This window comes from Fundulus heteroclitus, chromosome 8, assembly GCF_011125445.2.
Source record: "Fundulus heteroclitus isolate FHET01 chromosome 8, MU-UCD_Fhet_4.1, whole genome shotgun sequence".
Classification (NCBI taxonomy): domain Eukaryota; kingdom Metazoa; phylum Chordata; class Actinopteri; order Cyprinodontiformes; family Fundulidae; genus Fundulus; species Fundulus heteroclitus.
The window spans coordinates 20,450,399-20,588,091 of record NC_046368.1 but is presented as its reverse complement, the minus strand read 5'-3'; the positions used below and the strand labels follow the sequence as shown (position 1 = coordinate 20,588,091).

At 39.8% G+C, this 137,693-nt stretch overlaps 6 protein-coding genes across 8 annotated transcripts; 3 read left to right on the top strand and 3 right to left on the bottom strand.

The window, feature by feature from the left end:
- Positions 1-664: 664 nt before the first annotated feature.
- On the bottom strand, positions 665-14,802 carry plpp1a (phospholipid phosphatase 1a; the record flags this gene model as incomplete). Its single annotated transcript, XM_036140329.1, is given in 3 exon segments — positions 665-945; positions 5,785-5,939; positions 14,189-14,802. Coding segments are annotated over 3 exon segments (494 nt in total), but the record flags the coding sequence as incomplete, so codon positions are not given.
- Positions 14,803-21,592: 6,790 nt separating this feature from the next.
- csgalnact1a (chondroitin sulfate N-acetylgalactosaminyltransferase 1a) lies at positions 21,593-79,886 on the bottom strand. 2 transcript variants are annotated; one of them, XM_021307174.2, is made up of 9 exons: positions 79,750-79,878; positions 66,025-66,137; positions 59,437-60,759; positions 51,752-51,968; positions 40,319-40,420; positions 27,485-27,663; positions 25,479-25,573; positions 25,242-25,323; positions 21,593-22,685 (listed from the first exon to the last, which is right to left on the bottom strand). In XM_021307174.2, exons 3-9 carry the CDS (start codon positions 60,248-60,250, stop codon positions 22,399-22,401), a joined length of 1,776 nt encoding a protein of 591 aa, XP_021162849.2. In that variant the 5' UTR covers positions 60,251-60,759; positions 66,025-66,137; positions 79,750-79,878; the 3' UTR covers positions 21,593-22,398. The 2 variants fall into 2 exon arrangements, with proteins under 2 accessions (XP_021162849.2, XP_012735217.2); XM_012879763.3 differs by lacking the exon at positions 66,025-66,137 and having other exon boundaries at positions 79,750-79,886.
- Positions 79,887-84,761: 4,875 nt separating this feature from the next.
- Positions 84,762-86,938, bottom strand: nxnl2 (nucleoredoxin like 2). Its single transcript, XM_012879796.3, has 2 exons — positions 86,477-86,938; positions 84,762-85,049 (listed from the first exon to the last, which is right to left on the bottom strand). The coding sequence occupies exons 1-2, from the start codon at positions 86,776-86,778 to the stop codon at positions 84,881-84,883; spliced, it is 471 nt and encodes a 156-aa protein (XP_012735250.2). The 5' UTR covers positions 86,779-86,938; the 3' UTR covers positions 84,762-84,880.
- A 2,790-nt stretch (positions 86,939-89,728) lies between these two features.
- On the top strand, positions 89,729-90,903 carry gng10 (guanine nucleotide binding protein (G protein), gamma 10). Its single transcript, XM_012879752.3, has 3 exons — positions 89,729-89,905; positions 90,546-90,673; positions 90,768-90,903. Exons 1-2 carry the CDS (start codon positions 89,825-89,827, stop codon positions 90,669-90,671), a joined length of 207 nt encoding a protein of 68 aa, XP_012735206.1. The 5' UTR covers positions 89,729-89,824; the 3' UTR covers positions 90,672-90,673; positions 90,768-90,903.
- A 12,048-nt stretch (positions 90,904-102,951) lies between these two features.
- On the top strand, positions 102,952-111,835 carry btc (betacellulin, epidermal growth factor family member). 2 transcript variants are annotated; one of them, XM_036140328.1, is made up of 5 exons: positions 102,952-103,284; positions 103,808-103,915; positions 106,840-106,954; positions 107,186-107,332; positions 110,705-111,835. In XM_036140328.1, the coding sequence occupies exons 1-5, from the start codon at positions 103,245-103,247 to the stop codon at positions 110,844-110,846; spliced, it is 552 nt and encodes a 183-aa protein (XP_035996221.1). In that variant the 5' UTR covers positions 102,952-103,244; the 3' UTR covers positions 110,847-111,835. The 2 variants fall into 2 exon arrangements, with proteins under 2 accessions (XP_035996221.1, XP_035996220.1); XM_036140327.1 differs by having other exon boundaries at positions 102,953-103,284; positions 106,837-106,954.
- A 16,791-nt stretch (positions 111,836-128,626) lies between these two features.
- Positions 128,627-131,586, top strand: rxfp3 (relaxin family peptide receptor 3). The gene has a single exon (XM_012879746.3). The coding sequence runs from the start codon at positions 129,691-129,693 to the stop codon at positions 130,924-130,926; it is 1,236 nt and encodes a 411-aa protein (XP_012735200.2). The 5' UTR covers positions 128,627-129,690; the 3' UTR covers positions 130,927-131,586.
- The last annotated feature ends 6,107 nt before the right edge of the window (positions 131,587-137,693 follow it).

Below are 137,693 nucleotides of genomic sequence, written 5' to 3'. Positions count from 1 at the left end.
TATACATGTTATAATTTCATGAATGTTGCACTATTTTGGCCTTTGAAAGCCTAAGTAGTATGCAGTTCTTCATATATACACACGCACATCAATTTCAAACAGATGGTATCGGTATTGGCCAATTCTGCACAGCCAGGTATCAGGTATCGTATCGGGGCCAAAAAATGGAATCGGCGCAACACTATTACTTAGGATAGTAGAACTTTTTGTTGTCTACCTGGAATGGGTGACAATAGTTGAATAAACTTTTGGCTTTCAAAGGCCAAAATAGTGCAATATTTGTGAAATTATAACATGTATAGCAGTAGTGCAACAGTAAGACAGTAAATTTACATTAATAATTGAATAATCTCTTTTAAACCCTGATATTTGGCTCTCAAATGCCAAAATAGTGCAACTTTCGTGAACTTATATAACATGTATAATACTAGTCGGGAGAGAGAAGGCTGCGTTCAAGTGACATGCAAACATCAAAATGGTATCAGTGTCCTATTTGTTGGTACTCGCCGATACTGATAACACCATTTTAGTGCTGGATCGGGGCCCCGTCCAGTACTGGTATCAGGTAGCGGTGCAACACTAGTTGTAACTGCATATCATCATCAACGACAAAGAGAAATGGGTAAAGATGTAAAAGGCTGGTTTAGTTTGATGCGACACATACCTGCCCTCATTGACCATCTTTGGGTCTCCGGTGCAGGTGAAGTTCTCGATGTACATGCCTGCCGAGCAGTTGATGAGTTTCCAGTCGGGCTTGCACACATCCAGGAAGTGCGGCCTGAGCCGGCCGATCGAATACTTTGCGATGTCTGTCAGGGACTGGCTCATGCCGGCACCAAAGACGAAGGTACCGACGGCTTTGTAAACACAGGCAACATAGCTGCCGAACGTCGACTTGGATTTAAGGCGGTTTAGATAAACTAAAAGGCACTCGCCAATGACCATCTGCAAAGGAAGAAGCAAGTAAGAGCTTAGTAAAGCTTTGGAGAAATGCAAAAAAGTAGAAAGATATCATTCTCAGGAAAGAGTGAAGAAAATAGTTTCTAACTTTCTAAATGTGATCTAAAGAGTTGAATAAATTACAGATGTTTTCACTTTAATTTTACATTTTTGGGGTTACTTAGGGTTATTTGTTAATTAAGAACTAGATCTACACAGTCATGAAACTCTAAGCAAAGAGTAATAAAGCTGAGCATACAGACCAAGGAGCTCTGACTGATGTTACAAAGTCAGAACACTTTTAAAAATAGTTTTGTTTGATTTCAAATAAGAAAACTCCAAAAGTATTTCTTGCTGATGTTCAAGCAGCTGTTTTTTTGTTTTCCTGTCTTTTTGTGAAGCTATGCTGAACCACTCTGTGCTGACCTAATGTAAAGGAGAATGGAGCTCAGCGTCTCTACATTTTCAGAAAGAAAATGTCTTTATACCAGGAAGATGTCCACTTAATAAACATAATTTATCTTTATCTTACTATTCTTGTACAGTGTGTGTAATAATTGCCAACCCTGGCAGAGATGGCAAAGTAAAATATTTAGACATTCTTTTATTGCAGCAACATAATCAGACATACATTGAAAAAAAAACTATATAGCAGTTCTTTACTCTTGGGAGATTTCTTTATCATAATCCTTACTCTAGATAAAAAAACAAAAACAAAAAAAAAAACACAACAACATTCCAGCGGTTATTTCTACATCTCTATCTTAATCACATGTTTTCCTGTCTTTCCCATTTAGAGTAAAAGGGTCGCAGTGTCACATCATAGTTATACAATAGGGAAACAAAACATTTTGAATTAATAATGTTCTTTGATGCTCCGATCAACTTAAAAAAAAAAAAAAAAAAAAAAAAAAAAGTACAGATTAAATAGTATAGATTGGCACTGGGGAATTATTTTTAAAGCAATTAGTTCACAACACAGAAGGTTTCCCTATATTATATAAAACGCATCAAATTAAAAGGGTGCATTTTGAATTATTTATTCCGTGCCAGATTATGCTGCTGCAATGCTGCAAAAAAAGAAATAATTTATTTTGAGGAGTGGCCATAACTGTGAGGGTTGTTGCAGCATAAAGGTTTGTGTGTTTGCAATGATTGTAAATGGTTGTTCTGTGACACTTGACAGTTTACAGGCCCACAAATCTTAAAATAGCACCTGACCGGTGGCTCAGTTCTGCTTTGTACTGATCTCCTAACGGTAAAAAATTAAAAGTAAACTACAACTGAATTGATGAGTTGCCATTATTTTTGTCTTTATTGTCAGTTTATGAAGTTTTTTTTGCAAAGGTTGTTCACCAGAATAAAATGAGATTAGCTTTCAGACTTCACTAAAAGGTAGAAACTCTTGTTTCCCTTTAACTGCGAGTGAAGACTTCCCCATCAGCCTTATTTGGCGCTTTTAGTCAACATGTTGCTGCAGCTACAGATTAATTTAGGGATCTTAAAAGATAACCTAAATCTACCTGTTCCTGTTTCATCTTTAAACATTAGATGATCCTGATCAATTCCTCACTGCTGGGAATAAGTTTTGCAGAAACATTACATCTAAAAGATGTGTAAAGGTGGGAGAGATTAAAAACAGAATTAAAAGGCAAGAAGAGCTGTTAGAAGAGGCACAGAGGGGAACCTTTAGCAGACTAAAAAAAAAATGCACTTACAATGAGCACTGTGGTGGGAATCATAACCGCTCCTAACAACTGATAGGAAATGGTCTCCTCTTTAAGGGGGTACTTGATCGTATCGTCATTACAGAAAAAGCCTCGGCGGAAAGGCCGGTGCTGCAAATTGAGTATTGCAAATGGGAGTCCAACTAGCAGAGAAAAGCAATGAGAAAGAAAGAAAATATGGGTTATTAAAGAAGATTCCAAACATCTTCCCATCATGCAACAGTGCACCCCCTTTGGAAAGCCAGAAACTGCAGCTCGGTGAGAGGGTCCCAGAGAACGCAGCAACCCCTGCAGGTGGCGTCTTCCTCAGCTTCAGAAGAACATTGTTAATGGTTAAACGAGAGTCACATGCCGTTAACGAGGGAGGGTTGGTGGGAAAGACCAAACAGAGAACACCAAAATGACAATTCTCATGAGGTTATAAAGCATTGCATTCTCCAAACAGACCAAAGCATTCGTGTTTGCCTGAAATCAGCTCTCATCTCTTTGTATGGAGATCACCTCTCCCTGAGAACTGATGGCAAACATTCCTCTTCACTCATATTCCTCCACCAGTTGGACTTTAACACATAAATGACCACTTAAAAAAGGTGTGTTTCGACTTTCCCCAACAACTAGGAAACATTTCTTGGGTTATTCCCTAACCCCCGTAGAAGGTAGAAATTTGGTACAAAAAACTACGCTGAATCTTTGGGGACATTTGATTGATGGGAGGGTGCAAAGCGTTATGTTTCAGTTATCTCCCACTTTAAATTTCTTTAAAGCTCATACTTTCTGTTCATTACACTGTTTAGATCCTGAGATAAACAATTAAAATTATCACAAAGCAAGAACGCTGTGTTACAGATACTAATTTTATCTTTGAAAGGAACTGGCCCTGCTGCTTTGTGTGGCTAATGCTGTTCAACCTGGATGTTTTAAGTTGAACAAATTGAGAACATTATATACATTTTATACAAATTTGAAAGAATTTGAATTCTGTTTCAGTGTAACCGTTGTGAAAAGACCCTTTCGCCTCTACCATAAAAGCATCAACATAACTTTTACATCCCACCACTTAATGACATAAAGTTGAAATTACAACTCCAGTGTTAGGAAGACGAGTAATTGTTATACACTGCTCAAAAAAATTAAAGCACCACTTAATAGATTATAATATCAACTCAGGTAAATATCTGGAATTTTGGGGGGTTGTTAATCAGTTTCTGTGGTTTTGGTGTTAATTAAATAACCAATAGGCGCACTAAAGGGGCAACAATGAGATGACACATAAAACAGGAATGGTTTGGCAGGTGGAGGACACAGACATTCTTCCCCACCTCATTGGTTTGACTGCTTTTCAGTAGCTTTGCATTTGACCAGCGTCAGTGTCGTTCCTGGTGCCATGAGGCGATACCTGGACCCTACAGACCCCATTGCCAGAAGGTCTGCTGTGTCTCCCAGCATGATAAAGGTCATTTCAGCACACAGGCAGTTACTCTAGTAGAGCAGGACAGGGCAGCTGGAGGTCCTTAACCCATCAAAAGGATCGGTATCTGCTCCTTTGTGCAAGGAGGAACAGGACGAGTACTGCCAGAGCTCTACAAAGAGACATTCAGTGGACCAATTGATACCAGTGACTGGCCTCCCTGCTCCCCTGATTTAAATCCAACCAAACTGCACCTCAGACTGTGTAGGAGCTCAGTGGAGCCCTGGACAGGATCTGGGGGGATCCCATCCATCCTCTCATAAGGAGCCCCATGCTGTCAGGCATGCACACAAGTAGGTGGAAGGCCATACAAACTACTGAGGACAATTTTGAGTTGCTGCAATAACAATTTAGTAAATTACACCAACCTACCACATCAGTTTCTCCGTTTCACTTTCTCAGTGACTTCAGATTAAGCCCTTTATAGATTGATCATTTTCATCAAATGATGCGGCATCCTGTTGTTCCTAAACCAAGACCCATTCCATATTAGGTTGGATATCCAGCGAGATCTGATGTGTTTTAAAAGCATTCCTTTAATTTTGGGGGGGAGTGTGCAGTATATTTGCTGCATATTGTGATGACAATACGGGCGACTATTAACCTGCATTTCCTGAGTCTTTTTCTTTATCCCTACGTTCCACCCACTCCATGTGAGATGATCTCTCCCACTGAAAATATGCATATATTGTGGGTATAAAGGCAGTTAAAGCACTTCCAATGGACCAAATATACTACTCTCTAGAAGATATGCATGCACATTATTTTAAACACAATATCCAGGCAAATTTTGCACATAAGCAGTGTTTTGCAATTCGGATATTGTACGCATTCATATTGCAATGACAATTGTGATTTGATATTGTGCAACTTTAGTTAAAAAGCACACAACGCCCAGGGTTATATAAAAAGGTTGAGTAAAATTAATTTGCTGGGGAAAGAGGTTCAGGAGAGCAGAGTTGAAACGCACCTTAAATTCCTGAAAAACCCAACCGGTAACAACACACAAATAAAACTCTAGCATACATACAGAAAAGTGAGAAACACAATTGAAAACAGAAAAATTTTTAAAAAAAATCAAATCACAAAAATACACAAGCAGGCAGTCCTTCCAGCCTCCATTATAGAGTCCAGAACCAAGTGTTCTGGTCCAAAGATGCATTCCAGCTGCCTGCATGTCTCTCGCACTGATTAACAACAGCGATGGAAAGTTCAACAGATCATGTGTAGCGCCTGGAATCTGTTGGTGTCCTCCGTGCCCAGACTAACATACCGTTTGCCTCACTTCAACAAATAATTCACGGCCTCTACTGATTATTTTTGATTTGTTTTTATTTACTGCACTGTTTGATGTTTTTAAGTGGACATCCTCCTTCGCCCTGAGCTTTTTGTACCACACTAAGCCACCAGAACATACTCAGCATTAGTATCTGATAAGTGCTCACTAAAAAAGAAAGCTCTCTCACAGTGGATATTTTGACTCGCCAGACCTGGACAAAGTTAAAGTGGCCGATAACAAAAGGAATGAGAGCTGTGCGCTGTGGGGGTGGCCTTGTCACTCCTTGGAGCACACACGTGTGTTACGCTTGTGTTTGACAACTCGACATACAAACCCTGAGGCAGGCTGCCGTGAGTAAATCTACTACTTACTGAGCTAATAGGCAGGACAAAGCCCACAGTGTAGAGCACCGTGGAGGAGATTGTGCTGGGGTGGAAAGGGTACTTGATGCTGTCATCGCTACAGAAAAAACCACTTTGGTAAGGTCGGATCTTACCCAGGTTAAAGATTGCCAGAGGTAGACCCCCTGTGGAAGAAGAGATCGGGACGGGTTACCACAGGAAGAAGTCAGAGGTTTACAAAATAAAAGGCTGCAAATACAACATGGCGTTAGAGCGGAGAGTTTCTGCCAAAAAAAAAAAGAGCTGTTTAGAAATGCACTTACAGTATTGACATTGTTAAGATAAGATAGTTAAAACTGGGCTGACATTAGGAATCATCGTATACCTCCCTGTCGTTAACCTTTCTGTATATATTTGCCATGGGGTTGGGCCTGCGGTATTTAAGGCATATGTCAGCACAGGATTATGGGATGTTTAACTATGGCCTTGTGCACACATCGCGGAATATCTAGGAAGACAAATACATTTTTATGCTATTTCGCCTTTCATCCATATGAAAACTATAAAAACGATTTTTAATGGTTTCCCCCTCTGTTTGATAAGCTTCACTTACACCCCAACCCCAACCCCTTCTCGCCAGTCGGTGTTTATTTAAAATGTAACAACGATCCAAAAGACAGTCTGTAGTGAGAAGTGTTGCCTCGATGTTTAAGAGCAAAATAAAAAAAAGTCAGTACAGCTCCTGTATCTGCAACAGTTTGGTATTAAACCTCCCAGAAAACATAAGCTAAGGCTAAAGTGGAGAACGCTAAACAAAGTGGAGATCTGAGAAGAGCCCTAAGGAGGGCTTGGAGGTCAGCTGTTTTACACCAACTCTCCCTCCCAATATGGCGAGACCATGTGATTGTTTTTGAAAGATTCCGATTGGCTGACATAAAAGCTTTGCATTACACTGCTCCATATGCGGTTGGCATGAAACGCTCAGTGGCATTTTTGTGTAGCTTCATGTGGATAAAAACTTTCCTGAAAACAATGTATATTTAAGGATGATGTGGGGGAAATATTTGTTTTTCTAAAGACTAAGTGTGCACAAGGTCTAAAGCAGAGAAGCAATCTCAGCAGGGTTGTGGCTTTTTTACTGTGTCAAAAAGGTGGGGCAGGATTCATAATATATATACCAGTAAATATTGGTTATTGGCCATAACGGCAATTAATACTTAATTATTTATATTGTTATCAATATCTGCTGATATTTTCTTATCGGCACATCCGTAGTGCTGTTATCAAAACTAGTGAGATAATGGAAAAACATTTAGCAATTTATTCATGTTACAAACCAAATATCAGATTTGTAAAGAGCCATTTTTCTAGTGATCTCATGATCTAGATTGTCTCAACATGTCCGGGAAAACAGAGCTTGATACAAAGAACATTATTTTGAGATATAGACAAATCCTTTCCTCCCAACCTACATCCATTATTTATTTTTTTAAATCCGGCAGCAATATGGTCATTTCTATAAACACAGTTCTAACTGTTTTTATTCAAAAATAAATTGTTTACAGCCAAATTGTTTAAAATCTACAAAGCCTTCTGATATTCACACAACAGCTGGGTTTAAGAAACAGGTTTCAGGGACAAATGTATGTAGAAGAAAAAAAACAATTACAACACACATTACGTAATAAAGTGAAATAAAATTAACAGCAGAGCCTCATTATGTCACCCAGAGAGGTGGAGACATCTACAGTTTGTGTAATGGAAAATGAAACTTTGTGAGCCAGTGGAAACACAATACCAATAGGATTGTTCATTTATTTCTAATGGGAACAAAAGTCTTTATATTTAAACTACAAAAGATGTACATCATTCCTCTCGATCAGATACTCAGCAGCATTAGTCAAACGGGAAATACACAAACCCAATTAGATGAAAACAGATCCATTTTCTATATACTTTTTTTTTAATGCAATGTTTATGTTAGGCACACACTGGTGTGAAAAGAGCTGCAGCAACTCTCCCTACAGATAAAATACCATAAAAAGATAAAAGATAATGCTAACTGGTTTTGACAGTGCAAAGTCTGCGGGCAATGCCGCTGTCGTCTCTCTGGCCGTTTGGCCCGTTTAACCCATTGTGCTGCAGTAAAGAGTTGTTCTCCTCATTCGAGCAGAAACCAAGTCAATTGTTGAGCTGTGACCCACATCAACGAGCTGCGAGCAAGATACACATCACATGAAGACGCATCCGAATCTTCAAAACTATTCTCTTGCAGCTGCACAGTGTAAAGCTGCAAGGCTGCAACAGTTGGAGGTGGGACCGAGGCACTCTTGAGACCAGCACCACACCCTTAACTTGAAATCTAACTTAACATTAGTTAAAACAGTTTAATACCAATATCCATACTCACTGGTTTATTTCCTTTTAGTATCAATGGCTGGGCTGCCAGCAGTAACTTCATTAAGCAAATTATCTCAGCTATGCAGGCTCAACAGGACGAGTACTGTCCTTTCTGCTCGCTGGGAAATATATTCTTATTCAAAACATTCCCAGTCCAAATTTCATTCATCGAACCCCATTAAAATGATTTGCATCCCTGGTAGAGATGTGTAGGAAAGCATCTACCTCACTTGAATAGCATGTTCTCATGTCTTTCCCGTTTTAAAAAATTACTAAGAAAAGTGGGCTTCTGTGTCAAATTAAATGTATACTTCAGTCATGGATTACTAATTGATAGAAAAAAAATCAACTTGAAAAACAGTAGAATACAAATGCTAAAATCACTTTAGAAACATTTATTTCCTGAGAATTGTAAATGACACCAGTAATTACAGTATTAGTAAGCCAATACATTTTTTCTTAGCTAGGATTTTGTTTGCCCACTCCAAAAATATGCTCAAATCAAGGCTAAAAATTGTTTAAATTTTTTTTTGTATGAGATTATGTTTCTGCAGTAAAGTATGAATTCCTTTTAAGGCCTTTTCCACATCTCTGCCAGGGGAAGAATAAGTGTAGAGGGCCCTGCCTTTTCCCTCTGCGTTCATATAAGTCGTTCATTACCGTTATCATTATTATCATGCAGTAAAGTGGACTGCGTCCAGCCTCGGTCTGGAGACCCATTCTCAAAGATCCTCATTTATAATTCAATAATCTGCTTTACTTGGAAGATGAAGCCAATTAGCACACAGAGACTGGCACAGACACGTGGCTTGCCTCTCACTGGATGCTCATTCTGCTGGAAAGCTTTTTCTAAAATCAAAATCACATTTGAAATAAGATGTGTGAGCAGCTAGAAGTCATACGTGAAGGTTCACGCATCACTGCTCCGCAGGCATAGATTGATTATGCCAAGGTTTTAATGAGTACTTCAGCTAAAACTTCCCATTACACCATTTAGTTTTAACATCCTTTTGGTAAGAAAGCGTCAGAGTGATGCAAGTTTTTTTTTCCGGCTGCAGGACTGGACATGGATCCCCAACTTATTGCTGCACACTGCCACTCAGCTGACAGGAAAAGGCGACTACAATTAGTTCTTTTAATTTAAATATTGTCCCATTTAGCCCAGCCACGGGAGGAGCAGAAAGAACCTCCTGCAGGAAAGAAACTAAAATAATCACAGATTCCCAAGAAGAGACACTGTCCCCAATTAGGTTGAAGCGTTTGTTTCCCACTGCCTGAAAAAGATAACACCAAAAACGTGAACCCCGCACTGCACGACATGCACCGACCCAGAAGAACCAGCCTTAACTGCCACATCATCTGTGGAACCGCCACACAACTCATGGGCAAGCCTCCTGTTCATGAGAGCAGGTCCTGGTAAGAGGGTCTGGGCAGATAAAACTGGTTTACGATAAAACTATTAAAAAAAAATTAAATCGGTTATTTCATTGTGTTTTACTTTGTTTGAAATGCTTCACTGCTTGAGTGCTAAAAGCCCATGTAGTCTAATCAGACAAATTTGTTTTGTAAAGTTAGTGACTGCCAAACGGTCACTTAACTCTTACAATGCGAGCGTGTTTCGCTTTATCTCTCGTCTCCTCACCAACATGCATAAAATATGTCCGGAGTCATTATAAAGGTGATAAATCGCGTCTCTGTTACCCCATCCAACCATATTTGTGTTAATGGTACCCAGAGGGATAGCTAAAGAGACACACTACTTTTCTTTGCTGTGATTCTGGATGTGACATCATCTCCCCTGCCGTGAAGTCAGCCGAATTATGAGTCCATGTCCGTTTAAAGCAGCTAGCTTGGTTGTCCTTAACTACAGTCAATCAAATCACTGAGATGGCTAGCTAACACAACATTAACAATCAATTAGGCTATTAAAAAGGTTACTGAGCTCAAATTCAGCTAAGTATTTTCAGAACATTAATTTATTAAAAGGTTTTATTTTCTGTTCTGCATTGTTAGGTGTTTGAACGCACAACTACTGTTGGTCTCTGTTAGCTTTCATAACTAATTTCAATCCCAGATCCTCAAAACAAGCTGCAGTTCTTCAACAAGAATAACCACACATAACTGTGACGTCACTGCATGAATTTATAGATTACTGGTTTCAGGTTAGTGCTTTTGTTTGTTCCATATTTTCTTCATTTTCTTTTTTCCTTCTTGTGTTCAGCAGTTTAGTTGAAGGTTACCAGTCTAGTTTAAGTTTGTTGACTGAAGCATTTTAACTGGAAGAGTTTTGTGCACACATTCTTGTATGTGGACCGGAGTTGTTTGTGTTTACGCCAATGTACGGCAGCCAGGCCTCTGTCAGTCTGCCCCAGGGCAGCTGTGGCTACTAATAGAGCTCACCACCGTCAGGGAGTGAATGGGCGAATGACTGTAGTGTGAAGCGTTTTGGGTCGTCGGACTAGTCAAAGTGCTATTCACAAGCCATTTACTCTGCGTGTGCGTGCAGTAACTTACTTGCTGTTTGATAACAGTGCATGAATTCACATCTGCATCTACTGTTTCTGAATACCGCACCTCACCAGGAAGGTATTTGTTAAACAACAACCGCCAGAGACTGAGAGCTGTTTGCCCCGTTAGTTCCTGATAATCCGGGGCAGCCCCAGACTTGGTCATTTGGTTTGAAATGAACAACTTTATAAATAATTGGCTTGGGGACTATTCATAGCCAACCCGAACCCATTGTGGAACAAACAGCTCGCTTTACTGTTGAGCTGGTTAAAAAATTAAATGTATTATTTCTTTTAAAATTAGGAATTGTGTCCATGGCCCATGTGGCAAAACAATTGGGTGCCACGGGTGTGGAAGCTAAGCATCTGGTATTAAGGCGACTGTTTTGAAAGTAGAGTTTGCAAACTAAAAGCTACACGTCTAAAGCAACCAGCTCTACAAGAGCCGCTACCCCCATAAGAGAGCACATCTCTTACTTCTAGGGTTAACCCCCTGTGCAAATGGTAGCATGTCAGAAAATATATTATCATTATTATTATTATTATTATTATTTGCACAGTTGATAAATCTACTAAATTCAGTGGGCAATTATTCAATTTTGTAAAAAGAAAAATAGTTTTAAACAACCCAGTCTTTTAATTTGCAGTATTTAAATTGCAGGCCGTTTCTCGTGAGTGATGCAGAGTTTGAACCTTGATTTTCCACTTATTTTAAGTGGAACAAACTGATGGTTAATAACCGCCACGAGGTCGTGAAATTAATTTTTAAGCACAGCGATTGTCAGTAGACACTCTCCCCCCACCCCCCTTACCGTGCGTCTATGCTTCTGCATCAATAAGTAACTATAAATAAAAGCGGCAATGAATTGGTTTTATCATGTTCAGCTGCAATAAGAAAAATAGATTTTATTAATTTTAGACAACGGCAATAAGATCATGTCACAGGTTTTTTTTGTCTCCTTACATCTAACCATCATTACCAACTACCATTACCTACCAGTAAAGTGTGGTATTTTTACTCAAGGTGTCATACCGCGAGAATCTCATACCTACTGCTCATCTTTGGGCAGCTCAAGGCTAGCTTAAGAAACAGCAATTAGTTTAGCATCCAGGTCAAGCAGAGTGTTTAAATACTTGAATGAGCGTGACACACATCTATGGAGTCATGCAGCAGACCAGTCCTTCATAGAGACATGGACGCCCCAGAGAGACAATATCTGTGCCAAAGTGCGACAGTCCAGCCCTCTGAGCACTTCAGTCTAAATATACTGACTTAATATCAGCCCTTATAGAGTTGGTCTGCGTTACGCAGCTTCTACATTAAAACAGGATTTGCGAGGCTAGTTTTAGCTGATAGAAAATGAACAGCGGCATGCAGATGTGCGACCCTCGCTGGGAACCTCGTGGTTTAGTGAGAGAGAAAATCCTTAGCAGTCTAAGGTAGGGACATGACTCACAGCAGCATCTAAGCATCCGTCTTTTAATGTTAGGAAATTCATGTCAGTGCTTTTAAATAGAAAGATCATGTTCCACCGTGACTCAGAGGTTCCCCACGTGAGTGCAAAAGTCAATCCATGTGAACACTTGACAATAAAAGCAACGTTTGCGTCAGGGCCGGTCCGAGGTGGCGTTAAAACTTAACTAGTAATTTATTTATTTAGAGGAAATTTAGTATTGACTACGAACGTATTTCCTTTAGGAAAAGAGCACTTTCAAGCATGCTCATTTTCATAGATAACACAGGGTGAAAAAAAAACGATAAAGAGGATATATACTGTTTTTTTTATCTAAATAGTGAATTCCTGGAATTTTTCGGGTCAGGCGATATTATATCCTGCAGCTGACGGGTCTGAATAGTTTATTCTAACTAGTGTGAAAAAAACCCATTCTCTACTAAAAGTATTTGCAGAAAGCAAAGCCTACTAAACAAGTTACTGAATCTAGGAAAATGCACAATGGTACATTATGATGAGTACAAAAAGATATTATCTTTTAAAAAATTATTTCAATCATGACATCTCATGACTCCGTCTGTTAGCCAGAGGTAAAGAGTTGAGTTTAGGAAACGAGGGGGAAAAAAAAGTCAGATACTCGCTGTTCTTTTTTTTTTTATACGATGACTTCCAAGCATAAAATAAATGCATAAGCCTTGAATTCAGACTCTATTACAGGCTTCTGCTGGTGTGAGATTCTCATGGAATGATCACCTCGATTAGAAAGATACCATGGGCTCACTGTATTTACAAAAATACTGTTTAACATCAAATAATTGCTTCAGTTTAAAGACAAAAACGCAACAGCTATGTTCACACCTGCCCATATAATACAGCTTTATTTTTGTTTTGATTTCCATATGTGGACTTCAGCAAAACGTTCAGTTAAACACAACGGTAGTTTTTTTTAAATACTTACTGCAAGATGCTACCCCTGTTTGCCATTCTGGTTTTTGTAGAGGTTGATCTTGGCTGGTTGATTAGTCTGCGTTTCTGCTGCATCGTGCTACCCTAACAAGGCTGCAGCATATCCGTCTTTTTTGTGTGTTTTTTAATGGCAGGAAATATGTCCTAAAACCTACATTTGTTGGGGAATGGCGTTGTTGCCATTTTGTTTTCCTGCCAGCTGACTAGCTTTGTGCAGCAGCAGCAAGTGGGGGTGGGGGGATGTCCAGCCGAAGAAAACTTGGGTCACTTTCAGCTAAACAGCAAGATGGTTAAACATCATATGAGAATTCAGTACGTCTCGCTCAATCTATTAACCCAATCTTCAAGATGTCCTTAAAATGCGTATAGCTTACACATTTATCAACTAGGGCTGGGCAATATGCCGAGATATTAAAAATATTGAGATTATTTCAAAAGCGATATAAAGCGAGACTATATTGTTTATATCAAGATGGTCTATGTTGCGTTATAGTTATACTTGTATGTATTCATGTAGGTTATTTTTCAGCCCTTTCTCATATTCATCTACAGCTGAAAAATGCACCAGGGAGACATTTGGGATAAAGCTTTTGATTCAGAGATGCCTTTTTAGAACGACTTTATGAAAAGAAAAACATATAATCGAGATAAATATAGTATATCGGCATCAGGCCTAAAAATATCGAGATAATATTTTTCACTCCATATCGCCCACCTCTACTGTCAACGTGCGGTGTGCAAATTCAAGTTCTCTTTTCCCCCAGGCTAGCAGGTGTGCCCTGCTCAGTCCTCATCCCATCCCTCGCAAAGTTCACGAATACTTTGGGCCGGCTGAGGACGATCTGCTTGTAATTATTATTCTGGCATTAAAAATATAAGCGATTTTATTTTACAAGTTTATGGACATCTAACAAGCTGAGGGTTATTTCACAATACAAAAAAAAAAAACTATAGGGCATAAACATGTCTGATAAGTGGCTGAAATATAAACACACAATCCTTTCGCGTGATGCTAAACTGTTAAATAGGATTAAACCCGCACACTATAATCAGATTACAGCATAACAGGGCAGCAAACAGCAGCGAAGGAAATGTCTAAACACATACCTAGAACCAGACAGACTATATCGAGCAGGACAAAAGGGATTCCTCTGGCCTCGAACATGTTGACTCCTCTCCGTCCCTGTCCGACCCACCGTCTGTCTGCGCGCCGCCGCCTCCGCTGCGCTTTAAATGAGGCGGAGGGACGCTCCTCCTCGCCGCGTCGCTGCTGCTGCTGCTGTTTTTCACTCAAGTCCGCGAATGTTCAGATAAATAAATAAAAGGTAACCAAAATGGTTCTTGAAATATCGCAATAGGAACGAATGACACTTCAAAAAAAAAAAAAAAAAAAAAAAAGACCACCCGGTCCGCAGGAGAGCTGCTTTAAATAAGAAGCGGCTGCTGCCTGCCACTAGACGCAGCTGTCGTCGCTCCTCTTGCTGGGTGGCGCTGCCGGGGAACTGAGCCTCAGCTCCATGGTGCTTTCACAGCTGCTGCGGGCTTTCAAAATAAAGCGGCTCGCTCTCACGGAGGGCCCGGTCATTTTAGTCGGACACCTGTCCCCTGTCGACGACGTCTCGCTCTGCTTGCCGGTGAAACGCGATCCGAATGGCCGGGCCGAAAAGCACCGAATGTCTCACCGGCTCCTACGGGCCGTGGTGCTGCGTTCACGCGCCGGAGATAAGGTCGTTAATAAGGCGTGCCCCGGTGGTGCATTCATGTAGGGTCGGGATACAAATATACATTGATCCACTGTTCTCACCTGAAAGTCAACCCCCTAAAATAAGATAATTAGATAAACTGCACTTAAGATGAGTTGTTCCTATTTTAATTCTTATTCCACTGGCCGATCATCTTATTTGCCTGCTCAAATCAAGGATAAATAAACTTATTCCAAGAAACTTTTACTTACTTTTAGTTCTCTAAAACACTATTGTATTGGAGGTGGAAGCGCACAGAAACATTGCTTTATGTTAGCACCATCAAATTTACTGGAGATGGTCTATATTGTTGATCCTCATCACCCCCTCCCCCCTCGTGATGACATATAGGCCCATTAGGAAACCATCATGAATCGATTTGTCTCAGAAAGCAGAACTCGGACCAGGGAATGACAACGCACCCAAGTTGAGAGTTCTGTAGTCACACGTTACAAGACAAAGGAGACTTGCCATTTAATTTGGTGCTAACTACTGTCCAACAACCTGTTTATCCATTTTATCAATTAACACACAAGAGAAAGTTCACAGATAGTATTATTGTATGCCAGTGGTTATAGTTACAAACTGTCAAAAGGGTGAATAAATAGTTTATATTGACCGCCTTCACTAAGCTGTGTGTGTAGCAGCCATATTGGATACTAAACTCTGCGTACTTGTTGGTTTTCTGACTATAAACCTGAAAAATCCATTCTCTCCCTACAAAGAGAGTTGTGGAGTTGTGTCTTTTTGAGCCACAGAGCATGTTTTTGTGACTTTATTTACTCGTAGAAAAATCTAACCGGTTCTGTCTGTCACATGCCATCTCGAGATAAGCAGTGCATTGTCCTTGCCACATCGTTCATCAGATACAACTACTGGGTTATATAAAATTTCACTTGGTGTGATGAAGTTCACCGACATTCACTGGAAACACCTGAAAAAGACAAAGTTAGACTTTTCCATCATTTCCCTTCATCCCTTCAGTAAATGCACCTGCACTGCATCATCCTTCTTTACTTATTTATGTCATGCCTATTGCATAATCTGTTTGATAACTATCTTTTATAGAGTTTTTCCTTCTTCCCCAGACAAACGTTATGTTATGTCTACAGTTTGTTTGCACGACAGATATTCTTATGATGGATAAGGTGGGACACAAACATACCTGGATCCATTCGGCCCCAGAGGCTAAAGCTAACTGGTCGTTTAAGTGGGACCGAGATCAAAGTGGATTTCTACAGTCTTTTAAAATGACTTAATTAAAAAGTACCATGGTGGTTTAAATGAGCACCAAATTCTGAAACTTTACAGGCCTGGACTGTTTGCATTTGATGGTTATTTTTTTATTTTACTTTTTTAACAACAGGAAATTGGTGTGCCACTGATGGTCTTCCTTGTGAAACACTTATGAAGGAAGCTATGTGTAAAGTATTTCCATTCAGACTACCTTAAAGTTTCAGAAGTAGAGCAGTGTAAAATTCAGTTGCATTCACTTTCAGTCTTATCCATTGAGTTACTTTTCTGTCAGGCAGTGACATTCTTCACGTGTGCTGTTCTCAGTTAGATTTACACAAGAGGAGACAACTGATGCTGCAACAATTTACTATGGTTATATTTACTGATCTTGTAAATAATCATCCAATGCCAATGTGTCAAGAGTTTGTAGGTTTCTAAAATAATTTTCCCCATTCAAAGCGTTCTGTTATTAAAAGTACAAGACTGCTTTTATCATGCTTGGAAAAGTCATTAGCTACATAGCCTCCAGGACCAGCTGATCTGGATTTATAGAAAAGGAATTAGCCAAATGAGTTTTCCACCAAAGGTAATAAAGTATCTGCCTATTATCACTTTGAGCCTTCTTCAACACTTCTGATTAGTCTAAAATCAAAGATTTTTAACTAGGTTTATCTCATCTCTCACATACATTTTATATTTGAAATTTAAAAATATATAAAAAAAAGTTTTTTTTCTTTTTTATTATTCTTTGGTGAAACATGACAACTTAAATGAATCTTACTCTAACCAGCGGGGACTGATTGAGATTACAGGGCATCTCACAAAAAAATATCTACAGATGGGTCTACAGGTGGCCACGACATTTGAAAACTGTCCCAAAACGTCCAGGTCTGTGGCAAAAAGGGGACACAGAAAAAGCACTTCTGCCCAAAGAAAAACATTAAGGACCTTCTGAAATGATGCTGTTAGTTTCCCTGATGTCTTCTGATGTCTTTTGTGCCATGCCAAAGTTGATTTGTACGTACAATCCATGAGCACATTTATTTCTGATCCAAATTATTGGTTTTACTCACACTTCTGCCCAAGAAGCCCAACAGGAATAAAGAGTGGGATGAAAAATGTTCTCCAGGAACAGCATATTGCAACAATTCCCACACAAACTAACACAGAACATATGTTACAAGGCAAAAGTAGATGTCCTAGCATGAATAAACCCCAACTGTCAGGACTTTACTTGTAAGTTGATGCCAGGACAACATGCAGAAAGTCTGGACAACACTGTGGACATCAGCTCTTCTAATGATTTTTGTATTTACTAATGTAATTAAATTGGAACATATAATTGCTCTGTAGTATACCATAAAGACATGTTTATAAAATAATAAGTAAAAAGCTTTCGGACACAGACGACATTTGAGCCAATGACCAAAGCATGAAACAATCTGAACTAAAGTGACGAGTCTTCAAGAAAAGTTCAAGTTGTAAGCTCAAAAACCTGATTGTGGTGCATTCAAATCAGTGTCCTGACCCTGGTTCTTCAGACACATCATCTTCCAACACCTGGACGTATGTTGGTGGATAATAAACCAGGTTGTACAAAATTAGGTGAAAAGTTCTAGAAGTTATTCTTCAATTTAAATGTTTTTCAGCTTTGAAACATCTAGAACATGCACAGCCCTGTGTGCCAAGAACCCAGACTTAGAAACACAGATTTATGTGACCTACTTTGACCGATTTGACCATCTGAAGAGAAATGTTTTCACTACATACAAATGCTATGTGTGACAACACTGCACATCAACCTGTACGCACGCTCCTGATAGTGAACCATGGTGGAGGAGAGATCCTGCTGTAGGAATGCTTTTCTCAAGCAGGAACAGGGAAACTGGTCAGATTTAGGAATTTTGGATTGGAAGATGAACGGAGTAAAGTTCAGAGCAACCTTGGCACGCTTTCAGCAGGACGATGACCCTAAACGTTCAGCCAGAGTCACTTGAACAGACAACTCCATCCAATCTGAAATTAAGCTGTTTAACAAAGGATGGGCGAAGTTTCAAGACTTGAAGCCATAACTGCAGTGAAATGCGGTTTTACAGTACTCTTCTGCTATTGTCGATAGTTTAAGTTTGATCGTTAAATTCAATGAAATGTGCAAAAAAATATCAAACATTGACAATGCTTTTGCAAGACACTGTTGCAAAGCATTAGATTTTTTAATTTATTCCATTTATTGGGTCGGCTACATAATTCTAAGGATGTGTGATAATAATGCTCTTGTTCAACGGTGTGTGGAGTTGTGTACTCACCGTGGTTAATAGCTCAATGGCCCCATCTAGAGCTCTGAGAGTAAAGGTACACCAATGCAATGTTACAGAAGAGGGAAAAAAACGAAACAAATCCGCAGAATGTGGATCAAAAAAATCTAAAACTTTTGATTCTTATGACTACTATAAATTTGCAATGTTTCCAAAATAAAAGCATTGCATACACCAAAGTGACTTCTCTTTAAGTTTTTAAATTGATTTAGCAATTAGGCTACAATTTATTCTCGCAAATCAGATTCAAAGTAGTTTGACACGATGGATCTATTGTACCAACATTTCTGAAACACAGTTACCATACAGATGTTAATCTGATATATTTTAACTCATGTACCACACAATACAATATCTTAAAATGTTTTATTAACATTTTACTTATTTAATACTTAAGCATTTCACTTACAAATCATTTAAAACCCTCGCCATGAAGCACAGCATACAAAATTATCATCATCACAGTAGGAATCAAATTCAGAGTTGGGTTTTATTTCATTTTCTTGCAGAGAGGAACACAAGTAAAAAAAAAAGACATTGGACAAATATAGATGAACCATGGATTACATAAGAAAGGAGGCCTTCCCAATGAATAAATAGAGTTATTTACCTCATTTACATGAAGTTACGAAACAGTAGGACAAAAGTAACATTACGTTTAATGAAAAATTATAGTCTCACAGCAAAGAAAACTAAACAATTTGACTTTCATTTTGACTCTGGACCCATATTATACTAAATAAGTGCTAGACAAAGATAAAAAAAAAAAAATCTGTCAGGGCAAATACGTACATTACAATAAATAACTGACTGCTTACTATTACTAATTATAACTTACTTCACTGTTGCACAAGAAAAACAACACTTGATCGACATGAAAATGAAAAGCACTTGTTCTGACTTGTTAAGTCATCGTCAACATAATTCCAGCAAATGTTATCAATAAATCCCTGTAAAGGGATATAAATTAGTTTTTGTGAAACAACACAGCAGATTTGAGGTTTTTTTGCCTGATTTTGAAGTAAGTAAACGTCGTCAGTGGCACCCGTGCCTACTGGTACCCCTGGTAAAGAGGTAATACAAAACCTTAAACTAAATTAACCTTTTTTTGCAGGAATTATTCCTCATTTAAAAACTAAAAAATAACTTTTAGCATCATTCATAGCAGCACCATCACAGGAGCCACTATTGTTACGACCAACATATTTTTTATATAAAAATAAGTGTAACTATACTATTTAATGTGTTTACTTCTTAAGGTCATTTTCCTTAGTATGATGCAAAACCGGACCTCAATGGTGTTTCTAATCAGGGGCCAACAAGGGCCTGTAGAACTGGTCTTGGCCCCTGTGCTGAAGACATAGTAGCAAAACAATTTCTTATAATTTTACTTCAACTTTGATTTAAACATGGAGGCGTTGCACCTTTAGCTTTAGCCATATTGACATAGGATCACAGTTTTCATCTGCTAGTTGGTTGGCTCTTTGGCTCTGTGGAATGCACAATGAAATATTTTTATTTCATTCTTTTGTTCTGTGCCCCCATGAAAAAAAAAAACTGGCCCCCACCCAGGTCCCCTGGTTTAATTTCTCTTAGCCAATTGTCAAAATAGGAAAGAGAAAAGGGCATGACATTTAAGTAAGGCTGGTTGGAGTTGCTCTTCATAAGAGAGGAAACTGAAAGTTTTACACAATTGGAACTGGGACGAGGCTGGACAACAATCCGAGTTAAGGGTGGTAAAGGATTTTTAAATACTAACTTTTCACTTTTAGACAACTGCAGCAAAGAGCGGCTTCATGGAGTCACCTACAACTGCAGCAACTATAAAAGCAGCTTTTTTCGGATTAGGTGTTACACAAAGAGAAGGGGCGGGGGCGACAAAATTGTTTTATTTTTTGGTAAAAACAATTTCACTGCAAAAACGGAACTAAAAATAAGTAAAAGTAATTTTAATAAGTTCTTAAAATTAGGGCATTTGTCATTGATTTAAGCAGGTTAATAAGATGATTTTCCAATGGAATAAGATTTTTGCACTTAAAAGAGGAACAGCTCATCTCCATCATCTTATTTCAAGTCCAGGATGTCTAATTATCTTATTTTAGGGGTCAAAATACTCATTCCACTGGCAGATAATCTTATTTACCTGCTCAAATCAAGGACAAATACACTAACTTTAACAACATTTTACTTATTATTAGATACATTTTTGCAGTGTTGATCTTAATCTTAATGTAGAATCAATCCACCTCTCCATGACTGAACTCCAAACTGTTCAGTATGCCATCATGCCACTGCAATAAAAAAATAATTTATCCATAGTTTTTTTTTTCACAGCCTAAACAAGGGTGAAAAAAGCTAAAAGGAGTTAAAATATGAGACTGTCTTGATATACATTTGTACAAATATACATATATCTCCAATTTGAAGGCTTTTAAACATACGTTTGTTTTTCTTTCAAATACGTAGAGATTATTTGAATCGAGACATGGTTTTCTTTCAAAACAACTCTAACCTCATTACAAAGCCGAGCTTCATAGCCTGCACTTAATACTGTCCAGGCAGGAAACAAATAAAACAACACATCCTAAGACCTGTTGACATTTACAGAACATGATAATAATCATAAATACACACAGGCAGCTGAAAAAATAATTTATGTAAAATGCTTGAAGGAGTCCTTCACTGATTGTTCAACAGCATGCTGTTCATTTTCAGACCATTAGATGGCTGTGTTTACACTCGTATAAAACTTGAGCTGCTGTGAAAAAAAACAGCTCGGGCTTTATTCACATAAGGCACATGTTTTAATGTTTTTTTTAAAAAAGGAGCTGTAATATATCTGAACTAACTGAAAATGGCTCCCATATACACAGACATCTGCTGAAAAATATTTACCGCTGCTTTACAGAGGTTTACATACACTCATTAATGGGCATCACACTCATATTAGGCTTTTATTGATGTTTCTGAACTCCTCTTTTTCCAGAATGAAGGGACTGTAAAAACTTCAATGATTGAAAAAAAAAATTTAGCTGGATGCACAATTTTGATTTTATTGCGGATTTTCATTTATGCACACATGGCCAACCTTACACACACACCACTCCCACTAGTGTTTGGATAATGTTCCTTTGTAAGTTACAGAGAAAGCATCTGGTTTTACAGCCATCAAAAAAGCATTTTGGTTTCTGGAGTGGTCACAATCTCAACCTTATTACTTTTTTTTAGCTATGATTGCTAAGTCTGTGCTGATAAGTCAGCGTTATGCCAAAAGCTTGTTAATGGCTACCGAAAAAAAAGTGTATGGTTGCCGTAAAGCTTGCCAATAGGGATTTAGCCAAACACTAACAGAGATGCATGTTTATAGTATATATAGTTTTGACCCTGATATATTGCAGTTCCATTAGCAGGCCACAACCAAAAACCCTAAAAAACCAAGAATGTGTCACATGCATAACTAAAAGTACAAAATTAATATGGCAAGACGGCCCATGATTAGTGTATTTAAACCTCTGGGACCATAGATGTATGTTTTGGGGAGTTATTCACTTTTAAATTATATGCAGCCAGTCTTTCATAGAAACAAACTCCATTCAATCTTTAGGAACTACAGTTATTAATTTTCCAGCTGAGAATGTTGAAATTAATTAACTTTAGCTGTTTGTTAACGATGGAGTCAAAGACCAAGCCATTAAAAATAACAACAACAAAAACCAATAGAAATAGTTGAACATGTTTTTTTTTTTTTTATAAAGGAAAGGAAAACCTTTTTGTGTATTGAGTGAGAAAAAAAATAAATAAAATCAGCCAAACTCCCTCAGGTGTGAGTCAATTACATCTCGGCCTTGTAGCCTTAATGTTTTTGTTTGTTTATTGTTCAGATATAAAAGAGTGAGGCTTGTATTTGGTGCACAGCAGAACGGTGATTTAGCTTTGTGCAATTCTGAAAGAATCTTGGTTAAAATGTCTAAGATGAGCTGGATTCACCTGCTGCATGCAGCTCCTTGCCGTCACCAGTCCAGAGTCACGTTTTCTTGGGGTTTTGCTGTTTCTGCTTGCGGAGATGAGCTTCGATCTCATGCCTGAAGAAGAGCATCCCCAGCTGGCCGTGCGAGGCCTCGTTCATGGCCTTGGACTGCATGCACATTCGATACTGGTCCGGAGGTAGCTCGTCGGCGCAGTGCTTCTCATGCCACAAGTGAAAGAGGCCGCGCGACGGAGCTCGGACGACCAGGAGGCTGCTGTGGAGGTACTTTCTGTAGAGGTGGACATCCTCACCGCCCCAGCCTTTGATGTCGATGTCAAAACCTCCTGACAGAACAGACATGGTCAGAGGTTGGGTCAGTGTGTGATGCTGAGCGTTTATCAGCATATCTCACAGTTATAGCATTACATTTGCTTCCTAAAAAAATATATATTTTGGATAAGAGTTTGCGATCACTGCCATTGTGAGGTTTGTTATTTTAAAAGGTGGCAGGGAGGACGTGTTGAATTGATGTCGACTGGTTTTGATCAGGCTTGTCTAAACCTGTTTCCTGCGTGGTTCCAGACTCCCTGAAGTCTTATTTCGATATCTGTCATCATCTACCTTTTTTATAAATTCAAGCTTCAGGGATAAACAACAGCAAAGAAATTTGATAAGAAAGATTATTTGTTTGCCTAGGTTTTGCATGTGTGCTCAAAATAGGGAACACTTCCCAAGTGTTCGATGAGGTGAAAGTTTCAAAAGTGAATCCACATAGAAACAAGCCAATTAGCCCCTTATAGACTATAGTCGTGAATTTGCCTCAAACCACCACACAGCTGAGGTTGCATATGGATTTCACTAATGCATGTTGATGCATATTGGATACATACCAAGGATTGTAGTGGAAACACCCCCCCCCCCCATCTAGTGGTCAGCGTCAAGGCCAATTATGACTAACGTCACAAATCTGCACGATAAATCTAAAGTAAACCTAAAATCATGTTTGGTTTGGGCCATATTCAAATCAACAAACCACTGCTTTCTGTCTGACAGCTAAAACACTTTGTATATATTTTAATATAACAGCAAATGCATTAGTGTAACTGTAAATAAAATAAATAAGTAGTAAGGGCTTTTAAGAGCAGTCAGCATAATTTGTGACAGTCTGAGAGAAAAGGTCTTCCTATATTACAAACCTTAACTTTGTCATGTTTCAATTTATTGTGAAGGGAAGAAGAAAGTCCTCCTACTGGATATATAAACAACATCTGTTCTTTACCATCGTCTAAACATATTTAGATTAACCTTAAATGTGTAAAATGAATAAAGAAGAAGGTGGGAACCAAATTAACAACATATATTAGAGTAATCTTCATTTATCAAACAGGGAAGGTAGAGCTAAGTAAAGGCATGCTGCTTCCAGAAGATTCAAAAGGGAAAATAGATACCAGCTGCTGACGAAATCCATCTGTATGACTGACCAGGGAATGCAGCCGCCTCTGTGAAAGCGTTTGCTGGTCTGGGGAAAACTTGTGTGCTAACACAATGCCAGGGAAATGAGCAATGGCTCTGGAGAATCATCTGTTGGTTTTAAATCTGTTTCCAAAAGATCAAAACTCCTTTATGCTGCAGTGAAAAATGTTATAAACCAGAAAACGCCTTCAACAGTTTCCAATCTTTCCAGGAGTGGATGTCCCAGAAAATTCAGCCCCCATGTCAAACTCTACAGGTGTTATGTTGAATATATAATTTTATACAGTACATATAGAAAAAGAGTTGCCCTGCGACAGACTGGCGACCTGTCCAGGGTGTACCCCGCCTCTCGCCCAGTGAACGCTGGAGATAGGCACCAGCAACCCCCGCGACCTCATAAGGGATTAAGCCGTTTGGAAAATGGATGGATGGATAGAAACAGACTGAACAAGGATTACTTATTTGGAAGATTTGGAGGGGGAAATCCCCACATGTCAATTAAAATTATTTTTCAGGTTAACTTTGCTTTGCGGTGTTATATCTAAATAAACTACACAATCTCTGTAACACTGTCCTTTAGACAGATGAGACTAGTGTTTTATTTGTTTTTATTCTATCAATCCAGTTCTTCCTTGGACAAAGGAACAGACGGTCATGCAGAAGGATTAAGAACCACCGACAGCCCTGTCCAGCTCTCCTAGAGTAACCGTCCGTCTCCTGGAATGACATGGGAAACCTTCTGGCAATGATGGGTATTGATGTCCCATCCTGGTGGAGTTGGACCGCCTGTGCCATCTCGGTAGGTTTCCAGGTATCGCCTCACGCTACCAGTAGTGATGCTGTCCCTACTGAAATGCAAAACTACTGAAAGATAGTCAAAATAAAGGTCTGTGGCCTCCACCCGCAAAACCATCCCTGTTTTTGGGATCGTGTCTTGTTGCCCCTTTAGTGCACCTCTAGGTAATTTGATTAACACCAGAACGGCCGACGCTGATTGACAACCTCCTCTACTCACCACGTCAATTTTCCAGAAGTTTAACTGACCTGATATTGTACTCTATATACAGTGCACACTGATATAGATTATTTGCTACTCAGAGTCTTTTCCTGCAGGGTGATATAATAAAACATTCTCCCTGTTGCAAATGGTAAGGCAGTCCTCTGCTGTTCTTCATGTCCGTTAAACACCGGCCCATCAGGACGGCAGCGAGGATATTACTGCTGCATCAGATCAAGCCGTTTTTACCGTGCAATGTCATCAGGCAATCAACCCTCAGGAGGAACTGATTACGAGTTCCCGAAGCCGTTGGGAAAGAAGCGCGACCGCAACATAAATTTGGTTGAATCAGGTGTGTTAAAGCAGAGAAACATGTAAAACATGCAGGGCAGCTTGAGGACTAAGGTTGAAGGAAACCAGTAACCCTTACCTATGTTGATGAAGTCAGACCTGTATTGACAGGTCATACCGAAACCAAAATCCCTCCAGAAGCCTGTGTCTTTCTTGATCACCTACAGGGGGGAGTTGCAAAAAAATATTCTGAAACACACACACCACAATTTATAGCTCTGACTGCACAAGAGGAAAAACATTTCTAAACGTTCTCCACAAGTGGCCGGCAGTGTCAGAAAAATGAGAAACTATGGATCTGATTGTCATGCGTTACCAGTTGTTGCTCCACAGGGGGGGTGTGCTCGGGACTCCCGTAAATCAGAGCAGGGTTGTACTGGCTGAACAACACGGGGTAGAACACCTTTTTACCTGCAGGAGCACAGCAGTGGTTGACATTCGCTGGTGATCTTAATGATAATTCAATCAACCAGAGTTTCATTAGTCTCAACAATCATTTCCCTGGGCGGAACTGCTGCCAAGATTTTAGATTGAAGCAGCGAGTAAATGTTGAATGTTGATTAATGGGAGTCACTTTTCACTCCATGTACTATTAAGTCCTTTATTACCAGCTTGAACTTTAATTTAACTCCAAATTAAATTTTGCAAAGTCAAAGCTGTTTTTTTGCCCCCCATCTATCTGCGGTTCGGTTTCTCTCTCTTCAAAATGTTCATTCAGGCCCAGAGGGAGTCCCTGCACCACAAACATATCAGCTCAACGTGAAGTGCTTCTATTTTGGGCTCCTTCTGGATTTCTAAACTTCTCATCTCTTCTCCGACAGGTACACTTATCGTGGTGTCATGAAACGCCAGTGGAAAGTTAAGCACCGGATTTGTTAGGGTGTTGCGCACAACAGGCACCCGATGTCTATTTGTCCCAAGTGAGGAGGTATGAAGTCAGAGTTGAAAAGGAAGCTTTTAATGGAAAAATTGAGTCTAAGAGAAGAAAGGAATTGGGTGGGCATGGAATCCAGCTGCTAGAGCTGTCTAGTAAAGTGTAGGCACATGATTCTTACCTTCCCTTTTGAAGAAAAAAGGTGGAAGAAGTAAAAAAGCACCTAATGCTTACTGGATGATAGAGAATATGTGATGCTGTGGGCCACTCAAATGCAAGGTTGAATTGTCTTTGCTGCATCTTCATAACGGTTGCCAATAAGTGTGTGTGTGGAGGTGTGTGTGTATGTTTGGGGGGGATGGGGGGGGGGGGGGGGGGGGGGGGTTGTTGGATACATTCACCAAAGCAATCTAAAATCCAGCCACATCACCCCTGTGACCGTTCACACTGAGCTTGGTTCTGCTGGAGGTTTTTCCTTCCCGTTAATGGGGAGTTTTCCTCTCCACTGTCGCTTCATGCTTGCTCAGTATGAGGGATTGCTGCAAAGCCATGGACAATGTAGATGACTGTCCACTGTGGCTCTACGCTCTTTCAGGAGGAGTGAATGCTGTATAATCTGATTGAATTTGCCGTGAGCTGACGTGTATCATGAATTGCCGCTACATAAATAAAATTGCATTGAATTACCCATAGCCATTTAGTTAAATGGGACATATGCAAAATTTGTTTGTCTTTAGCCCTTAGACACATTTTGTTGTGTACTTGGAGTCTCTAGGAGGCAGAAAATCTGAATTTAGTCTGTCCAGGAGCTGCGTCGATATCTTCATATTCTCTTTGGGTCATATTTTTCAAGCTGCTCAGTCTTCTCTGTTTTCTATTATGTTGTTTCAAACAATTCTGTCACAGTATTTTCTGTGGAGCTGCTTAACAAGGTCATGGACTTCCGGCTGACCAATTTCGCGAAGCTGGCATTTTTATGATTTTAGCTGCAATCTTGTAGTTCAAGCTGAAGGACAATGAAGCTACAATTCGATAAGCTAAAATGTTTTGTTGTTGGTTTTATTAATTCCAACAATTCATTACATGTTCCCCCAGCATACTACAGAAATGGCCAAACGTAGTTCGCATTGTAGTTCCACTTTACATAGGCCACAAATGAATTATGTAAATATTTAGGTAAACCATATAAAAAGCATGCTACGTCCCCTTTGCTTTTACTGGAGCCTTAGGCCGGAATAACAAACAAAACCCACTATTATCTTTAAAATCCCATACACTGTTAACGATTAAAGATTGAATCCCAGGTATGCCCCAGAAACTGCAGTTACTCAAAAATAAAAGTGATAATTTTATTTTAGGTAATCAAAGATATTCCCGTAAAGCCTAAATGTAAATCCTCATTCAATTATGTTAGAACACTCTGATGTAGAGTTTGTGCAGCATCTCACCGGGCTGCGCATTGAGCCGGCAGGTGTTGAGGAAGTCGGTGGTGAAGTAGATGTCCACATCGCAGAAGAAAAGAAGCACATTGCCTCCCTTCCACGCCCGCGCCCCAACGTCTAAACCCCGACCTCGAGAAAACTCCTCGTCCAGCTGCAGCAGCGTGTAGTTCTTGAAACTGGCCTCTCTGAAAGGCACACAGAACATGCGAGTCATTAGAGAGGCAGACATTCGGTCCCATAGTTGAACTCTTTTTGATATAACTGCAACTAAATACAAAACTGCTTTGGTTTGTATCAGTTAAGTATCAATCACTTATTTTTGCATGAACAATATGCATGTAGGATATTCACAGATTTGCCAAACCAGAATTCAAACTCTCTTGGTGTTCTGTTTTATTTGGCTGATTAATGCCACTAATGCAGCTTTATCTCGTCTCGCTGATGCATAGAGATATGTTTCATGTGCAACAGCAGCACCATAAGAGCAATATTATGTCATCTGAAAAAGATAAAGACCTGAAATGTAACAATAATTTTAATACGTAGTAGAAAAAATGTTGTTGAAACGAAACAAATGCAAAAAAAACATTGATCCAAAAGTTAACTTTAGGACAACACCCCCCCCCAGTGTTTGCGCTCAGACTTGGATCTAGACAACTGAAGAGGAGTCAGCAAGTCAGACCACAGGAGAACAAACCTTCCTGTCTCTGTGGGTGCGCACTGCTGTGCCGCGGGTAAAGAGAAACAGCTGGATCCAGATGCACACAGCTGCGGCTTTTTCTTTGATCATAACAGTTCACACCGTAGGTCACTGATCCGCCCACACAGACACACAGCAGCCCACACAGACACATCATTTTCACGTAAAGGAGAGACTTTGGGAAAAACATAGGCTAACATGTCTTAGTTTGAAGTTTAAAAAGAGCAAAAAAAAGAGCAAAAACAGAAGGAAGCATTTTTTTGTACAGCTAATAAAAACACATGGAAACAAAAAAAGCAGCCACAGAGATTATTTGGAGGAATTAAGTGTTACCAGGGAAATCCCTCTCATTGAGCACTGCCAAAGTGTCATCCCTCTGCTATGCTAGGGGTTTGTGTCTGTGAAGGGTGAGTATTAGTTTTTGTTTTTTTCCCCCCCTCGCACTCATGCGTAAACACCTCTGACTCACTGAAATCCGTTCAGCTTCTTCCAAAAACACGACATGGAAACATTTTGATCCTAGACGTCCCTGAAGCTCAACCGACCAACCACATGGCGCAAAGCTCCGGGCACGTTATCCAACTTTGTGAATAACGAGCACCGGTAAAAAAAAAAAACGCCCTCTTCACATTCCAAAAGTATCTGATGACTACAAAGCTCACGGTGCATGATGTACGCATGTAACTACATGTCAGTGTGTGGCAACGCGCTGTCAGTTGAAACGGTCGACGCACGGAGGACAGGATCCATGTCTGTCAGCAGTACATGAATCCGCACCATCTTGAGTGTCTGCACAGAGTCCCAGGACTGCGCAGCTGACACTAAGCTGTCCACAGATGGCAAAGGCAGAACAATGACTCTGCTTGTTTCAAACAACTTTAATGCAACAACACCAGCTACATCCATGTGTTTATTCAGTTTTAGTTTTAATGTGGCGGGAAGTGAGAGATCAACTAAACCTGTAAACCGTTAAAGAGGAGCACTTGATAGGATTTTGTCAGGGTTATGGTGTCTTGTGATAACATTTGCATCCCATTCAGCTTCTTCACATTTAGTCGCATTACGACCATAAACCTTTATTTCATGTATTGGGCTTCTGTGTGATTAAACAAGACAAAGAACTGCATAACTGGGAAGACTTTTCAAGTCTTTTCCTCAGATTCTAAACTGGTTTAGGACTGGACTCTAACTGGGGCATCAAAACACATGAGCATGCTTTGATCTAACCTCTGAATGTATCTTTAGGGTCATTCAGCTATTGGAAGGTGAACCTCCATCCCAGCCTCAAGTCCTCTGCAGCTTCCAAAAGCTTTTTGTTCCAGGATTTAACGCCACCAGTCAACTTTGACAAGCTCCCCTCTCCCCGACTTAAAAGTATAATCCCCACAACATCATGCTGCCACAACCAAAGATTGCCTGTTCGGGTAAAGGTGATGGTTGGTGTTGGGCTGTGTTTTGCATGCAGACCAGAATTGTGTTTTTTCCTCTATGTGGGAAACCTTTACAATGACTTCCTATTAGGGTCGTGACAATACATCAGTCCACATCGATGTATCGATTAAATTAATAATCCAATCATTTCGATGCAAAAGGAAAATATCGTTCCATATCGTCCTGTTAAAGATATGCCTTTATTTTGTAATTCACAAGGGATCGGAATATTGTGAACTGGTGATTTATTATTATTATTATTATTAATTATTATTATTATTATTATTATTATTACAACAAAATGAGAAGAATGCTGTTTTTTTATCTAAACGTCTGTATGTACCTGTATGAGCTTAGAAATAAAAATGATCAAATCATATCTGGGCTTTTTGTCAGTTGATATCAATAACAGTGTTAGACTTGTGAACTGAACTTATTCAAAAATTGTATTGTAACAGACTTTGTGATATCGACAACTATCGTATCGTTATCCAAAACAAATTGAACTAACATTGTATCGTGATAAACCTAGTGATTTTCACTCCTACTCCCCATGGCCTTTGTTCAACATCGGCTTTCTCTTCCATTCACGGCAGATTTGCATGACGACTAGTTGTTCTCCGGCCGGAGCAGTAGATCTCTGCAGCTCCTCCAGCGATACAACAGGCCTCCTGGATGCTCCTTTGACTGATTTTACTTTGCCTCTCAGTTTAGGTAGTCGGCCATGTCTTTTTAGGTTAGCGGTATAGTATTTCCATTTTCAAGTCATGAATTAAACAGTGCTTCATGGGATGCAACCAATCTTGTCGACAGCTGAACAAAAGAAAAGCCAGCTGCAGTAAAACATATAACAGTAAAATAAATCACTTTTGGAATCACTGACCTACCCTAACTTAATTGCTGTGTTCCTTGGTCTTCATGAAGCTGTTTGATCCCCAATGCTCTCTAACAATCCCCACAGAACAAAACAGTTGGATTTTTACTGAGATTAGTTTACACGAAGGTGACTTGCATTTACTTTTTAGATGAAATGTAAAGTACACTGAAGTTTGTATTTGCAAGGTGCTCAAAAAAGGCGAAATAGTATTTTACTACATAGCCAGGTGCTGCATGTTTCAGACAAAAGTTGTTTTTTAGTATTATTAAAAAAAAAAAACATTGTTTTCCCCTCTTTTTTTAAACTTTGATATGTTTTAATATTAGAGAAGAAGAAAGCACAGTGTAGATTTAATAGGTTACTCCTATGTAACTTTATTCTTTTATGCTATGTTCAGAGTATGTTAGGGCCACAACATTTAGTCAGTAGGTGGGTGTGAATCGCCAAACATGAGAGTACAACAATTGAGTTTAAATCCCTGACTCCTTCCAGTTTTTTTGTCCAAACACGGGAACGGCACACTGAGTTTAGCTTAACGTCTTCTGGAGGTATGCAGGGGCTTTTTTTGCTTCAGAAAGTATATGCTGTAAAACAATGGCTATATTTCTGTTCAGATTTATTGCTGTGTTCTGTGGTTTTCCACCTATTGAATGCGTATAAATATCATTACAAAGCAAGATATCATTACAAAGCAAGATGGGCGGGAAGGGATATTTAATCCAAAGTTTGAAGAAAATGTACCTGCTTCATAATCACTTAGGTTGTCACCATAGTTCAGTTTTCAAAAAATTAAAGCGAGCATAAAACAACACAACAAATAGCTTTAAAAGGTATGCGTGGGCACACTTAACCTATGGACAAATCCACAACTGTATGCTTTGTGCCAATGGTTTCCTGCGCATATTTATATTTTTAGAGTCAAAAGCCAATCCATCACTACTTGAATAGTACTGATGAAGTCCAGGTTATTTATATTATTAGGTGTTTAAAGCCAAGTGATTTGGATGAACTGGGTGCATATAGTTTATGATTTCGTGAACCAGCAGGAAAATCCTGATAAATTGGTCCCTAATTAAGACCTCGAATCCAGTTTTAAAGTTTGAAGTAGCTAATGGCTAGGCTTACATCAACAGAGGCTGTTGCAAACGGTTATCGCGTTTCCCCATGGGTAGGTTTAACCAGAGCATAGAAAAGGCTGATTGAATGTGGGTGTCAGCAAAATGCATTACCAAAAAAAAAAAACAAAAAAAAAAAAACTTTTAAGGAAGCTGTGACCAGTAAACATCAGTGCAACCCCACTTAAATCTGTGTTTTCTTAGACGCCCTTAGTATTTTGATCTTTCGTCACCACCACACACACACACATCACCACACCCCTCCTCTTGGTCCAACATCTTCCTTTTAATTACTGCCGGCAAGATGGCCTGTGCCCTGTTGAAGCGGAAACTGTGTCAGTGAAAAATCTTTGAAAGGCTACCCCAACGTGTCTCAGCTGTAGGTCTGATCCTGTCAGTTATACGCGCTGCACATAGAGAGGGGGATGCAGACTGCAAACATGATGCTTGTTGACTAAAACGGTCTTCAGTGTAAGCCCCAAAACTATGGCTTCTGGTTATTCTTGTCACGTTTTGTTAGATACCAAACATGGTTGTTTCCTTTAAAGTAATTTTAAGCTATTGAACCTGTATTTATACTGGTAATCTCATTGAGATACGACTTCTCAATGATTGTGGTGATGCTTTTTTAACAGGAACTACAATACCGTAATTTTTATCCAGTTTAAAAAAAAAAATAAAAAAATGTTTAAATGCAGTGTCCTTTTTTATTTCATACATTAAAATGTCTTGGCGGTTAATACTGTGCAGCTTGACTAAAGAGCTAAACGGCTTGGCTTGTGGTCAAAACAAAGAAATCAGTCATTCTGCTCTACCATGCTTAATTTTTTTTTTTTTAAATAAAAATAGTCCAAGGATCAGTGAAATGATGAGATGGTGTGACCCAGTTGTGCAGAGCAAGTAGAAACGCACTAAAAAGAGGCAACAACAGACAGTAGAGGTGGATAGTAAGTATTTACATTTATATTCAGTTGCATTTACCCAAGTATTTTTAAAAATAAGGTAGCCTACTTTTAGCAGTTTTACTATGGCACATCTTTACTTTTATTTGCGTGTATGATTTTGAAGTAACACTAATCTGAATTGAGTACAATTTCTGGCTACCCTACCCACCTCTAACCACTTTCCAGAATGAAGAACAAACATGTTTTAACCAATTTTGCACCATGGGAACTACAACACCATTTTTGTCACACACCTTGTGAAAAAGTGAGACTGCTTCTTTGTACTCCAGCACGGGTTCCGGCGAGGCTCATTTGTCAGATTAAAAAATACTTTTTGAAAATAACTCTGAACCAGCAAACCTGCAGCCTTCCCAGGACGTGAGTCCCCAGCTCCAAACACAAAGCTGCTACTCCTCATTTACAGACTCTCCAGCAAGTAGCTGGTCTTACTCAGGGTCTGCCTTAACAGGTTTTAAGGACTATTTAGTACTGGGGAGCCTTGTATGGCAAGTAGGCCAAAGAAAGCATAGGCCCTGGAGGGGTTTAGACCAATAGTCCTGTCCAACTATGGCATATCTGCCTTTTATTGAAGCTATAATACCATAGAGCCATTTACAGCTTGATCATCTGTTAAACCAGGCTACCCCTGATTTTTTTGGCATTATCATTATTTTATTTTTTTGCCATGAGTGCCACAGTTTTACACATAACCAATGGAATTGTGACAGAAAATCGGCATCAATGATTTCCTTAATCTCACACTATGCTATGCAGACAGTTTATTCACCTACTGGATCAAAAAGGTAAATTTGGCTAAAGATTATTCGATCAATTGAAGGCCCTGATAGGGCATTGAAATGTCATTTCCAGATGGAAAGTTTATCCTTATTAGGAAAAAAATAATTAAAGGCTGACAGTGATATTGCAGAAAAGTTCAGCCAGTCATGACGCAGCAGGACACTGTGGTTTTCACTAGTGTTGCACCGATACCGATAACAGTATCGGCCAGGGCGCCGATACAGCACTAAAATGGTGGTATCGGTATCGGCGAATACCAACAAATAAGTCACAGATACCATTTTGATGTTTTGATTGTCACTTGAACGCAGCCTTCTCTCTCCCGACACTCACTAGTTCTACTGGATTCACTTTGTATTAGTCTTTTTCCTGCTTTAATAAGGTAGCAGCTTGACAAAGCCATGTTAGCAATTATTTTACATCCAAGTAGTATGCTGTTCTTTATACACACACACACACACACACACACACATAAATTTCAAAGTAATGGTATCGATATCGGCCGATACTGAACAGCCAGGTATCGGTATCGGGGCCAAAAAATTGCATCGGCGCAACACTAGTTTTCACCCAATTCATTTCCACACATACTTGACAGACAATGATATTGCAGAAAAGTTCAGCCAGTCATGACGCAGCAGGACACTGTGGTTTTTTCACCCAATTCATTTCCACACATACTTCACAGACAATGCACAATATCCCTCTACATGTTTAGACCGACATAACAGGTGTTTTTTTTTTTAAGTGGCAGCATACAAGGCAAGACAGGAAACAGCATGACAGCGGATAAAGAGAAGGCAAAAAACTAAATACTAAACCCATAATAATAAGCGAACCATGACTGGACTAGGGAGACCATAGCCCCCCCCCCTCCCCCCTCCCTTCATAAAACCAGGCCTCGGGTGGAGACATGTGCCCGAGGGTTGAGCTTTGGCTTCTGAGCGGCTGGGCTCAGTCCAAGGTATTAACAGGAGGTGCCCACCACCTGCGAGGAGGACCTTTGGGTTCATGTGCCATGCTCTCTGGCTGGCAGGCAAGGGCCTGCTTCTTAGCAAGCTACTTCCTGGGGGATCTAATCTTACTTTTGGAACATGGAATGTCATTGTTTCTAATAAATAGAAATTTGCTCTAGACATCAAAATCAAGGTGAACTACTTTTTGGCATTTAAGCAACAACTGTTTTTTCCTCCTGTTGTGATTGCAGTTTGATTTTAAGCAGAACATTCCTCTCGGCCTCAGCTGTTAATATTTTCGTGTTAGCTAAGGTCAAAACAGAACAGCCTGCAAATTCTTACCACGTTAATACTGTTGCCTTTAGCTGACTGATGGTGGCATTTTACATTTGCACTTTTTTTACATCGCATGATTCTTTATGAGTTCCACCCTCCCAGAGCCCTGGATAAAGAATGACTCATGATTTATTATTCGTTTACCTGTCTGCTTTTTATATGGAACAAAGGCTGGTGTTTTTTCCCCCAACTGAACAGTTGCGTAAAAGACAAAAATACCTTTTACTTTAGTGAGCTAGATCAGCAGTGCACACGTGTAATGGAGGAGTAAATGCAAGCTGGGCGGAGGCCTCGGGCAAAACACTTACAAAAGTTAATGATGCCGAGTAATTTGTTCCGTGCGTCTGTAAAAGGTCTGCGAAGGAACATGAAAACGGCGCAGCTCTGATTTGTATCCCATTAAATCCACTCATAATCTTCCCATAATTACGTCTATTATAATATGTTAATTCATTCTTTGGGGTTTCACAGGGTCTTCTTGTGGCATCTGAGAACTGACTGAAATGCCACAAATGATAAAGGGCAGGTTATTAGAGGGCGAGAAATAATGGAAAATTTGAGATTAAATGAGTCACCATGTGATGTCATTCTTTTCTTATTTATCTTTTTACAGTTTCCTGCATAATCCCTGTTTTTTTTATCTTCTTTCATCCTTGGGAGTTTGTTATTTTTTCATGTTAGCTTTGCTTTCCAGTCTTATCTCTTCTTAGTTCCTTTTCCACTGTTTTTCTCCTGCAGCCATCAGCTCTTCTCTGTGTCCACAACACAGTAATTATTTAGATGTATTGACTGGTATCTAGTTAGATCAGATCCGCCGTGCTTCTCTCTCCTTTACACGCCATCTCCCTCCCTCTGCAACCTCACCTGCTCGTCCTCTTTGTTTCTCGTCGTTTTATATCTCTATTTTAAGCCACATGGGGCTCATAAACTAACAGAACCCCCCTGTGAATGGTTTTGAGGCTTTGAAGTGGGGATTTCAAAGCGTTATATTTGAAAGTACAGCTTCTGATTCAGTCTATTTTTGAAATGCATCCCTGGTGTCTGGCAGAAACAGGTTAGAAAGTGAGAACCAACCTTATTACAGGTTCACAGGATATTTCTAGATGTTCATAATAGCTGTTATTTATTTATTGAAATGGTGACATGGGACACTGTGGTGATTGAAAGCAGAGACTGTGACTGAAATGTGATTTTTACAGGGGAAAAAAAAGGAAACCTGCTTGAGGCTATATGTGAGAAGGACCCAACTAAAACAGTTGGTGGAGCGGAGAGGAAACCGATCCTTGTCTCTAATGATGCCGACACTGCAGCAGGGAAAACGAACTGTCATGTGTATTTTATTTATTTATTAATCTCAAAAGTTCAACAACATTCTGTGTGAATATAAAACTGCGACGTAGGAAGATTATTAGTTTCATACTGTTTCAGTTTGATTTCCTTCAAATTTGATTTCCCCTGAAACAGTGCAGCCTTCAACGGTTGTTGTTTTCGAGCTGGTAGGTCTTGGCCAAAGGCAAGGATTTCCCTTTAACGTTTCCCCCTCATTAAAAAGATGAACCCAGCCTTTGGAAAACGTTCGAGTAGTGAAACGTGCATGGAGCCATGGCTTGAATACCATCCATATCTCTTTTTAAGGTAACTATTTGCAAAATAAAAAAATATTTTGATAAAATACACAGCCTACAGAGGGTTCACTACCAGAGGGAAAAAGATTAAAAAGCTAATTAACCAACACCAACTTCAGACTCCCAAATTGGGATAGGCAATAATAAATTATTCATTAGATGAAAAATATTATTCATGTTAAAAATAATTAGCCATCCTGCATTGATAGCAGTAGACTGTTTCAAACCACATAATGCTACTTTTATTTTTTCTTCTATTTTACCACTTATAGTTACTTATTTATAGGCAATCTGGGTTTATTTTGGTTTCATGGCTGCAGAATTATCAAAAAGTGCGGTAAGCTAGTGCTACTGCTGCCTTCTCCTAAAAAAAGTCAACTTTCAGTATCTGGCAGCTTAGTATTATTGTGTTTTCTTGTTAGTGAACAAGAGAGCTGAAAGTGAATGTTGCTTCGTAATGAGAAAAGCTTTAAGACGTGATTTAAAGCAGTTGTTGTAGGAATTTAGCCATATTATGGCTAAATATAATTTAGCCAGTTTATATAAGCAAAGAGAGCAGGAAAGAATAAAGCAAATGTAAGGAAGGTTACATGAGCTCGGTGATGACATAATGACCTACACATATTTATTTAAAGGGGACATATGCAAAATCCACTTCTAGTCCTTAAGTACATTTTGTTGCATACTTTGAGTACCTAGGAGTGCAGACAATTTGAATGTAGTCTCTCCAGGTACTGTGTAGATATCTTTATATTCTGCTTAGGTCATATTTTTCAAGCCATTCAGTTTTCTCTCTTTTCTATTGCGTTTCTATGACAATTACATCACAGTATTTGCTGCAGAATGCATAAAGCTATAACAGATCTCTGGACCTACAGCGGGCATGCCCTTAAAATCAGGAAGATACCGCACATGGGAGGTTTGTAAGAAAGAAACTCAGCTTACCTACAGGTGCTTGGATCCAGGTGCTTACAGATTCACTTCTGTACAGATAAACCCCTATTATTATTATTATTATTATTATTATTATTATTATTATTATTATCTTTAGCTGTCACTTTATACATCTTGTATTAATTAATACTGCATATTTTTCAGTGATGTTATCAAAGCCTTGGTTGATTGTACCTGTAACACTTTATGTTTTTTTTTTGCTGTTCTTTTTATAACTCTATCTGTAAGTGTAGAAGCAGACTCTGAGGATGTTATTTTGTACTCTCCTCTTTCCTCTACTCTTGTCACCTTTTCTCCCTTTTAGCATTTTGTCTCATCTTTTTTTCTTTATTTCTCTTTTACCTTCCTGTTTTTCTGTCCATTGAATGTGAAGTAGTCCCAGAATAGTATGCAATATTTTTTTTGCATATATATATCTCAAGTGGAGCACTATGGTGAGAGCAGTAATGCTCCACTTGTAGAAGTAAATCTGTTGGGCTCTTTTTGGCATTAAGACAAAAATTCGTAATGCCACAATGCCAGACAGGACACATAAAATGGTCTGAGGGTTTCTTATTGGCCCCATATTCATTGCGATTATGGTGCACAATGCTGGGTAATTATGGGTCGTAGATAGCCTGACATGGTCATACTCAATTCTAGTCAGAATTTGAGTCTGATACTGCTCCATAGAGCTGTGATTATGGGTTGTGTTTCGAACGAACCAGAAAAAATAATTCCTCTGCACTCAATTGGATAGACCTACAACCAATAAGAGCAACGGAGTGTGTGACGTATGTGAAGCGACGCATAGTTGTTGTCAACGGAACTCAACTGTTAGCCTAGCATATGAGCGTTAACGATTTTTGCCGGTGTTGCAAAAAGAATGTAAGGATCCAAGGAGTCCTTCAACACACGAACCTGTCGATATCTTCTAGAACAGACCTAATAGCAGAATCTACACACCTCAACTCTCCAGCGGCAGCCATCGTTGTTGTAAACGAATTCAACCCAAGCGCGCTTTGGTGACGTGGTTGATTACGTTACTGTTGATCATCTGTTTATCATCGTATAAACCCCGCCCTGACAATTTGATTGGCCCGCCAGATATTGGGCGAGCATACTCGCGCTACTATTGAGCAATGCCAGACCGAACTTCCCGACCTAAAACGTTGTGGGCGGGACTAAATTCGGAATGGCACCCAGGCTAGGTCGTAGATGTGATATGTAATTTGAAATATCTTTCTTAATACCAATTTGAGACCCAACCAACATGTGTTCAGGGTGCCTATTGGTTTTGTTAATTTAGGTTGGATTTAGTAAACCCATGGGGGCCCATACAAGTCCCCACCTTGTTTCTATGTAATAATCATCCAGCTTAAACAAAAAACACATATGGAGCCCTATACGTTATGGGATATGGTTGTCCTGCTAAGTCTTTAACCCAGCAATACCGCAGAAATTTAAAGCCCATCTCTGCCAAGTAAAGCTTTTATTCATTTTAAATAATTTATATTCCGGCAAACAGCAAAGAGACAATATTTCAAATGTTGAAACTATGAAATATTGGTGCTAAAAACACACAAGGACATTACAAAGTGACTGAACTCACTCAACTCCTGTACTCACAGAGAGGAAGGACATGGACGACAAAAGTCTAAACATAAGGTGTAAAAACCTTAAGAAACAAAGACAACAGTGAATAATGTACAGGGTCAGGAAGCCAGTAACATGACTAGATATGAAATAAGCATTCAAAAGAATCTTTTAAGAGTAAAAAAAAGGCTCTAACATTCACACTAAGGAAAGAACTGCTATTTAACAATCTGTAATAAAAGATGAAGACTTTGATGTTAATCAGCCGCTTAAAACAGTAATGCTGTGTATATAGTTTAAGCTGCATATTCACATATTCATACGTCCTTTGTTGAGAAACTGTTTTGCAGATTGATTGTATTCTAAGCTTTTGTCACAGAGTAAAACCACAAGTTGTTATCTTCTAACAATTATTGTGATTTACTCCACAATTTTAAAGCCAGATTAAAGGAAAACAGGAAAGAGTTGATAACACAGGGAGACTTGTGCCCGGCTGAGTTTTTGTCATACTCTAAGTGGAATCCTAAACGCCTGCAAAACAAAAAAGCTCCTTCTCTATAGGACACTGTATTTCATCTAAAGCCACCGTTCAGAGAATGAATCTTAATTTCAGCTTCATTTAAAAATTTCCTCATTATCAACAGCGCAACTCTGCTCATTTTTTATAAATCACTGACGGAGAGATAATGAGCCTCTGTGTAAGACTGGAGATGGTCCGACTGCTTGAAGGCCACAGGCAAACCTTTGTGGCTGTGAAAGTGGCCAGCATCACCATAGAAACCCCTCAGGGAATCTGTCACTGCAACTCACAGCGGACCTGACTCCCGCTCAGCCAACAGCAACTGTCTCCTGAATTGGTGTGTGTGTGTGTGTGTGTGTGTGTGTGTGTGTGTGTGTGTAAAGAGGACTGAGTGAGGGATGATCGCAGGCATGTTGTAAATTATCAGTGTTGGAGGGAAGCCGTTCGGCTTTTCGGTACCGGTGGCACGCTGCTGCTCCATTATTCATCGGATACACAAGTGGCTGTGGCAGGACGCAGAGCCAGGAGGGGTGTGTATGTTTTGCATTTGTACGTCATGATAGGAAGAAAGATCACAGAGGGTGACGATGAGATGATTGTTGTCACATGTGTGAAAATTGCCCCCCCCCTCCCAAAACAATAAAAATAAAAATTTTCAAGCCCTTTACTCACTGCAAAAACAGAACTAAAAATAAGAAAAACATTCTTAAAATGTGTGTATTTTTCCTTGATTTGAGCAGGATCTGCCAATAGAATAAGATTTTTGCACTTAAAATAGGAACAATTCATCTCCATCATCTTTTTTAATGCAGTATATCTAATTATCTTATTTTAGGGGTCAAAATACTTATTATATTGGCAGATAATCTTATTTACCTGCTCAAATCTAGGACAAAAACACAAATTTTAAGAACATTTTACTTATTTTTAGATCCATTTTTGCAGCGCTGTGTTTGTTTCATGTGGTGCATAATTCAAAAGGCTGAGCTTGGATGCAGATCAGACTTACCTAGACGTGTTCTCCAGAGTGCTTCGAACTTCACTCATCTGCTCTTTCCCGAAATACACCACGGTCAGATGCACCCGCCCGTCCTGACGCACACAGACTTCCCTGTACACAAAGTATGGGACATCAAGGACGAAAGGTTTATGTAAACTGAGCAGGTGGGGGGTTTAGGGGTCAACAGGAAGGAAGACAATCAAGGCGACAGACAGTTTGGTCAAGGTTTTTATCGTTGCCAAAACAAAACAAGTGTTGAATAATGGCCCCGGTATTGGGCTGCAGTTGGCCATGGGCTGGCGTTTCAGCATCAAGCAGGGTTTTTAGCACATCGTTCCTACAAGTTAAAGTCTGTTTAATGAGGCCAGATAAAGTTACCACAATATTCTCTGCCTGTATGATGCCTAGAGTTATGCAGCTCTGCCCCTTTCCCACCTGCTGCTGCACACTACCGGTCAGCTGGCTGAATAAGTGCTGCTAAGCCTTTCCCCTCTCAAAAAAGCTTAGAAAGTTGCCTGTTTATATCCAACAACAACCCCCCCCCCCCCCCCCCAACTTTTATGGCGTGGAAATGGAAGGAGCACCATCTGTTACTCTTTTAACAATGATGCCATTTTAAAATTACAGCTGACGAGCTACAAGCGGCATGACTGTTAAATAGGAAACCACAGGCTCTACCCGAGAGGATGCCACGATTTATCAACAAGCCAACATCGGAGTGTTATACTTGTGCTACTATATAAAGTGCAAAAGAGCCGAAAGGCAAAACAGTCTGTGCAACGGACTGCGGAAAAATGATTATTGAATCACATCACATGTTCATTTTTGACCTAATAACAGTAAACATGGGGTATTTGAGGAGTAGCAACAATAGTTGGAGCTTTTCTGTTTTATTTAAAAGTAACTGAATCATGTTCGTCGTACCACGAGACTCTCATGCCTAGCCTTAGTGAAATTTATGTCAAATTTGTACAGAAAATGTATAAAAATAAAAACCTATTGTTGTCACATATTGGTCTGGTTGCCATTAGCAATAGGGACTCATGGGAAACATTGAAAGAGTTAATGGACAAAGCCAGATGAGACCAATGTTTCCATAAAATGTGTTAGGCCATGACCGGGCTGCCCACATGTATTTAATGACCCATACACATATATATTATTTACGTCTTTTGCACTACCACGTTTAATCTGTGTGCAATATAAACCCAGCCGCTCGCTCTCCTGTTTAATATGATGAATGATACGCATACAGCCATTATGCCAGCTCCAGCACACATAATGCACAACACACAGGCAGAGGGGAAGTCTCTGCCGTCGGAGCACTTTTGATGCAACATTTAATATCTTCTCAGCCACATTAGGCAATCTTTTCTTTTTTTCCCATGCATAAAAAGAAGCAGCTGTTAAAAAAATAAATGTGTTTCAGGCTGGCTGTTACTGCTGCAGGAAGTTAGAAGGAAGATCTCACAGTATTGTATTTCTACAAACATAAATCTACAGTGACACTGAAATTAAAGTGGCTGATTTTACCGAGCAGGAGTTGACTGCAGTGTGTTTGCTGAGAGCAGCAGTCTGGAAGTTGATATACATCCAAACATGCACGAGACAGGCAATATAAAGGCTGTCTTGAGCAACCTAAAGATATGCAGCGTGGAAATAAATGTATCTTTAGGTACATATGAATTTAGCTAAAAAAACAGATACAGTCAAAATTAATTTGATATTGTTTGTAAGTTGAACAGCATTATGAAACGACTTACTTTGTTTAGACTAAAGGGTCATCAAAGTCATAATGGAACAGTGTATAAATCACAGTGCTGTGTCTGTTTTTGGAGCTAGGCCTTCTTGCTACTGCTATTTGTCAGGGTTCTCTGTGTTGGCTGCTCTAACTCTACTCCTCAGGTGTGTCTAGTTGGCTGAGGAGGCGTGGTCCACACCTGCAGCTCGTTGCAGGCGGCTTCCTCTGGCTTCTTAAGCAGAGCACTGGCAGATGGAAGACGCCGGAGCCTTAACCAGTCGTGGTACGACGTGGCCTCTGTCCCAACTCTCGGAAACCAGCTTGTGAGTTTTTTTGTTACTCTTCTTTTTTGAGTAATTTTTTGTACCTCTCTGTTGCTCCAGATTTTGGTGCTTGGATGCACTCACCTGTCTTGACGTCCCGTCCGAAGAAACAGACCAGCAGACCTGTCTGCTCAGATTTTGCTCTGGTGCTCCCCTCATACTTCCTGGAAGTTACCCAGCGAGGCCTGAGATCCCCTTTCCCGGGTTCTGTTGGTTCTGTGCTCACTCTGGTCAATCCATCTGTCAACCGCTGCCGATGAGGTCGCCTCGGATTCCTCGCCAGCTACATCTGCCGCCCTCAGCCACTAGCCACCTATCTTCATCTGAGTAGTCACATAGAGTTCTCATGACGCTACTTCTTCCCGGTTAGGTCCGCCCAACCTAATGGTAAGCAGCGCAACTCCTAGCAAGTTTCCTGGCTCTTATTTCAGAAGAACTCACTTGCTCTTTCTTACAGACTCTCCAGCCGTGACGTTCTGACCCAGCCGAGTCACCTGTAGTTCCGTCCATAGACCTGCCTGTTTTCCTTTAATAAAAATCTTAAAACTGTGCATTGCCTCCCGTTCGTATCTGCATGTGGGCTCGTCATCTGAAAACCATGACAGAAGAAGGCTCCGGCCACCAGAGTCCAGCGGATACGTTCGGGCGGCAGATAGCCGCACAGCAGGAACAAATGCAGTCGCTTGGTTTTGCTGTCAATTCTACTCAGGAACAGCTTCAGAGATTAGCCGCTCAGGTTAGCCTACTTGTGGACACAGTCACTTCCGCGAAGACGTCACCTGTCACTCAGGATCACGTTACCCCGCCTTCCGACGCTCCGAGCATGGAGAATCAGGTTTGGACTCCACCACTTGAGGGCGCGTCACCTTGTCCGGAGAAATTCTCCGGTGACGGTGGAAGTTGCGGTGGTTTTCTTTTCCAGTGCAAACTGGTGTTTAACCGTTCTCCCCAGACTTTCGCCTCTGATGAGGTAAGGATATCTTATGTCTTACGTCTACTAACGGGTAGGGCTCTTAGGTGGGCCGAGGCTCGATTCCCTGATTGTCAGTCGTTTGGGATTACTTTTCAGGACTTCATTGCTGAATTTAAGACAATTTTTTCACCTGAGTTGGATTCGGCACAACAGTCTCGTCATCTCCTCACTTTGAAACAGCGCGGTCGACGCGTATCTGATTTTTCCGTGGAGTTTCGTACGTTTGCTGCTGCTGCGGCTTGGCAGCCGAGACCGTTAAAGGCAGCTTTCTTTCAGGCTCTAGACGAGTCGTTAAAGGATGAGTTAGCTCGGGTTGAGGAACCTGAGGATTTTGAGGAGTTTGTAGCACTTGCTATCCGTTTGGATTCTCGATTACGCAGCCGAACCCGTTTTAGATCCAACCTTGCCTTGCAATCATCCACCTCCACCTCTTCTACATTTACCAAGAAGGAACCCCGTTCTTTTACACCTCCTCCTGAACCCATGCAGTTGGGGCAGGTTGGTCTTTCCAATAAGGAACGTCAGCAGCGTGTCTCGGAAAACTTATGTCTTTATTGTGGAGGTGAGGGTCATTACCTCAGAGATTGTCCTGTTCGGCCAAAAGACCGAGTCCGCCGCTCTTAACGGGGGGGATCGGTGGACAGGTTGGGATCTATTCCCCGGGAGGCTGTTAAGGCGTCATTTGGTTCTCGTTGTTGTTTACCAGTTACTTTAATATTCGACCAGGAAAGTTTTGATGTTTCAGCTCTAGTAGATTCAGGCTCTGATTTTAATCTCATAGATCAGGCGGTTGTGGACCAGCTTCGAGTACCTGTCGATCTTTTACCCGAGCCACTCCAGGTCTCGTCATTAGATGGGCAGAGATTGACTCTTATTACCCATCGCACCCGACCATTGGTAGTGATAGTTTCCGGTAACCATCGGGAACAGCTTTCCTTCTTTGTCTTCCCGGTAAAGCGCTCACCTGTGGTTTTTGGAATAGCCTGGTTAAGGGTCCACAATCCGCAGTTTAATTGGGCTGAGTCCCGACTGGAGTCATGGTCACCTACTTGTCATTCCCGTTGCTTGCAGTCCGCTCGGCCCGTAGCCGTCTCCTCTACTTCCTTGACAAATTCCGGAGACATGATTGACCTCTCTCGCGTTCCAGAGGATTACCACGACTTACGGCAGGTATTTAGTAAAACTCAGGCTTGTTCTTTGCCCCCACATCGCCCATACGACTGTGCGATTGACTTGTTACCTGGGGCCCCTCTACCGGTGAGTCGGCTCTATAACATCTCCAGGTCAGAACGTCAATCGCTTGAGAAATACATCAGTGAGTCTTTGGCTACGGGGTTAATTTGTCCTTCTTCCTCCCCATTAGGGGCTGGTTTCTTTTTTGTGGGCAAGAAGGACGGGACCCTTCGACCCTGTATAGATTATCGAGGGCATAACCAGATAACCGTCAAGAATAAGTACCCGCTTCCTCTATTATCATCAGCCCTCGAGCCAGTCCAGAATGCCAAGATTTTTACTAAGCTTGATCTGCGCAACGCTTATCATTTGGTTTGGGTGAGACAGGGGGATGAGTGGAAGACGGCTTTTAAGACTCCGTTAGGTCACTTTGAGTACCTAGTCATGCCCTTCGGCTTGTGTAATGCCCCGGCAGTTTTTCAGGCATTGGTTAACAACGTCCTGCGGGATTTTTTGAATGTTTTTGTTTTTGTCTATTTAGATGACATCCTGATTTACTCTCGTGACCTAGAACAACACAAGCAACATGTGCGACTTGTTCTCCAGCGATTACTAGAAAATCGCCTGTTTGTAAAAGCCGAGAAGTGTGAGTTCCACCAGACTTCAGTTTCGTTCCTCGGTCTTGTTTTGGAGGGCGGTCAAGTGAGGTCAGACCCAGAAAAGATAAAAGCAGTAACGGAGTGGCCAGTTCCTGAGTCACGTAAACAGCTTCAACGTTTCCTTGGGTTCGCTAATTTCTATAGGCGTTTTATCAGGAACTACAGCCAGATAGCTTCCCCGTTACATGCTCTTACCTCCACCAAGGTCCCTTTTATCTGGAGTCCTGAAGCCGATGAGGCATTTAATCGACTTAAGTCCCGTTTTTCCCAGGCTCCCATACTCGTTCACCCTGATCCTGCGAAACAATTCACCCTTGAAATAGACGCTTCAAACACAGGTGTGGGAGCGGTCCTATCCCAACAGTCTGAGATAGATAAGAAGTTACACCCTTGTGCATTCTTCTCCCGTCGCTTGTCCCCTGCCGAGCAGAACTATGATGTAGGCGATCGTGAACTGTTAGCCATTAAGTTAGCCTTGGAGGAGTGGCGGCACTGGCTAGAGGGATCCGAGCAGCCCATCATAATATGGACAGATCACAAGAACCTCTCCTATCTGCAGACAGCCCGTAGACTCAACTCTAGGCAAGCCCGTTGGTCATTATTTTTTTCTCGTTTCAACCTCACCATAACCTACAGACCAGGCTCCAGAAACATTAAACCAGATGCTCTGTCTCGTCAATTTGCCCCATTTGAACAAGAGAAGGAGCCGGAACTTATTCTTCCCCCCACATGCACTGTTGGAGGTCTGCATTGGGATCTGGAGGACAGGATTAACCAGGCGCAACTATTAGATCCGGATCCTGGTACGGGTCCACCGGGACTAAAGTATGTTCCCCAATCTGTTCGTCCGGAGGTTTTACGCTGGTGTCACGATGCTAAGTTTTCCGCCCATCCGGGCATTTATAGAACCCAGTCTCAGGTGTCCCGGCGATTCTGGTGGCCATCGTGGACCAAGGACGTCAGAGACTATGTTTTAGCTTGTCCTGTCTGCGCCCAGAATAAGTCTTCTAACCAGCCACCTTCTGGGTTGTTGAATCCTCTTCCTATCCCCAAACGTCCATGGTCCCACATTGCCATTGATTTCGTTACTGGACTCCCTGTTTCCCAAGGCATGTCAACGATTTTGACTGTTGTTGACCGTTTTTTGAAGTCTTGTCATCTCATTCCCATCCGTAAGCTACCTAACGCCCTCCAGACTGCCCAACTCCTCATTAAACATGTTTTCAAGCTCCATGGTATCCCTGTTGACATTCTCTCTGACCGGGGTCCCCAGTTTATTTCTCAGGTCTGGCGGCACTTTTGCTCCGTTCTGGGTGCCCGTTACACGCTCACCTCCGGATACCATCCTCAAACCAACGGCCAAACAGAACGAATGAATCAACAATTAGAGACCACTCTCCGTTGCCTCACGTCATCTTCACCTACCGACTGGAACAAGTTTTTGCCTTGGGTAGAGTATGCCCTGAACTCTCACATCACCTCAGCCACGGGACGTTCACCTTTTGAAGTTGCCTTAGGATATCAACCTCCACTCCTACCCACAGATGAACTCAGGATTCCCTTCACCTCCGTCAACGACTATATTGCTCGCTGCCAGAATATATGGAAAGAGACGGTTACAGCACTCACTCGCACCGCAGAGCGGAGTAAGAGGTTTGCTGACCAGCACCGCAGACCAGCTCCCCATTATCGCCCCGGTCAGAGGGTTTGGTTACATCCAGAGATGTATTGACTAACCCATCCGCCAAGAAGCTTGCTCCCCGGTTTACTGGTCCCTATGAAATAGAGACAGTTATCAACCCGACCACCGTCCGCTTACGTCTTCCCCCTCACTCTCGTGTTCATCCCACTTTTCATGTATCCCAGATTAAGCCCGTTTTGGACAATGATTCATACCCTCCTTCCGGACCCCCTCCACCCTCCCAGGACAGTCAGAATCCTCGCGTCATCAGGGTTGTGGATGCCCGTCGACGAGGTAGGGGTCACCAATACCTCGTCGATTGGGAGGGTCGCAGCTCTGGGGATCGCTCATGGGTGTCTGCAGCTACCATCGCCAATCAGGATTTGATTCGGGATTTCTGGTCTACTCAGCCCAGCACTTCTTCGTCTGGGCCGCCAGGAGGCGGCCGTTGAGGGGGGGGTAGTGTCAGGGTTCTCTGTGTTGGCTGCTCTAACTCTACTCCTCAGGTGTGTCTAGTTGGCTGAGGAGGCGTGGTCCACACCTGCAGCTCGTTGCAGGCGGCTTCCTCTGGCTTCTTAAGCAGAGCACTGGCAGATGGAAGACGCCGGAGCCTTAACCAGTCGTGGTACGACGTGGCCTCTGTCCCAACTCTCGGAAACCAGCTTGTGAGTTTTTTTGTTACTCTTCTTTTTTGAGTAATTTTTTGTACCTCTCTGTTGCTCCAGATTTTGGTGCTTGGATGCACTCACCTGTCTTGACGTCCCGTCCGAAGAAACAGACCAGCAGACCTGTCTGCTCAGATTTTGCTCTGGCGCTCCCCTCATACTTCCTGGAAGTTACCCAGCGAGGCCTGAGATCCCCTTTCCCGGGTTCTGTTGGTTCTGTGCTCACTCTGGTCAATCCATCTGTCAACCGCTGCCGATGAGGTCGCCTCGGATTCCTCGCCAGCTACATCTGCCGCCCTCAGCCACTAGCCACCTATCTCCATCTGAGTAGTCACATAGAGTTCTCCTGACGCTACTTCTTCCCGGTTAGGTCCGCCCAACCTAATGGTAAGCAGCGCAACTCCTAGCAAGTTTCCTGGCTCTTATTTCAGAAGAACTCACTTGCTCTTTCTTACAGACTCTCCAGCCGTGACGTTCTGACCCAGCCGAGTCACCTGTAGTTCCGTCCATAGACCTGCCTGTTTTCCTTTAATAAAAATCTTAAAACTGTGCATTGCCTCCCGTTCGTATCTGCATGTGGGCTCGTCATCTGAAAACCATGACACTATTAAAGTTTTGTTTTTCTTATAGCTTACACACATTGGTGGGCACTAATGCACCTTGAAGTTGGTCTGCCAACATACTAGTAAAATCCAAAATGCTGGAAACAAAAGTACGGGGTTCAGTTGATGAGCTGTAGATACGGCAAGAAAACGTCAAACACATTTTTATTTATCATCAGTTGTCATTGATGTCTTTATTCTAGAGCTTTTAATTCAAGATTGAGTGAAAAAACAAAACAACTGGACTTTTATTCGGAAGCCGAAGACATTTTGCTTCCAATCCAGGAAGCTTCCTCGATTCAAAATGTCTGGAGTAGTGTGGAGGTCTAAGTTTTATAGACCTGCTGGCAAGGTTCTTCTCATTGGAGAGTCATTAGGCTCATCGTCTGCCTGGCTCACAAGAGGAATGTTGTGATCACATGCATGGAGGTGAGAATTTGGGTGAAATTGGCAGGAATCAAACCTATCGCTGTGTTGTAAGTTTTTGAAAGTTGGAACCTGAGTCATCCTCCTATGTTTAAGGTTGGTTTATCTCGCTTTACGTAAACAGCTTCATTCACCCCTCTCTCAAACCATCTGTCTTCTCTGTCCAAAATGTGAACATTTTGGTCCTCATTAGAGTGTCCTTTGTCTTTGAGGTGCAGGTGGACGGTTGAATCTTGTCCTGAGGAGGATAGCTTTCCTGTGTTGAGTGTCTGTGGAGAGGTTGTTTGGTTTTTCCAATATAAAGATCAGAACATTCCTCACTGCACTGAACTGCATACACCACTCCGCTCATCTTAGATTTTGGGATTTTGCCCTTAGGATGGACCAGCCTCTGTCTGAGGGTCCTGTTGGGTTTGCAATGTACAGGGATCTTGTGTTTGGAGAAGATCCTTGACAAAAGCCCAGTTAGGGTATTCACAGGCTTGGAGACCATCTTTGATGTGTTTTTTGTTCCTTGTTCTTCCCTTCTGTCCTTGTGGGGACATGTTCGGCTCAATGGTATAATGTTCTGATGACTGAAAGTTTGTGTTCCAGTGAGTGGTGAGAATCAAAAAGAAGATATTGATCTGTGTGAGTAGGTTTCCTGTAGACTTCAATGTTGAGGCTTCCATTTCTTTCACACGTAGCTTGTTGTCGTTGGCCTCCTCCCTTGTAAACTTGATGTTGTTGTCACTGAGTTGATGTGTCTGGTGAAAGTTTCTAATCCTTTTGCCTGGATTTTGACCCAAGTGTCGTCCACATATCTGAACCAGAGGCTTGGTGGTGTTTCTCTGAAGGAGTCCATGGTTCTCTCTTCCATTTCTTCCATGTAAAGATTGGCCACAATAGGTGACACTGGAGATCCCGTAGCACAACCATACTTCTGTTCGTTAAAGTGATCATTGAAGTTGAAGTAGGTTGTGGAAAGACAAAGGTCCTGTAGGGTACAGATCTTGTCCGGAGTGAAATTAGTCCTGTTGTTTAAGTTATCGTCATAAACTCAAGATTGAGTAATTTCAGTGTTTGCTTTTAAATACAGCATCAATTACATGCGCCACAAGGCATAGATGACCAAAAAGTTGGCTTCACTCAACTCATATTCCACTAGCGCAAATATCAGAATCACTACCACTAAACTTCAGAGGCCACACAAATATTGCAAAAAGCTATTTAGAAAGAAAGCAGACTGCTAGTGATATAAGATGCTAAAGACAACCTGAAAGGTCAACTCCTCAACAAAGTTGTATTTTGTTTAACTATAGCAAAACCCTGTTTTACAGCAATCCCTTTCTCAAACTAGATGAAATGTCGCTTCTGCTCTAAATGAAAAGAAGATTCATAGTTTTGGTAACTATTAAGCAGAAATTAGAATCTGCTGAAAATGATGGTTTACAAAACCATAAGTCGACAACAACAATACTGATCAGTATCACTCTTATTAGGACCTTTCCAGTTTCATGCAATTAATTATTTTTCTTTACATTTTGGATTAATGAAAAACAATTCCTACTATCTGAGGAAAACTTTCAAAAAACATCTTTCAAATAATGTCAATTTTGGCTACTTATATGCAAGCCAACATCGAATGGATGGAGATGCCTGCAGGTATCTGATGGAGATTTGTCAAAAATAAACCACACCATGATGTAGATTATGCAGCTTTCCCACTAGGCATGCAGGTGCGTGCAAAACATTTCTCAAGAAGGACATGGAAATTAAGTTATTGTAAAACTTATATGAATAACATTTTATTGCCAATATAGAAACTGTTGTTTAAAGGTTCCTCAGTTTTATGAGTATCTGTATCCATTTTATTTTTATTTTGTTGCAGGCATCTGATGGTCCATTATTTATTGCCACGGATAGAAAGATTTGGTTCTAAACGCACCGTTTGTGCTTCATGTGTAGGATTTGTCTGTGTGTGGTGACATCTGATGCGCCGACTCAAGCCTCAGCTCACTTTTTGTGCAGCTGGCCCAAATTTCTGAATGGATTTTTGCTTAGACAATCCTCTCAAGGCTGCAGCTATTTCTGTTGTGAGGGGGCACCTTTCTTACCACATTTTGTTCTTCTTTACCAACCTTCTATGAATGTGCAATAACTTTTTCACAATATTCTAATTCTACAAGAAACCGAACTTTGGCTTTTTGACATTTGTAAGTCATATTCATAAAAATCACAAGAAATAAAGTGTGTGGATGTGTAATAAACTTACACAATATTTAAGTTTCATGTTCTGAAATGAGCGACTAAATTATTAAACTGTTCATGAGATCTTTTGACATGTACTTCTAGTTATTTCTAGCATTCAGCGCAATAAACATATTTTCCCCAGTCTATGAATAAATACCCTTTTGATTAAAAAAACATTTATCCCTAAACATTCACACATGCTGTGACACACATTACCTCCCACACTGCACTTTTATGAGGGAAAAGTGTTTACACAGCAACTCTTTCAAGTCAGTACATTTTTGCCATGCTGTACATCACCCGCTGCAGGTCTGCCCTGTGGGCGGGGAGGGGCTTTTTAATAGGCCATTCTACTAAGCAGGGTTTGCCATGTAAAAAGTGGTGTGGCAAGCAACGGCGGCAGCACCATAAATCTCAGGCTGCAGAACAAAAACGAGCACGTTTTGCTTACTTGTTCAATACTGCTTGTTGTGTTTAGATTTGATGAAATGCTGGTCAGAATTGTGTTTTCTTACATGCATACAAGCCAAGATCTCTTTATGATTAGATTTGAAGTATTTGGAGATGCATATCAGCGTTATTTGACAGAAAAATGTTTGAAGTTTTTTTTCAAGCTTCATAGTAAGTGGAAACTTGGTAGATTTCACAGATGCTTTCTGACTTAAATGACATCAACATTTCAACATTTCTGCTTGCATCATATTCTTATTGCATTCACATTATATTTGCAAGCAACAAATATATTCCCAGATAAAAACCTAGAATAAATTTTACATTTTGACATTTGTTCCTAAAAAAAAAAAAACAGAAGAAAACAGTTCCCAATGTTAACTCTTCAGTAAGTGTCACAGCCTCATCACGTTTTCCTCATTACAGTAGATATGAAAAATCTTATGAAGAATTTCAGATGTTTCTATGACTGCCTCTGCAATACAAAGTTAGAATCCAATAAAAAAAGTTTGCTTACCGGAAGTTCTGCATGAACTGTTTGAACTTATCCACTCGTCTCGAAAGCGGGACGATGATGTTAATCAGGACATTGGTTGTGTCCATCCTTTCATTTTTGACCTTCAGCAGGGGCCCGAAAGGCCGGAAGAGGACCAAACGTCTGAATTCATGACTCGCCTCCCCTCTGAAGGTCAGCTCGTACAGCGTCCCTTTGTCCTTCTCTGTGCGAGTGATCCCTGATGGAGAAAAGATACAGAGCTGGACTCATCAAACAAGCATAAGTGCAATGATAAGGTTACTTGTCATTACTGGCCTTTATGGCTTTGTGATGTGAGAAAATCTTAGCATTTCTTCATCTTATTGTGAACAATAAAACTCTTAACTGCAAAGCTAAGGAAAACATATTCCTTTGACTATTAATAGTAAGCTTATAGCAGCCTTTGGATGAACATAGAAATCTTTTTTCCAATTCATTTAGTTTAACCAATTAAAAAATAATCTGCTTTTATATATTTAAAATGCAAGTCAATTTTTAATAATATAAATCTACAATAAAACCCCACATTATTCATACCCCTGGCAGATTTAGGTTTAAAGTAATCAGATCTTTTTATCAACTCGTTTCCTCTGACGGAAGTGATATTAACGTTTTTAGTCCTGACTTGAATCTGACAGAGAAGCAAAGACGCCTTCGAACATCAAAGACATGGAACTCATCACTAAAGATAAATCATCAAAATACCAGCGGAAACATGCAAAACATTTGTAAGCACCTATTAGAAGGCTTTGCTTGCTGTAATGCCAAGATGAATGAGGCACCAGTTAATTTAGGTGGGATTTCACCTTTTGTATGACCATTTATCTCCATAATGTTGCAAAACAGTTCAGTATTGAAAGAAACAAACGGTTAGGTCTAGGTTAATGGGAACAATACAGTTTGTTTTTCGAGTGCAAAGTGGAAGTACACTGAAACAAAAGCAAACACGTAGGTTAGACGTGGGATACAAACTTAAAGGGAGAACAGAAAGAACAAAAATATTGATTTGTATTCAGTTTTGGTTTAATTTATCTTGCTTTTCTTGTTTTTTGCCAATGTATGTTTTAGTTCTCCTGTTTCAGATCTTATATGTTTTGAATTCGAGTCTTCTTAAATATACAAGCATATGACAACAAGATTTCATTGGTCCCAGGATAACTAACTTTTTTGTGGCATAAAAAAAAATATCACAAAAAGTGAGGAAATTTATGTTTGGTCAGTACGGTAATTTATTTGTTGTAACAATGCTTCTTGGCAATAAATCATATACCGCTAGAGAGGCTGTTTAGTTGACTTCAGATAATCCCACATGTGATTCATCAAATGATTCATCAGTGTTATTAAACCTTTGTTTATATAGGTAGTCTCAATAAGACAAGTTCTCATTCATAAGAGAGACCTGTTCGCACATACAGTATGCTTGTACAGAACAATAATACAACATTTAACAAAATACAAGGTTTAAAATACTAAATATTAACAGAGTTGAGGATATGGGTTATGCCCAAGAGACACTTGCTAAATTCTCCCTGCCGATACTTACAGCGCTGCACAACGGCTTATTGTGCCATTGACTCCTTTTCTGTGTCATTTAGCGGATGGCACGATTAAAGTTTGAATAAACAAGACATACTGCAAATAAAGCAATTTATTAATTTAACAACAAGGGGCCTCTTTAGTGTGTGGGAGAACAATTCACAATGATAATCACCGAGCAACTCCCATTCATGCATATCACCAGGTTGGTCACACACTTAACTCTGCTTCTCAAGCCACAAATGCATTTCCTTACCATTTAAGGATTTAAGTTTTATTACAAAAAATAATTATTAGAACAAAGAAATAAGCAACCAAAAAACAAATATGATTTCCATTTGTACCAAGTTTACTAATAAAAAACTAAAGCATTTTTTTTTAACCACTGCGATCATGATGAAAGCCTCATGCATCAGCTGCGTGTGTCATACTGACATGTTTGGTTTTTACAGGGTACAAAGCTAATGAGGACACATGAGATATTTACCCATTCACTCTCCCTTTTTTTGGGCCAAGAGCCATAACAACAGGCAACACAAAGGCACTCTCAGACAGAGAGGCTATTTTTGTCATCTGCACTAACATTCTTGTTACAGGCTTTACGTCAGCTGCTGCCCCAAGAGGAAAGTTGTTTTTCCCAATTTTTCGGCCGTTACGAAGATTTTTATTTCATTTTTTTTTTACTCGCCAGTGTGAAGTGAGGTCACTTTGCAAAGAGAGAAAAAGGGAAATCTAATAAAGAACAAAAACGAGAAGTGGGACCAGACAGAAGTGAACCCGATATAGAAAGTAAGAGTGTGGAACAACAAAAGGAATATCAGATCTTGGAAGAAAGAATGGAGACAGTACCAGTAACGGATGGTGGCTCATTTGATGATGACGGCTAAAAAGAGCAGTCAAATGGAAGGGTTTCTACGGCCTGAGATTGACAGCCTGATGGCAGCCTGAATTAAATAGTGTTAAATTGGCCAGCTTCCTGTGATAGAGGGCCTCATTTCCCAGAGGGGCATGATGAGCTTTCGTTTAGTGCATTTGCTGAACAATTTAGGGTAAAAGCCTTCCCTTACCGTCTTCTGCCTATAAGCACTTTTCTGTCTCTTTCCGAGGACTTAGTGGCTAGTTGGCTCATTTTGCGAACCTTTATTGCCTGTGTTTAGTTTCCACTCACTAGTTTGTTAATGCAGCTCTAAATCTCCAGAAAACACTGATGCCAGTCTCTTCATTTTGGCTGGCTTTAATTTAGATAAGAACTGCTTGTTCAAAATGTAATACAATTAAAGGGCATTAGGGAGAATTAAAATATGGCAAGCAGAGAAGCAAGAAAATCATAAGGAGCAGCGAGCATTGTCCTACCCTCCAGACAATATAGAGGCTATTATGATAATGCACAAAGATACAAATTGGCTGGTGACTGGAATTTGTCTACTTTGTGCTTGTAAATTATGCATAAGTGCTACCAGGTCGTGCTGACAATAACACTCTTCAATGTGGATGTAAACATGACCCAGCAATTTTCTGGATCACTGAGGGGTTCAAAAAGGAAGTCAGCAGAACAAAAACTGTATTCCAAAAAAAGTTAAAAAACAACTTTTATCACCAGCATATAACAAAAACTGTAAGAAACCGGAAGTTTTTGCTGTCTGCTAAGCAGATAATAGGAAGGTAAATACGTTGCAAAAATGAAGCAGTTTTTTTTTTATTAGTCCAATGATATCTGTTATGGAACATGTTGGTTTCGGATGTGTTGCTGTCTTTTAGGAAACCTCAGATATTGGTATGGTTTAAACACGAGGTTCTTTCAGAATGATAACCTTAAATGAAAATACCAAAAATAGATCACAGGACTGAAATGACTTTGAAAATGTCTTCATGATTGGACTGAATTAACTGGTCATGTCTGTATATAAACCAGATCTCTTTATCTTGTAAAGTGCCTTAAGGTCACATTTGTTGTGAATTAGTGCTATATAAATAAACTGAATAGAAATGTGTTTTTTTTAATCAGAAAGCCACAACTATTCCTACTATGACTATAAAAGGATAACATTTTCTTTACTACAGTGAGTTATTTTTTTCTGACATGATTTTCTCATCATGGAGTCTGCTTTTTTTTTTTTTTTTTTTGTGATGGGAAATATTTCCAAGCAGCTAAATTTGTCTTTCATGGAGTTGAGAGAAAAATGTATTTCCCTTCTTTCAGCTGTAGTTATTGAAACTGCTAGCACATTAAAGATTTGCCTTTTAATTTTATCAACGTACGTCATGTTACAGGAAAAATTACGAATGTTTTGGAGTTGAACAGCCAGAGTCCCAAGCTGAACCTAAGGAAATCTGTAGAAGGAGCTAAAAATCCAATCTCAAAGAAATGGAGCCGGAATAAATTAGTCACTCCAGCACGTCTCAATAAAGGGACTAAAATGTAGGAACAGTTTCACGGAAAATGTACCGTAATTTATCTTGATTGAGGTAATCGGCCTCTGGGTAGTCAGAGCTAAGCTGAGAGTCTACCAACTAATGATGAAATACATACAGGGGACTGATGTTTTACAGGCAGTAATGCTAACTTCACTAGTCCTGACTATGGGCCTAGTTGCTAGTAAAGATAGTAAAGACAGTTTAAAAGGTCCAATTTCTAAAAAGCTTTTTTAAATAAGAGTAAAATCCTGTTTTAAGTAACTGCAGTATAACACAGACGGCTCATTGACTTTTATTGATTTTCAACCTTTTCTGTAAACTAACCCTGACAATAACCCAAAACCTAACCATTACCAGTGTATGCCTAACCTTAACCTAAGCTTAATTCACACCATAGTCCTAAACCGTACTGTTGGCAAAAAACTAAGTTACGACCAGCAAAATGTTCCCAATTTGGTACAAGTGGTCCTCACTTTGATGGTGAAATCGGTAAAATGGCCCTCACTCCTCCTGCCTAAACAGCAGCGTGCACACGCAGACACACCCCCTCCCACACAAGCACACACACACGCTTCCAGTTTGAATGAAGAGCAGCTGTGCTCATTTCCTGCAGTTTTGATCTGAGCAAACTGAGGGGATATCCTGGCAGCGCTTCTGCACAAACACTCAGATTTATGACCTTCCAGGAATATACAGTGCCGGTTGGAAGGAGAGAAAAAAAAAAAAGGGCACAGAAAAAACGCCGGTGTTCTAGCGCTAAGATGTATCCTGAGCGATCTGATCTGAAGCAGCACATATTTCCTGTGGTACGTGTGTGATGGTGCTCAGGATGGGCCGAGGATGTATTCAGTTCCTAATACTCAGCTTGTCCTGTGGCCCTTGAGCCATGTTCTTACAGAATAAAATATGCCGGGGCACACTCCAAGACCCCCTATTTCCACTTAAGTGACTCCATACATGCCACTGAGGTTTGACAAGGATGTTGTTGTTTGTGAACAAAAAAAACGTTAAAAAAAAGAAAAAAAAGCATCCTAACTCACAGGATGCATCACATACAGAAAACTTCCTGCTTGTCTTTTATGTCAATTCCTGCAGTGACAGTCAAGAAAGCAGCTGCGACTGCAGCAACAAAGCTCTCAGATGTGTCCTGACAATGAAAGCTATTAATGCACATATTTCTGCTGACTGAGTGCTGTCCTGATGAGACCCCAGAGAGTCAAATCAGGTCAAGAATTATATCTCAATCCCCCTATAGGTTAATCTTAGGAAATAAGGTGACCTGATAATTTGACCTAAAATACTTAAGACATTTCTAATAAGGAAAATTCTAAACTTATTTACACTTTAACTAAATGGCTGATCATCTAAGAGTAAAGAAGCATTTGCATCGACTGTGAAATCTAAAACTCTCCTTCTACTAAATTAATCACGCATCAATTTGGCAATTGATCATTCCGTGTAACTCTGATATGCTGACAGCTCCATGCCCACGCACATCTGAAGACATCAACTAAAAAAAGGGAAAAAGCCTTCTGTTCATCTCAACCAATTCCTGCAGGACTCATTCTGCCCTAATTAAAGCAACATTATTGTTTTTAAATGCAGTGATGTGTTGTTTGAGCTGAAGATGTCGCAAGAGACCTTAAAAAATAAATAAATTCCTGAGCGCAAACAATTCAAAGAGTAAAGCTAAATAAAATCTGTCAAAAAATTATCTCTGGGAAGGGATTTCGGTTTTGCTGGCCCCGTCATCATAAAACGCTGTGCGGAACATGCTTTGTACCACACCTTTCCGGGTGCACTGCACAGCCAGCACTGTAGAAGCAGGAGCATTAAAAACAACCATGTCTGTTGACCGATGGAGACATTGCCCACACAGAATACAGCTTACGGTGAGAAAAGGTAATTTACCAGCCTTTTGCTTCAGAGACTGATTCAGTAGGAAAACAGCAGAGTATACAATCTGCAGTTTGTGGGCTATTGCGCCACAGGGGTCCGCTGATACGGAGCTCTGCAACATTGCAAATACATTTTTTAAAGCTCATTCTTAGTTCTCCAAACAACTTTACAAGTCTGTGTTGACTTTCTGACCAAATGATAGGATAAGATGAATTATAGATATAAAAATATATACACATAAAAATATGGTAGTTAAAATATACACTGAACTTAATGCTTATCAAATGCGGGGTTTGGATTTTTACAATAAGCGGGTGCTGCCTCAGATGAAAATCTAAAGACTATACTTTATCATTTGTGTCGAGCTGGCTGCTGCTGCCGCCGCCTGTGAGACGGACTAACCTACTTACTCAGCTAAAGAGAGGTTTTAATTTATGGAAATGCATTAAATATTCAATGCAAAAGCTAAATGAAATCCCACGGTTTCAATACGTTTTAAACTTTGCTTAACAGTGTAATGTAGCAACAGAATATTACAAATATTTTTATAAAGACTCGTTCATTAATAACTTAAATTATAACTTGCACTGAATATGAAAGTTTAAGCGTTGCAGTTAAATGGCCTCGAAAAATTGTGATACCCTTTTAAACCTTTCCTGTTTTGTCTTTGTAAAACTATAAATTTTGGTGTGTTTTATTGGGTTTTGAATCAGCACAAAAGTTTTTGGGGTTTTTTTAACGGGAAAAAAAATCTGAAAAGTAAGGCAATGCTTTTGTATTGTATGCTGGTATGTTGGAAAAAAAATTATTGTTAAGAATTGTTATACATTGCAATCATAAATAATTAATGTTCTATTACTCTGTGTACTAGCTGAAGCTAATACACCTTTATGTGCCGTACTTAGGCTTGCAGGACATTGTGAGATTCGAAACAAATATGTTGTATGCTAATGAGTGAAGGAGGAAGAGCACATGTCTTCAAGGTCGCTGATTGTCTACAACTGTTTCCTCATGAGGAGGAGAACACACTTTGATTATGGACCCTGGGAAAAGAAGAACCCTGGGAAAATGTTGGGCAGAGTGTGGATAACAAATACTGATACATTCAGTATTAGATTAATTCAGCTCCATCTGGGAAAGGCTGTTTTCTGTCATTTCTCTTTCAGTGAGGTGAAAATGGAGAATTCTACCAACATGGTAGCAGAGAAGCTGGTCAGGAGTCAGAAGATAGATGAGTTACTACTCATGTACTTTATACTACTATAGACGCTAAGAATACACCCAGGACTGTAGCAGATTGGTGTAGATCAAAGCATATTCATGTGTTAGAATGGCCCAGTCAAAGTCCAGACCTAGTGATGTACACAAATGTTCTCCAGCCAATCCGATTGGACTCTAGCCTTTTTGCAAAGAAATGCAGGCAACATTTTTCAGTCTCAGATCTGCAAAAGCTAGTAGAGGGGGGAAAAAACTAAAAGACGCACGGCTGTATTTGCAGCAAAAGACGCCTATACCGTTTTTTTTACTAAGTATAGGCCCAGGGGAGCCAAAAACAAAAATGCACAACCTTCTTCAGATTGTTATTGGAAGAAAACTTAAAATCCCTGCCTTATTTTCCTCCCACTTCCCAGTTATGCAAACATACTATACATATGTTATGTATAGTATGTTTGCATAACTGCACAGTAGGAGGAAAATAATGTATGGGGTTCAATTACAGTAATGTTTGTGGTCATATCGTGACAAATTGGGAAAAGGTGCATGGGGCACGCCTTTTGCCAGGGAATATAAAACATTCTCTGAGGCAATGTTCTTACCTTCTATAAAGTCAGATGGCGTGTAGACCTTGCTTGTTTGAGTCTTTTCTGCCGGGCCCCCGTTCTCCTTTTGTGACGAGGGAGTGTTGAGACTGCGCAGAGCCGTCTCCAGCACCTCTCCCAGCTCGTCTCTCTTGTCTTTCCTCACAGGTTTCTCCTCAGGATGACGGGTGAGCCCCATTTCCAGTTGGTACACCCGTTGCAGGGTGAAGCTCTCAAAGGGCACCACAGCGTACTCGTTGGGCAACCTGGTGCCAGAGGTCACCTCAGCCTTGGACAACTGAGTTCTAAGGTACTCCTGCAGGTCAGACTGCTGGCTCTTGGCCCCCTGAACCTCTCCCAAGCCGCCCGCCTGGGATTCAGTGTCCCCCCCCTGCCCCTCGGCTGGCCCCTTTCCAGCCGTCTTCAGGCTCTCCTGCACTCTCTTCAGCTGCAGACTGCGTTCCTGCAAGTCCTCCTTCAGCTGAGCGATCTGTTTCTTTAAGGAGGAGATGTAGAGGCGGTGTTGCTCCTCACGCTCTTGGAGGAGCACCTGGTAGGGATGCGCTGCTGGCGGACCCCGGCTCTGGGCAATATCTCCAGCTCCTCTGGTCCCAGCGGGCCCTGCTCCGATCACGGGCCCCGGACCTCCGAGGCTCGGGTGATTCGACCCTGCGTGGGGCAACACGTGACTCAGCGGAGGGCTGTTGGAATGTGGGGGGCTGCACGTCATCAGATAGAGGAGGGAGAGGGAGCAGCAGAGGAGCACCAGCAGACCCCCGATGCGGGACACCCAGGTCAGCAGTCCGCGCCTCAACATAACTGCATGTGGCATCAAAACTCACACTTTCAAAAAATATCATGTAACCTCACACACGGCAGCCTCGATCAAAACAATCCATTTTCGATGATGTTCCATCACTTAGTACGGAGGCGGGCGGCTTATCAGCATGACATCACTCATTCTGAATTAGGTCACTGCCTCTCAGATCCCCATTTCGGTAAATTGTTTTGGCACCGGCAGCCCAAACGAATGAGTCAATACTTATACAGAAGAAAACTCTCTCTTTTCCTGCTGGGCCACTCCGCTTCATGGTCTGCTGGAGGACTCCATCCCAGACGTCGTCCGTCACTCATAGGCGACTCATCTGTTTGCATTTACTCCGACTCCTGCACTCTGTCCACACTGTCGTCTTCATGTCTGTCTCGCTCTATGTGGGAATGAAAAACATTCAGCCGCACGAGCCTGGCTGAGGCCGGGTGATGCATTGAGATAAAAATGTAATGTTTTAGCAGGAGCGTAAATCCTTTCTGCGGTCAGTGGTGGGTTTTCATCTTGGCTTCCTGACAGAGGAGACAAGAGACAGAAACAGTCACGTCACATTTAAAACGTTACAAATCAGAATCCCCCCGCAGCCTCAATGACAGACTGATCTCAGGGTGGCAAAAAAGTGCTAACTACGCATACTTTCAGGGCCACGACAATGTTGTTAGATATGTGTCATACTATGAGGTTGAAAGCAAAGAAGTACTGTATGTGTACACAGCCATGGGTTCTGTTACTGATCGCAGGGCATGTCAGGGTTTAATGAAGTAACGTTCCCAATTTTCTTTCATGTTATTCCTACACTTTAAAGTCCTTTTAATGAGATACCAGACAGAGAGCTGGAGTGCTTAGTTTTCTCTGGCTGCCCCTACCCCACCTGTTGCTGAACACTTGCAAAATGCTTGACTTCCGCTGCTGGGAAATACAGTACTTTAGGTCATGAAAACACCATTTTAACAAAACGCATATAAAACAGTTTTCCCGATATTTTGCAGATAGACCCTTTATCAGACATTTTTATTAAAAACACATCATGCAAGCCCTTTGGTATATCAAAAATATGTGGAGTCAGTGGGAGTAAGCTGGTTGTGAGGGTAAAGACAGCAGGTACAGCTGCAAATTTCCTAGTTTTCATCTATAACGACTGATACATGGAGAATATAAAAACAGTTTACATACTGCACGGACACTGAAGGTGCTTTAAGGGTTTAGTTAACCTATTTTAAAAACTGAAGTCTGTTTGCTACAAGCAGCCGACTGCAAGCTAGCTACCTGAGCTAATGACCTGACTAAATATCTGCTAGTTGTATTCCCAGTATTACGCTATAAAGAACAGGACAAAAAGGTATAACACTCAGCACCACAGGCACTGGAAATTTACCATTAAACTGAACAGATGTTTATTTTGTGTTTTTGTTGAAGTCTATGTATAAAAATAAAAACAATGGTATGGATTATTATTGTTAAAACTCTAGTTATTAATCCTTTTTTTGAAGTAGCAGGTAGCACTACCAATTTGTGTCTCTGTTTTTGAACAAAAGCAATTAAATCCCACATTTAAATTCATTATGATTCCTTGGTGTTTTGGAACAAGGTTCTAAAAAGATGAAAGTCTAATAAATTGTCTTTCTGCTTCCTTATGCAACCCCTAATTTGGGATATTTTAATATTTTTCTATAGAATCAAATGGTCACATTCATAGTTTAGGGTTTTAGCTGCCCTCTTTTTAAAGCAGCTCCTTTTTGATTTAGACATTAACTATTCTGTGGACTGCTTTGATCTGCTTCTGCAGACATTTTAAGTCCCCGGTGTGGCTATAGCCTGCACAATCGGGTTGACTAAAACCCAATTGTGTTATGTACTGGCCGAAAAGCTATATCTACAAGTCTATCATAAAGAAAATAAAGCAAAGACTTCTCACTTATGATCAACTATGTTATAAAATATAGTTAAAATTAAAAGCTTCTGTCAGAATCAAAACCAGTAAAATTTAGTAGGATTTTTTTTGTGTAATTGTTGATGTGCCAAAACATAGAACTGACAGTATTCAGAGTTAAAATTAAAGGATTCTAAAAAAAAAATAAAAAAAAATCTCATCAACTTAAATTGCCATGTGGAGTGGGAAAAAAAAAGTTAATGAGGAGATCAACCATCTGTTTTGATTATTTTTTTATGTTTTTATGCAGTCTTACAATTTAAAAGCCAGTTGGATGGTTGACATGCACATTAGTAAACCAAGCCATGGGTAGCATGAACATCTGTTAATGCATAATTATTACTGAACAGCATATACATACAGTAAAGGCTTGTGGCTGAAATGATATAATGCTGTATTCCTTCATATCAGCTGTTGCATCAGAGTGAAACACTTGCATGACTCTGGTATTATAAACAGAAATTCATGTCTTTAACTTAGCTGCATTGTTAATTTAACACCAAAACCATTACGAGGTGCAATCAAACTCAAACCAAATTAAAGAGCAAGGAGACGCAGCATGAATGATAATAAAGAAAGAACTTAGATCCTTGTTTAATCGGAAAGGTTTTATGTAACAGGAAATATAAAAAAATTATCTGGTCTGTACTGCACTTCACTGCATTTTCCATCAAACAGATAAAAATAACGGAATAATCCATGTGTCAAATGGATAGTTGGTGTGTTTGTAGTAGGGCTGTACAATTAATTGCATCTGCAATATAATCGTGATTTAAAAAACCCCCAAAAAACACAATTTCCAAATTGCAGAGGCATGCAATTTTTGGTTACGTAATATTTAACGAGTTTAGGATACGTCCTTTTCATCTCCAGCCCTTTGGCTGGAGGTAATATGCTCTTCCTTCCCATCACACAGGAAGGAAGAGAGAGTTGCAGCTAGCAGGCTGATCAACGCAAGCGAGTTAGAAGTAAGAACTTTTCCATCCAACAGTGAAGTGTGTGACAATGGACTCTGAACAAGAGATCATTCAATGTTTTACTGGTGTGAAGAATTTCAAAATGTATTTAATATATTCTAAGTATTCACTAATTTCAGTTTTATTTGCATTTTTATCTTCAGAAGAAGTATTCTATTTTTCCCCAAAGGGCACCCACATTACAATTAATGGGTGCACGTTTTTTTTTTTTTTTTACTGATAAGATAATTTCAGTTTATCAATTGGAGTTTGTTGGATTATTACTAAATTACCGGAAACGTTCAGGAATTTTGCCGTTTAATTAAGTACTAGTAAAACTGTTTATTAAATAGCCTTGTTTATCAGCTGCACTTTGTAATCCATGTTAAACAAGGATTGATGTTTAACTCAACAAGCTATTCTCTTGGATAAAAATATTCGGCTCATTAAAAAAACTGTTTAATTTCTTGTTTTAAATAGACCTCGTCCACAAACGTGTATATTTATAGAGCATATTTGTTCCTTGTAATTATTGCACAGGAAAATCGAAATAATCTCAATCTTGGTTGAAAGACGAAAAAATTAAAAAAAAGTAAAAAAAAGAAAAATCACAATTTAGATTTTTGGTAAAATCGCACAGCTGTAGTTTGTAGTAATACATTGGGCATGTTTTTTGGTCAGACTGTCTTTTTTGCTGTACTGGTGTGAACATTTAGGTCACTAACTGAGGCCTGTACAGACAGAGATTAAGCTCTTGTTTATATTTTTGTACTTTCTTTGTGGACTGTAGACTTTGGGAAGACCATTCCTGGACATCTGCTGCTTGCCAACTGTCTGAACGTTTTCCACTGGAGAAAAACCTCACTTTAGAATGACTGACCTATTTTTTGCATACTTGAAGTTAGATAAAAATATTTTAGGGAATCTGGTAAAGACCAGATCCTTTTGATTCTGTCTTGATACATAAAACCCAATAATTTAATGAGGATGTAATGTCTGAAGATGACTACATACAGTTGTGGTCAAAAGTGTACATACACTTGTAAAAAAATCATAATGTTATGGCTGCCTTGAGTCTTCAATAAGTTCTACAACTCTTATTTTTCTGTGATAGAGTGATCGGAACACATACATGTTTGTCACAAAAAACAGTCATAAAGTTTGGTTCTTTCATAAATTTATTATGGGTCTGCTGAAAATGTCACCAAATCTGCTGGGTCAAAAATATACATACAGCAACATTAGTATTTGGTTACATGTCCCTTGGCCATTTTCACGGCAACTAGGCGCTTTTGGTAGCCATCCACAAGGTCCTGGCAAGCTTCAGGTTGAATGTTTGACCACTCTTCTTGACAGAATTGGTGCAGTTCAGCTAAATGTGATGGTTTTCTTGCATGAACCTGTTTCTTTAGCACTATCCACATGTTCTCAATGGGGTTTAAGTCAGGACTTTGGGAAGGCCATTCTAAAACCTTAATTCTAGCCTGGTTTAGCCATTCCTTTACCACTTTTGATGTGTGTTTTGGGTCATTGTCTTGTTGGAACACCCAACTGCGCCCAAGACCCAACCTTCGGGCTGATGGTTTTAAGTTTTCCTGCAGAATTTGGAGGTAATCCTCCTTCTTCATTATCCCATTTACTTTCTGCAAAGAACCAGTTCCACTGGCAGCAAAACATCCCCAGAGCATAATACTACCACCACCATGCTTGACAGTAGGCATGGTGTTCCTGGGATTAAAGGCCTCACCTTTTCTCCTCCAAACATATTGCTGGGTGTTGTGGCCAAACAGCTCAATTTTTGTTTCGTCTGACCAGAGAACTTTCCTCCAGAAGGTTTTATCTTTGTCCATGTGATCAGCAGCAAACTTCAGCCGAGTCATAAGGTGCCTTTTCTGGAGCAAGGGCTTCTTTCTTGCACGGCAGCCTCTCAGTCCATGCCGATGTAAAACACGCTTGACTGTGGAGACTGACACCTGTGTTCCATCAGCTTCCAAATCCTTGCAGACCTGCTTCTTGGTGATTCTTGGTTGACTCTTGACCATCCTGACCAATCTCCTCTCGGCAGCATGTGATAGCTTGCGTTTTCTTCCTGATCGTGGCAGTGACACAACTGTTCCATGCACTTTATACTTGGGTATAATTGTCTGCACAGTTGCTCTTGGGACCTGTAGCTGCTTTGAAATGGCTCCAAGTGACTTCCCTGACTTGTTCAAGTCAATAATTCGCTTTTTCAGATCCACACTGAGTTCCTTTGACTTTCCCATTGTAGCTTTTGTAGCTGAGTCTAATCACTGGGTCAAATGAGCCCTATTTAAATGGGCTCATGAGAAGTCAACAGCTGTAGTCAATCAGAATCACTTAGAAGAAGTGAAGAGGCCATGACATGAAGCTAATTTGATTGACACAACTCGCTACATCACCAAAGTTGACAAATTTTGTTGCTGTATGTATATTTTTGACCCAGCAGATTTGGTGACATTTTCAGCAGACCCATAATAAATTTATGAAAGAACCAAACTTTATGACTGTTTTTTGTGACAAACATGTATGTGTTCCGATCACTCTATCACAGAAAAATAAGAGTTGTAGAACTTATTGAAGACTCAAGGCAGCCATAACATTATGATTTTTTTACAAGTGTATGTACACTTTTGACCACAACTGTAATGTGTGCAACGGTGATATGTATATTTAGCAGCGCAAATGTGGATCTTCTGCATGTATTTTTGTTGGATGGTGTTTCAGTATTTGAGTTACTATACACATCAGTAAATGCATCTCTGTATCAGTCTCTGTCCCTCTGGACTCCCCACACAGTCAGCTCTTTGACCCGACAGCCTGAAGCCGTAGCAAATGAAAGGATTAGTATGTGGTGGAGGTGAATACTGAACTGTGCTCCGAAACATGGAAGGGATCAGGAGACAGAGGGCGTCTCTCCCGCCAGACCTCCACAGCTGACTCCAAAATGTTCGAGGAGAATGTGATGAGGGAGAAGTGGGCGAGTCTGCGGTGGAGAGGGAGAGAGCCTTTTGAGACAAAGAATCATCCTCAATTACAGGAACCCCCTCATGATATCATTAAGAAGCCATAAATCATTAAATATGGAATGAGGTTAAACGTAGCTAAATGAGACACGCATTTTGGTTTGCAACTGGTGCTAGTTACTGCTGTCACTTCCTTTTTTAAGGATTACATCACTTGTGGTTTTGGACTCGATTTTTTGTAGATTTTAGTAAAAGGTTTTTAAAATGAGCAGGTCAATTAACTCATGTCAACAACTATAATCTATCCTTCAGTTTTTAATTGCCAGTGGTAAGAAAACAAAGTACAAGAGGTTAAACCAGCTCCCATCTGACTACCTAATAACTAACTGCGGAGCAGCAGACAGCAAGTGATTTATCTCAGCATAAAGACTCCTCACATTGTTCCTTTTTTATTGCAGCTATTGGGCTGGCTATTCTGTCTCCAATACAAAAACTATTTTAGTACCAAAAAAAACTGATTAAAAAAAAACAAACTGAGCTCTGTCACCCGATTGAAACAAGAATAATGTAACATAGGATTTATTTCCACAGTCATCCCAGAGATACGTATCACCTTGGGTGAAGCAATCAGTTGGTCTTCTAAAGCTATGGGAGACAGATTTGTCACTAGAAGGAGGGCTAGTGAGATTGAGATTTACGAGCAGAGACTCACAGCCAAACCACAGAGTCTCACTGGAATGAATGAGTTGATTCAGCGCCGGTCATTTGACTCCCCGTGAGGATAGGCATGGCTCCAGAGCAGCAGTACCGGCTGCTAAATAATCATGCTTGATTTTATTGATGGCAGGATGCCTGCTCAGGCGTTAGTGATTTCCTGCTCCCATCATGCCCCTGCTTCTGCCCACTTACAGTGCCGTAAAAAAGTACACCCCCCCCCCACGCACACACACACACACTTTATCATCAGACGAAGATAACATGAGTAAATATAAAATGCAGTGTGGACCCCGGCTCTGGGCAATATCTTCCACTTAATGGTAATTTCAATTAAGTGGGAAAAAAAAAAACCTGGTCCAATGTGAAATGGTAAACCTGACAAATGGTTTCGCCATCCTTGGCGACCTCAGGTGCCAACAAGAATTTACATTCAGATACATTGGATGTCAATTACGTTTAAGTCCGGGCTAGGACTGGGCCATTTGAATATCTCACATTTTATCCTTTTTAAAGCATTCAGAGGGAAACCTACTGACTTACTAGCCATGCTCCTGAGATTAAAGTCACAAATTGATGAACGAACATTATCCTTCTGGATGGTAGAGCAGATTTCATGTTTGGTCAAATAAAAGGTATTAGAGCATCAAACCACTACCACCATTTTGGATGTCGTATGATGTTCTTTGTTGAAAAAGCTGTTGGTTTCACACTAGATGTAACAGGATATGTAGCAACTTCCATTAAACTTGTGCTTTGTTGTCCATGGTGTATTTTCCCTAAAGTCTTTGTTATTTGAAACGATTTCTGGCAGTGAAGACAAGGCCGGTTCTTCTGAGACCAAGACCAAAACCAAGCCCAGGAAAACTCAAGGTCAAGACGGGTCTGGAGCCCCCCAGCCCTGATTTCTGGTAACTGGGACACACGTCTTTGTGTTATGTTTATGTACCGTGTTGCAACCCCAGCCTTTGACCAACACAAATTTCTATTGGAGACTGATAAAGAGACCTTGTTTGTTGTTTCTTATTGTTAAATCACTGCCCTTAATGGGGAGGTGAGGTCTGCACTTCTTTAGATGTTGGTCTGGGTCCTGTCGGTACCTCCTGTATGTGCCATCAACACACTCTTGGGAGTGATTTTAGTACACCAGCCACACTTGGGAAAGTTCATTACTGTTTTATGTTTTGTCCATTTGTGGATGATGGCTCTTGTTTGTGATTTCCCTGGAATCTCAAATCCCTAGAAATGAGTAAAAATGTAGTAGCAGGGTGGTTTGGAGAGCTTTTTTATTACATAAATAAATTATCATTTCGAAACTGCTTTTGTTTATGCTCAGATTATCTTTGCCTTTGTTTGGCGATCTGAATATTTGTTCTTACTAAAACATTGCAAAAATCTCATCTCATCTTTTCTTGTGAGATAAATATGGAAAGACCACTAGAAAGCAGAACACTCAGGATTGATTTCACAGTACTGGGGAAGTATTAAAGAAACATTTCACTTTTTTGCTGCATTATCAAACTCAAGCAGACAAATTACATTGTTTTGAAATTTATAATTCTTCGTTTTCCATAATTAAACTAGGAATAGAGTTCTAAACATGGTGGAAACAATTTATAAGCTATAACAGAGAAATGGTCAGATTACATTTTGAATAAGACAATTAAATGCAGTTATTATAAATTTCAGTACATTAAATACATCTAGTCTGAATTTGTTCAATTTAGATCATTCAACACATTACAGTTAAAAATAACTTGTTTACTTACTGTATAAAGTGCCCTGAGATGACTCTGGCAGTGAAGTTGCTCCACACTAAATTGAACCCAGTTGAATTATTGATGATGCTACAGCAGACAAATGTGAGGTTAATTGCGAAGAGCACAGCTGCATGCAAACTTGCTCAAATTCAGACAACTGCAGCAGGGCAGATGAGATGCACCCTGACGCAGAGGTTTCTCTTTAAGTTAAGAGTTGATCATTTGTAACTTTGTCACCCGCTTTCATCCCAACCGAGCTACGTTCCTGACGAGGAAACAAACGTGGGTGTAACTCGGGCCCTGTTTACAGTGTTTTCGGTGAAGCCGGAAACGTTTTGTTACATTTCTACTCTTTGTGTACAACACAATGAGAGTTTTCTCTGAAAACAACTTGAAAATGGATTCCAGAGAGAGACCTTTTGAAAACATCCCAATCTCCTTTGTCATATAAATATGAAAAAAAATAATCTTCCTGTATGAGGAAGCCCTGGAACATGCACAATATGGCTCCGTCCAAATACCCTTAATTACCTACTTCTAGTTCCTGTTCCTTGACCTTTCATGGGGTCAACAGTAAGAACACTATTGGGGGTAGGAAGGGTGCTTTCAAATAGTTAATAGTGTTGTTGTTTTTTTGGTCCTTTATACAATATAAGAATTAAAAATATTAATTTTCTTGTTAGAGTAAACTCGGTCTTGTTTTGGATTATCTGCCAAGCAGTTATGATTCCCAGATATAAGGGGGAGTGTTTTGAATATGACACCCACAATCCATTGCTGAGACTCTTATATAAGAAGGGAAGTACTTCTAGACTTGCAATGTTGCATCTATAGAACCAAATTGTTATAGACTATACTCTGTTACATAGGGCGACCAAACATCCTCTTTTTCCTGCACATGTCCACATATCGCGTTCTGCCCAGGGGAGATTCATAGATTAATGACAATGTCCAGTTTCCCTAGTTTTTCCATGGGACCAATGGGTAAGTGCTTAAAGGAGCTATAAGCGAAACTTCATTATTTTAGATATAGAAAGAACTAAAAAATTGTTTTGGGAATAACTAAAGGCATCTTTTTAGATGGACGATGGTTAAACGTCACACATTATCTCTCCGTGCTGTTCCCCAATCTCTTGTATACTTCGTCGTTCATGTGCACAAGAACAGCATTATAAAGTTATGAGTTACTTCTTCAATTGACATGTACCTCGAAAAGGTGACCTGTTCTGCTGTGTTTTTATCCTTTGCTAATTGGCTCATTTGAGCCGATGGAGGAGAAGGGCAAATGGGTGCCGAGTGCCAGAGAGAGACGTAGTCTGACGTGATCTTGTTTTGGTCTACAGACAGTGCTCAAGCTCTACCTAGTGGTGAAAAAAAATTGCTTATTGCTCCTTTAAATTGACTGATGCCACGCATGGTTTAAAGGGGCATAGTCATGTTCTATGACTTTACGAATTCCTACGCCAGTAGCTCACCCTGGTTGCATACAAAAGTTTTCCATTTAAATTTCACCCAGTTGGCTCATTATTTTTAACTTTTGTGTTTTATACTTGTTCTTGCTCCATTTGTTAGTAAACGAAGCACTTTCGTGCATGTTTAATATAAGAAGACCACGTTAATGGAAGTTGTGAAAACAAAAAAAGGGGATGGTCGGTTCTCAAAACAGTTTTGGGTATTCCTCTTCTTGTGAACCCAATATAATATATTGTCTTGTCAGATTGCTTTGTTACACCTCTAATCTGTGAAAATCTGAACTAGTCAAATAGTTTAAATCCCAATATGGACATGCTAATGTGTATATTATCAAAATGTCACAGTTGCCAACATCAGCCCTTGATTAAAAGGTTTAATTAATGTTTATTTGAGTATTGCTTTTCTTTTGAAGTGTTTTGAAAATTTTCCATCATTGCGATATAGTTAATTTAGCATTGGCTAGAAGTGATGGAACATTTAGAGACATTAATTAGGATAACATCGTTAAAGGGTAGAAAAAAATGTTCCGCCCGATCAGCACTGTACACTGTGTTGTCATTGTGTCATTAATATTGTATACTGTGGTGCAGTGCGGCTGTTGACTCAGTTTAGTCATATTTTTCCCCTGGAGGACAGTTTTGCAGTGCGATTCGAAAACTTTGCTAAGGAGTCATTTCAAATACCCAAGAACCAGAGCCTTTAAATAAATAGAACATCTGCTGCTTTTCCTAGGGGAAAAAAAAGTTAGGATTTCTCTGTGTAAATTAGACTTGCAAAATAGTCACAAAACCTCCTGCTCTGGCTGCACCAATACTTTTCAGGCTGCCCTGAATCCTCTTACAGCACACTCTTTCACCTGCAGCTAATCTCATATTATGCCTCACGTGAAATCTGCGTAACACTTCCTGTTTTCTCTCTTTGTGCAGCAGTGACTTCCCCCTGCGTGATCCCTGCGCTGAGCAAGAATGACACCTGATAACAGTTTCCTGCTGTTTCAAGTGCTTGCTGTTTATGCAGCTTTTTTTTTTTAAAACTGTGTGTATAAATCTAATGGAGCTAAATTTGACATTTCCTTCACCGTATAGCTCTGCTGTCTGAAATGGCTCACCTGATAAAGAGTTTTTCCCCCTCTATCACAAATATCATCTCCCATGCATGAAATAGAACCACAGATGCAAGGCTGTAAGAGCGGGGGTTGCCAAGAGATACAAAAATAAATAAATAAATAAACAAGAGAGTCTTAAAGAAAATGAAATATGAGAAGGAATAATTTAGTGTTTGTTGACCGGTGATGTTTTCAGCTCGAGAGCTCGGCATCTTCTGCTTTTGCCATTTCCTCCTTTATGCAGGGGCTTACTGCCAACAGAGTGTTTGTCTTCATCTATGAACAGATACAATGCATTTCCAGCAAATGTATTAACCGTACTCTGATGAAAACTTTCAAAATTAATTAGGGAAATCTTTCAGAAAGTGGGCCAGGAAGAGACGAAGTTGAGAGGGAACCGAGGGCCAGTGCTGCAGGGGTCGGCTGTCAGAAAAGGAGAAGTTTTCTGTGCCACTTCTGTTTGACAGTAACACCAGCTCAGCAGAAATCACACACAGGTGACAGGTTATCTCTTTATGCATGCTCGTCTATGTTCTACAATGCTACCTTTGAATGTTTCAGGCATCTGACAAGCAAGCTCTGACCCTCTCGATTGACTACGACCAGCGGCTGGATTCATAGATTGCACCGTTTTAAATTTCACGGATATTTAAAGATAATGCAGTGTAGTTACTGAAAATCCTTTTAGAAATTATAAAGGGTGTACATGATCAAAGAAACGTGGGAAAAAACGGCCCAGGGGATACGGCAGATCTGCTTTTAGGAATCTTATTTCTGTTTTTAAAATATTTGGCTTTTGACTGTTGATAATGGTGATAATCCCACTCTTTTCTCATAACAACAGCAGTGCATGTTGAAGCAGTTCCAGATAGGTTGGGTTTTGTTTTCATTTGCCCTCTTATAGATTTCTTATCTAATCCTCATGACTTATGAGTGAAGACAGACACAAAGGTCTCTCTGGTTGCCCTCGCGTCATAGTTCTGGCCTGACCATTTTGTTGCTTGAATCAGGTAGTAGAGATAGACTGGTGCCTATCTCGAGCGGTGAGAGGCAGGGTTTACCCTGGACGGGTCGCCAATCCATCACGGGGCAGCTGGGTAACATGAGGAATTTATTTTCTTCTTTTGTAGAGCAAATCTCACCTGACATTACAACTGTGAGTTCAGCACAAAAATCTCAGCTTCTAAGGATGAGTCCTCTCACCTGCCATCTTTCCATTGTCTTTATCTGAGACTGAGTCACAGGGTTAACAGGTCTTGGAGAGAAAGCCAGAAAATCCTTGCAACACTCTCCAGCTCCTTTTATGAAACCTAATACCTTCCTTAACTTGAAATGATGCATAGTCCCTCTGGGGAGTTCTGGGTCTGGCAAAGGGGCGCCACCCAATAGGAAGTGCCAGGATAACCTCCTAAAGGGAAACTTCCTGATTAGATGCCAGAAACACCTCAGCCACCTCAACTCCGATGGCTGGAAAAGCAGTTCATCCCTCAGATGACAGAGCGTCTCGCTCCATCTCTTAGGGCGACTCCAGTCACCCTTTAGAGAAACTAATTTTGAACAGCAAGCACCTGCAACATCATTCCTTTGGTGCAGCAAAAAAAGTTAAAAAACAAACAAACTATAAAATCTTCAAAAAGAACGACACAATAATCTCCTAACACTGAATTTAAAGGAACTATCCCTGATCCGGCACAAATTCAAACCGTGAGTGAGGAGAACAGTTTGGTTTAAACTGGAAGCCCCGCCCCCAACAGTTCCCCCCCCCCCTGAGAAAGCCTCCTCCTCTCCCTCCTAAAAATTGTTACATCAAGGTTAAATAATATTTTCTCAAGCAAATGGTCAACACTTACATAGGCTGTTCAGCTGTAGAGACAGGGCTATCGCCACCTTCCCTGGTGCTTCGGCAGCCATGCTGTTCTGTTTACAAGCTAGGGCTGGGTATCATCTAGGATGAGCCGATTCGATACGATTCTCGATACACAGCTCACGATACGATACGATTCTCGATACATAGCTCAGCTTGATTTGATTCCAATATCGATATTTATTACTTTGAATTAATGCTCAGTGATTCAATCACCAAAATCAGCCAAATATTATGTTTATGTTCTATTTATTGATCACAGACATATTAACAGGAAAATAAAGTGCATTTGCTTCAATGCATTTAACGTGTCACAGAAACCAAAAATGTGCCCAAACATCTGATTTTAGGGACAAAGGAGCTTCTAAAATCCTGTCGGCCGTTCCACAAATTCGTCTCACTTGCTCTCCTTCGCTGTGAACTGTAATGGTTGCGCTGTAATAACGCCCCCTAGAGGTTGGGAGGTATATCGATATTGAAAGCCAGAATATCGATATTAAATCGTTTTTTAAAATATCGATATTAATCTTTATATCGATTTTTATGCACAGCCCTATTACAAGCCCTGTCGTGCACGCAGTGGAGGAGCTGCTGCTTAGCTAAAAGCTCAGCACCTCGCTGTGCCAGTGGCAGAGAAAAATCCACCCGGTCACTGCTTATTCCTACGGGGAAAAAAAGCCTGGACTCGCCCGATCACGCAATTAGTCAATTGTTATTATCAGATTACGTCTTTTAACTCATAATACATTGTGTAAAAAAAACATATTTTTTAAACCAGGCAAAAATAAATTCAAGTATAGCATCTATAAAAGATACTGTACTTATATATATATATATATATATATATATATATATATATATATATATATATATATATATATATATATATATATATATATATATATATATATATATATCTGTAATGGCATTAAGACAGTAGGCCACCACTCTCATTGGTCGAATAGAAAAGCAAAACTTGATTTCCCTTGAAAATTACTGGGTAGTTCTCACACCAGTTATATTCATTTAACAAAAGTGGAAGTATATTATAGCTTGAGCATGTATCTGGTCATTTTATTTGAAAATGTAAGTCATCTAATTTCTTCTTACCTACAATCAGTGAAATAGTATCTAAAACTACAACATAACCGGTCTGATCTGACTTTTCTTGGCTGAAACTGATTTCCAGTTGGTCTGACCTGCTAATTCCGATTTTTTTCTTAAAACAACGGATGGTTACTGTGGACCGAACGTGAACTGGTGGACAAAGGAAGTGATCCGGTACCACAACAGACACACCTGACCCTGTTCGCATATATCCTTTGGACATTTTAGCCAAAATGTAACTTTAGTTTTACTTTATCTGTGAACATAGCTGCTTTCATAATGCATGCAGCTTGCTCAAGTGTTCATCAGGAAAACATTCAGTTTGCCTGTTGTGGCGTAGCTCTGCTTTTGCAGTTAACTGCCATTTCCTACTTGCATAAAGACCTGAGGAAACAACTTCCTAAAAGCCCTGGGCTATCTTCTTGTTTGTTCTTCCTTCACAGGGGAGCAGCTATTTACCCCATTAAAACCAGAGGACACATGTGCGTCAGTAAACCATTTTTAAGGATGGTTAAGCTCTAGATTAGATGATGTTTGAAGCACTTGGTAGCGATTGGCACCTGGGAATTTCTAATGACGAAAAATACAAAGACCGGACATGGCAATTCTTTTTTTAAAATGTCAATTTGGATTTCTGCTTGAATTTCTCTGGATACAATGCAACAATCTTGCTCCCATCAGTCACATTGTTGGAAATATGCGTCCAAGAAAAAAACGAATCGAAGGAACCAGATAAAAGACACAGGGATGCATGTTCGAGCTCCTCTGCTGAACGTTTTGTCCCTGCAGCCCAGACCGCGTTGTGCATTTGCTACAGGTCAAGGAAGTTAATGTGTTCATGTGCATGTTGGCCTCAGTGAATGTCAGGGTTTTTCCCCTGACAAATTTGTCGGAACATGCCCTCTGGCTAGAGCTCAGTATAATATAAAAACAGCCACCATGCAGGAGGGAAGCAGAGAGATAAATTAAGATTAAAAAAAGGAGGAAAAAGAGGCTGGTAAGGACGTAATCTATTCACAGATCACTTGAGGGGGAACTAATAACCGAGTAGATGAGATCCATAGGAACAAGGGGTGGAGGGATGCGAGTCTCAAACGAGTGTGAGGGACAGAAGAAGGTGAAGAGAAAGGTTTTGTTTGAAGTCTCTGGTCCCCTCAGGTGATTTCTTTGCTCTCATTCATTACAGGCCAGTTTCCCCAGAACTTCCCTGTCAAAGCAACATCTGGAATGCACTTTAGCAGTTTTTTTTTTCCCTTAAATTGCATATCGTTAAGGTTTAACATCCTTTAACAGTCTTACTTTCTTTCTTTAGGTCTTCATCACAATCAGGGTAGACTGGGCAGATTTACTGTTTGGACGCTGTTACGTACTTGGAACCTTTGAGAAACAGGTTTATTTATCTATTGCATTTCATGGCAACTAGGTATACCCAGGTTTGAAATAAAATAAGTATGGAGTCAAAACTGCTCAAGTTTTTCATTACAGGGCCTATACAACTTAACCCTCTTATAATGAGATGCCAGAGAGACCCCCGGAGTGACCAGAAGTTTTTTTTCCAGAGAGAAAGTTGGGCAGACATAGTGTCAAAGCTTAAAGATCTGAAAAGAGGCCGACTGCAGGTTTTATGAGAGCAGATAGCCCAACTAGCACCAGCATGCTATACATGTGTAACTCTATAAAAAAAACAGGACAGCAAAAAGGTATAATATTCTGCTTAATAATCCCTTAAAAACGACAGCTTCATTTTGTGAGTGTTTAATGTTTTTCTTAGGTCTCTGTATCAAAACGAGGAAAAATAAATGCTACAGAAACGCATATACGGTCATAATTAACAAATTAGTTAACTGGGTTACTGAAACAATCCGACTTTTTGATAATATTCTAAGGTAACCACATTATATAGATCAGTTACTCAGAATGACGTTTTAACGTCTTTATTTCTGTTATTTCTATTTTGCTCATATGTAATGAAAACATGACATTTAAGATTATAATATTACAGCAAACTGATAAAGATTTAAAAAATGTAATACAGAAATGTGGGCTCAGTGAAAAGTATTTTCAAAAGGTACTTTTAATCCGACAAATGAGCCTCATTGGAACACATATTCCTAATTTATTGAATATGACTGTACATTATAAAAGAAGCAATTAATGTATTCTTTTAACCACATTAGATTATATCCTCTGTTGTAAGACATGTCATAATGTCAAAAGGAATAAGACAATGTTATGCAATTTCTTATGCAATGTTTGAGCAGAAACTATCATAACACAGAACCATGATATTTCCCTTAAAGTTATGGTACTCTTGAGAATCTCACACCAACCAAATCTACTCTCTGCTTGTGGAAAATAGTCTCCAGTTGAACAAGTGAGTCGCATAATAGCAACAAATATCCATCTGCTGCGTCTGAAAGGGACAAAAGGTCAATTTCTAGGAATAGCTGTCAATATGGGACACTGGCAGATCAAGAAATTGATAATTTGTCTCCCATTGTTTACCTATAGTTAACATGTGTTACTGAGTACAGGAACCCTTTTCCTTATACTTGTTGTGCAGGAATTCTGACTGTATGTCGTATTCCAGTAAATATTATATTTCTGAGTAGAACTTTCAAGCAGCAATTGAATGAAGCATCAGCTTAAACCACCATGCATTAGATTATGACCACCAGCCAAATGTGTTGATTCCCCTTGTGGCGCCAGCACAGCACTGACCCATCGAGGTGTTGACTCCAACAGACTCCTGAAGGTGTGCTATGGTTTCCAGCACCATAGCACACCTGCTGAGAATCTGCTGCTATGTGAGCAGCAGATTCTCTAAATCCAGCGCCTCCCACAGATGCTTGATTAAACTGAAGCCAAATCAACACCTAAAACACCTTATTGTTCTTCTCAACCCGTTCCTGAACCATTTTATTTATTTATATCTTTTTGCTTTGAAGCTGGATCCATTATCCTGAATGATGGCTGGTATGACCAAAGGTTTCCCCAGCAGAACATTACCCAAAGTATCCAAGCATCCCATAATCCATTCTGGTGCCATTACGTTCCGCAGGTAAGCAACACATAGCGCATGTAATTCATCACAACCGTCCCTCTTCCTCCATTGCCCGGCGGCCCAGCTCTGATTGCTGGTGCTTTCTGTGCCGGACAATGGTCAGCATGGATACCCTGACTGACCTGGAACTATGCAGCCCTATACGCGACAAACTGTGATGCACTGTGTAGTCTGGCACATTTCTGCTTTAACTTCTCTCAGCATCAACGAGCCTCAGTTCCTCATTATTCTGACTTGGACCCCTTTTGATAGATACTGACATTAGCGTGCACAATAACAATACCGCGATTACTGAATGCAATGATTGTTGTCTAATGTATTCCCAGTGCCAGGACTTTACATATGCCAAAGCAATATTCCACCTGCTGGATGGGGTCTTCGTGCAGCTGAAGGCCACGTCTGACACAGATTACAGTGCGCCAAATGCTAAAAGGTCCTAGAGAATGCTGGAAGCACACAGAAAAATTGTCATTTGGAGATGCTCTGACACAGTAGCTTGGCCATCACCATTTAGCCATTTAAATCCTTATGCCTGCCCTTTCGCCCGCTACTATCACATTAACTTTGACGACAACGTGTTCACTTGTTGTATGATATATCCCCCCCACAGGTGCTTACTGAAGTGCCATTATGAAGAGGTAATCAGTTATTTACTTCGCCTGTAAGGGGTCATAAAGTTATGCCTGATCAGAGAGAAGTCTATCTCGCTTAGCTAAATGCATCTTATTGTTTCATGTGTTTTACATTTTCACTGGTATCTGCTTCATTGTTTCCCTGTTTAGTTTTGGCCATGAAACAGGATTTATAAGAAAACTTCAATAAGTCACTTTGATCTCTGTACAAACCCGGTGTTTCAAACATATAAAAAAAAATAAAAAAAAACGGATTCCCGAGCCTGTAGGGATGAAACATCTATTCGTGGCCCACGAAGGTCGATCTGGTTCCACGGATCAATAATATAAATGCAGCCTTCAACTTGATCTACAATGTGCTGCAAAAACCGTACAACTCAGAATAGAGAGATGAATAGACCAAGTCCCAAAGAACACAATGAAAACCCCATTCCAATTGTTTAACCTCTGAATAGTTGAGTGATAAATCTTAGTTGTTACAGTGAGACACTCCCTGGATGTCATATACGTCGTGGCTGTTGACAGAGTTTTACAAGTGAAAGGGTTTGAATCACTGACAAAAAAAAGAGATGGCGAGAGAGCAAACAACGAAGACCGATACCAGATAAATAAATTAGACTGTGTCAACTAATCGGCTCATATCATTTAACCTGCAACCTGCCACCATGACTACTGGAACTCTTGCCACGGCTTCTTTTTTTGTGCAAAAAATGCAGAGAAATGTACGGCATTAAAGGCATTAATGGTCTTTGTGGTATTTTTTTTTTCTGTAAAAGCATTAGTGCCACAACGTGCTGCAGCATTTGCTTAATATAACCTGCACAGAAAGACATGGGCTTTTAGATATCGCTGGAACGGTCGGCGTTTATTTTTCTTGAGAACCAGCTGAGGTTCATAGTTGAAGCAGATTAATGCAAGAGAAACCGCCAAACACCCAACCCTCGATTGTTTTTATAACGTTCTCTGCTTAATTCAACTGAGGTGAACAAACCAGCTTCGCCCAAACAGGCAGCGACGAGATAGGACTTCCTCAAAGACAATGTGTCATCTTTTATTGCAGGGAAGCCCTTTTAGTTCACGTAAAATGTCACGCATTTAAAGTCCCGCCATGCCGGTTGTTATCTTATCTATGAAACACGAGAACGCACGCAGTCTGCACAGCCAGGGAAAGTGAGAATACAGTCATTCCCAGGCACAATAAACCCACAAAGAGGACAGTAAAGCAAATCTTCAGGCCAGAGGAAGCATGCATACATTATGCCATAGCATATTGCATGAGCAGCTTCACGCATATAAAGTAATCTCCTTCCACAATGCTGCTGCCTTCCGTTTCCCTATCTGCTAAACCACCTCAAATACAACATAATCCCCACTTCTGTTCCCCCAGCAAGAGGAAAAAAACAACTCTGCCAGCCCTCACACTAAATATTTCAGGGTCCAAGGTGCTTGTTAGAGAGAGCACCAAACAGGATTAGAGCATTTCTCTGATAAAAAAAAAAAAAGCTTGCTCAGAATGCTGCATGCATGTCTGCTCTATATATGTGTGCGTTTGTGGGCGAAGATAGCAAAAAAAAAAAAAAAAGAAGCATCAACTTAAACCGAACGCACGTAATTTCATTATCAGGCTCTACTCTGGAGAAATTGCTGTGGGTGGGATTTTAATTACGCCGCCTCAAAACTGAAAACGGAAGAAGTTCAAAGCGCTTGACATTTTTGCAATTAAGGTGACGAATAGGTAAAGGTAGATTTATACTTCCTGGCGCTTAGGGGGTTCGTCCCCATCACAGAGTTTAACATGACATGTCTCAATTAAGGGAGCGCTCGCAAAAAAGTACAAAAATGCGACGGCGCTATGCAAAGTCAAACAGTTAGTTCACACATTAGTTGTTAAAACGCCTCGGCACCTGGCTCACCTTTGGTTCCTGTCGCGTTGAGGTCCGTCCTGACTGGAGGTTTTGTGCGGTCCCCGCAGCCTTCAGCAGCTGCAGCAGCTCTGCAACTGGACCGCGGCGTTTGTTCTCAGGCGGCTGCATGGGAGCGTTGGTACGGCGCGGAGAGAGACGCCGTGAAGCCGCAGAAACGCCGGAACCTCGCGGCTCCTGCCTTCAAAATAAAACGCGAGTTCTGGAAACAGACGCAGCTGTCGTCTGAGCACGCGCTTAGCCGAGCCTGAACAATAACTTTAAGCTTTTTGTTTCCAGCTTTTTAATGCTTCAAGTTGTGTCGCGGAACGATTATATAACCCCTTAATTAAATAAATAAAAAATAAAGTGGATGTTTCACATTACAATATCAAACCACTGTGTATAAGATTGGGATTTTATGTGATAAATAAGTGTTATCCAAGCTGTTTGCCATATGGGCCAAAATCCTTGGAAAATACTTTTATAATAGAAAGTAAGAGAAAACCTTGTGACATTTTTTTATTATTTTATTTGCTTATTAATGACCTAATCATGCAGGATTTAACAAAATAGCAAGATTTTTTGAGGAAACAACTGTAGATCAAAAACATCAGAAGGGACAAGCACAGCTGCACTACAAGCACACGGGTTCCTATGTTATTAGGTCAATGTTCTTTATCTCTTTTTTTGTATTTTGTTTTTCAGGGGGGACTATTTTACCAAGATTTTTTTTTTTGTCAAATAAGTATAAGTGTCCATCTGCATCAACGCCTGTGCTTGAAAGCCCGATTTGCTGCACCCTACAGCCAGGGGCCACTCAAAATCCTGCTGAGGGTCGCTCTGAGCGGCACTTTGGACACTCCCGGGATAAACCAACAAGAAGCACTTGATACAGACTTTTCAGCTTTTTTTTTTCTTTTTTTTTTTTTTACAAATAAAAACCTGAAAAGCATGGTGTTTCTTTGAATTCACCCCCCCCCCCCCCCCATTTGAGTCAAAACTTTGCAGAACCACCTTATGCAGGTCTTTCTATCAATGTTTCTCTACCTGCTTTGCTGTCCCTGCTAAGGAAAAGCCATCCCACATCATGATGCTGCCAAGACCCTGTTTTATGGTGTGGATGGCATTCTTCAGGGTGATGGTTATTGTTTGCTTTCTTCCAGCATGCTGGCCAAAGTTCAGTTCTGGTCCATTCTAACCTGAGCACTGTCTTTACATGGCTTGTGGTGAGCAAACAGGACATCTTATTGGCTTTATTTCAACAATGATTTCTTTTTATGCAACCCCTCCATAAAAAAAAAAAAAAACTGATTTTTGGAGTGCACAGTCGATGAGCATTGACCAGTCTAATGTCTTCCTTAATTTGCATGATGCTGCATATATGCTGACGTTCAGTACAAATGGACTACTTATTAATTAGTTGACTTTTGTAGGAAATGTATTGTACTGGATATTATATTGGAGGTGGTAAGTAACGGAGGCACAATAGCTACAAATTCACACCGTACCTTTCAGGTTTTTAATTTGCAAAAAATGTCAAAACCTTTTCCTTTTACTTTATGAAATATATGCTACTTAGTGTTGGTTTACCACATTAAATCCCAATAAACAAAACTGAAGTTGGCGATTTTAAGACAAAATTAATGATGACAACACATTTTAAGACAAAATGTGTTTTGATTATTGTGCAATGGACTGGATATGTTATTCAAAAAAGTGAACATATTAGCTTTTGTCACAATGGACATTTAGGCTCAAACAGGTTAAGAAAAATAAAATATATCTGATTCTGATTCTGCAAACCAAACTCACCTCTGCAGATGTTGACTTTGATGTAAAAACGTAAAAATCATCAAAATGCAAAGAAGATTTGAATCAGAATTGGCTTTTCTAAGTTTGTGCACAAAATAAAGGTATGACAACATTTGAAATGTAAATATTTAAATCCACAATAAATAAATATATGTAAATATATAATAAATATATATAATTAAATGTTTTTAAAGAGGAAGATTGGCTGTTTATGGAGTAGCTAAAGGTATGTTACCCCATACAAAACTATTTGATTTTACATTTTATCAAGAACTCGTTTGCAACACTGCATTTTTGTATTTGCTCAAATACTGTAAACATTACATGCTCTGCGAAGTTTACAACATATTTGAATCTTATTTTGAAATCCCGTACAGTCATTCCCCTCCTGAATAAAGTGCTCTTGATCCTAAGGCGCTCTATGTTGCCGGTCCGTGAGTCCTCTCAGCCCTCCACCTCCCTCCTTCCCTCCCTGTCCGCTCATAAAGCCAGCCTTGTTAGTTGGCTCGCCCAAAGACACCGTTACAGCAGGAGGAAACACTGCTGCCATTCATCTCTGAACGCCAACAAGTTCATATGTGAAGTGGACATCCTAAGTTACTGAGGACATCCTGGGGGAGTGGGCTCTCAACCAGGCAGCAGACGGGAAATTGCATCTATTGCAGAATGCAGTTTGGGCCTATTGCGACTTAATATAGGTAGCTGCCTCATGCATCCACTACATCCTCATTTCTTATTTTAAACAGAATTAAATGTAAGCAAAGAACATTTCAAAGCAGCCATCTTAAAATTATTGTCAGTTTTTTAAATTATTATTTTTTTATTATTATTTCCATGAGCCCACAGTAAAACATTTTAACTGAGATGATCCCCAGGCAAAAAGTAGTTGATTCATGTTTACTACGCGTATACTTTTTTCATACTTAATATGAGGCAGTGTACTTGAAGTTTACTTCTTATAAACTATATTTAACAATAGTATGGCAAAGTATACTTGACTTAGCCTATACTGAAAAGTCTAAACATAAGTCTAAGACTGAGTACATTAATACTAAGACTTAAGCTTATAGTTATACTTAATTAGACCTTTTACCAGCCTTTTACAGCTGTTTAATTTCAAGTATACTACTCTTTGCTAAGGGACGATTGGTGTAAAACTGGCCAAATTGACCGCAGTGAGAGTTCAGATAGTGAAGCATGGAGGTAGGAGTTTCATAGTATGGAGTTTTGTGTGTGCATGGAAAAGACATTTAGTTGTCCTCTATACCTTCACTGGCGACTCACAGGAGCATCAGCAAAGGCCAAACCCTACATTTCCCTTTATTTCAAAGAGACAACATTGCATTTATGAACCAGTGTGTAAAAAAAGAATGGTTGGGTGGATGATGGATACCGATGACTGCCTCCATATTCTCAAACCATAACAACAGCTTGACGGTTGAAACATGAACGCAAATAGGCTGTCCAGTGGGATAATGAACTCAGAAACACATGAAAGCAGGTTTTGTTATACACAAAGCTAGGTAACATTAAGTTTACAGTATTTAAAGGATCTTCACCCTACTATACTGCTTAAAAGTTGGGTTTGTGCCACAAATCCAGTTTGACTGAACAATATTCAGTCAAAACTTTGACTGAGTCTTTTGCTCCTTACCAAGTGACATTTACTGCATGCATGTGGGCCTGATCGTTTCCAACCTTTGGTGAATTAGAGAAATTACACCTAAAATTGTGCACAGTGTCAACGTTCTTTGTTGCAAATTCATACCAGAGCAGTTTAAATACATCAACAAAAGCCCCCCGATTATGACAACATTCATGCCGATGATAATGTATTGAAACATCTGACCAAGACTGCATGAATATGCCCAGAATTTATCAGGGGGCATCTTGCGTACAAAGACCGTTTATGAATCTAAAATGTTGATCAAATCTCTTAATATTTTAGGTCTGGCGTTCTCGTGGCTCAAAAAGTGATCAAAGTCTTCTTCAGACGGCAGCAGCGTCTTTATAATTCTTCCAGCGCCCCTCATGATACTTCCGACTGAGAGTCAATGAATACTGAAACATTTTTCACGAGTTAAATATTTCAGCTAATGCATTTTATATAACAAGAAATGAACACATATTCTCAGACGTCTCGAATAAACTGTGATCTTTTAATGAATTCCTCTAACATTATGGGATATCTTGATGGGGGTGCAGCAGAAAGACCAAACCGATAATTTTCTCCAGCGGGTGACAGCGCCCTCTTGTGGCCGCCCGCTAAACCTCCACCAGCCCTGAAATGATGCAAATGAGACCAATACATTTCTACTGGATGCCATGACACCACCATCCACTTTGATGTGCAGCGGATGGCTGTGGCTTCGACAGCTCTCTTTCCGTCCTGCAAATTGGCATCTTGCGCTGCGATTGGCCTCGTGGAGTTGCATCATTTTAACTGATGGGATGTGAAAAAGGGCCGCCGACCCCCTCGAGATACGCACGAGTTAAAAAGCGTTGCATAAAACAAACAAAATAAAAAACCCCACCAGATCTGATTGGCACAGGGTAATTAGAAACCTCGGACACTTTGAAGGAGTTTCAAAGAAAACAGACCCGCAGGGACCAGCCTGTGCTGCGAGGATCGTGAGGTCATCACGTTGCTGGATGCGTTTGCACAAATTGATAGCTGCGGACTCAGCACGCCACGAGGAAACATGCAATTAGCTTTGGTGGTGAAGGTGTCAGCACGCTGGAAACAGACCCTCTGGGACGGCTACCATTTAATGAGGCAAAAGGGAGTCAGCTTTGTTTTTTTTTTCTTTTATGACACAAGCGGAGCGATGTATCAACTAAAACATCAGAGATCACAAGATATGTTATGCATTTTGTATTGCCACTTATAAAAACAAAAAAATGCAAAAAATACACAGGCAAGAAAAGCTCTAACCGATATTACGGTTCTGCTTGACAGGAGGACGGTGTAGCTGAAAGCTCAACTGCTGCAGAAGCGCGCTTCAGTATAACCTGAGGTCTAGGGCAGCTGTTAATCACACAAAACATGCAATTTCCCCTTTACAGCTGAGCCTGAGATGTCTCTTTAATGCATAGGAAGGTCTGCAACTAGAGCAGCATCTTAGTGTGTAACTGCATGTTTCCGAAGCTGTTATCAGAGGAGCTTGATCACAGTGTTTTAAGGCTAAAAATATCAAATCGGTAACAAGTAGAAGATCATTTTGGGTAAAGGAAATCGGGTTTTTTCCCCCCACATTTATTCTGCACAGGCTTCAGACTTAAACCGAAGCCAAGTATTTCACAAGTGACTTTGGGTTCGTGCTCCTCCTTAACCCTTGAAGTTCTGAAAGATTTCGGCAGCGTCCAGCCAGGACCTGAAGCAGGCCAGGCCTCGGTCTCGGATTTGCTTCCTCCCCTTGTCGGTGATCACGTCGCCGTTCTCCTTCACGATCACCAGTTTGGGGACGGCTGTGATGTTGTAGCGCTGCTTTAGCTCGCTAGAAGAAACAAGAAGGAAAAAAAATGGAACAGGTATAAGCCAAACAAATTTCACTCGGTTTTTGCTCTTGTTTCTACTTAGTACAACCTTGGTCACATGACCAAGGTTGGCACCTTCTGAAATAAATCCAACTCATATTTAGTAGAGACAGAGGTGAGAAAACTCGCTTAATCATAGAGATTAATTTCAATTTGCAGTTCTCGAACATTTAATTTCTGGGGGATCGGTTAATCGGATTAGGTAAAATAAAATGAGAGATTTTATTTTTAAGCCATATCGCCCAGCGCTACGTAAAAGTAAAAAAGAAATGTGCTGCAAGTTCTCTGATGGAGGTGGAAGGATTAAATTCAACTGAAAATGAAGTAATCCTAACATGATCATCCCCCATTTAGGCCTCTAAGCATATTTCCTTGTCCTTCGGCAGTTCTTTGTGACTGCGATGTGGAACACAGTAAAACTGATTAAAAGTGATTTTTCCAGTGGGTTCCAGCTGTGGCTTCCAGTATGGGTATGAAGCCCAGGGCGCCATCTATCAACCAGGTGGCACGATCACTTGAAAAAAAGAAATATATTGATGTCAGTAGCAGTTTCTTCTGTTTGGTATAATAAAGACCTGAGGGAAGATGAATGTGTTTATGTTCTCAAAAGCTAAAACTAAAACTAAAGACATGCCACATCTCTCCAGTTTGTCTTTTAATGTTAATAGCTAGGATTTGACTTTTGGTTTGGTTTTATTATTTGATTTCTGCTTCCTGAAACAATTCTACAAAATATAAGATTGTAGTCTAGTTGACGGTATTGCAGTTACCATTACTTTAGATTTTCACACATATTGCTTAATCTAAGTATTTTTTTTTCATATTTTGGCCTTTTGAATTTATGCATCTTTGTTTTTTTTTAATCTAAAACCAGCGAGCCCCCACTACATGATCAAGTTCCCCCCAGTCCCTCTCCATCTATAATAGACTTTTCCTTAATCATTTAATGCAAAAGTTGACTTAGTTGTATAATTTCCATACTGCTTTTATCTCTTAGCCTCATTAAAGACCACTGTGTTGTTACACCTGTCTGCATTAAAAGTGATCCAGAAGTACATTTAATTTCTACACCAAAGTATTTAGGGAAAATGCATGTATATGCATAAAGCCTGGTCATGCATTTCTTTCTAATAATGTGAGAGTGGCCATTTGCATCCAGTAAAAAGGTCAGGACACAATCACTCTGCGGAAACAGTCTGTCTGTTCTGCACTTAAACCTAATCCCTAACCCCATTAGTAGTTTACATAAGAGGGATCACGGTCCAAAAAGCCGCATGGGCAGCAATGTTTAACCCAATAAGCTGAAAGATGCACAGTATTATTATTAGTATTGTTATTTGCTGAGCCTTCCCCGGGTTAAAGCGGTCTGCGGCCAACAGAAACTCACTGCTTGTAATCATCGCCCCAGGGTAAAGCCAGCCAGTCTCCGTGCATGTCGTAGTAATATTCCACCATGTCGTGCGACGACTTGTCCGAGGAGATGAAGACGATCTCGAACTGAGCAGGGGGCTCGCTCTCCTCCACCAGCTCCGTGTAAAAATCACACAGGACGGGCGTGAAGTCCCGACACGGAGGGCACCATCCCGCGGAGAAGTAAAGCCCCACCACTTTGTTCCTCAGCACCTCCTCCGGCTCCAAGAACTTCCCGTCCTTATTCAGGAGGGTCCGACCGTAAAACACATCCACCATGTCTGGCAAAGCTCTCTCGGACGCCTAAGCACAAAGAGTCCGGGGTCGTTTACGGCGCAGCGTCGCTTTAGCTCATAGTTTTTAACGTTGGTTGTCCGTTTGCTGGGTTACCATAGTGTTTACCTTCCCTTTCCGGAAAAGCTCCTTACAGCCAATCCCCGTAATCACCGACGGACCAATCAGAGGACGGAGAGGGCCGTGGTGCGTTTGCGGTCATTGTCAAAGTCGGTGTCACACGTTGGTGAATCGCTGCTGCTGCTGCGATTCAAAGGCGCACGGCCTTTTACCGCTGTTTTCAGGCAGCTTGGGTGCTGCCCCACAAGCGGATCTTCACCACGTAACACTCTGAGCTTCATACTGAAGCTGAATTTTAATGTAGATTCAATTTGTATGCATACAGATGGATAAAAATCACAAAGGTAAGATGGGCAAAAATGCCCCAAAGGCCACAAAAGCAACTGTGACCAACTATAATTTAATAATCCACTTTAAATGTTAAATTTCTTGTGTCCCTAGGACGCAACAACTATTTTAAAGATTGCCATGACTTTGATGCAATCAACTCGTTTCCTTATATAGGAATTTTTTTTTGACCAATCTGTATAATATCATTGAATTTGACTTTGTAAAGTGCCTTGAGATGACATGTTTTATGAATTGGCGCTATATAAATAAAATTGAATTGAATTGAATGATTATTGTAATTAGCAACTAAGTAGACCATATATTGGTATAAAAAAGGGCAAATTGACCGAACTTTTATGGCACAGTCATACTGACTACTCAAAGCACTAGAGCTACATTCACCAAATCGCACATACCTGTACACAGGGCGGCAACATGGGGTTAACAGCCTTGCCCTAGGGCACATTGACATTTAACAGGGGGAATTTAACCCACAACCTTACAATTGCAGGACAGCTATGATCCCCCCCTCCCCCCTTTCATGCTATACGTGTAAATTTGATTTCCTTTTACTATTTTTTAAAGGGGATTAGACTGGGAGAGTAAAAATATGTAGAAATCATTTTATAATCCCCCCCCCCCCAAAAAAAATATCTTCAACCGGCAAAAAAAAAAGAAAAAAAGAAAAAAAGATTTTATTTAATTAAAAAAGGAACTAATTTGAAATGGTACTATTTTCAAAGATGGGATTTCAATTGGAGTCAATGGCACAGCAATGACAAAGGGACATATACGGAGCCGCTCTCCACAGATGTGGATTGTTCTGTTTAAAGGTCATATGAAAGACTTGAAGAAAAGAATCATGAAAAACAAGGATTTGACCCACAATACAAAGCTAAGCCAGATTTTTATGAGAAAGCAATATTTTATATTCTTCACATAGCCAAAGTGTTGCAAAAATAAAATATCAAAAATAAAAAATCCCAATGTCTGATTCCATTTTTCTGCATAACATGGCATTGCAAATTCTGTAAATAAAGGCTTAGCTCCACATCTTATATAAAACTCGAAATGTTGAATCAGTCCCACAAATTCTACATATATTATTTTCAGCATGAACATTAATTTATTGAGAGAAACCTACCCCTTTTAATTGTTTACCTTAAGGAACCTTCTTCATGTTGATGAACTGCAAATGTGGCAAAAGTCTTCTACATGTGCACCGCACCAATTTATACAACATGTCAGTTATGCGGTTCCAAAAGTGAAAGAAATGTTTGTTTTTGTTTGTGCATGCACTTACATGTCAACTGAATTGCTTTATGTCATGGTATAAAATAAAATAAAGATAAATGTGAAGATCTAAAACATAATTACATACAGGGGTATGAATCCTGGGTTATTGTCACATCTGACAAGTGTCATGGCATTAATACAGTCTGAGTTGTTCAGGTTCACCCTTAACAATTATTTAAATATAATTAATTAAGTTATAATTAGTTGTACATCCAGGCAACGTAGGTTAGAACCACCTGAACTAAATTCAGAGATAGGAACTAAAGGTCAGGTGTATCTCCATAAACTGGAATTGCATCAAAAAACTTTATTAAAGATTACTTCACTAGATCAGTTTAAATGCATTATATGTTCAGAAGTGCTTTACACACACACACACACACACACATATATATATATATATATATATATATATATATATATATATATATATATATATATATATATATATATTCCTTTTTTTAGTTTTGATGATTGTGGCTTGAAGCTAGTTTAGAACAATAAAATATAATTATTACAGAAACTTACCTCCTGAAAAGTATGTCTATGTATAGGGCAGCAAAAGGACTCAATACTCTGTGTGCGTTTTTTTTTTTTTTTTGGCTAAATTATTGCATCAGTGTTGCGTGGCACTGAGGAAATCCATAGATTCTCTGTAACGTCTAGGTTACATTGGTTTGCTGGCCAATTAAACACAGTTATACCATGGTCAGTGTTGGCAGAGGCAAAGTCTTGCTGGAGAAGGAAATTGGCATTTCTTAAATCTCCTGGTAGATGGCTGTGCTGACTTTGGACTTGTTGGAATCAAAGTGGTAAAAGTTTATTTTCTTTTGAAAAGAGGACTTGATCACTGAGCAATAGTCTAGATTTATGTTGCATCTTTATTCATTTGTTTTATGGTTGTATTGCATTTTGTTTGATACATTTTGTAATTTAGGTGTATTTCTTGGAAAGCAAATAAATAAATGTACTGTGTTGTCAAACAAAAAGTACTGTTATGTTCTTTTTGTTCAGCACTTTGGTCAGTCCCTGCTGGTTTTAAAGTGCTTTATAAATTAAGTTGGCTTGGCTTATATGTAAGGCTCCACCATAAACTATTGGACCTGAATTTCAGGTCGGGATTCAGTGTAATGTTGTCGAAATGCACATAGAGGTCAGTGTGCTTCTGTCTCTCCATGCTTCCTCAGCGGGGAGCAGAGGTCATTTGGAAAAAGAAGATGAAAAAAAAAAGAAAAACCACCCAGCCATTCTTTTCTTCCATCAGCAGAGTCAAACTGCTTGTGTCTGGAGAGCGAGGGGATATCTTTTTCTTTTGTGTTGTTTTTTTCACACCATCACTGGAAACATGACTTCAAATTCCAACTTATCCAACATGCGACGGCTGGTGGAACAACTTAAACTGGAGGCCAGCGTGGAAAGAATTAAGGTAAAAAACCAACAGGTTGCTGCTTCTGCTGTAGGCTGATGTTATTTTATACAAAGTAATTAGGCTTCTTTTAATGCTACAGCATCATCATTCTAGCAAACAGATACTAGACTGATTTAATGTCATCCAAGATATTAGGCATGTTCAATTTAAACAATTGAATATTTTAGAAGAATTGCAAATCATTAATTAATGATGGAGCCATCTGTGAAAAAGTTTGGAAAAATATTTTTGCATATAAGTAAAGAATATTTTGAGCATTTCATTTTTTTTTAGCAGAAATGTAAAAAAAAAAGTTCAAGCAATCACATTTTTGTACCCATTGAACTCTTTAATATCAGATAATCTTAATGATTCAGGACTTATTACATTAATGTAAACACAGAATAATTTAGAGTAGCTTTATTGTTTCATATTTTCTCTTAGGATATATGTACAGCAAGAAAGCTAATTGTTGTTTTTTTTTTTTTTACATTTCTATTAACTTCGCTTAGAAAAGGATCCATTAATTTGTTTCTGTTAGTTGTGAAGGCTTTTTTCCAGTAGAATCTAACAGATAAAATGTCAGTTCCTTAGAAGCAGCACTTTCGGAACAAATGATTGAAGCTATCCTACAAGACGATTTTGATGCTTTTTCCAGGTGTCCCAGGCAGCTGCAGAGCTGCAGCAGTACTGTCTGCAGAATGCCAGCAAAGATGCCCTGCTGGTCGGAGTCCCTACGGGGAGCAACCCCTTCAGAGAGCCGCGCTCCTGCGCTGTGGTCTGAAGGTCAGACTCTGCACAGTTTTCTGTTTGTAAGTGAATGTGTGTTATGTCAGCTGAGCTTCAAAAGAAGAATAAGTCGTTTTGCACCCTTTTGCAGAGTATGAAGACATGGATGGAACTGTGGAATCTCCTGCGGAGAAAAAGAGATTTGGCTTTTTATCCAGATGTGTTTTGTCTAAAATTTTTATTTTATTTTTTTAATAGACCACAATAAAATATTCCTTTGTTATATATGCATCTGTTTTCTATTTTACTTCTTTTAAGATATGTTTTTTTTTTTATATTGCATCATTTTAATTCACATTAGACTTTTTCACTTTGAGAGGGATTTCTGTGTTATACAGGGGTGGGGCGACGTCGTGCTTATCTGCAAATCGTACGAAACGGATGTTTTAGCCCGTTCACTAAATGACTCTGTGGAATCTCACAGCGCTGGAACTTCCTGATGTTCAGTCTAAGTTAGGAACACAGCCAGAGAGAGGAAACTGAGTCTTCCTGTTCCAAAATGCAAATACACATTGGAAGATAACCTGAAAGCTCTTCACTTTCTGCACTACCATGCTCAATAGAAAACCTGTTTGCATAAAGAAATAAGGTTAATATATGAAGGCTGCCTTATATACTAAGTTGTCCTTAGTCAAACAAAACCCATTACTGTATATTGTGTTTTGTATATATATATATATATAAATAATTAGCTTTTAAGGTTATTGCAAAACATGTCTCAGCACCAACAGTGTCTAGCCAGTCATGAGATGGCTCTCCTTTTTCTCACTTCCTTTTCCTTTTTATGCACATTTAAGGAGAGAGTCTCCATGGTGTTCTCTCTAGTGCCTTCATCCCAACTGATCTTTGCATGAATATGCCTAAAATATTTTCATACGTTATTTTTTGTCAGAACTAGAAATGTCTTCTTTTTATTTTGAAGACCAACAGTCTAACAAGAATGTAAAGTAAAGGGAGAAAGTGACACTTTCAACTAATGGTTTTTATCTTTCTCTTTAATCAATCTCTAAGTAAAGCCAGATTTCCGGCCTGATTGGTGGTTACCAGCTGAAGAAGCTGAAGCTGTGTGCTAACTTTTGATCGTTATGCCATTGGTCTAAAAATTAAAAAAACAAAACAAAAAAAAAACATTTCAGTTTTGTTTTTGCCATGCTTTTATTTCTTCTAAGCATTTACTCAGTGCTTGAACAAGTTCATAGCTATCTGGTGACATGTTGAGATAGAGGTGTGTGTCGTCTGCATAGTTATGGTAACTTAAATTTTATGATCTGAGCAAGAGGGAACATGTAGACATTGAAAAGGAGGGAACCCAAGATAGATCCTTGGGGAACCCCACATGAGATTTTTGTGGTCTTTATATAAACTTATAAAGCAACTATCCTTGCTTTATAAGGATAGTTGGTATAATGTATAAGGACATTATTTGAGTCAAATCAGATGTTATGACAGGAAAAACTTTCTTAAAGAAGTTAAAGAAAGCAGTTGGTTGAACATCGAGAAAACAGGAAAAGGAACTTAGTTGTACGATTTCTTCTAAACTTTTGTAGTTTTTGAGATGAATTGGGACATTTAATCAAAAACCGTTGTAGTTGGAGACAGCTTTAATACTGAACTTGATATGGTTGTACAGACTGCCCCTGTAATCCTTTGGATATTCTCAGTAAAGAAGTTAGCAAATTCATTGCAGGTCCTGGTGTAGTGGCGCTCAGAAGCCACAGACAAAGGAGGATTTGTTACACTGCCGAACGCTGAAAATGACGCAGAGCATTATTTATGTTTTTCTTAATGATGTCAGAGAAGAACAAATCCCTTGCATTTTTCAGTTGTAAGTTATATCTTAAAGTCTCTCTTTATAGACATCATAGTGAACCTGAAGTCTAATCTATCTCCACCTGCGTTCAGCTTTTTGACACTCCCTTTTTTCAATTCTAATTGCTGGACCACATCTCCACGGAGACTTTTTCTTCCCAGAAACAACCTTCAGTTTAACTGAGCAACGCAGTTGATAATGTCTGAAACTTTAGACTGAAAGTTATCTACTAGTTCATCTACTGAGTTGCGAGTCAAAATGGAAATAGAAGATTAAGCTTGGTAAAAGGTTTCAGTGGATTTCTCCTTAAAGATGCATTTTCTAATGATTTTATCCATTGGTGTGATTCCATTATGCTACCCTAGGGGTTCCCAAACTTTTCAGTCTGCGACCTCCAAAATAAGTGTCAGAGACAAGTGAGTCCCTGTTGGCAGGTGGAATTTTTTCATTTTTGGTGGAGAAATTAAATCAAATAATATTACAATATCTCACAGTGTGACAGCTGCTACGGCCTGCGTCCACCAATCAGAGCCGATATAAGACGCTCCACAGGTCACGGTGCTGCTCCACAAATAAAGGGAAAAAAAAGGGAATAAATTTATTTTTTAAATCATTTTCTGTCAGGGATATTCATTGTGGTTTTGTTTTAGATTGGATTTGGTATTGAAGAGTAGAGCAGGTGGCATAAAAGCTGATTTTGTTTGTTTATATTAAATACAGCCGGTGCTGCAGATGGACGGTGCACGCTGATGAAGTTGCTTATTGTTGTACGCCGTGAGTGATTTAGTAGTAACCGGTGATCGTACAAACAAACAAATGCTTAATGAATGAAGTCAGAGGTGCACTAAAAGATTGTTGCAAACGCTGTGGGTACCTCACTTCTTTCAAATACAAAAACAAACCAAGAAGTCCTGCTGTTTTCATTTGTGCCTCCGAGCAAAACAGCTGAAAAACATCGTAATAATAATAGTTTAAAGCCCTAAATAGTCCGCCTGACATAATCTCTCTGTCTCCAGAAATGAGAAAAAGTAAACCTTTCTGATTTAGAAACCTTTTATGGTTAAAGTTAACAGAAACTCTGAGCCATAGACAACGGTGGTTCTTGCATGAAAGCCACCCTGGGTGAGCATCTCCTTTTCGATCCCCCCCCCCCCCCCCCCTCCTCTCCCAGCAGCAGCAACGAGGGTGTGTCTGCTGAACACAAGGGAGCGCCAACTTGTCACTGACTGTCCATGCAAATATTACAATACATTCTTATTCAGTGCACATCTGCAGTAAAAACATACATTTTAAAAACTGACAGTCACGTCCCCTCTTTTTAACAATGCTCTGGAAAAACTGCCCTTTTTGCCCATATCAAAATCGACCACAGACCACGCAAAACTGGAACAACACTAAAAAAATTCCACAAATTAGAAATACTGAAAATTAGCCTCCAACATCAAAGATCCACCCTAGAGGGTCATGGTAAAACCAAAATTATCATCTCCCTGCCAGGACTGGTTTCAGGGGTACATTTCTGTCCAGGTATGCTTGTTTCTGTATTCTGCTGTGATTTAACCCCGATGCACTGGAGAATGAAGGGTTTGAATCATGGCCTGAGAAACCTTGGCTGCCAAAAAACGTTTTCTGAGCTAGAAATCTTACTGATATACAGAATCATTCAGTCTAAATTAAAAATCCTTTTCATAACTGGCCTGTCATTGTACCCACATAATTGTAACTTTGTGGAACAGGTTCAGTAACATATCAGTGAGTCACCAGCCCGAGCATGTTAGTTTCTGTTGAGTTTACGGGTTTTGTTTCAGGGCAAACAAACTTTTTTACTTCTTCCTTGTGCTAAAGACGGAAAGACTACATGTTTTAAATCACCTCCTCTGAGCGAAACATTAAGGTTGAGCATGTTGTTCTCTAGGGAAATTAACACTCCAGACTTAATCGCTCTGTTGAGCCAAACTGGAATAAAACTTTCTTTCGGGTTTTGATGTGTTCTCTGGTTTGACTCTGGGGGGTCAAGATTTATTAACCACTGATTCAACCACCGATTTAATGGGAGATGGAGTGGTTTTGGTGGAAAGCAAACCGATTACAACAGACGGAATTTGTTTTGAAAAGGATTGCTGTAATTATTGTAATTAAGTTGCCATGTGGCAATCACCATGTGTTTCAGACTTTTTTTTGCAAAAAAGTGTTTATGACTTTCCTTTCACTTTTCAACTATGGACTACTTTGCATTGATTGATTCAGTCTGACTGATATCTGAAGTCCATAGCTATTTATTCTAGTCTATTCAGTTCAATTCTGTTTTATTTATATATATGTGAAGATCCTGGCACTGGGGTTGGTTTTATCTCTCACTCAGCACACCTGTGTCAGCTCCACCCTGCCTGCAATCATCCTTCACCGGCTGCACCTGATTCCACCTCCTTATGACCCACCGCCAAACCTGTCTTTGGAACCCTGGATATGTCTGACCTTGGAAAGCCAGCCTGTGAGCCTTAACCCCATTCTGTCTATGAGTTAACGAGCCTACCTTATCCCTTTGTACCTTCTGAGCCCTCAAGTTACCGAACCTTGGATTGGACCTGGACCTGCCTTTTGGATTACCCCTTTTTGGAAACACTGTGCGGACCCCGTGTTCTGGACATCACACCCGGACCATCTCTGGATCACGCCAGTGAGCTGCGCGTTACCAGCGCACACTTATTTACCTTAAGAATTAAGTCTGTTTGCATTCCACTGACCTGTCTGTGTTGAATCTTGGGTCCGATTTCCCGTACATTTCAATATAGTGCCAATTCACAATACCTGTTATCTCAAGACGCTTTACAAAGTCAAATTCAATCAAATTATACAGACAGATTGGTTTTAAAAAGTTTACTATTAAAGGAAACCTGGCATATTGCGTAGTCTTTGACAAGCAGCATTCACTCCTCCCTGAAAGAGAGTAGAGCCTCAGTTGTCTTCGTCTGTATTGTCGATGGCTTTGCAGCAATCCCTCATGCTGAACATGCATGAAGCAACAGTGGAGAGGAAAACTCTCCTCTAACAGGAAGAAACAGATTCAAAAATACTTTATTGATCCCAAAGGTAAATTAAACACTTTTTCCACAAGACTGACTAACTGAATCATATTTTGATTTCTTTATGTACATTTTCAAGAAGTTGATTAGGGTATAATTCAGTTTTAATGAGATCCATATCATCTTAATCAATGAGGTCATTCTTCTTAATCAATCATTTACTCTTAATCCAGATTAAGGGGTTTATTAAGAAGTTAATTAAGAAGTTTTAAAGACTCAGGTCCAGAGATGATAATTTATGTCTTGTCAGAATTTAAAAGCAGAAAATTTACAGTCATCCATGTTTTGATGTCATCAAGACATGCCTGTAGTAGTCTAAGTAATTGATTGCATTTGTCAGAATTTATGGATAAATATAGCTGAGTGTCATCAGCATACCAGTGGAAATTAACACAATGCCATGTGATAATTTTACCCATCAAAAGTGTGTGTGTATATATATATATATATATATATATATATATATATATATATATATATATATATATATATATATATATATATATATATATATATATATATATATATATATATATATGAGAGAGAGAATTGGCCCAAGGACTGATTCCTGTGGTACTCCACAAGTGACCCTGGAGTTCGAAGATTTTATTATTAACATGAACAAACTGGAATCTGTCAGACGGATACGATTTAAATCAGCCCAATGCTTTCTCTTAATCTCTACAGTATGTTCAAGTGTTTCTAGGATAATGTCAACTGTATCAAATGCAGCACTGAGATCTAACAGGACGAGTACAGACACAACTCCATTTTCCGAGGCAACGAAAATATCTTTTATGACTTTCACCAGAGCTGTTTCAGTGCTATGATGAGCTATTTATCTATTACAGTATGCATTATTTTATTATTGTTTAAGTTGTTAATTATGATAAATACTGTCAGTTCATTCATGCAGCTCCAATACACAACACATGTAGTCTCCCAGTATTTTACAATAAAACTCAATTCAGTCCACAGATTTCAAGTCAAGTACTTGTTATAAAACAAGGTTACTATTGTTTCCTATGTATGGCTTCAACATTTGTGCTTTTTAGAAATTTGATTTAATCATTTCGTTTTTCTTTCTTCGTATGCAATATGCATATGTCTGGAGTGTTTTCTGGGTGATCTAATTCATGACTGGATTTTCCACAGTTCCTCATTTTCTATAACTGACTGATTTCTCTCCATTTTAAATCTTCATCGATTTATGACCCTTAACCAGTTGTGGTATAGAAATAGAAACATCCTTTATTGTACCTCTGTGGAAAAATGGAGGTGTAATGTCAGTAAACTGAAAGGCAAGTCAAAGCATGCAGTTTCACAACGATAAATGTAAAAGCCAAACTATAGAGACTGTACAGTCAGGGCACATTTACAGTGTAAGATAAAAAATGCTGTTCATCAATTAAATATAGCATACTTAGATTTAAACAAATGAGCAACTGAGTGGGATAATAACAAAAGTATAGCTTGTGCATGTCTATTTGAGCAGAAAATAGTCTGTTAACTTGATTTGACCATTTTGATAATGTTTTCTCCGTGCGTCTCCCCAGTTCTGAAGTCCTTCCACTGGTTTCTTGTATCCTACCCACTTTGCTAATGGTATTTAGCCTTTCGGCTACCAAAGAAAACGTGGGCGCAGACCGTGGTTTGAGGGGATGTGTTTAACCGCTTTTGAGCGGCCTAGACAAATTCCAGTTTCGGCGGTTAGACTTGAAGATCACTGTTCATAAGGAAGAACCATACAAAATGAAGTAGCTGAAGCCGTTTTGCCTTGAGGAATGGGCAAAAAGTGACAAGACGTGGCAAGCTCATACAAATATATCCAAAGTCACTTGTAACTGTTATTGTTGTGATAGGTGGATCTAACAAGTACCGACTTTTATTTTTCGCTTCACATGTCATGATTTAGGTTTTTGTTTATTTTGGACTTTTCTGGACTTGGGGCCCGTTCTTCGTACGTTACTTAAAACATCCGAGATCAAATGAGACATCCAAGATGATTTCATCCGGCTAATCATGATCCGACTAATTGGGTTCTTCCAACACACCTGTTGTTTACGATTAGTATCACTGGATTGAGTTATCTGAGACAACTGCGCGTTCATGTTCACGTTGTTTAAAAGGGGAAATGTATCGATAGTAGAAACATTGATCAGCAACGCTGCTATTGGCTGTTCAGCATGAACAAAGAACGCCCACAGTTTTTCTCCCAAGCAGAACAAGAGTTTTTAATGGAAGGTTATGCCAAATTTGAGTCATTAATTAAAACGACAGGGAACACCTCAAAATCTGTTAAAGCCAGGGGAGAGGGCTGGCAAACAGCAGCAGACAAATTAATGCGTAAATACTGTCCATGGTAGATGTTTCTATCACTTTCTACAGTATGAATTTTTGCATTTTAATAATCTCATATTTACTTTGTTATTTTTTATCAGAGCCTCCACGGGACCCACTAGAACATGGGGACAAGTAAAAGTGAAATACAAGAATATTCTACAAAATGGTAGCCTTTAATTATTATACTTTATTTAAAAAAGGCACTTATGTCAAGAGATCCAAATTTCAGTGTCATTCCTTAGAGACTGGAAGTAAAGGACGCATGCAAACTGGGAATTTTAACAAAAAAATTCTTTATCCATAAAAAGTGAAAATCTTCCTTTTCCAAGTCATCCACAGTTTACACGGTAAAACTGTATTGCTCCGTGTCTAGATAATCCATCCATAGTTTTTTCTTATACAATATACGGCTCGACAGGAAGCAAGCCTTTCAAAGTAAACTAAACTTCACAATAAAATAGTCTGAACAAATCTTCTTACTGAAAATGATAAAAATAAAAAGTAAACCATCATACAAATAACTTAAATATTTTCTATTTATGGCTCTAACACCACTTTTTCCTCTTTAAAAGCCACTGTTAAATGATGTGTTTGTCTGTTTATAACAGCCACCAAGAAAATCTCTCTACAATTACACTGTCTGTATTATGACTGTCGCGCTGTGCCAAAGGATCCTCTCTATTGCACAATACGCGATAAATTCGAAAAACTCCTTCCGCAACACGTTGCTGTCGTAAAAATGGACATGGCTGCGACAGACTTCCCTATCTCCTCCGCTTATACAGCTGCGGTCTAATCCTGTTTACATGAAATAAGCCATCTGTCAATCAGGTTTAAGCTGGCGCACATGTTGCTATGACAACAAGTCCAAGATGAGTTTTGAAGAACCAAACGATCCAAGATCATGCCAAATCGCCAACAATCAAATCCAGCTAACTGAGTTAGCGAAGTACGAAGAACGGGCCCTTGGTGACAGCCTGTCACCAGTCAATAAGCCCAGATCAACTCCACCTTCTGCCAGTGATTCCTGTCAACTCTGCTCACCTGCCTACATATACCTGCCTCGGTCTCATCTTGTCTCTCGTGATGTGCCCTTCTGCTACCACTTCCTGTGCGCTCAGCCAGCTGGACTCTTCTGATCAAAGTTGCCTGTGTCTGCATGCTGCAGTTCCGCTGGTTTCTCCGTGAGTTCCAGCCGCCTGCTCTTGCCATTCTGGTGGTTCCCCGGCCCACATTGCCTGTTATGGTCTGTCACTATCTGCTTCCTCTGGTCTCCTGCTCATTCGGGCCTGCCTGTATCATCAGACATAACTCATCTGTTAAGTCTGGTTCTGCTTGCCTGCCTCAGCTGCAACTACTCATCCTCACAATAAACTTTTTAAAAATGTAACTCTGTGTCGGGCTGAATATCGGGTTCACCAGCATTAATCATTACATCACGATAAAGAAAATAACAAATCTTCAAAGTTGTAGGCATGTTCTGTAAATGGTGCAAATGCTCAGACAATGCATTTTACATAAAAAATGCCAAAAATGAAAGAAACTGCATTTAAACTATTGACTAAAATATTTATTTCAGTCTGTAGTCCAACTGTTCTTTCCTTTCTTATACAACTACAATATGCTTTTTCATGTTTTCTTCCTGATGTTTTCGTCATGTAAAGCACTTTGAATTGTCTTTTTGCTGAAATAAGCCATATTAAATGCGCCTTTTCTTCTTGCTGCAACAGTGCTACGAGCTCCGGCAACATCGAGATGTAATGCTAATGACAGCTGGATCCTCTTAGTTACTTTAGGTTTTTGTTCTTATTACGATGGATCAAACAAACCTTTGCAGGGCCTGAGATATAAAGTGTCATTGAGTAATCATATAAACCAATGCACTTTTTTTATGTCACATGTAAGAAGAATTAAAATAAATAAAAATGTGGGTTCTTCAAGCTGTCGCTCTTTGCAAGAGTTCTTCAACAATTAGCTTTGGATTTTTTCCCCCCAATTCTGTGTACGGGTGGCAAGATAAACTTGGATCCCCCATTCAGCTCTTGATCATCTGGGATTTAATTGTTGCTCTTTTTGTAGATTCAGTTCAGTTCAGTTTATTCGAACAACAAAACAATATAAGATGTGTAAATACAACACAACACAATGAATACATAAACCATAATAAATTGTTCGAAAAGGAATGGGACGAAGTATAAACTTTTAAGTTTCCCATCCCTAATGATTCAAGTGACCTAAGTTGCTCATTTAACTAGTTACATTCACTCTTCCATATTAATCTACCTGTTTTTTATCTTTCCTCGTCTACATATTTATCCAAAAGTAATTTTTTGTACCTTCTCTTAAACAAATTTATGTTCACACTCTGCTTTAAACACGGCTTTAAACTATTCCATAACTTCACTCCACTACTTGATATAGTCATTCTTTTCATCGTTGTTCGTACCATCTTCGTTCTGAATACTGCATCTCCTCTAAAGTTATATTTTTCATCTCGTTCTTGAAACAATTCATTTATATTTTTAGCCACGAGTTTGTTTTTTACTTTATACATTACTTGCGCTGATATGGAGAAGTTTATGAAATTGACAATCCGTTTTCCATTTCCACACACATAAATGTCATGTTCCCTTGCATTTCCCATTTAATTACTGGCTATGAGAAATAGAGCTCCATGTCGCATAAAATGCATACCTCAGGGAACCAAGCAAGATATGGATCTCATTAAAACTGGATTATACCCTAATCAACTTCTTGAAAATTTACACAAAGAAATCAACATATGATTCAATTAGTCACAGTGTTGTGAAAAAGTGTTTGCCCCCCCTCACAGGTGTCTTCTGTTTTTTCTTTCTTTTCACACTTAAATGTATTGGATCATCAAACTAATTTGATAAAGAACAAAAGAGTGATGAAATACAAAAACTGTCTTTAAATGAAGATTTCTATCACTAAATCAAATAAAGCTATCCAAGCCAACCTGACCCCATGTAGAGACATGACTGCCCAGCCTTGGTAAACCATGAATTAACTGGAATTAACCACATTTTTGGTCCAGTTTCACTTGCCACACCCAGGGCTGATTAATGCCAGACCTGTTGAATAAGAAGAAATTTCACTTAAATAGAACCGGTTTGGCTATGTGATGTAGATCAAATGATCTCTACATGGCCTAAACTGACTAAAAGGCCATTCCTAAAGCTTTGTCAATCACAGTGAGACCAATTTTCTACAAATGGAGAAAAAACAAAATAGTGGTGAACCTTCCCAGGAGAGGCTAGCCCACCAACATTACTCCAAGAGTACACTGACAGTACATCCAGGATGTCAAAAAGGGAACCCAGAACAACATTTAAACACTGCAGGCCTCACTTAAAATCATTGTTCATGATTCAACAATAAGAAAGAGAGTTAGCAAAAGTGCTGGTGGAGCTGCACAGCCAATACCGTTAACACAAAGCCCCATCTCACAGTTCACAAAAAAGAATCAACTTGGTGATCCCAAAGACTTTTGGGAAAATATTCTACAGTTTTACATAACCAAACTAGATTATTTTGGAAGGTAGGAGTCCTGTAGCCATAAAACAAATGTAGGATGTAGAATTTTTCTATTTTGCTTCTAGACAACATCCCTCAATTGATGGAGCATTGAATGTTGCTTTATACCAGAAAATTCTGAAGTAGAAGGTCCAGCCATGAGTTTGGGACCTTAAGCTCGAGGGTTTATGGGATATACAGCAATACAGTGATACAAAGCACACCAACAAGTCCATCACTGAATGGCTTAAACAACTTTAAAGTGAAGGTTATAAGTTGCCTAGGCGAAGTCTTAAATCTGACTCGGATGTTGCTGTGTGACTTTAAACAGACCCTTCATGCTCAGAAATCTTTTATATATGGCTACATTATTCTTCCCCTATGATGTAGATGCTATAGTCTCAGTTAATGCAAAAGCTTGATGGCAGTTAAGTTGCAAAACCAGTTATTAGGTTTAGGAGGCTATTACTTTTTATATAGAGTCAGGTTCAGTAGCTTTCTCCTCCCATAATAAACAAAACAATCATTTGAAAGCTGCATTTTGCAATCCCCCAAGCTAGCTTTGTCAAATATTTATATGCCTCTGATGATCTGAAACATTTTACTTTACTGTGACATAAATGGAGAGAAAAGAAAAGAGAAAAATAAAATAGATTTGTGAAGGAGCAAAAAACCATTCTGTCATACTGTAAGAGTTGTTAGTGGTCCCATAAAGGGAAAGGTTGGATTTTTATGTTTAAAAAACATTTATGTTTTTGTTGTCATGGTCTTTGGATTTCTCAGTTGCTTTCTGTTTGAAGTGTCAATCTATGCCATCTGGTGGTTAAGTTTAACAAAATGGACACACTGAGTTTCTCCAGCGTAATGCAATGGTTCACAGCGGAAACATCGGCTAAAGCACTACAAATTTGTCAAAAGATAAAAATGTTTGTCAATAATCACACAGTTACTAATGATAACACTAATGGAATTAAAGGATTTATATGATATATTGCACAAGCACAACATATTTCCTGATCTAAATAAATTTGGTGCTGCATTGAACTGTTGAAACGTAGGTCACTCAGCTTCAGATGAAGAAGGAAAACATGACTTTTATAGCTTCTAGGAAACGTTTATCTACTTTTTTTCCATTGAGTTGGTTCTGAACAACAAAAAGGTTGTTGCGACAGTCTGTTGAAAAGTCTCATTTTGTCCTACATCCTCTTGCACAGTGTGAGTTTAGTTAGCATGCACAGCCCCAAAACACAAGATACACAACAGATAGTATAAATAGAATCTCTGGCATCCGTCTGGTAAACAGGTTGCCCTTCATTGACAACTGCTCCACCTTTCACTCATTTGCCTAAGAAAACATTGTCTGGTTTAGAAAGCGCTTGTCCTTTTAAAAAGGAAACAACCTGAATACCTTCAATAGAAATGTCTTCTCCTTTAAAGGTGTGGACAGAAAGGGGAGGGAGGAGTTGGGTTTCACTACCGCCTCCCCTTTTCTGGGCTTACATATTGCAGCTCAGCCGTCACACCGTCCTGAGAGCTCTTCTCATCTGCTCTGGTTAAAGCCCAAGACTGTTTTTCTTTTTTTTTCTTTTCTTTTGCTCTTTTTATGGCTTATGAGACTGTGGCTGACATCAATGACGAACCACAATAGGACGCACCTTTTGGAAACTTCCACAACCTGTCCACACCTTTCTCAAAGGTCGCCGACCCCTGCAAAGGATTTAAACCACTTGGACTTCTCTCTGTCTATGTTTGTGAATTTTCACGAGTCAAATGAGAATTTTCGGCAAGTGAAGAGATGGCAAAGATGCAAGGACTCTATGTAGTACTACTGACAGGTAAGATCCAGTCACTGAAATTGTATCAACGCGTTAGAATGAGGGTTCAACTTTCTTTGCTGCTTCTGTATACCATAGTTTCAAAACCTGCAAATAAATGGCAAAATAAATAATTTTATTGGATGCTTCTTATGCAAGTTTTCTGTTGAGAGAAAATTTGATTGCTGGTTCAGTCAAGCCTGGATTGTCCCTGTAAATAAAAAGCTTCAGTTGTTTAGCCACTCAGTGAAGATCCTATACATTAGCAATATATTATCTGACTCTTCACTAATTATGAAGTTGGGGATGTTTAAAGCTTGAAACATTGTGCAATAAAATTATATTTATTCTCAGAGTTACGTGTTTGTAAAGCGAGGTAGTGAGAGTTACACCTTTTACGCAGATCTAATGAGTGGAATGCGATCATAAATTGGCTGATGTGTTGAAGGACTGCTCCCGAGCCGATACTCAAGTGTGTGTGTGTGTGTGTGTGTGTGTGTGTGTGTGTGTGTGTGTGCCTTTTTGTTTGTGTTTCTGTCTGCAGCTCTAGCCTTGTGGAAATATTGCCTGGCAGAATGGAACGGTACCGACGCGTCGTCCAACCGAACCACATCCGCATGTCAGCTTCATGGCAAGAAAGACAACTGCACAGGTAGATGCGCCACAAATCCCTCACTGATGTCATACATGGCCGGGAGCTTTGAGGTGTAATTGACGCGGTCATCAGAGCAGACGCTGAACTGGTCAAAGCAGTTTAGGTAAAGAGTGTCAGCCATCTGTGACTGGATTGTGGCCTTTGTGGTCTGTTCACAAAGGCCACAAAAGGTGTTGTTTTGCATGATAGAAGTTTTGCCCATAATTTGATTGAAAGCTACTTTCAAGTAAAGCGAGCTTAACCACCCTCACTTTAGTTCTCCTCCTGTTGCATTGGGAAAAAAAAAACAGACATCCATTTTCACATTTAAAAAATATTGCCTTAGTTATGCTAGCAGTTGTTACTGTTACAGAAAAACAATCAGTAGTTAAAAAAGATATGTTCAAAATCTTATTCCTGTTGAAAGACATGGGTTCTATTAGATATATTATGGTTATTGTGATAGTTGTTGCAAGCATGGTAGAAAATTCAATAACTAGTAGGAAAATATCAATCAATTAATCGATCAACAGATCCATCTATTTATATAGAGAGCAGTTATCATGTGTCAAAGTGTAACGTTAAGTGCTTTACAGAGGTTAAAGCGAAGTAAACAACACGCTGCAGGTTCAATGAGCCAAAACCATAAATAGAAAACATACAAAACATAAACAATCAAATCTAAAATTAAAAAAAAAACTGCATTATCAGAAACATGACGGATCCTGCCAGTTAGATAAATAACTTCAAACAGAAAAATCAAGAACATGAAAGAAAGATGAAGTGGTCTTAATCTTATCCCTTTGTTTTTAGCAGAATTGCCGTGTTTTTCTGGCAGCTTTGACGTGACTGATGTGAAAGACTAAATGGTCTAAGAGCCATCCCTCTTAAAAGACGTTTAAAAAAAAAACATTTTACCGGAAATATTTTGACTAGAAATATGTCTTAGTCTAGTTGAAAAACATTTTTACCTTGTATTTTCTGGCTCTTTTTTTTTGTTTACTGTTTTAGTATAAATATCAATAAATGGTTAATAAATGTAGTCAAGGTCTCCTCTCTGTTGAAGGACCTGATTTTTATTAATTTTTTTAGCACAAAAGCATTAATCGGATTGCTAGTTATATATAATACCTTGAGAGGTCCCATTTACTACTTGCCTGCTATTACGCCCTTTAACTACTACCTGTAAGCTGAGTAAAATGAAGCAGTTCTTAGAGTCATGAGACTTTCTTGTCAGGTCAAAATCTAAGCCAGCTATCGTCTTTTAAATGTAACCTACGCTAACTATTTACTCCTCTACCTTTAAAAATGTAGGTTGCATCCAGCTTGTCGTCTTGGCTAACCATCTACAAGACTGCAAACACATGTATCCACAATCTCAATAAACTTTGCAACACGAGAGGTTTCCTTTTAGCTCTGGGGTCATGGCTGCTTGCCAGTTCTCATGTTTCAGGTAACAAATAGAGCGCGCTCATTGATGTCACCTGGAGGGCAGTATCCTTTCCCAAGTTTAGTTTTTTTTTCTTTTTTTTTTTTCGTGTGAGACAATTTCACTGAAGCCGATCGTAAAGATAGCGGCGGCTTTTCAAGAAGTGCTACGTGTGACCGGCGGTCAGAGGTTCAACAGCTGTTTCAGGGTGTGATTGGTTAGCAAGCTAAAATAAAAACCTGTGTGGGGCATAGTTGAGAGAATGGAAAGTCCAACTTTCATGTTTAATTTAGCAAGGGATCACGCTAATTGAGCCATGTGGTTATTGAGTCCTTAATGACACCGGGCCGTCACTGGGTTTGAACAGTCTTCCTCTCTGGATCATATTACAAACAGTCTATTAATAAATCAGGTCATGGCAGAGGGTGAGAATTTACGTCATAGTGGCAAGCTGACCGACTGCGCCAAAGTTCCAGAAATAGATATTAGGGGAAAATAGGCTTATTCGCTCTTGATCAAAATCGCACATGTTCATTTGGAAATGGCTCAAGCATCTGTAGGTCAAATTGAAGCAAAACCCTTCCTACTGCTGATGGAACCTGATGCCTGACAATGGAAGTAGTTACCTAGTCTCATATTAAATGGAAAGCAGGAATCCTGTCACCTACATCGGTTTACTTAATCAGAGTATAAGGTAATAAAACGAGATAAAAGTGAGAAATTTGGTCAAAATTAACTTTTTTTTTTTTATATTACCTGAATATTTGAACATACTTTATCTTCTATTGAACCATTATTTTACCCGAGGCCCTTGAAATAAAAATATTTCCCCCCCCAGAAAGAGACGTGGCCAAGAGGCACACCAGCGACGACATTTCATGATGTGGAAAATACTCTGAAATTTTTTACAAAACGTTACATCTAAGTATACAGCCATTACCAAGAAAATGGATTTGTGATCTACTAAATGTATATTTATGTGGCCATTATTTTGAATAGTGGGATAACTTTAGAATAAGAAGAAGGATTACAGGAATTTGAAATTGTTGCTGAATTTAATTATGTTTTTCATCAATTATAAGAGCGTGTGGATTATTGCTAAAGCCTGCATAGACACACACACTGTACCCATGGGAGGTGGCTAGTAGGACTTGATTCCCATTTTTTTTGATGGGTGGAGCAGTAGTTGACTTGGCTTGTTTTGGCCTTTTGTTGACACTTTACAAGATTAAAAACCTGTGTTCTGATGTGTTGATGTGATACATGGATGCTGGGTCTGGTTTAATACAAATGTAATGTACTTAATAGAAACGTTATAACAAAAAAAAGTACCTCAAAACATAAACGGTGGAGATGAGAGTTGAAATTAAATGCTTTACCTTGTAGAACAGTTCTTGTTTGGTTTTCACATGTAGTTGCTAACACAAGATTTTTTTACACAAGAGATTTTTATTTAGTAGCAATTAAATCAACGCAACTCCGAGTAGGTGATGTAATTTCATTTATCCAGCAGGACAAGACACGGGACAGTGGGACGGCCACTTCACGAAATGTCCTGAGAGCCTGTCACATTACTGTGTCCACGGAGAGTGTCGTTACATTAAGGAACAGGAGACGCCATCCTGCAGGTGAGACGTGGTTCTGGAAAGAGTTAATGAATGGACACGTAGAAAAGATTAAACTATTTTGTTTAACGTTGTTGAGAATTGAGAAAAGGGAACCATGAACTATTAATCAAAATATTTGGCCAGACAAATCAAATCTTTATGAGCACACAAACAGTTGGCAGTGGAAGTCTTTCATCATGAAACAAAATGTACCAATGAAAGTTTTAAACATCCTTGTTCTCCTCATCTAAGGTGTCAGAGCCAATACTACGGAGCCAGGTGTGAGTATGTGAGCTTGGACTGGTTGAAAGGAGACGGACAAGGCATCCTGATAGGCTGCACCATTGCGGGGCTTCTGTTCTTGATTTTCCTCATTGTTTCCATCTGCGTCTGTTCACAGTAAGACAAAATATTTTCTAACGATATGCATGCACTGTCCTAAAAGGAACAGTTTGGGTTTTCACTGCCTTCTGTCGTATCTGGAGGGTCACATCTGAAACGATACGTTCACTGGACAACTTGAGTTTGAGTTTTTAATAGCAGCTTCTTCTGCTACAGGAGCAAACTCACTGCCAGGTGATCAGGTGACCTCTGTTCACCTGAATCTCCACTATGTGACGAAGCAGAAAGATGAAATTATTACAAAACCAATCGTCGACCTTTTGCCTGGTACCAAGTACACTTCTGAACAGCCCTGTTTTGAACACTATTGTCATCTGCTGTTTCATGGAGATTACAGAGTACCTCTTGGCCTGACCCCTCCCCCGAGGCCGGTTTGCCCCAGACAACATAACCAGGGTGTTCAAAATGTATCCACTAATTCAGTGAGAGGCAGCTGAAAAAAAAGTTAGTTTTTTATTTCTTAACATGTTTAGTAACACATTATGGTCTTATAACAATTTAAATCCAAGACACTAATTGCTCTAGTTGATGAGCAGCATTTGCTATGTCATTTATCAACTGTATTCTTGTCTGTTTTTTTTATTATTATTATTTCTGTCCAGCAACCAGTAAACTATGATACAGACTGTGTTACATGGACTTTGCACTTAAAATCATTTTGCAAAAGGTGGCTGCTTTCTTTTAAAATCATCAGGTTGCAAGACACTATCTTACTAGGATTTAATATTTTTCTCTGTTCACAGTCTCCAAAGCTGTTTACTAGAATGTTATTGTCCGATCACATCTGCTAAGAGGCACAGACTAAAGCCCAGTTCTTAAACTAGGTGGAGTGAGTGAATAGATTATAGGAGGGCAGACTTTTTTTATTGGACTGAAAGTCACATTGGCTTTTACTCCAGATCACAGGATTACTACAACCTGACTAAGTAAGACGTCTACCTAGACTCATGAATAAACATGTAAAAAAGATATAAAACTGTATCTGCTGTATGACTTTATTTATTTTTCAATATGCAGGTACCAAACACAGGTTGTTGTGTTTGGTACCTGCAATATATTGCAAAGGAAAATGGGCAGAAAAGTCTATTATGTAAATGATCAAAGCTGGTAATGAGATACCCAAAGACTCGTGATCTCAGCTGCTGCGACAGGTGGTTCTGTGATTTTCAACTTCAGGGCTTAATACAAATGCTACATGATACAGAGAATTTAAATCACAAAATAAATGTTAAACATCATCATTATCAATTTACTTTGACCTGGAAGACATTGGTTGATAAAGCTTTGATTCAGAGATGCTTTTTTATAATTATTTTATGAAAAGGAAAACACAACAAGATAAATATTGTACACTGCTCAAAAAATAAAGGGAACACTAAAAAAATACATATCCTGGATCTGAATGAATTAAATATTCTTATTAAATACTTTGTTCTTTATATAGTTGAATGTGCTGACAACAGAAATCACACAGAAATTTCCAATGGAAATCAACTTTATTAACCCATGAAGGTCTGGTTTTGGAGCCACACTCAGAAATAAAGACACCACAGGTGAATACAGCTTTGATGTCCTTAAAACAAGTCTAAATGAGGCTCAGTAGCGTGTGTGGCCTCCATGTGCCTGTATGACCTCCCTACAATGCCTGGCAATGCTTCTGATGGGGTGGGATGGTCTCCTGAGGGATCTCCTCCCAGACCTGGACTAACTCATCCACCAACTCCTGGACAGTCTGTGGTGTAACGTGCCGTTGGTGGATGGAGCGAGACATGATGTCCCAGATCTGCTCAATTGGATTCAGGTCTTGGGAACAGGCGGACCGGTCCACAGCATCAACGCCTTCGTCTCTCAGGAACTGCTGACACACTCCAGCCACATGAGGTCTAGCATTGTCTTGCATTAGGAGGAACCCAGGGCCAACTGCACCAGCACATGGTCTCACAATGGGTCTGAGGATCTCATCTCTGTACCTAATGGCAGTCAGACTACCTCTGGTGAGCACATGGAGGGCTATGCAGCCCCCCCCCCCCCAAAAAAAGCCACCCTACAGCATTACTGACTCACTGCCAAACCAGTCATGCTGGAGGATGTTGCAGCAGCAGAACGTTCTCCATGGCGTCTCCAGACTCTGTCACGTCTGTCACATGTGTTCAGTGTTAACCTTCTATCATCTGTGAAGAGCACAGGGTACCAGTGGTGGTTTTGCCAATCTTGGTGTTCTCTGGCCAAAGCCAAACGTCCTGCACGGTGTTGGGCTGTAAGCATAACCCCCACCTGTGGACGTCAGACCCTCATACCACCCTCATGGAGTCTGTTTCTGATCGTTTGAGCAGACACTGCCCATCTGTGGTCTGCTGGAGGTCATTCTGCAGGGCTCTGACAGAGCTCCTCCTGTTCCTCCTCGCACAAAGGTGGAGGTAGCGGTCCTGCTGCAGGGTTGTAGCCCCCTACGGCCTCCTCCACGTCTCCTGATGTACTGGCCTGTCTCCTGGTAGCGCCTCCATGCTCTGGACGCTACGCTGACAGACAGAGAAAACCTTCTTGCCACAGCTCACATTGATGTGCCATCCTGGATGAGCTGCACTACCTGAGCCACTTGTGTGGGTTGTAGACTCCGTCTCATGCTACCACTAGAGTGAAAGCACCACCAGCGTTCAAAGGTGACCAAAACATCAGGCAGAAAGCAGAGGAACTGAGAAGTGGTCTGTGGTCACCACCTGCAGAACCACTACTTTAGTGGAGGGGTCTTGATAATTGCCTCTAGTTTCCACCTGTTGTCTATTCCATTTACACAACAGCAGGTGAAATTGATTATCAATCAGTGTTGCTTCTTAAGTGGACAGTTTGATTTCACAGAAGTGTGATTGACTGGGAGTTAAATTGTGTTGTTAAAGTGTTCCCTTTATTTTTCTGAGCAGTGTAGGTACTACCAGTCAAAAGTTTGGGCTCACCTTCTGATTCGAAGGGCTGTCTTTATTTTTTATTTCTACCTCTGGGAACTCCTTCAAGACAGAAGGAAAACCGTTTCAGGTGACTAACCCTATGAAACTCAACAAAGTTGGGGGGTATTTAGAAAAAGGCTAATATACAAGATTTTTTGAGTTATTTTACAATCTTCTGTTTAAAAATGTAATTCTATATACTTTTGAGTCAGAAAATCATGAAAATAAAGAAAACCCAATGAATAACAATGGTGAGTCCAAACTTTTGATGGGTAGATATATCCAATTCTGATCCCATTTTTGGCAGGAAAGCAGTGTTTCACCCAAGCTGTGTCTTTGAACTCATATTGCAATAGCTAAGGAAATTTGGTTGTTCGGTGGTTTCACTCATTTCCCTTCACAAGTACCGTGGTTCTCTCTTTTCTAGTCGCAGGAAAGGACGGAGAAGAAGACGGGCGAAGGAGACAAAAAACGGGACAGAGAAGGACAACATGCTGAGCACGAGTACATCAAAGACGACGGACTCCACAGAGATGACACGTGTCCAGGACAGCATCGGGGGCCCCTAACGAATACCACTTCCAGAGTGGCCCCTGTCAACCTGTGGTAGGAGCTCGGAAGCTCCGCCTCCTCCTTTTTAAAGTGCTGCCGGGTCTGAAACATTAAACAGGCCTCTGGAACGAGAGGAAGATGCCCTCCTGGATTTACGACAAATATGAAGTGGGGAGGAGTGTTCAGTTGCCCTGGTGCTGGAGAGGAGGCTTTTGTTTTGAAAGCTGTGGAGCAACAGACATGGCCTTTCACCGGGCGCCGCTGATCACGCAGCACTAAATAAATTGTTGCTATGTTGGAAAAAAGCTGCAAGGCCAGCTGGCAGCCAGTGATAACAGTCAGTCAGGTTGGCCTGCAACTGGCAACTGTGGGAGACACGTTTACACTGCCAGATGAGAGGAGAGCCTTTGTGCTTCTAGGGAAATCGAGCGACATACATCAACCTTTAAACAGACCGTAATGCCAAACCTCAGTGCTACAGCCCCTGGTTTGTTTACTGTCTGACGGGCTTTTCTCTGTAATGTCGCCGTTTCATTATCCGCGCCACGTTACGGCCAGTTATCACTTTCAACTTATCACTACAGAGTCACGTCTCCACTCAAGCTCGCAGACACTATCATGCACATGACCAATGCAAGAGAGAAACCGGTACACGTCAGAGCTACATGAACTGCACGGCTCAAAGCGGACAAGTAGATCTTGTGTTGTGCTTTTTTTTATTTTTACTTTTTTTTATTTATATCTGTATATTTGGAGCCGAGCAGCCTGGAGGCTGCGGCACAGAACAGCTGAGTCTGTGTGCACGGGCTGACAGTGCTCCCCTGTTGGAGACACTTTTTAGAGCCGCCAAACCTTCGCTGAGGTTTCGACCTGTGTCTACGTCGACATTAACCCAGAGCCAGGTAAATCTGCCTCTGCCATTTATATCACGTATCATTAAACATGCTGTCCTGTCCTGTACTTTTACTGCGGCAAGAAATAACATTTGATATTTTTTACCTCTAAAGGAAGAGTTTGTTTTTTCCACTGTTTGTCTCTATCTGTTAAAAAAACAACAAAATAAAGCTATTTCTACAAAATGTTGTTGAGCAGACATAGTACTAACAATCTTTTTTGGTGTCCACACTTAAAAGTTCTTGACAACTCTTATTATTTATGCCTCAGATTATCAATACTGAGTCCCATACTCATTTAAAATCAGTGCCATCCTTGAAAACTGAGAAACCTCAAAATGCAGTATATTAGGCAAGGCAAATTTATTTATATAGCACAATTCAGTACAAAGACAATGCAAAGTGCTTTACATGATTAAAATATAGCAAAATAAAGCAGAATAAAAGCATATTAGCCCCCTAACGGTCCACATCAGTGTTTTTGCTGCGTCCTACTTTACTCGCGGCGGCCCAGACGGTGCGGTTTCAGCTCATCCTGACAGCAATAATGGAATTTTTACAGGACAGTTTTTTTATTTCTGAAGAAGAAAAACTCATGTGTGTGTGAAGCTGTTACGTTGAAGTACAAGGCTGATGTTGGCTAGCTGGCAAACCTGTGTCGATTGCATAACATCTCAAGCAACAGATATCAGGAGGAGAGATCAGAACTTTGAAACTGACTAGTAGAAACTGCTGCGATCGGAAACCTCGGTCCGATCAGGGAATCCCTGCCCTTTAGAAATGGTTGACATTGGAGGAGCGTATCTAAAGGCAACATGGTCCGCATTCTTTTCGTTGTCTGAATCTAATCAGCTTCATGTTGCATTTAATCACACTGGGGTGTAGATATTTCTGAGTTTAATGCTTAAAATGTAACTGAATAATAACAAATTCTTGCAATTCACAAAATTTTTATCTTATTTTTTCCTATTGAAAAGAAGCTGTCCGGTGATTAACTTTGTAGAACTCCAATCATCAAAGAGACAAATAATTGAATTCACAATTGTTTTTTGCTCGCCCACCAGATCATTTGACCCCATGTCATCACATATCATTATACTTTATGTCCTACAGGTCGGTTTGTTTATTTTAATACACACGCTGTTAGTGATGAAAACAAACAAGGCATAATGAGATTAAGGCAATCAGCCAGCCTTTATAGTTTCAAAGTGTTGCCATGGTGTCTTAACACACTGCATGGTACGACAGTAACTGTAAGTCACTTTTGTCCTCTGTCATAACGGTCTTAACCAGACGTTGCTAAAGCCTTACCCTAAATCATTTTAGTATCCCCTCCGTTATGAATTTAAAGAAGTCATTCCAGGTGTTCATCTTCGTTTTCAAGAGTTGAGCCACGTGGTTCACCTCAGCTGCAGTTTTACTGGGATCAAGACAAGAGGTTATTCTGCTTCATCTTTTTTGATATTTTGGGCAATAACTTTTTAAATGTCTTTTTGTTGACTTGTCGACAAAGTCAACACCTTAAAAGTGTCCATAAAACACTTTTAAGATGTTGTGCAATGTCTTTTATGAATTCTGAACATTTAGAGCATAAGTTAATCAAGCGCTGCCTTAAAAAAAATTACCGTAATGTTTATTATTAACTTAGAAAGTTTTAGTGATATCAGCGAAACTCTCTCGGAGAGCGACATCTGTGGTATGCTGCAGTTTCTATATGAGGGGCGGGCCAGCAGGAAACAAAACTGATAACAGAGATAGTTAACAGTGAAATGGTTGTAGATGTTTGATCCAGACCTGTGACGGGCTGTGATGGCCTATCCACTGGATGTGTCCCGCCCTGCATCATGTGACTGCAGAGATAGACCGGATTCCTCATGGTGACCTGTCACAGGTTTGTGCTGGACTAAAACACAAAGCATTTCTCAAACAGTCCATGCATGTTGTTATTCAGTGGGCCTGCAAAAGTGACTTTAGGATCAGTAGAAGCCGCCCCCCCCGAAAGGGAACAGCTCCACCTGTTCTCTTCGGGCATGTGCGCAGGCTGCGGCTCTGCTCGGACAGCTGAGCCGAGACTAACAAATAGTTGAGAGATGTGTCAGCACAGAGAGGGCTTCATATCACAGATCAGCCCTGGACATGAATGCTGTGAGTCATACTGGGAGAACTGTTGTTGCTTGTAGTTTGCATAGTGGCCACCGGGGGGCAGCAGTGTGCCACAGCCATTTAAAGTTCTTAGCGCTGATAGGACTTCAAACGTTTATTCCAAAACTGTGTTTACTTGACTGAAAATATTTGTTTTCTGTTTAACATTTGAAACGGAAACAAGTTTTATTTTTATTTATTTATTTTTTCACGTAGAAACATTGAAGCTTATGGTAAAAAATATATTTACTTTATACTTTTATGAACTTAAGACAAAATTGTCAGAATACATATTTATATATAAGAAACAGAAAATAAGATATCTTTTTTTTTTCTTTTAAAGGCAGTATGTGTAAATGTCTTCAGTCATAACCAATTTTCCTACACTTTTCTTTCTGGGTTTCATACTTGAAGGTGTTGATTAAAGGCCGATTGGTCAACAGTTCCTCAAGTTTCTTAAATAAATTTTCCTTTTGATTCTGGGTGCTTTTTTAAAACTCTTTTCCTGTGTAGATTTTTTTTTTTTTTTTTTTTTAACTTCGACTGCTAAACTGAAGGCATGGTGCAATGTTGCATCTAAATATATCAAATAATAGAGCTGAGGATGAATTTTCTAATTGGATCTTCCCCCTAAACAAATTTTATTAAATATTTAAATATTTATAATTTCATGTATAATTTATCACAAATCATTTTTTTTTCAGTCATCCTTATGCATTTCAAAAGATTAACATAATTTGTTCTGCCTATGAGTCATATGAGTTTAAACGATGTATGTTACAAACAGTCATATAAAAAAACAACTAAAAGTATTGCCGTCAAATTAATATGATAGTAAATGGATGGGATTTACCTGGTGCTAATCTAGTCATTTCTGACCACTCAAAGGGATTTCATAGTCACCCTGTCATACCAGCTAACAAGCACACTTCATACAGCGATAGCTCATCTTTATAATCAACCCAATGTGGTACCATGGTTTAGCATTTTCTTTCATTGTTGAGCTTAATGAAAAATAATCAAAACTGTTCCTGACTCCTCTAGCTGTGCTATCTACGTTATACTGGCTCATACCTCCCTCATTAAGCTCTGCTCCCCCCTGAAACAAGAAAATGATTGGCATCGATCAAATAAATGACACATAAATAATCTGTCGGTGAAAAGAAGTAACAAAATACATCCCTGATCTCTGCCATCCTTAGCTCCCTGAGCATCCTGACTACAGTCCAGCACATCATTATTCCTTTTCTGCGAGATCTCCATTAGTTCTGTCACTAGCATAATCTCCACGTGACTTCATTATTCAGTTGGCACAATATATACTACAATTTAACCTTACAAAACATAAAGATAAACTAACTGCGAGCCAACCAAGCTAAAACAATCTGCAAAACAGATGTATTATTTCCATTCCAAAACACAATGTTTTTTTTTTTAGAAACATAGCAACAAAAAATATTGCTGGCAAAACAGAAACAGCTGATGATGTATTTCCAAGAGCAGTTGGATTGCTAGGTGAACGGCAGTGACCGCCGATTGTGACATAATAATCAGTAGGTTTTTGAAACTGCGTGTTTTCCAGACACCAACAAAACAGTTACTTATTGCCAAAAAAAACAACAACAAAAAAAAAAACTGGATGCTTTCTAGAAGCAGTAGAGACCCAAATGGAAAATAATACATTTTGCATAATAGGTCCCCTTTAATAATGAAGTAGTTTTTTGGCATGGTGAAAAAACTTAGGAATGTGAAATATTGTTAAAACCAGTGTTATTTGCTGAACCTATCCTTCCTTTTGCAGTAAACAGTTATGCCAATACTTCATTCTAATCATCAGAGGGTGATCAGCAATCCCTGCACAGGACGCGAGTCCATCATTGACACATGCAAACATTTGTGTACCTGCACTTATACCTATAAGAACAATTAAGAATCTGAAATGAAACTAATTTAGCATATTTATAGATGGCTAGAAACTTCACACTGAAATGTCCCGACAGAGATGTAACCCCAGGACTCCCTTGCAGTCGGGCAGCAGAATTAGCCACAGCACCCCTACGCTGACTTCTCATCAGCTAGAGTTAAAGAAAAAAAAGCTGGTAACATGCTTTATGTGGAGCAGTTTGACTCAAGGAACCATGAAAGACATTTAACAAGCTTTTTTTTTTAAAGTTAGATATTTTGTGCAGGACTTTAAGTGCTCTTGATTACACTCTCCACAACTGGTTTCTCACAAGTGTTTTCTCCATTTAAATAAGCCTCAGAGAGCTTTTGATGTATGAGTCATTACCTCTTTAATTTGTATATTTTATATCCAGGGAAATAGTGACAGTTTGAATGTTATTTTTGCCAGATGTAGCCGTGGGAAACATGAATAACTTTCATGCGACCTAAATTCCCTATTTGAAAAAAAAAAAAAAACTTGACAATTGACAGAGCTTTTAAAGCAGTCTTATCTGTACTCGGTGAAGATGCAGAAGGTATTAATCTTCCTCCTCAAATTGATCTGGCCACCCTCTGAAGAAAGCCCTTAAAAGATGAAGGATCAGAAAACAATTACCTTGAGAGCAGGTATCTGTGGCTGGAACCGATGGACGTGATGGTGCAGAGATATTTCCGGTCACAGAGCTTTTCACGCATTTCCCCCCTCGGCGCTGCAGAGAATCTGGCATGATAATCTCTCCAGACTGCTCTCAGGATAAAAGCAAAGGGCAAATGTTTGGGTAAAGAACATGAGCCTGGTGACTCTGATTTCCTTTTCTTCAACTTTGATCCTTTACAAACAGAAAAGGGATTTTCCCGTGCTGATTTGAACCCAGTGTCCCCCCGCACCCCCTCCCTCTCTTCTAATATATATCAAGATGGATATTGAATAACTGCTTCTATAAACTATATTATGTAGAATTTTTCACAGAAATCCGGTCCAGAAAAAAGTCTCCTCCTTTGACTACAGTTCTGACAATTAATAATTATTTAACCATCCTCCCTCTCAACGCTGCTTTTTGCATTTATTACAATTTCTAATAAGGTTCTTGACACCTCTGTGGACGATTTGAATCATAAAATGGTAAAATAATAAAACCACAGTAACTGATAAAGCCATCAAACTCAAAAGCACAGTTATGTAACCCTTCTTTGAGCAGGATGAGTTAACAACAGACATGGGTGGCGAAGCGCGGCATCGCATCGAGAAACACCTACTGATCAACTAACCAAGCATGCCTTTAGCTTGTCAGCCAGAAAATTAAAAGCGGCAAACGAGTTAACAATACCAAGCATAAAAATGTCTCCCCAGGAACAAGGCAACATTTTATCATGCATTAAAACCAGAATTATTGAAGGTAGTTGTTCAAATGAATTAAAGTAGGATATAACATAATAATAATAAGTAATAATCAACTTTTCGACAGTGTTTCTTTCAGGTTTTTTTTTTTTTTTTTTGGTGGCAGTTTTAATCCCTTTCCCCCTTTTAGGTTTATCATACTGTGAGACTGAGGAGTGCTCTTAGTGAAACTGTATTTCCCAAGGTGTTTACAATTTGGATTGAGAGCTAGGATTTGGGAAAACCATTGCAGAAGCTAAATGTTATCCTGTCTTATCAACTCCATGTGTTTTGGATCCTCGTGCTATTGCAACATCCAATTGAGTTCAGCCATCGTACTCGAAATGCCACCGTCCGATAAACGGAAATTGATTAGGAACCAGGAACTACCAAGGCTCAAGTCTGCTGTAAATTGGAAACCTTTCCACAGATAAATAGATTTATTATCAATATAGACTGAGACGGTGCAGACCAAGAGAGAAGCCGCTTCTCCAAAATCAATACTTTCAAGCTTAACTGGACTTTGCAGCCGCCAACAATGAAAACCCGAATGCCCTCCCAATAAAGCTTTCGTTGTGCTTCAACAAAAAGACTCAGCTGTCACTTCTGAAAGCTGCTTCGGGGCAGCCCTCTTTCGGGGCTCTGCTGCCCTTGGGCCTCGGGTCTTTGGGCCCATGGTTGGTTCTGCTCAGGTGTAGCTGGCTGCCGCGCTCGTCGCTCAGCCCCAGGGGCTTCTGCACTGTGGCTGAGGGCCCTTTCAAATGTCTGGGGTTCTGGTCTCACCGGTGTCTGCCTCGGCACCCTGGGGGCGGGTCGCCCTTCACAACCACTATTGAGCATTTTTCTTATGGAGAAACCTTACATATACAAATGCACTCTCACAAGCACCCACGGTGGGTTGGATCTAGGTGCTTATGGATATGTGTCTATACAGACAAACCCTATAATTAATGTTGACTGACACTAAATACATCTTGTATTAAATGATGCTGTGTATTTTTGTACCTGTGACACTTTTTCTGTTTTTTTTTTAACTTTTTATATCTCTCTCTGCAGTCATAGAAGCAGACTCCGAGGATGTTATCTTGCACCTCTTTTCCCTCTACTCTATTTTTGTCATCTTCTCTCCCTTTTAACGTTTCACTTCACCATTCTTCCTTCCTTTTGCCTTTTTGTTTCTGTGTCCGTTAAATTTGAAATAATCTCCAAACAATGTCCAATAAAGTTTTTTCAACAAGTATCAAGCGGAGCACTATAGTTTTGCAGTAATGCTCCACTTGCGAAAGTAAATTTGTTGGTCCCTCGTTGGCACTAAGAAAGCAGTTTTGGCAACTACACGGCCAGACAGGACATGTTAAAAAAAAGGAAAACAAGAATTGCATTTGAACGATTCAGATTGAGGGTTTAAAATTTAAGAACACGGCTCCAGCTCTCAAACACAGCAGTGGTAGCATCATCCTGAGGGTCTGTTTCACTTCCACTGGTACTGATGCATAGCAGAAAGGAGGTGATGCAATGTAGACGAAGGACTAATGCAAATATTTTTCATCTTTGCTTCACAATTTGCAGCAAGATGGCTGAGTTACAATAATCCCAGACACCAAAACTGTTAACGGAGCGTCCCCAACCTTAACCCAATGTAAAAAAAAAAATATGTGGACTAAGCTCTTAAGTGAGGTGATTGACAGAAAGGCAAATAATATCAATGAGCTCTATCATTTGTGCCAAGAAGAGTGGTCAGATATCCTGCCGCACATATGGTATAACAGAAGCTCCATGATGGCTGCAAAACAATGTGGTCAAGATGCAACTTCATCGGGATGTAATGATGAGAGTCTAAGTATGTAAGGCGTCCAAAGCTACGTATAATTTTGAGTCTGTGTGGATTCAAATTAATGAACACATTTCTAATGTGTGCACTCCACTGGTGAGAGCTTACACAAATCGATGAAAGCCCAAACATCTCACGGCAGTGATGCCGATAATGAGCGTATGTAAAAGCTCACATTAGCACATCTCACGAAAGAGAGAGAATTGATAATCATGAAGTTTGTTTGAGATCATTATTTTGTTACCAAAAGCGATAGCACCCCCCACACCACTACCATTGATTAACTTTTTTCATAGACTGTTTTTTCCTTCAAGTATCTTAACTAACTTTTTTCCTTTGCTTACAAGTGACATGGTCCAAGCTCCTGCTGCATCAGAAATTCTGAGCTGGATGGGTTCAGTAATGTGATTGGATACACACCCCTTACTTTAAATTCGGCAACTTTTCTCTCATCAAACACACTTCTGCTACTTCCCAGCAAAACAATGCCTTTTTAACGACACCAGCCCATAATCATTCATTGTGAAATTATTCAGCTACATTTAGTTTAATTCAAAATCATTGATGCCTGATTTTTAAGCTCATTCAACAGAGGAGTTTTTTTTTCTAATCAGTTCTGTGATGGTTTAAAACATTGCTTGTTGCACACCAGAATATGAATCGAATATCTTCTCGAATTTTAAATGGGAGTTTAGATTTGCTTTTCTTACAATCAAACAACAGTTCCCTCCAGTTTTCCGGGCTGTATTCATCTGTAAGACCAAAGCCCCTGCTCTGTGGTGATAACTTGCAGTTTCTATTAGACAAAGAAGAAGTTGTTACCTTAAAACTTCTCTTTTCCTTGAACCACAATTTCATTATGGGCCTCGCCGAGTTTGCAGTTCTCAATTAATTTTAAGAGCCATTTGCTCCAGGCTGCTGTTGTTGAGGCAAGTTTTAGAGGAGTCAGAGTGTATTAAAGCTGTAGGACTTCCATCAGCTGGCCTTTTCTAATTGTGAGCATGCCTTAGGCTTGGAAAAAGAAATAAGGTCATTGATAAAACTCTAATTTATTTAGCTGCTAACCACGCTCTAGGTTTCTTACCATTCATGCAAAAGTGTTGAGAAGAGAAGATTTTGGTTAAAATTTAAAAACCTGCACATGGTCATGTTGAAATGTGTGCCTTGTATTGTCTGTCTGTTACTTTATTGTGTTTCCTTCTAGGAAGTTAAATTTGTTCACATCTGTCAAAGGATTTAATATTATTCTGATAAGTTGATCCTTGGTGGATCGACTTGTGCACAACTGGCACAGTGCCACTTGTGCACAGAGGCCTTGCAGCGAGAAGGTACTGGGTTTAAACCCTGTCCTGGGAACTTTCTGCATGCTTTTCACACGTTCTCCCTGTGCATGTGTGGGTTCTCTGGCTTCCTCATACAAGGCCAGAATCGAACCACGGTCAGCTGCATCAAGGACTCAAGACCTCCTTACATGTGTTGTGCTCACTACCCCTGCGCCATCGGAGCACAGCCCAATGACTCCCTCACTTTTAAAGCACATGTGCTCCAACTATTGACTTGTTGGTGCCACCTTTTCGTCTGTGTTGGATTGTGGTGGCCTTTGTACATGTGTACTTCCACCCAGTGTCTTCACAAGATTGACAGTTTATCATTCTGCCCCAACATTTATTACGTACTGCCATACTTTGACCTATCATTGCAAACTATGTTCTCAGGTTGGCTGGCCTTCCTTGACTACCTACAGGTTCCATCATTGGTACGTGTGTATATATGTATGTATATATGTGTGTGTATATGTGTGTGTATATATATATATATATATATATATATATATATATATATATATATATATATATATATATATATATATATATATATATATATATATATATATATGCTTTTGCCTACCTCACCCCCACCACATGGGACAATGTCTTGCAGCTTGATCTCCCTGAGGGGTTTTAAAGCTAGATTGAAGGTCTTAGAGATGACCTCTTTCAGTTGTCAGTGTTTTTAATTCTGTCTGATGTAAGATTTTACAGTTTTTATTTTAAATATGCTTTGTGGATGCTATTTGTTTTCCATACTTTGTAATGGCCAAATAATAAAAGGACCAGAGACGACTCATAACCTTGGGTGTGTAGGTACTCCACTTTGAAGTCAGAACGAGACAAAAGAGGAAGCAAATATCTGCACAGAGAATTAATTCTAAATGAGAGCAAAGTTTTTTTTTTTTAATAAATAACCTTGATTTAATATACAATATGATTGTATATGTATCTAGAGGCCAAGAACGTTAACAACATTCATAAGAATAAAAGCAAAAGTTTTTCCATTTGGCTAAATGTAAATGAGGACCCTGGTTCTAGTTTGCTTTGTGCTTAATACAAAGTATTTGTACAGCCCAGCACTATAACGGTGCTGTGCAAACCTATTCATACAGCTTTAACTGTAGATCAACATAAGCTAGTTTATGATTATAAAGTAGATGGAAATTGTGTTTTTTAAATTTTTTATATTAAATATTCCTGTGAAAAGTGTAGCATGAATTTGTATTCAACCCTGTTGATTTCACATCCCCAAATATTGCCCAATGCAACCAATTCAGAAGTTTCCTTAGTGAAAAGAATCCCAAAGTATCGGTTTCAATGCAGTGGTTCTGTGCAGGGCTCATCTTTTTGTTGGTTAGGAAAGAAAAATAATCATAAAGATGTCAAGATAAAGGTAGGGAGACGTTTGAAGCTGGGTAGGGTTGTAAAATTAAATCCGAAACATATGAGTTTCTCATTGACTACTGCTCAATTCATCATCCTACATTAGAAGGGTATAGCACCACTACAAGCCGGCTAAGACACGACAGGCCTTGCAAGGAGAACGTCAGTCGGAGAAGCAGCCAAGAGGAGCAAGAGATCCACAGCTCAGGTGGAAAGATCTATCGACAGGAAAAACTATTAATGGTGCACAACATAAATCTGGCCTTTATGGAAGATAAGCAAGAAGAAAGCCATTGCTGAAAGAAAGACCCCGTTAAAGTTTATCACAAGCCCTGTAGCGTAACCAGTGAAAGTGTATGAAGAAGGTGCTCATCTGATCAAATTAGAACTGATTTATTTTTATTTTATTTGGGTTCAAATCCAACCCTGGGTCTTTCTGCATGGAGTTTGCATGTTCTCCTTGTGCATGCGTGGGTTCTCTCCGGGTACTCCGGCTTCCTCCCACAGTCCAAAAACATGACTGTTAGGTTAATTGGCTTCTCTAAATTGTCCTTAGGTGTGAGTGTGTGCGTGAAAGATTGTCTGTCCTGTCTGTCTCTGTGTTACCCTGCGATAGACTGGCGACCTGTCCAGGGTGTACCCCGCCTCTCGCCCAGTGAACGCTGGAGATAGGCACCAGCACCCCTCATGACCCCATGAGGGATTAAGCGGGTCAGAAAATGGATGGATTATTTTTAACCTACATTTCAAATATTTAGCGTTGTTTAAAACTGAAACTGCAATTTTCCCTGTAAACAACATCCATGTTGTGGAACATAGCAGTGACAGAATAATGTTGCAGCATGCTGCCGAGGACCCCGCCTGACGTGGTTTCCATACGGCGCTGCCTTTAACTCTGTGGAAAGATAGGAGCCACATTTGGGGAGGGAGAGGGAAAAAAATACATATTTCACACTGTATCCTATTCCAGGATACAGTTTGGGATATCAAAAAAACCTCACATGAGAAAAGCCCACATGACGAGACATTTATGCAGGGGGTTATTATTGGAGACTTGTCGCATGAAGTTCATATGTTTTTGTGGGCTTTTGTGGACTTACTTTTTACAAGTGGAGCATTACTGCTTTTGCTAACGTGCTCCGCTCAATATATATGGAAAAAACGTAGTTTTCCCACTGCTTCCTAAGGGATGGGTTAAATGCAGAAGACAGATTTCATTGGAATGTACAATTGCAATGACAAAGATTTCTCTCTTCTCTCCACATATATATTGCATAAGGTGGCCTAAATTCAAATCACATTACAGCTTTTAGATCTTTAATTGTTGAAAATTTTAAACCATGCCGAATGAGAAAAAGATTCTAGACTTAAGAATACTTTTGCAAGGCCCTGTGAGTTCATGAGTTGTGAAATCTGGCCTTGAAGGGTATAAGCATTTAAACAACTTACTTTAGATACTCTCAAAACAAAACAATGAATTTTTCGCTTTATTTTGCACCGATTCGATTTCAGTACTTTTTGCTCTGTTTAGGGTCACGGGAAAGCTGGAGCCCATCCCAACTGATTCTGGCAAGATGCGGGCCACACACACACACTCGTCCACAGCAGCAATACAGAAACACATGAGAAAAAATAAGCTCAGAGGTGTTTGGGCAGAAGGAGATTGGGGAAAGAAGTGTTAAACAGCGGAGAATCACACTGAGAGACAACCGTGCATGCTACCCCTGAGAAATCCATGAACCATGGTACCAACTAATCAATACGCTTGTGGCAAGTACAAATTGGGCTTTTGGGAACTTGTCTTGAAATATTCTGAAAGTTTTAGGCCAGGGCTGCTCGGTAAAAGAAAAAAACTGCATTGATTTGGACCATCTGTGCTCCTCTGAGGTGGAGGACTTTCACTTCCAAATTATCCCCTGAAGTGTGTTAAAGAGTAGCGTCACTGAGCTATATCAGTCTGTGCCACTGACTTCAGCAGACACAGTAATGCCTTAAGCCTGGGTTATCAGAGCCAGCACAGGGAAAAGATTAAGGGCAGGCTGCCTCTGCACCTCTGTTGCACAGCAAAATTTCAGACAGTCAAAATGAGGACGATTGTGTTTGGGCTGATGGATGTGGCCTGTGCATTTTTCACGTGAAAGAAATGAAGCCAAATTATAGTTTGAAAAAGTTTCCTAAACTGAGAGTCAGGAAAATGCAGCCTAAAATCCTCGGATTCATTACGATCAGTCAGCATTACAATTAAGCAGACTCACTCAGGAAAGTAATGCTCTGATCACATGACCATGACTTTCTTCTGTCCATAAGACCCTAATAAAGAAGATGACTTGACTCTAAGACAGCATGACTTTTTTTTAAGCTCAATGCACCTAGAAAAAGAAGCAGTGTAGAGACTTTTTAAGCATGCCTTGATTTTCACTTGTTTTCAGATAGGATAAGGGTAAACACAGAAATATGCTTTATTACAGTGCAACAGTTATACTTTATGCAGCTCAAACATATACTTAAGTGAGCAGTTTGTTTATAAAATCATACTCACTGTAGTGGGGCAAAAAAGTATTTATTCAGCCACTGATTGTGCAAGTTCTCCTACTTAGAAAGATGAGAGCGGTCTGTAATATTCATCATAGGTACATTTCAACAATAACAGGCAAAGCAAGGAATAAAAAAACAAGAAACCACTTTGTAGGACTTTTAAAGAATTTATTTGTAAATTATTGTAGAAAATAAGTATTTAGTCACCCACAAACAAGCAAGACGTCTGGCCCTGACAGACCTGTAACTTCTTTAAGAAGCTCTTCTGTCCTCCACTCGTTATCCATATTAACGGCACCTGTTTCAGCTCGTTATCTGTATAAAAGACACAAACTCCAAACTCAACCATGGCCAGGATCAAAGAGCTGTTGAAGGACACCAGGAAGAAAACTGTAGACCTGCATCAGGCAGAGAAGAGTAAATCTACAATAAGCAGCAGTTTAGTGTGAATAAATCGACTGTGGGAGCAATTGGAAGAAAATGGAAGACGTACAAAACCATCGATAATCTCCCTTAATCTGGAGCCCCATGCAAGATCTAATGCCGTGGGGATTAAAAGTTGAAATAATAGTAAATAATTCAGAATTGGAGCATAGCAAGAAAACGTAACAGAGGGAGGAAACTGGTTATTATGTCCTTCAGTAGCCTAAGCCTATAGCAGTATAACTACAGTAATAGCTCCGATAACCCAAGCCACTTTAACTATATACTTTGTCAAAAGGGAAGGTTTTAAGAATGGTCTTAAAAGTAGACAGGGTGTCTGCCTCACGGACTAAAACTGATAGTTGTTTCCACAGGAGAGGAGCCTGACAACTGAAAGATCTGCCTCCCATTCTACTTTTAGAGACTCTAGGAACCACCAGCAGACCTGCAGTCTGTGAGCGAAGTGCTCTGTTAGGAACATACGGGGTAATCAGAGCTCTGATATATGATGGAGCTTGATTATTAAGACCTTTACACATGAGATGGAGAATTTTAAGTTCTATTCTGGATTTAGGGGGACAATGAAGGGAAGCTAAAATGGTAGAAATGATTTCTCTTTTTAATTTTCATCTGAATTCTTGCAATTCTTACACAATAGTCCAGCTTCGAAGAAACAAATGCTTTGACTAGTTTTTCAGTTTTTCATTTTACCTTAAAATCATTTTACGGTAAAATACCGGCAGCTCAAAGAAACTATTTCTATTCAAACAATCAGCTCGAGACTCCATCCATCCATCCATCCATACATCCATCCATCCATCCATCCATCCATCCATCCATCCATCCATCCATCCATCCATCCATCCATCCATCCATCCATCCATCCATCCATTTTCTAACACGCCTATCCCTTGTGGGGTCGTGAGGGGTGCTGGTGCCTATCTCCAGCTGTCACTGGGCGAGGGGCGGGGTACACCCTGAACAGGTCGCCAGTCTATCACAGGGCAACACAGAGACAAACAACCATTCTCGTACACACTCACACCTAAGGAGAATTTAGAGAAGCCAATTAACCTAACAGTCATTTTGGACTGTGGAAACCGGAGTACCCGGAGAGAACCCACACATGCTCAGGGAGAACATGCAAACTCCATGCAGGAAGACCCTAGGGTAAGGGTAGGACTCAAACCCAGGACCTTCTTGCTGCATGGCAACAGTGCTGTCCATCCCTTGAGACTCATATGTTGTCAATCAGGCTGCACAGGCAAGATCCTCTCTCCAGTTGGAAAATAGAAACAGAAGCAAAAGTTAGGATGAAGTGTTACCTGAGGCCTGCTTCACAAAAACAAGATAGAGAAAAAAGATGGATTTTTTCCAGATATCCTGGCTGAATAAAGCATAGACTCAGTTTCACAAAACACATAAGTTACCAATGCTCCAGATCAGGCTAATAGCCAGGCTTACCTGGTGCCTTCAAGTCAGTGGTCATGCTTATCAGAAACCAATGTGTATTATCATCGATTCCGTTTTATTTTCTGAGAGTTTTGGTATTTTTTTTATTAAGCCTGCATTAAAATTCCACTGATACATACTGGTATTCAATCAAGCGCTGTAATTATTTTAAAATTATGATGGCAGCCTATCCCATTATAAACTTTATCAATGTCTATGTGGGCATTGTTGCTGTTCAACTGTGTTTTTGAAGACGGCTGTAAATTATCAATTATTATTATCAAACTTAAAAATACCGACATTCTATCCTCTGTGAAAATTATTTTTGAAGTATCGTTTCTGATTTTTCACCATAGATTTAAATATAAACATCAGCAAAATCTGTTATTTTGGCTGATTAGTGCCGTTAATTGCAGGGTAATTAACTTCTGCGGTTAATATGGTATTTTTTTTGTGGCTTTTATATTTTCTAGGATTTGCGCAATCCATTTCTGTGTTTTTGTAAAATTTATGGGACATTTTTGATTCTTGAGCTATGGTAATTCACTGTATTTTCTATGGTAATATGATGTTTTGGACTTTACGGTCTGTAACTGTTGGTATTTTACAAGTTTTTACCATTCATTTTACAGAGTTTTTTTAGAGTGTAGCTGAGGTACTGGAGAGGTGTCGACAGGACAACAAAAAGTCACTTCCAACAGAGAATCATGACAATTTTGTCCCTGCAAGGGGGTGGGGGGGGGGGGGCAAAAATATATGTCAAGAAGAGAGACACAAAGACCCTTTTCTCCTGATCAGGAGTGGGACATGAGGATCGACCTCAACAGACAACTCTGGTTCACCAAAGATCACCACCACGTCTTTCCATCCTGACATTGTTTGGTCCACCAATGCAAGAACCGTGCACTTCATCAAACTGAAGGAAATTAATCTGCCTTCAAATGCAAGAAGGCCAAGTATGCCGGGCTGGCTGGCTGGAAGACCACCATCTACCCAGTAGAGGTGGGATGCTGTGGCTTTGTGGGGCTTTCCACTACATGCCTATTGAGGGATGGAGGAGTGACTGGAAAATGGCTGAAGACGGCTATGAGGGAACTGGAGGAGGCAGAAAACGTAGCTTTTAGCTCTGGATGAGGAGGAAGGATAAGTGTGGAGGAAAGAACAACTAACCTCTACAACAGCTGCAGGGGGTGTCAGGGAGACGTCCTTGTCACCGCCCCACCACCAGGAGACATTCCAGGATTAAAGGGGCAAAACATTGGTGAACGGCTGACCCAAGGGCGCTAGAGGAGGTGCGACGGGCATAAATAACGCACAGGTAAATTCCATCCACCTGTGTGTTTAAATTTTGTTAGTATGTTTGAAAATAATGTCTCATTTCCCTTTCAGTTCATAGGTGCAAAGCTTTATATTGACATATCACGTGACATCTGATTGAAAAACAGCAAGGTTTGTGTCTGTAAGGTTCAAAGAGGATGGGCATTTGTTCACGAAGTCTTTAGCAATCCATCCCTAGTGTAAAATAAATACTGCAATCATGGATAAGTTTTAATATTTCTGTATTGTGGATTTTATTACTTGTACTGTCTGCATTGTATTTTGCTTGTTGTATTATTATTATTTACTTTCCCTTTTTAGTTCTTATGTAGGCCTTCCTGTACAACAGTTTGATTTTTAAACCCTTAATAAATAAACAATGATGATGATGATGATGATGATGTCAAAGTCTGGAAACTTAGCCATTCAAAGGGTCGGAGACAAGATCATAGTTCAGTTTCTAGTTAACAGCAACTTCTGCTCATACATATGTAATAACATCTGCTCAGTATCCACCAGCTTCTTATAGCGATTTTATTAATTAAAAGAAAACTGGCAACTTCTCTACAAACTTTAGAAAGCAGGAGAAAGTGCAATATATACATTTCGCTTTCATCTCTACAGATGTTCTTTTTGGGCCTTCTGAATCTATCCATCCCATTAAAAATGGGATAAGTTTCATCAGCTACAGGTCATCATGACCTTCCATCCTCTCCATCTGTCTGTGTGCTGCATGGGAGATCTTACATTAGCTGATGCGCTAGCGAGACATGGCTGTTGCCAAAATAGTTTCAAAGAAATCTACTTTCTTTAATTTGAAACAGATAAATGTCCCAATGGCATGCTATTTTATCACATAACACAGCTCTGGAAGAAAACAAACAAACACTTAGCATCAGCCATATTGATTTGCTGTTTTGTATTCTGTAAATACTAGATGAAACTCATAAATGCCTCAAAGTTGTCTATGTAAGAGAAAAAATCCCCACATCAACACTGGTGGTGATCTAAAGCCACAAAAAGAAAAGAAAAAAATCTTCATCTTCACAAGCCTATAATAATAATAATAATAATAATAATAATAAGAAGAATAAGAATAAGAATAATAAGAATAATAAGAATTATTATTATTATTAATACCAGACATATTTATACTATAGCATAATATTAAATATTTATGACTTGTGTTATCTAGTACACACACACCCCACAGATTTATGGTAACTATTATTATACTGATCTATTACTTTCCGGTACTGAACTTAAAGAATAACTTGTTGATCAAAAGCCATTTGCCAAACGTCTGTTGACAGGATCGCTTTTGGCAAAAAATATGCATGTATTGCAACTGAAACGATGTGTCAATCATTGTTAGCTTCCCTTTTTGAGGATGACAGCGTAAAAAACTCTTCAAACAACAAATGTAATGCCTTCTATCAAACAAACAAGCAAACATAGGAACAATGCCAGGAGACTGCTTATAAAAGACCAAAGCACTGAAACGCAAGAACAAATGTAACACAGTGTCAGCTATACAGTTTGGGTGCCCGTTACGTAATTGCTCCAAATATTTTAAATATATTTACGAGAATTTTTGCATTTATCTTTTAAAATGTTGTGAATAATGCTGAACTTAACATAAAATGTCACATCACTGGATGTCCACTCAAAGTAGGTATCTGGCATAGTATAACTTTATTTGCTTCTGTCTTCCTCCTCTACCCCAGTGTATGTTAAGGAGAGAGAGGGGGGAGAGAGAGAGAGAGGGAGGTGATTTGTATTTAAAAGCCAGTGAAATTCCAGCAGTAGCTTATAAATTGTTTGGAAAATGCCTTGCCACAAAAGCTTTCGATATTCTGACTTATTTATCAGCAAGTGGCGAGTTTTAAGGCTAAGGTTTGTTATTTTGTGGCATTCAATCAGCACCAAGGACAGCACCAAATTTTCTAGAAGCTGCGTCAGGGCGCCTTTTCATTGTTGACAGCTTAGAAAATGTTCCGAGCAACAGCATAACCTGGTCCTGGCGATAAACTCAACAATCTGACGGGAGACGTTTATTTCTATTTTTCAATCTGTTCCTCGTCGTCACAATTTCAGAGCTCAGTAATGTAGCCAGCGAGGAGTGTGGCGCATGAAGGATTTTCGAGGATTTTCATGTTTCCAAGCCACGCACCACGAAAGAGTTGGATCAGAGAATGACTTTACTCAATACCAGCGGGAGTAAAAACTAAAATGTCTGGGGAATTAACCGACAACATCGATGAAGGCTCAGTTGGGACTGCCCACTCTGCCTCCGCCAACTTCAGTTGCGTTTTCAACACTTCAAACTGCTCGCACGCTGATATCCACATGTCGGACTTTACCAAAACCGATTTCGTCGGAGACGGTGCCGCTTTTGTCAGGATTACGATTTCTGTGATCTACTCTCTGGTTTGTGCGCTGGGTCTGGTTGGCAACTTGCTGGTTTTGTACCTGATGAAGTCCAAACAGGCGTGGAGGAAATCATCCATCAACCTGTTCGTAACTAGTCTGGCGGTGACTGACTTCCAGTTCGTCCTGACCTTGCCCTTCTGGGCTGTGGAGAACGCGCTGGACTTCACCTGGCCATTCGGTAAAGCCATGTGTAAGATAGTTTCCTACGTAACAGCCATGAACATGTACGCCAGCGTGTTTTTCCTCACGGCCATGAGCGTGGCGAGGTACTGCTCTCTCGCCTCGGCGCTGAAAGGCAGACGGCGGCGCACGCATTGCTGCTCGGCGCGGTGCGTCTCCGTCCTCATCTGGTTCGCCGCCGTCTTCGCCGCGCTGCCGCACGCGGTTTTCTCCACCACTGCCACCGTGTCCAACGAGGAGCTGTGCCTGGTGAAATTTCCGGAGACGAACGGGTCGGTGCAGTTTTGGCTGGGACTCTATCACTCGCAGAAAGTGCTGCTGGGCTTTCTGGTGCCCCTGGGAGTCATCTCCGCGTGTTACCTGCTGCTTTTGCGCTTCATCACCTCCAAGAACATCAACACCTCCAGCGCGAAACGGCGCGCCAAGGTTACGAGGTCCGTCACCATAGTCGTTCTGTCTTTTTTCCTTTGCTGGCTGCCCAACCAGGCGCTCACAGCCTGGGGCATCCTCATAAAACTTAACGTTGTTCACTTCACGTATGAGTACTACACCATGCAGGTGTACGTGTTCCCCGTGTCGGTGTGCTTGGCACACTCCAACAGCTGTCTGAACCCGATCCTATACTGCTTGATGCGACGAGAGTTCAGGAAAGCGCTCAAAAACCTCTTCTGGCGCATGACCTCTCCAACTGTGACCACCATCAGACCGATCACAGCAACCACAAAGCCAGAGATGGACGAGCAGGGGCACCCGCTGGTGCCCGGTAACGCGCCAGCGGTGCACGACATGGTGTTCTTCCCTCCGGGGACGGTGATCTACAGTGACCGGCGAGAACTACCGCAAAACAGCACGTAGTCTGAACATGCAAGGAAAAACAAGTTTAAAAGTTGCAGGGCTGCGAGAGAAATTAACAGGCAGAGGCAATTTTGGACATTGGCCATACAGCTTAGCCCCTCAAGTGCTGATCATACCACACCCATGTGTGCGCAGTGTAAACACTAAGAAAATATAGCTCTAGGGGCTGAAACTGATATGTGATTTGCAGTTTGTTATTACATTAAAGGACTTCTGCTTTTGTTGCTTTTGAAAGGTATCTGGACTGTGTTTGATACGCTCTATTTCAACATTTAAGATATTTAGAGTGATCAAACCCGAACTGAATAATTCCAAATTGAGCAAAGACACATTAAAACACATTTTGAGACTTATGGAAACTTTATTCAGTTTTGCGCTTTATCCATTTGAGGGTAAAAAAATAGAGGTTTGTCCAGGGCTCCATTTATTTCCTCTGAGCATCATCGTAGACAGGAATAAACTTGTCAGTCATCATGACTCATAATTAAATGTTACTGTAGCTTTACCAAGTTTTAGGTTACTTAATTTTACTTATGGTGACAATAAACAGCATTTAATGCATGTCTAAATAAGGGTTTGATGTGTTTTTTTGTTTTATGTTTGTTCTGACATGTAAAAGAAATGTTAAATGTGAAAGTAAACTGCATCTTTAACCTGTGACGGGATTGTTCTTTTTCTTCATGCTGGCATTTATTGTTAATGTCATGTAAAAAATAATCAGCTGGATGGGTTTGAGGGTAAAGAAAGCTGTGATTTAGAGGTGATGAATAATAATAATAATAATAATAATAATAATAATAATAATAATAATAATAATAATAATAATAATAATAATAATAATGAGTTTTTTAAAGTCTATTTGGGTAGAACCATTCAAATGACCTGAACATAAAGTAACAAATATAAAGAAGTTTTGTTCAAAACAAGAAATAAGTTTAAAATCTAAACCGTTCAATGGCTTAAATCACAAGCTTTCAAACCAGTTTTTTTAACAAATGGGGTGTCAGTGCAGTTATTTAAGAACTGGTGTACAGGTACATCTCAATACAATGAAATATGCATTTTGTCAGATTAAAGGTACTTTTTGAAAATAACAACCTTTAAGCAGGTATTAAACAGACCTTTCACAAGAAAATGCAATCACCAAAAATTGAATGTTAGATAGCTGAGCTCCTTGGTATTGAGGCACCTAGATAAAAACGTTTGAGTATAGCAGTTTTTGGGGCCTGTGGAAGATTAGAGGAAAAGTATTTACAAACTGCAATATTTTAGTTTTTCTAAACCCTTAGGCACCCTGTCAATGCAGCAAGCTGTTTATTTCAGCTTTTCCACAGTGACTGTCAGAGAGTCCATTCCAGTGATTTCAAATAATCTAGATGAGCCTGGGATTCTGCGGTCAAAGGAAAACGTAGGGAGAAACAGACTATTATATATTATTTTCGGAACATTCACCCACTTTCGATTAGATTTAATTTATGATTTGTGAAAAGTAGAGGAAAAACATGTAATTAGAACCCCAGTATCAAACCAAACCACAGAAGTGAAAAACATCTATGCATTGCAGGGACGTGCAGAGACCGTTGGAGGGGCAGGTGCTCAAAGTTAAAAGTGGGCACATGGGGCACGGATTTAAAACACGATACAGAAACATACCTTGCTATACATCCGGCTGAAATGTACCAACCCATACTATAAAGAATGTAACATGGAATCAAGGGCGTAGGTTTGATTTGAACTTTGATTTGAACTTTAACCCTAGGGACACTTCATTGCTCTGACATCATTGGTCCTACGCAGTATGCATGCTCCTATTTCTTTATGCTTGACTTGAGCGTCAGGGCGCGTTTCTTCTGTCTAAAGAGAAAAGCAGTATTTCTTACTACATTTATACAAATTTTATAAGCACGACACACACTAGATGCTTTTTGTTAATCTGGTGGCCTAGTGGTTAGACCACTGAGATTGGGTCCCAGAGGTTCTGAGTTCAACTCCCACATACTACCATTCTGAGTCCCTGAGCAAGACACTTAACCCCGATTGCTCCCCAGGCCCCGCACAGTGGCAGCCCACTGCTCACCAAGGGGATGGGTAAAGATGCAGAAGTGAATTTCTCCATTGTGAGATCAATAAAGTTCTATTATTATTATAAATTATAAAGCAGCGCCCGATCTGATGAACGTTGAATTGAGACTTTTTTCCCACTTTGAAAAAGTTTGCATTTGAACTTACCAGCAACAGAGACCTATCAATTTTTACCATCTGCAACATTCCAAACACATTTCTTACATCATATATCTGAAGAGTAGATAACAGCTTCTTCTTACCTACATCTTCTCAGACGATTAAATTATTTCCCTAACAATAGTGAGTTGTCGATGTTTAAATGTGCAGTAAATCTTAATACATAAGGAGCATGGAGGACCCAATACTGTACTTTGAGTAAGATTGGTGACACCAAAACTGAATAGTTTCATGAGTGGTTGTCCATTTCATCACTCAAATGAGAACCACATACTATTGGTATATACTAGTAAGACTAATAAAGAACAGCAGATAAAACTTTAAGATATGTTAAGGCCTATATTAAATTAATTTTACGACCATATCAACAGATTAAATACTTTTTACTTTTTTGGTGTACCAAATTACCCTTGTAATGAAGTAATATTTTATGGATTAAGTCCCTGATGATAAGAATGTCTAGCTCCGCCCCTGGTTTGCACTAATTTACTAATAGACAGTGTGGAAATCTTTGTACAATAAAAGCAATGTAAATGGTGTTCCTCGGTTGTATTTGTCGTAATTCTAATTCTAGAAGTAGAAATAGTGAAATAAATAGCACTATAATTTTGTGAAATCCTAATTACGCTATTATAAATAAGTAAAAGTCTAAACAAAATATAGCAGTTGTTTAGGCAGCATATAGTGTTGTTGTGTTGTATATCATATAAAAGAAATATCACCTGCTATTTATACCTGAACTGCATCAGAGGGTCAACAAAAAAATTAAACAATAATAGCAACGAAATATTGGTAAAAGGGAAACCCTCACCTTTTCTTTTTCAGGCAGCTGTGGCTAAGAATCAGAATTTTTAATAGTCTACAGTCTTTGCTTTTCCATCTTTCCAGCCAGCTTCAGAACTCCAGCCTGGCACAAAATATTTAGTTTTATAAAACAGATTAGGTTTCTGTTGATAAATGCATTATACTTCAGAATCAGATGCTATTTTGAGATGCTAACGTTGGTTACTTACATTTCTCAAGTTCCATAAATCAAAACTCTCTTGCCTGCTTCTTTACAGAACTGCACTCAGCAGCTTTCACCTATTTTACTGCAGATAATTAGTTTCTTAACTGGGACTAGTTCCGTAGCCTAGTATTAATTGTGGTAACCACAGTATTCCTGTATGACTCAAAACTGAAATCTCGGCTCCAAGCAAGCACGCACACGGACAGACTAGAAAACAGCCAATCAGAAAGAGGGAAGGCGGGATTTAAAGCAGTATAACCAATGACAGTGGAGTTAAACAGCACAGAGCACAGTCAAGTGTGCTGCAGATTTAAGGGGGCAGGACCACTGAGCTATATAATACACTGGAGTGCTGATTTTGCCGAAAAACTGAAGTCACTGGCCGCCATCTTGCTACTCCCTCTCACAGAATCCCACAGGATTTGGTTGCAACAACAAGCAGTTTTCTGGCTGAGTGAAAATATTTCACAGGTAATTCTACAGTCAGTGGATGTACTAACACTATCAACTACTAGGAAATTAGGTGCTGAAATATTTTACATGTTATTCATATTATATATATATATATATATATATATATATATATATATATATATATAAAAGTATGTGTATATGTATATATGTATACACATATGTAAATATATGTTTTTGTACATTGTTATTTATATATTTATAAATGTTAAACATATTATTTAAATGAATAAAATGCAAAATATTTCAGCACATGACTTTCTCAGTACTTGATATTTTTAGAACATAACATAAAAGTATATGGCATTTGACATTTTAAAAGTCTTAAGCCCCCTGAACATGAGAAAATCCTCGTTATTCGATGCTGTAGCGCACATATTCCCTAGTTACTGGGGGGAAATAAGGAGTACCAATATGGCGGCTGGTGGCTTCAAAGCAACTCGTTCAAACGTTATGTGGATCATGTAACCAGCCACGGTATATCTAAATTATTATTCTTTTGGACATGCACCATGCACACACACACCAACAAACACGCACGTATAAAAAAAAAAAAAAATTGAAAAAAAAAATTGAAAAAAAAAAAAAAAAAAAAAAAGGGCACTTTGGGCACCAAGGGGCAAAGGGGCAGGTGCTCAAGCACCCTCCGCCCCCCCCTCTGCACGTCCCTGATGCATTGCAATATGGGGATAATGAAATGCAGGCAGTCTCACACAACTAGAATGTAGATATGAACATAAATTGGTCCTTGAAAATCATAACTCCCCTGTCACCAATTTCATTACCAAAAACAAAGAAATATTCAAGGGTGCTTGTAAATGATAAGGTAAGTGCACCACGAATCACATAATCTACTTTGAATCCTGGTGGAAGACTGAAGGCGACAGGCATCGCTGACCTTTAATAAAACACAGGCAGCTTATTCACCACCAATAAATGCAATGCTGCAGATGTCAGTTTCCCCCTTCACTGAAATACACACACAACCATGAATGTGTCTCTGCGTTTTTTAAGGGGACACTAATAGACATTTTTGTTGTTCAGGTTGAACAGAAAGTGTCTCAGCGTTGCTAAATTTAAGAGAAATAAGTGAAACTCATTTTGCCAATTTGTTCTCCCCCTGCTGTGAGTAGTTTCTGTGCCAAAAACAATCAAAGCACCAAATGGAAACAGAAATGTCTGTTATGACTTTCACACATTATGATAAACATGTCATTCCTTTTAAGCAGCTACGAGTCAAAGAGAAAATTCTCGTATGAGGTATCCTATCTTGAAATAAATGTCCAGGGGCCACGAGCTGTTATGTGGCTGATGAAACATGTGCCTTGAATGAACACAGACTTAAAGATATGGATTACTGTAACCCGTACAGATCACTTAATCTGTTAGTAAAATTTCCTTAGAGATCTTATCAAATTACAACCACAGACTGCAATGTATTTTATTGAGGTCTCATTAAGACCAACACAAAGTAGACCATAACTGTGAAGTGGAAAGAAAATTATACACGATTTAAGAATATTTCCCTAATAAAATTCTCTATCAACTGCCTTCAGAAGTTACATATTAAGTTCAACCCAAGTATAAATCCAACAGTTCTGTGAATACCTCAGAGGTTTGTTAGAGAAATCAGTGTACAAGCAGCAACATGAAAATCAACGAGTGCAGCAGAAACATCAGAGATAAAGTTTTTTTTTAAGAAGTTTGAAGCATGGTAAGGTTATAGAACAATGTCCCAAGACAGGAACATTTCACAGAGCGCTGCTCAGACTATCAATTGGACATTTTGAATGGGTAATCCACAAAGATAGCCATCCTCCTAAACTGACAGGCTAAGAAAAGAGCATTGCTAAGAGGAGCAGCCAAGAGGCTGTTGTGAAATCAGCCAACAGAAAAATAACATAATATCCGACTCTAAGGCCACAATAAATGTAAGGGACTGCTGCAGTCACTCCTTCCCCCAGGGTCTGCCTCTCACAGCAGGGGCTCCACTGTATAAAGACTAGCTGCCCAGGTTTATCTTTCTTTTCCACCAATGGTCATCAGTTCGCACAGGAGGGGAAACAATCTCTTTTTGCAGGAAGCTGAGCTGAGACCACATGAGGCAGTATGCCCCCGGCTAGACGGTGGCTAAACGTTGGGACCACCCACCCTCCACACCGGTGCCCAAAGCCTCGGAGAAAGCCACTTCTGCCTCAACGGTTCGGTTCACGAGGATCTTCCCCCTTTGCTAGCTGCCTGCTCACCGCCCCAGTCCGAACTAACGTCAGCCTGGAGCAACTTCTTGCAATCCGGACCACCCCGTCGCCACAACCTGCCAAAGCCGAGAATAAGCTGGGGAAGCTTAAAATGGTTCACTCCTAATGTGTTTTTCTGTTTTGTTAAACTGAATAAAAAGCCTGAGCTTACAGGTTAACTACCGCTAGCGTTCTTGAAACAAAGTTTTGCTGATGTGGCTTTGTTCTGTTTTATGGTTATAACAAACTTTATTTCCAAAAGGGTTTTATACACCGATGGGGCATTAATGTTTGTACTTTCCAGTCCGCTCATTACGACCAAATACATCTTAAAAGCCTTTTTAATTTAGCGCTGAACTCCCGCAAGCATTAGCGATATTAGCTTCTTTAATAACTTACTGCTAATACCCTGATAAAACGGTTTGTCTTAAACATGTTTGTTCTCTTTTTGCTTCTTCATCGTCTGATTGTACTACAAGTGTTAGTACAACATTAAGAGGGAAGATTAATGTGGGAATGGTGTTTCATGTAACTTAAGGATAACTAATTAAGCTACTGTAAACAATGACCAGGATGCGCCCCATCATGTCATTTCTGGCCGATGGTTCGCAACAGCGCCCTCTAGCTTTCTAAGTTACCGATTTGTGTCTGAATTATTTCCAGGAGAAAAAATTATATTAAGCCCTGCGACAGATTGGCGACCTGTCCAAGGTGTACTCTGCCTCTCGCCCATTGAACTCCTGGAGATAGACACCAGCACCCCTCGCGACCCCACGAGGGATAAAGCGAGTAAGAAAATGGATGGATGG

Bases quoted from the DNA above. Each gene is read 5' to 3' on its own strand.
- csgalnact1a (XM_012879763.3), bottom strand. From the start codon at position 60,250: ATGCCACATGCAGTTATGTTGAGGCGCGGACTGCTGACCTGGGTGTCC. The intron at 51,969-59,436 runs GTAAGAACATTG...TTTCTCCATCAG, and splicing joins GCCATCTGACTTTATAGAAG to GGATCACTCGCACAGAGAAG. The intron at 27,664-40,318 runs GTAAGTCTGATC...TGTGCCTTTCAG, and splicing joins ACTCTGGAGAACACGTCTAG to AGAGGCCAGTTTCAAGAACT.
- nxnl2 (XM_012879796.3), bottom strand. From the start codon at position 86,778: ATGGTGGATGTGTTTTACGGTCGGACCCTCCTGAATAAGGACGGGAAG. The intron at 85,050-86,476 runs GTGAGTTTCTGT...TGTTTCTTCTAG, and splicing joins TGGGGCGATGATTACAAGCA to CGAGCTAAAGCAGCGCTACA.
- gng10 (XM_012879752.3), top strand. From the start codon at position 89,825: ATGACTTCAAATTCCAACTTATCCAACATGCGACGGCTGGTGGAACAA. The intron at 89,906-90,545 runs GTAAAAAACCAA...TGCTTTTTCCAG, and splicing joins CCAGCGTGGAAAGAATTAAG to GTGTCCCAGGCAGCTGCAGA.
- btc (XM_036140327.1), top strand. From the start codon at position 103,245: ATGGCAAAGATGCAAGGACTCTATGTAGTACTACTGACAG. The intron at 103,285-103,807 runs GTAAGATCCAGT...TTCTGTCTGCAG, and splicing joins CTATGTAGTACTACTGACAG to CTCTAGCCTTGTGGAAATAT. The intron at 107,333-110,704 runs GTAAGACAAAAT...TCTCTTTTCTAG, and splicing joins TCCATCTGCGTCTGTTCACA to TCGCAGGAAAGGACGGAGAA.
- rxfp3 (XM_012879746.3), top strand. From the start codon at position 129,691: ATGTCTGGGGAATTAACCGACAACATCGATGAAGGCTCAGTTGGGACT.